Source organism: Genypterus blacodes, unplaced genomic scaffold, assembly GCF_046128005.1.
Source record: "Genypterus blacodes isolate CSIRO-AG114 ecotype Tasmania unplaced genomic scaffold, CSIRO-AGI_Gbla_v1 ptg000028l_1, whole genome shotgun sequence".
Taxonomy (NCBI): domain Eukaryota; kingdom Metazoa; phylum Chordata; class Actinopteri; order Ophidiiformes; family Ophidiidae; genus Genypterus; species Genypterus blacodes.
Window position 1 is genome coordinate 1,815,701 of NW_027466841.1, and position 140,083 is coordinate 1,955,783.

At 48.1% G+C, this 140,083-nt stretch overlaps 9 protein-coding genes and 2 non-coding genes across 17 annotated transcripts in view; 6 read left to right on the forward strand and 5 right to left on the reverse strand.

Moving 5' to 3' along the window:
* Nucleotides 1-12,701: 12,701 nt before the first annotated feature.
* rnd2 (Rho family GTPase 2) lies at nt 12,702-33,870 on the reverse strand. Its single transcript, XM_076143927.1, has 5 exons — nt 33,004-33,870; nt 32,409-32,496; nt 17,776-17,885; nt 15,812-15,946; nt 12,702-13,775 (listed from the first exon to the last, which is right to left on the reverse strand). The coding sequence occupies exons 1-5, from the start codon at nt 33,103-33,105 to the stop codon at nt 13,506-13,508; spliced, it is 705 nt and encodes a 234-aa protein (XP_076000042.1). The 5' UTR covers nt 33,106-33,870; the 3' UTR covers nt 12,702-13,505.
* A 5,219-nt stretch (nt 33,871-39,089) lies between these two features.
* On the forward strand, nt 39,090-62,056 carry vat1 (vesicle amine transport 1). Its single transcript, XM_076144156.1, has 6 exons — nt 39,090-39,820; nt 45,074-45,281; nt 55,419-55,589; nt 57,215-57,304; nt 58,397-58,638; nt 60,670-62,056. Exons 1-6 carry the CDS (start codon nt 39,389-39,391, stop codon nt 60,922-60,924), a joined length of 1,398 nt encoding a protein of 465 aa, XP_076000271.1. The 5' UTR covers nt 39,090-39,388; the 3' UTR covers nt 60,925-62,056.
* Nucleotides 62,057-66,142: 4,086 nt separating this feature from the next.
* LOC142993431 (uncharacterized) lies at nt 66,143-71,949 on the reverse strand. Its single transcript, XM_076144157.1, has 7 exons — nt 71,905-71,949; nt 71,594-71,636; nt 70,594-70,801; nt 70,137-70,240; nt 67,265-70,042; nt 66,632-66,840; nt 66,143-66,553 (listed from the first exon to the last, which is right to left on the reverse strand). Exons 3-7 carry the CDS (start codon nt 70,775-70,777, stop codon nt 66,466-66,468), a joined length of 3,363 nt encoding a protein of 1,120 aa, XP_076000272.1. The 5' UTR covers nt 70,778-70,801; nt 71,594-71,636; nt 71,905-71,949; the 3' UTR covers nt 66,143-66,465.
* A 387-nt stretch (nt 71,950-72,336) lies between these two features.
* Nucleotides 72,337-75,757, forward strand: phb (prohibitin). The gene is made up of 7 exons (XM_076144158.1): nt 72,337-72,445; nt 72,951-73,053; nt 73,441-73,602; nt 74,153-74,295; nt 74,382-74,498; nt 74,604-74,699; nt 74,843-75,757. The coding sequence occupies exons 2-7, from the start codon at nt 72,969-72,971 to the stop codon at nt 75,053-75,055; spliced, it is 816 nt and encodes a 271-aa protein (XP_076000273.1). The 5' UTR covers nt 72,337-72,445; nt 72,951-72,968; the 3' UTR covers nt 75,056-75,757.
* A 756-nt stretch (nt 75,758-76,513) lies between these two features.
* On the forward strand, nt 76,514-89,079 carry znf652 (zinc finger protein 652). The gene is made up of 6 exons (XM_076144125.1): nt 76,514-76,819; nt 80,465-82,030; nt 82,642-82,789; nt 82,990-83,105; nt 84,576-84,720; nt 85,807-89,079. The coding sequence occupies exons 2-6, from the start codon at nt 81,020-81,022 to the stop codon at nt 86,424-86,426; spliced, it is 2,040 nt and encodes a 679-aa protein (XP_076000240.1). The 5' UTR covers nt 76,514-76,819; nt 80,465-81,019; the 3' UTR covers nt 86,427-89,079.
* Nucleotides 89,080-91,057: 1,978 nt separating this feature from the next.
* phospho1 (phosphoethanolamine/phosphocholine phosphatase 1) lies at nt 91,058-93,788 on the forward strand. Of its 2 annotated transcripts, none has more exons than XM_076144309.1 (3): nt 91,058-91,143; nt 91,620-91,698; nt 92,023-93,788. In XM_076144309.1, exon 3 carries the CDS (start codon nt 92,123-92,125, stop codon nt 92,981-92,983), a length of 861 nt encoding a protein of 286 aa, XP_076000424.1. In that variant the 5' UTR covers nt 91,058-91,143; nt 91,620-91,698; nt 92,023-92,122; the 3' UTR covers nt 92,984-93,788. The 2 variants fall into 2 exon arrangements, with proteins under 2 accessions (XP_076000424.1, XP_076000425.1); XM_076144310.1 differs by having other exon boundaries at nt 91,059-91,143; nt 92,175-93,788.
* Nucleotides 93,789-94,720: 932 nt separating this feature from the next.
* Nucleotides 94,721-104,788, forward strand: eftud2 (elongation factor Tu GTP binding domain containing 2). The gene is made up of 28 exons (XM_076144270.1): nt 94,721-94,858; nt 95,796-95,911; nt 96,108-96,270; nt 96,370-96,448; nt 96,552-96,627; nt 96,828-96,893; nt 96,974-97,009; nt 97,108-97,198; nt 97,285-97,367; nt 97,462-97,628; nt 97,818-97,942; nt 98,149-98,212; nt 98,317-98,407; nt 98,500-98,635; nt 98,736-98,863; nt 99,166-99,359; nt 99,456-99,567; nt 99,657-99,797; nt 100,032-100,133; nt 100,234-100,316; nt 100,430-100,516; nt 101,426-101,552; nt 101,685-101,772; nt 101,916-102,034; nt 102,363-102,457; nt 102,561-102,714; nt 104,142-104,249; nt 104,370-104,788. The coding sequence occupies exons 2-28, from the start codon at nt 95,807-95,809 to the stop codon at nt 104,463-104,465; spliced, it is 2,916 nt and encodes a 971-aa protein (XP_076000385.1). The 5' UTR covers nt 94,721-94,858; nt 95,796-95,806; the 3' UTR covers nt 104,466-104,788.
* Nucleotides 104,789-121,138: 16,350 nt separating this feature from the next.
* trnac-gca (transfer RNA cysteine (anticodon GCA)) lies at nt 121,139-121,210 on the reverse strand. The gene has a single exon. It is a non-coding gene; the product is annotated as a tRNA-Cys (tRNA).
* A 498-nt stretch (nt 121,211-121,708) lies between these two features.
* trnac-gca (transfer RNA cysteine (anticodon GCA)) lies at nt 121,709-121,780 on the reverse strand. The gene has a single exon. It is a non-coding gene; the product is annotated as a tRNA-Cys (tRNA).
* Nucleotides 121,781-134,640: 12,860 nt separating this feature from the next.
* On the forward strand, nt 134,641-136,119 carry gjc1 (gap junction protein gamma 1). Of its 2 annotated transcripts, XM_076144228.1 has the most exons (4): nt 134,641-134,979; nt 135,016-135,487; nt 135,593-135,897; nt 136,018-136,119. In XM_076144228.1, exons 1-4 carry the CDS (start codon nt 134,641-134,643, stop codon nt 136,117-136,119), a joined length of 1,218 nt encoding a protein of 405 aa, XP_076000343.1. The 2 variants fall into 2 exon arrangements, with proteins under 2 accessions (XP_076000343.1, XP_076000342.1); XM_076144227.1 differs by having other exon boundaries at nt 134,641-136,119.
* Nucleotides 136,120-139,681: 3,562 nt separating this feature from the next.
* The window catches only part of st8sia6 (ST8 alpha-N-acetyl-neuraminide alpha-2,8-sialyltransferase 6), a 9,480-nt gene continuing 9,078 nt past the window's right edge, over nt 139,682-140,083 (reverse strand). For all 5 annotated transcript variants that reach the window (XM_076144212.1, XM_076144210.1, XM_076144209.1 and 2 more), the window contains exon 7: nt 139,682-140,083. This exon is cut by the window's right edge and continues 1,195 nt beyond it. The gene's annotated coding sequence lies outside the window, so the exon portion shown is untranslated.

Consider the following 140,083-nt stretch of genomic DNA (forward strand, 5'->3'; position numbering starts at 1 on the left):
CATCTCTCCCTCCGACTCTGTGCGTAGAGTGTCTAAATCAAGGACAAGAACACACGCCGCCATTTAATTCCACTGTTGTCAGTAAATCTTCGAACTTCAGGGCAATTAACGCGTCTCTCTGAGGGAGGAGAACGGAGAGGAATCTTTAATAACTGCCTCAGAGCGTCTTCATCGCCTTTGCATCAGAGGCTGCAGCTGGCTGTGGTTTTTGAGGAGCAGAGTATGTGTGTGTGTGTGTGTCTGTGTGTGCAGGCGGCATCTTCATCATCAGAAGGCCGTGACGCGTGACCGGCGCGACTCAGGCGAGGGGTGATGTATCAGAAGGCGCCCAGGTGAGGCCGCAGACTTGCAGGAGGGCGGCAGGGAGAGTGTGTGTGTGTGTGTGTGTGTGTGTGTGTGTGTGTGTGTGTGTGTGTGTGTGTGTGTGTGTGTGTGTGTGTGTGTGTGTGTGTGTGTGTGTGTGTGTGTGTGTGTGTGTGTGTGTGTGTGTGTGTGTGTGTGTGTGTGTGCGCGCCCCTTTGATGCAAACGTTGCCGTGGGATCAACGTACGATTCAGCTTGTGCAGCATTTGGATGCGTTCATGTTTACGCTGTAATGCTGCTTTTGCTGTTGGTTTCACAGTAGAAAAGTGTTTTTGTCGACACTCTCTATGTCTGTAAACGATTGAATACTTTGAACGTTCTCAGGTGGAAAGGTTCAGGTTTAGGTCCCAAGGATTAGCAATAGATTTGATGGTATATTGATCGAAAAACGCTCTGTGTGTGTGTGTGTGTGTGTGTGTGTGTGTGTGTGTGTGTGTGTGTGTGTGTGGTGCTTTCAAAAACTCTACCTTCCAAACTTAACACCCTCTCAGACTTTCTTCACTTGCACAGATTCGACTGTGTGAAGCTTCCTGCAGTGAACTTCATCACTATTAGCTTCAGTCAGTGACATCATTTGTCTACATTTATGCTCTCTCCCTCTCTCTCTCTCTCTCTCTCTCTCTCTCTCTCTCTCTCCCCCTCTCTCTCTCTGCCTGTCTCGCTCTCGCTCTCTCTCTCTCTCTCCCTCTCTCTCTCTGCCTGTCTCTCTCTCGCTCTCTCCCTCTGCCTGTCTCTCTCTCGCTCTCTCTCTCTCTCTCTCTCTCTCTCTCTCTCTCTCTCTCTCTCGTCCTCTCTCAGGCGCTTTGTCTCACTTTCATCCCATCTTTCACCTGCACACACAGGTAATGCTGCAGTGCGGCCATTATCTCTGCTATTACAGCTGATCTCACCAATGCTACACACTTCACCAGAGAGAGAGAGAGAAAGGGAGAGAGAGAGAGAGACTGTTGATCGTTTCTCTGCATACATATTGCAGCTGTCAAACCCACAAACCAACATTTGGCGTCAACGTTGCCTTCTCCTTTTTGTTAAGTTTGGCTGTAAACGCAGTGTGTGTGTGTGTGTGTGTGTGTGTGTGTGTGTGAGTGTGTGTGTCAGTAATTCAGAGATGGTGAGCTGTGAAAGTGTCATTTCCACTTCAAGAGCTCCAATAGAAGCTTAGCTGAAGAGGGGGGAAGCTGCAGTCTCAAGTTTGTGTACAGCAGGAAGGTTCCTCTGTTCAAGGCAAGAAAAGTATTTGTTGATATAGAGAAACGACCTGAAAGCTGCAGATCAAAGCTTCAAAACGGCCGACACCAATTTCCATCAGCGGCGAAAAGGGGAAGAGAGACGTGTGATGGGCGAGCGATTGACTTGATTTTCCTGCGTGTGCGTGTGTCTGTGTGTGTGTCTCATCATCGGCCCAGCAGCTCGGCTCACACAGCTGCTGGTTGGTTATGTGGTCATCATCGCCTGTTTAGAGAAAATGAATGGAGGCGGCGTCTCATCGTCCTCCCGCTTCTTCCTCTTATGGTGCAGATTGGTTCTGCTCCTTCTATGTTGATGTGTTTGGCTGTCAAGCTTCTGTCTGCAGCTTTGGTTTTGTTGTTCTTTGTGCCGACAATGTTGCATTTAAAGGTTTGTAGTGTTTTGCCTCTTCCTCCTCCTCCTCCTGCTTCTCCGCTTCCTTCTCCTCCTCCTTCTTCTCCTCTTCCTTATTATCCTCTACCCCCTCTCCCTCTTCCTCCTTCTTCTTTTCCTCCTCCTCCCCCTCTTCCTCCTCCTTCTCCTCATTCTCCCCCTCTTCCACCTCCTCCTCCTCCTCCTCCTCCTCCCTCTAAAGCGTTTGGCTCCCTCCTCTGTCTGTGTGATATTTGGACGTCTCTCTCTCTCTCTCTCTCTCTCTCTCTGTCTCTGTCTCTCTCTCTGGTCTCAGTTAACTGGGCAACGCTGGCACGTCGTGGCGTTTACGAGACAGCGGGCATGTGTTTGGTCCCACCTGGCAGGGGGGGACAGAGAGGGAGGGCGGGGGAGGGGAGGGTGAATGGGAGGCCTGTTGTGGTGCCGCGGGGAGCGGGTGGGCATATTGGACAGCAGCAGGTGCTCGGCCAATCTGGGCGGCTGCCTGGACGCGAGGTGGCGAGGCCTCCCAGAATGCACCTGGCCCGCCGTCACGTGACCGGAGACGTCTGGGACAAAACCCTGTGTGGGGTGCGAGCGCAGCGGGCTTTGAAGTCGCCCGCTTTGGCTGGCCTTGGCGGGGTGAGCGGAGGTCCTGGCTCTTCCTCTCAGGAGACTCCGGCGTTGCTCCTCTGACCAGCTGGGGTCAGCTTTAGTGTTTCTGGAGGATAATCTGGCGTTGTTCTCTAAACTGTACGGGAGGCTGATCAGTGTTCACACACTCACACACTCACACAGCAGCACCAACTCAACACTCTACACAGAGAGAGCGTCATCTTGTGACTTTCAAGGGTGCACTTGTAGGCCAGCCGAACCATCTGGCTCCAGAGCGCAGCGTCCACGCAGTAAGAGTCTGAAGCAGTAAATAAAACATCAGGCTGCGTTTACACGCTGTGAGATGAAGGGTCTCAGAAATGAGAGGGAGCCGAGATGTTGACATGAGCCGAGTCCTTAGATAGTCCATTTAGAGTCTCGTTTACATGAAGGATCCTCCAGCTGGTCGACTCGACCCGACTAGACTTTCCCCCTGCATGTCGCAGACCTTTGAGCTAATTATATCGCCTAATATTCATTTCTTCTTCTTTCTTTTGAGTTCGGTCGGCTAGTCTGCCAGTTCAGCTGGCTGCAGTTATCTTTGGCTAACTGCTAGCTGCCTGCTTGGCTAGTTAAATGTTATATTACACTGATGTTGCTCAATATTAGAGACCTAAGGAAATCAATGGCAGAGATAAATGTTTATGTCATTGCCATTGTAGGTCTGATATCAGAGTGTCAGATTCAATACTTTAAATAGTCCATGAATGGCCTGAATAGTTTGACTGATAACGGCTTGACCTCCTCTTTTAGCCGTGCTAACCTCAGCTTGGTTAAGTCAGTGTGTTTACATATCTTGGTTAAACTAACAGCCTTTGTCAGACTCGTTCCGGCTCGTTGCTATGCTGGTCAGTGAAGCCAAACACAGCATAACTGTGCTGGTTCGCCTGCGGGATGCTAGAGGCTGCGTCTGCCGAGCTAACAAGCTGATGTGTATTTGATGGGCGTGTCACAGACCTTTAGAGAGCGTTCAACCCTGCAGCTCTCACCAGATACTAAATGAGTTTCTGTGGAAAGCAGCGGCATTGAGGCTCCGCAAGTCAAAGTTAACGAGCCTGATGTGGTGGTGAGATCACTGTGTCGTTAATTACTCCATGATACGCCACGTTGTCTTCTCAGACTCTTCCCCTTGACCCCGAATGACCCCCAGCAGAGGGCCGTGACCTGGGCTGATGACATTACACCGCCTCTGACTGTTGCTGACCCCCCAGGAACCACAGAACCATTAGGGGGTTTACAGAGCGGCCACAGCAGTGAGAAAGGGAGGAAGCGAGATAAGAGAGGAGGAAGATGAAGCGGGACGGTCTATTATTGTGAAATGGTTGTGACATTTTATTGTGTCAGGACAAAAAGGGAAATCGAGGGCAGATATTGATTTTGCGTTCGAGACTCGCTTGAATGTATCATTGCCGCTTTCTCACCGCTTGTTCGTTCACTCTCTCTCTCTCTCTCTCTCTCTCTCTCTCTCCCCTGCGTTTTTGAAGATGATTGTCAGTTTGAGTTCTTCCTTCGGCCTGTTGATGCTTCATGTTAATGTCATTCAAGGATCCATGAGTCCAACGCTTTTCCCTCCGCTGTGAGAGTCAGTGACCTCGGCCTCATCTTGAAATGTGTGTGTGTGCGTGTGTGTGTGTGTGTGTGTGTGTGTGTGTGTGTGTGTGTGTGTGTGTGTGTGTGTGTGTGTGTGTGTGTGTGTGTGTGTGTGTGTGTGTGTCAGAGCCTTGATGGAGGCAGATGGCAGAAGGACACCTCTGAGTCAGTGACACTGAGCTCAGCACGGCGCCCATCACTCACCTCTGTGAGTAATTAGCCTGACTGCTGCGTGTGTGACAAAGAATTGTGTGTGTGTGTGTGTGTGTGTGTTTGTGTCAGGTTAAGGGTTAAGGTTAAAGAGCTTAATTCAGTTGAATGTTTTGGTCCCTGAGGTGTTAAATCAGAGCTTTAGTTCTTCTTCTTTTCTCTTTCTAAATGATTTTCAGGTGAATTTCAGCTGGAATTTCCAACTTGCAACAGTCAGCTCTGATTATTTTCCTTTCAAACTTTTTCATGTATTTATTTGTCTCAAACCTCCAAGCTGTTTTGTTTGTGAAGGAGAGAGAGAAAGAGAGAGAGAGCGCACCACCAGCATGTCGGCTCTTTGAAGACTCTTGAAACCACTTCACTAATGGATCCGCCTGTACCTCACACAGAGTGAGACTGTCTTGCTTCATGTTCTTCCTCTCTTCCTCTTCCTCCCGTTTGAGCTCACGTCCCACGTCTTCCTTACATGTCTGTCATGTCATACCAACACGCCCATGTTGACTCCATGTTGACTTCATGTTGACTCCATGCTGGCTGGTGTGCGTTGCTGCTTTGTAAAGTGTCACGTGTGAAACACACGTCGGCCTTGCTGATGATGTTTGAGCTCAGTGTGCAGACTGGCGCAGTTGTTGGAAGTGATGCAACACTTTCTTTTCACCCCCAGTGAATCTCCCAGCTCCTGCTCTTCTGCTCCCTCCATTTTTAGGGACTCTGCTCAAGCTTATTTCTTATTTCTATTTCTCAAACTGACTCCTTGTGGACAAGTAAATGAGAAATGGATTTTAAAAATGGGAAAACAACATGGGAGCAAACGGTTAAGAAGTTTGGCTGCGGACCCAAAGCTCACAAACCTAAAGGTGGAAGCGCTTTGCCGTTTCCCGGGTGTGTGTTTACGTCTGAACAGCATCTCTCTTCATGTCGCCGACCTTCCTCACCGCAGACCTCGACCCTGGGTGCAGGCGGTTCATTTGTACGCCGGAGATGAGGCTCTGGTGCTGGCTGCTCGCTCTCGCTCCCTCGACGTGAGCTGCCGAGTGGGTTGGGATTCAACTGAAACTTTTATGAGTGAAGCCACCAGCAGCTGAATGTCAGAGGAATGTGAATAATGGAGGAATAAACACAAGAGAAGCTCTGCAACAAAAGGTTATACTCATCATCAATTAATGTGTTTTAGATTTCCCTCTTTTCTATACTGCCGATCGACATAAAGGGAGAAAGCGAGCGAAGCAGCGCTCACGCATATGAATCATGGCTTTAGTATTCACGATATTGTGAATATTAGTGTTAACCTCACATTCACATGCTGTGGACTGTTTATAGATACTATAGAATAGAAGTTACAAGGTCAAGCATCCTAAACAGGGATAATATGAAAGTGCTGACTCATGTAAACAAGTAATGAGCTGCTGACAATCTGAATATGAGTGTGTGAGTGTTTCGCTCAGGTTCAATCATTACACACTAACATGCGTGTTTACGTACGTCAGGAGCTCCTTATAGAGCTGAGTTTGCTCTCTGCAGCCAAAACTGCACAATAAGCATCGTTTTATTCAATCTAAAGTGTCATGTAGTCATTTACAGTCACCTGTAGCTTAATTAGTGCTAATAGCATCAGGACTTCCCTTCAGGAGTTGGGAAACGTGTCTCATCCAGCTTATTTGTGCCAAAGAAGTGTGAGTCTCAGAAGTACGAGTGAGAAAAGTGTGTGTGTGTGTGTGTGTGTGTGTGTGTGTGTGTGTGTGTGTGTGTGTGTGTGTGTGTGTGTGTGTGTGTGTGTGTGTGTGTGTGTGTGTGTGTGTGTGTGTGTGTGTGTGAGAGACGCTTCAATCAGCGGGAGGGAGGTGATTTGTGTGTGTGGGAGGCTACACATCTCACTGACACAAGTCACCCAGTCAACAGGAGTGATGTCCCCCGTAAACACAGCCAGAACACACACACACCTCCAGGCCAGCCCTCATCTGCTCTTCTGTGCCTGGAGAGAATAGTGTGCATCGCCACGAACCATAAATAAACGTCCATACTAACACAGAAACACACACACACACACACACACACAGTTGCACTCCAGAAGCAAGAAGCACAAAGCAAACAAAGCACATCGCTGCGAGAAGAGTGGAGCTTAAAGTCGCTCAGACGGGCAAACAAAGGTTCCCCCCAGTCTGTCAGGCTCAACAGGGGGCCCACACGCCCGCTTCAGCTGGGAGCCAAAATATACTAATTAGCAACGTTTATATTCAGAAACAGACATTGTGTTTCTTTTTAATTAATGAGGCGTAAACTCCTTATCTAATCATAAAGACACAGGCTGATGAGCTCAATTGTTATTCCAAACAAAGCGGAACAGAGCTGAAAGCAGATTGTTCCATTCTCTCCATTCATGTCAGTACGCGATAACAGGAAAGTTGTAGATTTCTCCGTTTTTTGGAAGGTTGTTTTGTGTGTACAGATGAAGCCTGTGAGCTCCGTCCCGTTGCCATAGTCACTGCTGCCTTTTTCGACGTATAGCAGACAAACGGCACCCGGTCCTTTGTGGCGCCGAAACGCAGCCGCTTCCAAGTTGGTGATTCTCCATCCAAAACTGGCAGAAACTGGCTTAGCTGGAGCTGGAACGCTGCCAATGAATCCCCCCTTAAAACCAACACACACACACACACAGCTGTGTACAGGAAAATGTAAAACACAGTCAGTTTGTAAGCTAGCGTGCAGAGGAAGTGGAATTTAGTGTTGCTCTAAGTCTTTGATGTGCTTTACTTTTCATTTGATTCTTGCTTGTTCCTCTCTGTTGTACTTTGTTATTATTTTAAAACTCTGAGTCATGCTTTGGCTTGTTGACACGTCTCAAGAGTTTTAGAAAACTTTCTCTAGATGAAATGAGGCACAATGTTGTTCTGAAGGCAAGAAAATACACCAAATTGTGTGTGTAGTTAGTGTTTTCTTCAGTGCAGATTAGAGCGATGGCGTCTCTGCCTGTTGCGAGGAGAGATTGGAGATCCATTCAAACACAGGGTGGGTTTGAGTCATCAATGCTGCAGGAGAGGAGGAGGAGGAGACGGTGAGCTCACTGGAGATGGTTTGATCACCCAGATAGAAAGAGAGATGATGAGGATGATGAGATCAGATAAGTGGCCCCTTTTATCAAGGTTGCTCAAACAACAGGAGCTTCTTTACTTGCTGTGGCTGAAGTAAACTTCTACTACTGTTCAAGCACAGACGGCGTGGCAGCGTCCTGGATTCCAGCAGGATCAGAGCATTAGTGACCTTTCATAAAGCAGAGTGTGCGTGTGAGTGACTTTGAGACCATGGAGGCTGAGTGAGTGAGTGAGTGGGTGACTGACTGAGTGTCTGAGTGTGTGTGTCTGTGTGTGTGTGTGTGTGTGTGTGTGTGTGTGTGTGTCTTTGTGTGCGTCTGTGTGTGTGTGTGTGTGTGTCTCTGGGCCACACAGGTCTGATTAGGTTTGGCTCAGTGCCTTTATCCAAACCAATAAACCACCCGTGTCCCAGTTTTCTCTCTCTGAGTGAAACACCTCATCCAGGTAACTGACAACACGTCTCAGGCATCACCGAGCTCATTAACATTCTGAAGCATCGCCACCGACGGTTGCCATGACGTCAGTGTTTCTGTGGAAACTCAAATCGGGAATCGGGAATCGGGGCGGGGGGGGGGGGGGGGGGGGGGTCATATTCACATACGTATCCGATTCCTCTTCATCACGTCTGCTTTCCAGAGGCCACATTTGAATATGTGCTTGGATGTTTCAGGATTAGTATAAAGGAAAATCAAGGTTACTCTTACAGTTTGTTGATTGACAGGAAACAGACGTCGTGTGTGTGTGCGTGTGTGTGTCTGTGTGTGTGTGTGTGTGTGTGTGTGTGTGTGTGTGTGCGTGTGCGTGTGTGTGCGTGTGTGTGCGTGTGTGTGTGTGTGTGTGTGTGTGTGAGAGAAACCATTAGCAGTGAGAGGTGATGCAACACCTGACTGGCTCTCTAATGTGTGTTTAATTGTCCGATCCGGGCTCATATTGTATCGGGAAGGTTTCTCCCTCATGTGAGCCGGACGAGGGAATCCACCCGCAGATCGGTCAGCCTGACAAGCCTATTTCGCCGATACATGAGGTTTATTACACTATAATCACCTCTGCTGAGCTGGAGAGGAGCTGAGACACCGACTCCCCCGAGAGACCAGGGACAGACAGATAACCCCCGCCCCCCCTCTCTCTCTCTTGCTCTCTCTCGCTCCCAGCTGACAGGAAATGTCCTTTCTTGTCAATTCGACAGATCATGTGTTATTTATTCTCTTGTAGAGGCAAAGCGCTTGCCGCTCCCCCACTCCATGTGCACTGTTTTACATACATGCAATTACAAACACGGCACATTTCCATTACGAGCTCGAGTGGCTGCATTAGACATGGTGACATGATGAAATGATTGGATCGGCGGCGACACAAGCAACAGGAAGCAACTGTGCCTCGTCTCGATTGTAATCACTTGATTCACATCGTGGGCTTTATTCTTACTGTTTCAGGCGTTGACATGACAACAACTACGCCGCTTCTCTGCGGAGTCAACGTAGCGCATCAGTAGGAGACGAGCTTCAGGTGGAACAATGCAGATGTGTCTGAACTGTCCCTTTTAATCTTTCAGCACAGTGTACAATATCACACATATGTAACTACAGTGAGGGACAAACAAGAACCAGGGATGTTAAAAAGTAACACGATAGAAGTAATTTGACCAAAACTACAAAAATGAATTATTTTCTTCATGTTTGTGGTGTAATTTCAGGCCTCTGATTGAAATTAACAACATTTCCTTTATTAAGTGACAATTTCCTGATCAAAACTAAGATATGCATCGTTTTAACACTTAACACCTGAAAGATCTAACTGGTGAAAGCTGTGATGATGCCCCCCGCCCCCGCCCTTGTTAGCAGAGGTGAATTAACGATGCGTCCCCTCTCTCAGCGGTCGACACTGACGTGCCCTTTAGCAAAGCGCTAAACCCCGACTGCTTCACTGCAGCTGCTCGGTGGCAAAACAGCGCCTGGCTAAAAGGGCATCTCCCTAATGTGCCACTTTAATGCCTGACACATCAGAACTCCAGCCAGGTTTAGGTACACCAACCCGATTTCAAATCAACAGAGCTCCCAAAGAGGTCAAAGGTCAAAAGAGCAGGGCGACGACGACCTCGGCTGTTGTAACACATCAATGCCTAATAAGCTGAACGTCTCACCTTATTTTTGTCTTTTTTTTTATATGCTTAAATCCTCATAACATCCTGACACCATCCTGAAATAGATTGTTCATGTGAAAATACGCCCCTGTAGCGCCTCCTACTGACCGAATCTGATTAGGTAAACAAAGTTGCGCCCCAGCAAAACCAACATTGACCACAGGGGGAATAATAACCTACCATACTTCCCACCCACAGCACGAACTTGCCTGCTGCTCTGAGGAAGCTCCGGTCATAGCCCCGCCCTGGTCTTAGCCCCACCCCCCTCTGTCTGGCCCCCTGCAGCCATCAATACATCACAATCACATATAAAGTGAGTTCATTTTCCTTGGATGCCCTCCAAAGATGTCTATCAGTCTGCGCTATGAAAACTCCTGAACATCTCTGCCAAAGCGCTCCATCTTTAAATCTTATCCGACTTTCTCCTCGGCTCAGGTCGCACGAGTAAATCACACTCCACCTCGGAATCCCTCCGAGAAATATGTTTGGAAGGAGGAAAGAAAATAGCTTCTAAAACATCAATAACTCGTCCTATCAGTCAATCTCTCGCCGCCCCGCATTTGATGTTAAATAGACTAGAAAGTCTCAACTGCTTTCGTAAGACACAGCCGCACAGGCACACACACACACACGCAGATAAAGACATGCGTACACACTGACAGAGCGTATGAAAGGGCACACACACTCGCACGCACTCACACATTTTAATTAGCATCACCTTAGTGTGAGAGGCACCAAACCGTGGCCTAATTAATCTCCACAGTCTGTGTGTTTTCCCTGCTGCGGCACCTTAGGGAGGGGCCCTGGGTGGGGGAGGAGGGGCCACAGGCAGGCGGGCAGGGGGGCCGACACTTTGTCTCGTTTGTCTGCACACAAAAAGGACAATTTGAAGAGGTAACGGGGGGAAAGTCCTTAGATAGAAGGAGTTTGGATGTGTTGTACACCAATGGACAACTCCTGCACTGTGTGTGTGTGTGTGTGTGTGTGTGTGTCAGTTTGGTCACGTACTGTTTCTATTTACAGATCTTCTCCTGGCTGTGTGCAATTTCTGACTCTCCTCTGCAGCGTTTCATGTCAGCAGACGGGTGGTGTGTGTGTGTGTGTATGTGATCGTGAGCTTCCTGTGCGGATGACGTCAGCCGTTGGCTGAGGTAGACGGCCGCTCTCCCTGTGGTGCTCTGTTAATGGCAGAGCAAAGGGGGAGAGGAAACCTAAGAACGCAGAGTTAGAGCGTGAACCGTCCAAAGGTAGTGCTAATCCTCCCGGCGTCGCGGCGGTAAAAAGGCCACACCGCCGATCGAATTGCTGAAATCGACGCCGCACATCCTGCAGTAATAAAGCCGCCTGTGAGCGAGGGCAAGATAAAGCCGTACACCAGCCTAATTTCACCCAACATCTCCATCTGGAATCAGTGCCTGGGTGGCTGCTACACACTAATACACACCATGCAACAACTCTCACACACACACTCACACTGGCACCACCACATTAATCCTCTTAAGTGTCAGCGTGAACTGTAGGGGCTCAGCAGGTCCCCTGTGCCCCCCTGCTGTGGGGGATGGCCTCATTTCTACTGCTCCTTTCCTGCGCAGGGCAACACCTTCCTGTTGCTCTGTGACGCCCCGTGTCCATGCAGAAAGGAGCCGTCTCCTCGTTACCTCCACCAAGGAGGGCGAGTTCGGGGAGTTTGGGGAGTTCGGCTTGTTTGTGTGCTTGTTTGTCTCTGCGGGAAATCTCTAAAAAGTAAGGAACAGATTTTAATGAGATGCTGAACACAGTTTGTTTGTTTTGTGCTTGGAAGACTGCAAGTCGACCATCAACAGGTGCAATTTAGTCCAGAACCAGATATTGATCCAATACTGATCTTCGTCCAGATATTGATCCGGACCTGTAGGATTCATGGCAACTATGACGATTAACAGATAAGTTTTGACTTATGTTCAGTTACAGATTTACTCAGGAGGATAAATCTTTAGTAAAGGTAACAGAGGCGGAATTCTTTCTTTCGAGGCTTTTTGAGGCTCTGAACATCCTGCAGTTTGTTCTTTCTCTTGCTGTCACTTCCCCGTCGCTTCATATCTCAGCTGGAGTCTTTGTCTCACCTGATTTCTCTCCCCATCAATTCAGCTCTTCCTCATTATGGTGATGTAGCCTTGACAGTTACAGAGGTGATGCATTCAGGGGGCTGGAGCTCGGGCATGTCCACGCTCGCCCGCAGGTCAAAGCAGTTTGTCAGCATCGAGCCGGACCGCTGTGCTGCTTTAAGAAAGCAAGAAGCAGCGCCGCAGGAAAAGAATCGACTTTGAAAGGTGAAGCCCTGCAGGATCAACCGAATGTCAAAATAGTTCTCCGCATGAAAGAACTCACGTCATGTTGATCTTCATAGCAGACAGATGCGAAGCTCCTGTATCAGTCGGTCATTTACAAACACTACATCAGTGCTCGGCTGCTGCTGCATTGCAGTTCAATTTAGTTTCTGTCAGCTGAGCGCTCTGCACACTGAGCACATTACCTTGAAAGACTGACTCACTCCTCAGACTGCAGTGCTGTTTGACTGAGCAGAGCAGGAATCAGAACCAGATACCTTTAGAACCACCTAAACCACCTAGAACGTATGTCAAGATGCAGTGATTCATGTTTTACCAGATTATGTTTCTGTTCTTTTCGTTTGTCTTTTCCACTTCTGACCTCTTTCTCTGACTGTAATTGGTCCAAACATCACATGGTCAGCATCGCTCGTCTGCTGATGGTTTGAAGTCGGTGTGTAGAGACAGAAGACATTTCTAAAGAACGCTTCTGCTCATTGTGTTCTCGGATGTCATTGCTTCGTCTCGCGTCTTTGAAGCACTCTGGGCCCTCAAGGCTCCACGGACAGTTGAAAGTCAGACTTCCCTCCCTGGTGACAGCTGAGACAGGCAATGACCTCTCACCCTCCCTCTGGCCCTTGGGAGCCTCCTGCGCCAATCAATGTTTAGAGACCTGAGACGGTGAGGAGTCGTCCCATTTCATTTTAGTCGTATTGTGTGTAAATACAAAAAAAGTCGCATTCAACCTCTTTATTTTTCACAAAGAAACATTTTCAAAATAGCAACGACAGCAGTGACTTCAGTGAATCAAAATTGACACGATTGCAGCGGAGAAGAACGTTGTGTTAAACCAGTAAAAACTAGATCAAGTGTGTAGTGAGTGAGTGTGTAGTTTGTTGCCTTGTGTGTGTGTGTGTGTGAATGCACGTGTGGTTGCGCTTTCACATGTACAGTCCTGGTTTTTAAAGAGAAGCGTTTCAGCTTCATACAGCCGCTCAGCAGGATCCTTCATGGACACACACGTCAAATATGGAGACAAGAAACGTCCCACTGAGACACCTGCCTCACTCTCATTTAACACTCTCTCTCCCTCTCTCTCTCTCAGCCTCTCTCTCTCTCTTCCTCTCTCTCTCTCTCTCTCTCTCCCTCTCTCTCTCTCTCTCTTTCTCTCAGCCGCTCCCTCACTCTGCCTCTCTCTCTCTCTCTGTCTCTCAGCCTCTCTCTCTCACTCTCTCTGCCTCTCTGTCTCTCTCTCTCTCTCTCTTTGATACTCGGGACTCAATGGCTCTTCCTCCCTCAGCTTCCTTGTGTCCAGAGGCTTTGACCAATTTGCCATCAATTCAAAACAACACGAATATGTAAACAGCTCAGAAAATATGCAGAAAAACCCCCCAAAGCATTCATTTCCTCGGCACCTTTTTTTTGTTTTCCGTCTCTACTCCTCTGCAGTGCAAAAAACAAGAATACCAGAACCAAAAACAATAAATAGAGTTCCTCTGTTATATACTTTTGTGTGTAAGTATGTACATATGTATATGGCAGGGTGAAGGGTCTCTACATGAGCACGCAGCTCTTGGCTCGGTCCTTCCTGATGGCGGGGGCCGGGTCCATTTGTTCAGTCCGTCCCGGCAGCGGCTGCAGGGGGAGCTGCGACACGCGCTTCAGGCCCCTGCGGGAGCTGCTGCGCTTCAGCTGAGGCTTGTGCGGCCGCCGCACCGACGCCAGCGTGGTGACGTGGAACACGTCCCGCACGCTGTTCTCCGAAACCTTGGAGGTGCACTCCACGTAGGCCACCGCCCCCATCTGCCGCGCTATCGTGCTTCCCTGGGACACGGAGACACAGAGAGAGAGACGTTAACGTGCAGCTCATCGCCAGGAACCTGAGGACAATCACAATCATATCTACAATCCACCGTGACATCATCTGAGGAACGAAATGTGCCTTCTGATGATTTCTTGAGATTTCTGGTGATTTTCTGCTTTCACACATTTACCCATTTTGAGGGTACAGATGAGTCCCTGATGTTCCCTTTTCTCTGCTATCTGCTGCTGAAGGTGTCCATACCATCAGAAATGACCCAGCAGACCTTTGTCTCTTTTATCTCCCGTTCTTCCCACTTAGATGAGTTCACTAAAACCTGGCGGTGCTGTGTGAGCGCGTTACAAGAGGGCTAAACTCAGTTCTGTGACATTTAGCCTGTCCCTTTGTTGTACCGAGCTTGAAAGCAGCGACTAACTCACAGCAGCTAAACGCCCACGAGGGAGGCGACGGTCCAGAGACGATACCTTGGACTGCACGTCAAGGATCTAAACACGGGGATAAATGAAGCTCGGCCATGAATAATGTAGAGGTTTCCTGCTCCCGCCTGGCAGAGGACGGCGCCGTGGTAACAGAAGATCGGGCCGATTAGAGACATGTGGCCTATGGACGGATGAAACTTAACCAGAACTTCTCCCAGTACACCTAGTTCATGGAGACTTGATTGATTACTTAAGATCAAGTCAGAGAGACGGATCAAATCTCTCATCTCTCCCTGGAGAGTCCCTTGATCTCCCTCTTGTTTCATGATCAGACCCTGAACACACACACACGTCACACAGGACGGACACAGGAGGAGGCCGGACTCATGTTTCCCACGGCCGCACACAGAGAGCTTTCATACCCTGATGGACTTTGATTTTTATCATTCCGAGTCCTCCTCATTCGGTGGAACGGCGGTTTCCGAGTCTGGACGGGGGTGAGGGAGGGAGGAGAGGGGGAGAGAGGGGGAGGGAGGGAGGGTAAGGGAGGATGCTGTGGCGACAAGCAGGAAAGAGCTGGAGATGAGGGAGGAGATTAGTGCGGAAAAACGTCTGGGGGTCAACGGCTGGTCACTCTGGGCTGCGACTCCTCAGCTCTGATGTGGAATCCAATTGGAGATCGACCGCACGATAAAATTAAGCAGCTATGAAGTTAAGCCGGCGACACCCTCGCCGTTCCCCCCCACCTCCCGGCCCCCCCCAGCCCGTGTCAGGGACAAACAGTAGCTGCCTCGGAACAGAAAGCCAACTCTGGACAGCGTGGAGACAAAGGATCGGCGTCTTGTGTTTATGCTTCTCATTACCATGCAGTCGCGTCCCTTTGTACGATGTTTCTGCTGATGCGCTGAGCCTCCAGAGCTCTCAGCCGGCCCCTTTGTTTCTGAGGGCTTTTGTTTGCAGCGGGGGAAAAAAAAAAGTCCACTTGTCCACTTGTTGTGTGTCCCAACATGGCAGAAACACGAGTGAAGCTGATTAACATTCACACATTTACAGAATCCCCCCTCCCCGCCCCCCTCGTCCTCTCGGCGTGGAGGTCGTGGCGGCGTAGCGATTAAAGGCCTCACTCATTCATCACTGTCCCTTTTTCCATGCAGCATTTGCCGAATCCCTTAAATCTGCATGAATATTTCATCCCTTGACGTGAAACTCCGCTAAGCGCCTGTCGCTCCTCTTCTTCCTCTTCTTCCTCTATCCTTCCTCCTCCGCCCTCGACCTCACATCGCCGTCAGCAAATTACAGTCCGAAATGCCAACCCTAGCCCCCTGGGGGGTTCTGCAGGGGTTCATTGTGTGTGTTTGTCTGTGTGTGTGTGTGTGTGTCTCACTCTCCCCCCCTCTGGGAAGTCATCAGAAATGCGGTGACATTGCTGATCTGGCAGAGAGGAGGCGGGGTCGGTGGGGGGGGCAACGCCATATTATCGCTGAATCGCTTTCTAATTTCATTTCTGCATCGGTTGTCGTTTTCAAACCTGCCGCCTCCACCCCCCCCTCCTCTTCCCCTTCCACCTCCTCTTCCTCTACCACATTATTTACATGCCTTCCCTGAGTTCCCCTCCTCACCTGCTCGTGGGTGACGGGGATGAGACGCTGCTTGGACAGCTCCCGCAGCGTGTTGACGTCCGTCCTCATGTCCAGCTTGCAGCCCACCAGCACCACTTTAGCGTTGGGACAGAACTCCTGCGTCTCGCCCTGCCACTGTGGAGACACGAGGACAAGAGCGGTGTTTAAGGTGGATTAGGTGGATTCAGAGTCAATAAAGGAGTCGGTGGTAAAGCTGTAATCAAACGGGTTTAGCGGTCACGTCGGGCGCGCCGCGTCTCATTTCCGGGTTGGGCCTAAACTGTGCGAGGGATTGTTTTTGTCGTGTGGAGAGCTTTAACCAAAGATGAAGAAGCAAACTTGATAAACGACCAAAAGCTGAAGGAGGAAACACGACATCAACCGCCATAGACAACCCACGTTCGTAATAGAAGGAATAAAGGGCGAGAGATCGATGGATTCATGTGATCAGTTTCTGTCAGATTTGAGGATAAACTAATCATAAGAGCGATGACATCACCTAAAGCTCACTCACATCGGATTGGGCCCCATTCCGCAGGCAACAGAAACACGGCAACTAAGTGCTCTCAGTCATTTTTCCTTGCAGGACGAAGCCACGCTCCCTCGCTGAAACACATTTGTTTGCCCGGAGAGTCGCGAGGAAATTAAAACGCCTGCAGATTTACGATGTTTTTACAGCTTTGGATCTGCTGATATCAGCGCAGATTAAATGAGGACAAGGTTTCACTCCCGCATGTTCTGGGATGTCACGGAGGAGCCGGTAACACGGCGTCTTTGATATCTATCTGGCTCGGGTTTTGCCGGGGAACATGATTTGTTTAACGTCCCTTCACCCGCCAACAGATCTATTTAGGTCCCACACAGAGAAGAGTGATGGTCACTAGGAGATAGAATGTCGCATCTAACCCATCACCTCCCCTCTCTCTCTCTCTCTCTCTCTCTCTCTCTCTCTCTCTCTCTCTCTCCCCCTCTCCCTCTCCCTCTTTTGGCCGGTGCATGTTTCAGCACTCCAGATGCCGTGTGTACAATGTCAGGAAGAGCATTCATCCTCCCTACTTGGTGCAGACCTTTAACCTTCTGTGGCCCAACCCTATTCTCTCGTTAACATCCAATCTAAACCTTTGATTGTTGAACCCCCCCGCGCCTCTGCTCTCCCTCCCTCAGCTGTCGTCCTGTGACCTCGCCAACCCGCGCGGCCCTGGAGGTCAAGTGTCTAATTTGGGATGGTGATTGTGCAACAGGTTTTCCGTGTGCTCCCCTCCCCGCCCAGGGTGACAGCCAGGTGTCAGAGGTCACGACCACCCCCTACCCAGGGATTCATGGGAAAACCAAAAGCTTGATGCTTGACGCGCTGCAAGACATCAATGGGTTAAAAAAAGTGTCTCGGGTTAAACCTACAAACTCTGCAGGAGCATTTCAGCAGCTCCCCTCTGACCACTAAACACGTCAACAGGGCCGCCGTGGGAACCGGCCGCCGCCCGCAAGGAGTGCAGATCAAAGGAACATACACACACACACACACACACGGCTTCAAGATGAGGCACAGGCCCACATGCACGCAAACAAGACGTCCAGCTTTTGGACGTACAGCTGCAGTATATGTGCATGTAAAAACACATCGCTGACCGCGTTCATCAGCTCCACCCCGACGTCAACGCCAGATTCCGACCACCAGCCTGATCCAACATCTAAACGCAGCCGCACGTTCTGCAAGAAGCGGCCAACAAGGCGCTTTGATACTGCCGCTGGGGCTAATTTGCATATCTGATGGACTGGAGATTAGTCAGTTTACTCTGACCCGCCCGGCAACACCTCTCCTCTCCTCTCCTCTGTGACCTTCCATTCAACACGGGGTCAGGGGTCAAGTATCTGTGGTCGACCTCGGTGCTGATTTGCTTTATTGTGGAGCTACAGAAACGCAAGCTGCCGGGCACAGAGAGAGAGAGAGAGAGAGAGACACTCACCTTCTTTATGACGCTGTCCAAAGTCTCTGGGCGGCTGATGTCAAAGCAGACGAGGACGGCGTCTGAATCGGGATACGCCAGCGGCCTCACGTTGTCGTAATAAGAGGAACCTGTGGACACAGTAACATATGGCGTGAGGTCGACATTCCGGCGTGTGCTGTACGGTGGCTTTAACCCACTTTAACCCCGCGAGGGGCTTTTTCCGAACCATATGGCTCATTAGAAACACGGTGAGCATCCCGGGAAGGTCAATGTAAAGGTCGCGGGGACACGGATAAACCATTAGAAGCTGCGACTGTGACCGCAGCTTGGACACGCTGGGGCCGGAATTTGCACGGTTGTGTTCTCCAGATGCAAATCAAGTGTGGGATCGTGCGTGTGTGAGTACCCACATTCTCTGGGGCGGATAAAGCCATGGCCTCCATTTATCACAGCTCTTCAGAGGGAGAGGAGGGGTTACTCACACGCACACACACACACACACACACACACAGTAAAGGGAATTATAGTGCTTTGGTGGAGTGGAGGACTTGGCCACACGATCCATAATCTCCTGGATGTGACAGTGAATGCCGGCACAAAGGCCAAACTAAAGGTTGAAGCCTACAAATCTCCCTCCTGCTCATTCTTCTCCCAGCCTCCAGCCAATGATCCCCGTCTCAGAAAACCCTCTTCACCCCCCTCCTCCTCCTCCTCTTCCTCTCCTCTCCTCTCTTTACCTCCATCAGATTTTAGGGTAGAAGCGAGCGGCGCCTCCGTCAGAGTTTCACGAGCTGCGGCCTCGGTTGACGCGGCTCTCGCTCCCTTTCCAGCTCTCATTAAGAGGCTTGTGAAAATGCATGTGGGTAAGCATGGCTGTGACTGTGAGCACCCCCTCCCTGCTCCCCTGGGTGCTACTATGGACCTGAACTCAGTAACATGACAACAAAGCGGCCAGATTGCGTTTCCTGCAACTTTTGGAAAAGGTTAGAAATCCGTGAACTACAAATGAATCATCAAAATGAATAATCTGTGTAACATCCTCTGTGTTTGTACCTCAGCGTGTTGTTACTCCTCAAGGTCACACAGCTGTTAGTATCCGCACAGCCGTGTGTGTGGCGGCACAATGGGCGGCGGCCTGTTAGGAGCTTTGCCCGCTTTGTGCCGCAGGGCTAAATGGAGTCGACACAATGGCGGTCCGGCCTGTTTTAGCATCACTGTGTCCTCTTTGTTAATGATGGAGAGGGACCACCACAATAGCCTCCACGCCGCCTCGTGCCCCCCGCCCATTCAAGCCGGCTGTCCCCTCCCGAGTGTGAACGAGGCAACAGGCTGCGCGTTTGTCTGCGTTTGAATACATACATAAATTGAGGGCCTCTGTGAAAGTACAACTCTGATTTCTGTTCCTCTGCCTTCACCAACGCACTCTCTCTCTCTTGACGGGCCTCTAGATGGCGATGTTAAGGATTCCCTCTCTCTGCAGCGACTAACGTCTTCATCCTTTCTTTCCTCCTTGTGTCCTCCTGTTAAAGCCCAACGCTTTCCCAAAATGCAACAGGAACTTGCTGTTCTCTCTGGTGACCTTGATAGACTGACCTTTATAGAATCTTAACTCGTCCTGAGGAAGTCGATCACGTCCTGTTTGTGTCTTTGTATCTTGTATCTTTAAGCTTTTAGAGGCTTTTTGACTTAATGACCTGATAACCGTGTCATATTTGGTGAAATCGCCAGCGTATCACTTTAACACAAGCGCCGGAAGGAAAAACAAGCCGCCCGACTCGACTCTGCTGATGTTTCGCAGACGCAGGCAGTAACGGAAACCAGGGCGACGCTTTTCACCGATCTGTAATACGAAGCAAACGTAACTCTGCCCGGCAGCTCGCAGCTCCACGCCAGGAAGTCAAACTTTCCTCCCGTCTTGTCCTCATCTGACAATTGTTTAATACTGCTGAGCGAGCAGGGCTGACACACACACAACCACGCACACAGTCAGCAAGTGTTCACTACACAACAGTCAGCTGTGATTGGTGGCAGTCACACATGAGGTGCTGCAGCTGCTGATGTTGGTCTTTAGTATCAGAGTCCAGCAGGCCTGCAGAGAGTTTAGAGTCAAAGAAGAAGAAGGAGAGGGGGGGGGAGTTAGAGCGGGAAGTGGGAGAGAGGAAGAGGGAGGAAAGTGGAGATAATGGCACTCGTCCGACTGAAGTAATGAGAGGCCGAGACGAGCCCTTTGGGATCGATTTGTCGATGATCGGACATGATTGGCAGGCTGCAGCCAGAACGGCGTGGCAGCGGAGCGTTCCAGAGCTCCTCTGCCCCCGGGCGACGAGAGAGCCTTCTCAGCACTTTTGCAAAAAAGTCCTCTGAGGAGGAAGAGGAGGGAGGCTGCGTTTGAAACAAGCCACGCAGGCACAAATAAACGCCAATCACCATGACGATCAAGAACAAGAGGAGGAGGAAGAGAGGCCCCTCGTGGTTCAACACATGGCGTCCACAGCCTGAAACAAACTCTCCCCGCGAGGACGCACGACCAGAGATAAAGAAGGGAGGAGGAGGAGGAAGAGGAGGAGGGGGGTAGGCAGGTAATGAAAGCGCTGGCCTGGGCAGGACAGATCAAATAAAGAGCTATGGGAGCGCGGGGTCGGCTGTTGGTGGAGCCGGCCTGAGCTCGCTCACTGTGGGTGTTGGAACAAAAGGTCAATTGAATTTCAGACAGAGACGAGAACGAGACGGATGGGGCAGGGCGGTGTGTGTGTGTGTGTGTGTTGGGGGCGGGGATGCAGCCTGGCAGGCCTGGAGAAAGCGAGGGGGGCGGGGGGAGGGGACCCTGCCACGCCGTGCCAAGGACGGGCATAAAACACTCCTCACAAAAACACCAACTTCGCATCGGCCTGATTTAACGCCGGCGATTCCTCAAAGGGGCGGAAAGTGGATTTGTTGGCTTTTCTTTCCACGGGGCTAATTAGAGGAGGCGAGCCAAGCGCCACACCACGCCACGGCGACGGCGCCGTCCGGGAGCAGAGGAGGAGGGGAAGGGGAGGACGGCTGCAGCTTCATCAAAGGCCGCAAGCATCCCAGAGGACGGCGAGGCAGAGGAGCGCTAATGTACGCTAATAAAAGCTTGAAGGCTCGTGCCGCGACTTCATTTACGCCTCCAATCCCTCGGAGACACGATGTCAGCACCTTGTCCGCTCACTTACAGTTCCTCCTCGCTCGTTTTACGAAACAACAACCAGTGAGAGTGGACAGATGTGGATCCTCCAGCAGCATGAGCCTGAATCAGCACCTGGACAACAGAACAAAGAGACGCGGTCCAGAGTTTGGCTGCGTGAATCTGAACCGTCACAGCAGGATTCTTCCGTCTGGCTCTTTTGTCTTGAAGCAGCTGAAAGCAGCCATTATGAGCCGGGGGGGAGAGTAACGCTCCTCGCCTGGAGGCCCTCTGATGTGTTCACGCACACTCGGCCGCGAGTCGGCGGCGACTAACAGCCTCATTAGGCCGCGAATAGACACAAACACAGACGAGAGACAGAACACACCTCCACGGGCGTCATGGTAACCCAAATAAGCAATCGACCATATTCTGCAGAGGAGAAGAACGAAGATTCAAAAGAAATCAGTCAGTGCAGCGCCCAGGAACGATTAAGTCCGTGGGGATGAGATATAAAAAGCTTTCATTGATACGGAGAACGAGACGATCAAACCAGAGGGACGCGTCTCACGTCCTCATCAGGGGGGACGTTTAGGACCTGATGGGACTCTTCATGCTTCATCCTTCCTTCGTTCCAAACCTTTTGCTCATCCACGTCTACTGCTACTTTGAAACTGTAGCTTTTTCAGATAATAAGCTACTCGTGATTTAGCTTAACTACACTAAAGCTACTTGAAGGGGCAAAGTTTGATATTTTACTAATTTACTCTTTGATTTGAATTGACCTTCTGTTTAGCTCAGTGATGAACGTGTTTGTATTGATTCTATTCACCATACAGTGAAGAGAGATGACTGGAGAGAGTGATGCATGCTGGGTACCACAGGTGTTTCAGAGGTCAAGTTACTATGCAAAAATAACAACTACTGCCAAGGCACTTCACTTCAGTTTGTAGCTTAACTACTTGTAGCTTAGCAAGTTGCTCTGTGTGTATCTGCCTCAGCACAGAGCCTGGCTGCTCTCACATTCTACACACACACACACACACACACACCAGGCCATCATCTGAGCATTAAGTAGGTACAGGCTGAACTGTCAGGAGTGAAAATGAGTGGAGACGTCTGCAGGAAATGAGGGAGGAGTCTGTTTCAGAGAGCAAACATGGAGCGACACACTGACACTTCACAACACACACTCATGTCCCCTTATACACTAATAATGACACAATGTGGCTGATTATACTGCAGCTTTACAAGCACAACACATGCACCTTCTCATTCTCTCCCTCTCTCTCTCTCTCCCTCTCTCTCCCTCTGTCTCTCCCTCTCTCTCCATCTCTCTCCCTCTCTCTCTCTGTCTCTCTCTTTCTCTCTCTCTCCCTCCCCTCTCTCTCTCTCTCTCTCTCTCTCTCTCTCTCTCTCTCTCTCTCTCTCTCTCTCTCTCTCTCTCTCTGCAGCTGTTTTCAACCTTCGAAGGGAAAAGGCAAAACATTCAAGTCGTGGTGGCTGAGTATCGTAGCAACCTGGAAGGACACCAATGGGTTTCATTGTAAGGGCCGGTGAAAGGAAGCAAGGAGGAAAGGCGCAGGAGAGCAAGGTGAGCGAGGGGAGTGAGGTGAGCGAGGTAGGCGAGGTGAGCGAGGGGAGGCTAATGACTCCTGGCACGCTGGCGATCAGACATGACGCCGAGGAGGGGAACGAAAGAGCGAGGCCTCCAGGTTTTAAGAGGAAGAGAAGGACGGGCCGGCTGCCCACAGTGTTGTCATAACGACGCTGTGTGCGTACGCCACAGTCGACGCACAAGGACTGAAGGAAGACGCGTCAATGGCGTGTCAGTGGAGGGATGAGGCGCGAGGTCAGAGCTTTGGACATACAGGCTACAGGATACATGTTACGCACACACACACACAGTAGTCATGCAAGTCTTCATAGGCCGTGGCGCTCAGCCTGGGACAGCGGAGGTGACGGCGGGGGTTAAAATGGCCATTAACCTTCGGAGTCTGCAGCCAGGGGGGGGGCTGATATCGATCAGGGCGTGGCCTTTAGGAAGGGCATCCAGCATGTTTCCTTCCTCTCCTGTAATGCTTCTCTCTCTCTTTTCTCTCTCTCTGGTTCTGTGCGTTGACGGCGTTGCTTCTGTCTGAACATTTTCCGTCTCCTGCTTAGACAAATCAAGTCAGACTCAGTCTCCGCCGCTACAGCCTCGTCGTTGGGCTTACGTTGCCTGACACGAGTGGCAGGATTCTTAGATGTTTTTCAGACAAACACTGTGTGACAGTTGTTTGCGTCAGGAGGTCAAGCAGCTGTGAGCGGAAGCTTCCAGCGTCTTCTGTTTTTCCTTCTCAGAACCTGACGATTCCCTTCCAGCAGACTGTTAAGACAAGACCCACCGAGTAACCGAGGAGGAGATAACGGCTCGTTAAAGAACACCAGATGCTGTTTGCTCGTCGCGTAACCTTCTGCACCGCTCAAACCTGTCGCTCCTGGACACCAGCTGGTCCTCGTATCCCCGGAACAGACTGCAACGTCTTAACGCTTGAGTTTGTTTTCAAAAATCCTGAATCTATTCAGAAAATGTGAGACAAGAGCCCGTCACTCAGGTTGAGAACCTCGTCTGTCCCTCAGAATGCAGGCGTCACTTTGGGGCTGATAAACTCTGAACAGAGGCAGGTTTGAGGTTTGAGTGGAGGAGACTCGGTAGCTTGGGGGCCATTTTGTGGAGCAGATCAGAGCATTGTTGTTTTGGCGGTGATTTAACTTAGCATCGTCTCAGCTACACACTCTCCTCTCCTGGGTGATGAGCTTGATCCTTCTCTCCTTCTCTTCAAGCCTGGATTATTTCATTTGGTCTAAAACTTGTGGTGTGTGACCTTTGACCTTCTGCCTGGAGTCAGACTGGACGTTTCTCTGAGAGGCCCGCAGCCTTTGAGAAGTAGCCAAAGTCGATTTGTTGTGCTTTGACCAGGTCTGCTTTTAACAACATTCTGAGTCAGCGCCGAAACTACAACCACTCTCACACACACACACACACACACATACAGTGACTCTCACACACACACACACACACACACACACACAAACAGTGACTCACGCACGCACACGCACACTCACAATCACACACACACACACATACACTCACAGTCACACTCTCTCACACACATTCACACACACACTCACACACACACACAAACACATTCACACACAAAACACTCACAGTCACACTCTCACACACATATTCACACACAAACACACACCCACACACTCTCACACTCTCACACACAAACGTACGCAATCACACTCACACACAGACACACTAACACTCACACACTCTCACACTGAGGTAGCGCTTGAACGCGACGCCTCGTCCTCTTGTTCACCTGTAAGCGTCTCAGATCAGATCCCTCGTATTTCCACTCCTACACGTCTTTCTCTTCCAGCCCGTGGAGTCAAAGTCCCACTGCAGGGTTTTCATTTAAACTCATAATAAAGCAGACAGCGGCTCCTCTCCGCTCTGATATGAGAGAAGCGGCGAGCACATTTCAAGCGAATCAAGCGTGAGAAAAGAAAAACCAGGCCGGTGGACGAAAAGGGGAAACGTCTTCAGCTTTCAACACTTTCTCCATCCATCTTCTCCGTCATCCAAACTCGTCCCTATCATGGAGCGATCCGTCCTCAGCCACTCTGCGTCCCCCCGGGGGACACGGCAGTCACACGACACTCCCAGCAGCGGCAGGAAGAGAGAGTACGGGATCTTGTTTATAAATAAAGTCATCCATAAATGATGGGGCCTGTGTGTGTGTGTGTGTGTGTGTGTGTGGAGGGGGTACAGGTGGCGGGGTGAAGGAGGGAGCCTCTCTCCCGTATCCTCTTACGCTCCGATTGGTCGCAGACGACAGCGAGAGGAGCAGAACCGGTCAGAAAAGGTTTGGTTAGAAGCCCAACAGCTGCGATCAGGTTCTGCTGCAGTCACCAGAGTATGTGTGTGTGTGTGTGTGTGTGTGTGTGTGTGTGTGTGTGTGTGTGGCGAGAGAGGGAGCAGACGAGGAGAGAGCAGAGCCACAGCTCCCCTGGGTTGAGCTGCTGTCTGCCCAATACTTCACTAAAGTAACACAGTGGTACTGGTGGTGATGTAAGTGTACGATATATACCGAAAACTTGGTTGATTGTCTGTGTGTGTGTGTGTGTGTGTGTGTGTAACTGCAGCATATCAGCATGTCCTGTTAAAGTTCAGTGTAAGTGATCAGAAGTTTGATGTTCAGCTCGCCTCCCTTGGATCGTCTCCGTTTACGATCGATTACTTCCTGTTGTGTCATGATGCTTTGGTAGGTGTCACGGATCAGGTTACCGCGGGTCAATGACGCCGGGAGGTCGCAGGTCGTTTCCTCATCCGCCTTATGGGATTGTTCAGCTGAGCGTTTAGCATGAGAAAAGTGAAACGAGTGTTTAAGATGGAGCCACACAGTTTTATGTGTGTGTGTGTGTGTGTGTGTGTGTGTGAGGCCTGAGTGGGTCGGGTCCCATGGGTGCTACCCGACAATCCTGATTCGTGACACACAAAGCCTGGAATGGACGAGGGGGGGCGGGGGCACAGATGTACACTTCTCCTTCTGTCTCTCCTATTTATCAATTCAATCAACGCTTGTTCCTCTCATAGCCCCCCCCCCACACACACACACACTTCCTTTCTCCCTTTGCCATTGGTGGAGGCAGCTGCTGTGCTTCCCAGCCTCATTGTGTCCCAGCTCCACACCCACCCCCCCCCTGCACCCACATTACGCCTCTGGTCAGCTGAGGGAACTATAGGAGGGTGATAGGGTCAGAGCTGATGGAATTCCTATACACTTACCCCACTCAATAACACACACACACACACACACACACACACACATATAACATACATTCACACAGGCCCAACACACATTTATCTCCATCTGCATCTGTGTTCTTTCTACCAGGACATCAAAGCTTCAAAATGTTGAATCAGGCCCAATACACTGACTGGTGTGTGTGTGTGTGTGCGGGTGTGTATGGTTAAGTGAGTGTTAAGTCTCAACACAGTCGATCTGTTTAAATCTCACAATTACGACTCATTTCCATTTCTCACACTGTGCCACATCAAAGCAATTTGCCGCGTCACCTTCTGAGTGCGTCTATGACCTTTGACCCCCTTCACCGAAATAATGCAAATGTTCATTTCTCCCCTGCTGCTCTTTATACTCCGGCTGTGTGATCTGTGATCAAAACACTCCACCGTCATCACAGCGTTTTAGTTTCAAATACACGTTGGTCCTAAGTGGCATAATTGAGTCGGTAAAAGCCGAAAAGCATCACAGTCCATCGGCACTTTGCACCAGGCGTGTCGTTAATGTGGCGAGGAAGATGACAGAGGGGCTGAGAAGAGGGTGAAGGATTGTGTGGCTCATATCTGTATCCATGGTTACACACACGCGCCTCTATAGGCTCCATAGATAAGAGATCAGCGCGCCATGGCCAAGCTGCCGTGTGCTTATATCAGTGTGTGTGTGTGTGTGTGTGTGTGTGTGTGTTCCTCTGTGTAATTACAGCTTGTGTGTTCCTGTTATGTGTGGCCCATGCAGACGCCGTAATGGGCCAATCAGAACATCAACAGGAGGAGGAAGAGGGTGGTGAGTAAATGGAACAGGAAAGAAACAGTGATCATAATCCACCTCCTGATGAGAGTCGATCCTCTGCACGTCTGTGTTCCGGTTTGTTCCATGGTCGTGTCTAGTTTTGGGCTTACAGCCGCTGGAACATCTTGGCCTCCATGTAAGAAGATAATTCAGAGTGCTGAGTTCCACTAATATGTTCAAGCCCGACAACCAGGGCCGTGGCGTTCCTCAGTGTTCCTCCTCTGGAGTTTCCATAACGCTGCACAAACACACTTGGGATGCGATGAAGTGCAGCAACTGTGCAGGTGAACATCACCTATTCAAGCAGTGTGTGAGCAGGAGATCGAGCTGGAAGAGGGAAGGAATGTGAGGGGAGGCTGGAGGGTTGTCAACAGAGTTCCAACAGAGGCTGAAGGTGATTCATCTGCAGGCATCAGGGAGGAAACTCAAATAATTACAAAGCCACAAAGTCACTGTCCTCGTTTACACACACACACACACACACACACACACACACACACACTGCCCGCTGTGTGACTTCTAATGTGCAAAGGCTGTTTGCAGACATCAACCACCGGCCGTAATCCCGGCGGATTATCAAGCGGAGCCCCGACACCGGCTGGAGGCTCATCCCGAATCTGACACCGGGAGGAGGAGAGCCGTGACTGACAGGAATTTATCCCGCCGCCGACTTCACAGAGTCCCTGAGGAAACAACAGAAGCCCCGTCCATCCCAAAATACACGCGCAGGCATTCCAGCGCCGCCGGTGGAGTTTGGACCGCAGGTTTATTTACAGCCCCCGGCAAAGACGCAGCACGGACGCCAGCCCCGTACATTCCTCACAGCTGCCTGCTGCTCTGCTTTCCAGACGCATTTCAACAACCGTTCACGGAAAAGCCACAAAACCACAAATACAAGTAAAGCGTTTTAATTGACTAATAACTTGATGGGCTGTCAATGCCAATTATGACACATATCAGATGTTTGATGGGCTCCCAGATGTTCCTGAAGCTGCAGTGTGGGAACGTAGCAGACAGACATCAAGCGGACTGATGGGAAACATAACCGCAGTATGACAGCAGGAACAGCAGCGGAATGGGAACAACAAAGGGAACAGCAGAGCGTGGACTGATTGTCTTGACAGAGTGACTTGGCGGTAAAAGCAATTCGTTGATGACGTGAAAAGGTTCTGGGGTTTGTTTGAACTCTTAACCTGATGGAGACGTGGCTGCTTGCGGCTCACCGCTCATTCAAAATATCTACAATTGTGGTTTTAATGCCACAAATGTGTCCCAGCTCCACCTGTCTGCATGTCAGGAACGCTTATTTTTCCCTTTGTGTTTCACCGGCCGTGCACCGTCTCCTATTTACCGACTTCCTGACACACTTCTCTCTGTGCACGGTGGGGGGTGAGGGCGGGGGGGTTTTGGCAGTTGCCTTCCTTCTTGCTCTGCATCATCAGAAACAGGTTTTCGTTCAGGCGGTTGTTGCCTCGGGCTGATGAGGAGACGAGCAGGAACAACTTTCACAGCTCGGCTCTTAGCACATACAAACATACATACATACATACATACATACATACATACATACATACATACATACATACATACATACATACATACATACATGCATGCATACATAAATACATACATACATACATTCATACAAACATACATACACACACACACACACACACACACACACACATATATATATACATACATACACGCCGCCTTTAGCTCCACCACAGTTGCACTCTAACACTGATGTACAGAGAGCTAAGAGGTTGTATAATGACATCATCCATCTTTATCTTTTCTGATCATCAGGTCAGATCTTCACTGCATCCTCCGGCTTGGCTGAAGGTTAAGGGCTGGGGGGGGTGGCGGTACGGGGGGGGCCGTAAAGTTTTATCTCTGCTCAGCGCCGCGGTTGCAGGTCATTCATTCTCCATTAAAGACTAATCAAGCGTCGGGGAATGGAAAGTCCAGCGAGCTCAGCGTGTTTTCACAGGCCTCCGGACGCCTCCAACGCTCCACCGCGCTCAGAATGTGGAGGGAGGCGATGGACGCCAGGAATGCTGGGACAGAGAGAGTGAGACGGTTTACCCGGAGTGGGAGCGGTCGGTGCGGCGTGTTTGCAGCGTCTTGTTGTCGTCTCTTGAGTCAAACGAGGTCTCACACCTCCCCACAGCGACAGAGTGAGCGAGCGCTGATGTTTGCTCAGAGGAGACGCAGCACGTGTTCCACTATCTCACCGCTTTCTATAGAAATGCATCAATCCTGACTCACGCCTGGAGAACTGAAGACTGACCAATCAGAATACACCAATTCATTGTTAGGAGGTCTCATCAAAGAAATGGCACCAAACATTACTAATTTTCACTCAGCATGCACAGAGATGCTGCAGTAGAATACAACAACATCAATGTTTTGTTGTTTTGCACATTTAAGTATAAAAAAGCTTCTAAACTCATGTAGTTACTTTAGTCTTGACTGTTTACTTGCATGTTCTAACTGTCAACGTTCCTGTTTCACGCTTCATTCCTGCGGCGGCACTGAAACTCTGACTCAAACTAAAAAATCCTTCATTCTCCCTGATGGATTTCGCAACTCCATTAAGTTGCAAGATTCTAATCACTGATTTATTGATTCACATTGTACGGAAGTGTGTGTGAGATTTGTTGTAGAGAGGCTGAAACATTTGTCTGATGAAGCCTTAAAACCACATCGTACTGCCAGTCTGCGTTCCCTCCTGCTCTCTTCCCTACATGGCCGTGTTGCTTGGGAAAGATTCCCGTCCAGTCGTGACCCTTCAGACTCGCCTAGGGCTCTTTCCTCTCACAGGTCGGAGTCGTGACAGGCTGGTTTTCTCCCAAAGTTCCCACGGCCGCTCGCTCGTCTCTGTTTCTGTTTCTCTTCTCTGGCCTGCCAGCGTCAGAATGGAGATTGGGGACTGGTGCTGAAGTGCTTTCATGTGGTAATCCACAAACATTCCCGCTTTCGGTTCCTTTTTCCCGACATCTTTGCTCCTGACTGCTCATTACTGTGGCTTGCTGAGGTCACGTGTGGCTCACTGCACTGTGGCATCTCCACCTCTTGCTCTGTCCTCACGTGTGGCCACAAATCTTCATCTACGGATCCCAATCAAAGTGCTTCCACTGCTGCTGGAGACACGAGGCGGATCACTGGCTGCAGGTCCATCTGACTCATCTGACACACAGAACAGCCTTCATCCACTGGCTCCAGTCTGACGCAGGCCTGACACAGTGCCTATAGCTTAGTGATTCATTCCTATAGGCAGCCGCATGTTTTTCTACTTCAAAACCTGTTCAAACACACTGATACACTCCAACCTTGGAATACCTCACATTATCACAACTCTCTCAAACACACACACACACATTTTCATCTGAATTCCATCCAATCTGTTTCTATTTGGCTTAATTCTACAGATGGCCCAAGGTTGAGCTCGGGGTCAGAGCACAAAGCTTTTGCTCAAATTTGCATTCCGATTCCCAGGAGCTTCACTGTTTCTATTAAATGCTTCCTGAAACACGGATTCCATTCATTTAGAGCTGCAGTTCAACCCCGTAATGACTAAATGCCTCACATACGTTCTTGCATATCCTGTCCCTATCCAAAGACTTCCAGGCCTTCTTGCTGGAGACGGATGTAATGAGACCATACTAATCAATGGGCCGCACACAGAGTCCAACAATGAAAGCTGGGTTTTTAATGGCGACACACGTCTACAGAGCCAAAGATATTAGAACCAAGACCAGAGTGGTTTAAAAAGCCTTCGCATAGGACGCTAATCGATAATGCTTTGTGATTGGATCCAGCCAGCGGCAAGGAGACGTCCCGGCAATTAAAAAGGCAGACGATAAATAAATGTGAAGAGGAAGAAAGCATCGTTGTCGGGGACAAAAACACATTTGTGTCCGCGCTGGAATTGGTTTGTGGTTTATACGAAGAGAAGAAATCGACTGATGGGAAAGCTTCACAGCGACGCGGGGACGAGTTCACGTGAAGCCTCAACAGCTGGACGTGGGAGCGGAGAGACGGAGAGACAAGGAGGAGGAGGAGGAGGAGGAAGCAACACAAAACTAAAATAACAGAGGGAAGGATGAGAGAGGTGAGATGTTCTTCACACGAAAGCCTTTCATCTCTCATCTTCATCTCTCATGTCTGTTTGTGAGCCAATTATTTTTCTTGTAGGGAGATAATATGAACATCTGTGTTTGCTATGAATCACTGAGTAATGATGCACACAAGAGCCTCACAGAGACACAAACACTAGGCACAAATGCACACACACACGCACACACACAAACACAAACTGTCTCACTTGCCCTGTGGGTTGGGTGACGTCATGTTTGTTGTGGGGTGGGCGACTCCCAGATGAAGATTAAAGACTGAGGCTGCCACGGGTGGTTTAGGGTTTAAAGACGGACAGGAGCACAACATTCCCACTGCATCGTTGGGCCGCTATAGACAAGAGATAAGGAAATCTTCTAAAGCTGTTGTGGCCCCGAGCCCCAGAGGACCTCGACCCCCTTCTGACTGACTGACAGGCTCCTGCAGATTTACTCCCCGGGTCAACACGAGGTCCAAGCAAAAACAACATTCTTTCACCAAATGACCGTGAAGCATAAAAATACACCCGCCGCCGCCGCATACTCCAGAAGATGCTTTTAGGTTTTGGGAATGTTTAAGGAATTCCCCCGGCAGAGGATCCCACATGGCGTCGTCTGACCTCTGAGCCAGCCGGTGAATTGGAGTGTAAGAGCTGACCGAGCACGACGAGCAAAAATGAGCCGAGGGCCGCAGCTGCCATGACGACACGCAGAGCACCGGCGACGCTCCGGGCGGCAAACTCATCCGCGATGACAGACAGGAAGACGTACATTGATTAAGTAGAAGAAGTTCTCGCCTCGGAGCAAAAACTGCTCCCCCAGTGAGAAGAGCACGGACGCCCTGAAGACCACAAAGCTCATTTAGCAAACAAAGCAGAGATGATTGTGTTCCAGAGTGAAGCTCCGTTTCAGGGACGAGGCTCCAGCTTCAATCATCAAAAGAACAACCGGGCTGCTTTGGAGTCTTGAACGCCCCCGTGCTGTTACTTTTGTACAAACACAAGTAATAACTGTTATTCTGCAGCAGGCACAGGAGCGTATTAAAATTGACCTTCTTTAATACCCCCAGGCTTTCATTTTGGAATGAAATTGGCTGAAATCGCGTTTGCAAAAAAATTGTGCGACTAAAACTTTCGATTGGAAAAAGTTTTTACAACGCAAAATAAAAACTTCATTTCAGATTTGACTGTGGGCTCGGCTGACGCTGAGCAGAAGAGACGAGCCTCTATTATCATGTTAGCGAGCAGATAATATAGCTGATGTCAGATATTAATCAAGTCTTGGTATCGGCCCCGGCGTGGCAGCAAACACACGCACTCAGCAATAATTGGCGGGGAGGTTGTTTGGAGCAGTTAGTGGTCCCCTCGAGCACTTCCTGTCTGAGTGCCCCCACGCCCTCCCCCACAGTCGCCTGACCCCCCGAGCCAGAGCATGGGAAGAGCCACACACACACACACACACACACACACAGAGTAGACAGCACAGGGAGGAATGCAAACAAGCCAGAGAGAGAGAGATGGCGGGCACAGAGGCTTCCAGCAAAGATAACAGTCATAAAATAAAAAAAAAAGGCCTCCAACTGAAGTTTGGGAGGTCGAAGCAATTTGTCAAAGAGAGACGACTGCTGGGGAAGTTAGAAGGAGAGAGGAGAGCTGGGTGCAGGCCTCCCACGGCCACAGCCAGGGACAAGGGGGGGGGGGGGGTGATGAGACGGACAGAGACGAGGAATTGTCTTACCTGACGTGTCCCACATGTTCAGCTCGATCCGGTGCTTCTCTATCTCAAAGCTGGCCGTGTAGTTTTCAAAGACGGTGGGCACGTAGTTCTGAAAAGGAGGATGTTTGTCTCAGTGATCCGGTTTAAAACGACAGGGGGCGAGTGTGTGTGTGATGAAATGATACAGGTGACAAGACGTGTTTGTTTCACAGAGAGCTAATCAGCATCATAAATCCTATAGTAATGACATAATAACAATAACAATAGCAAATAACTAATCAATCAAGTAATAGAGAGCACTAAAAGGAAAGTCAATTTAGAACCCACAGGGATTGATGTGATTTTATGACTTATGATCATCTCTCTCTCTCTCTCTCTCTCTCTCTCTCTCTCTCTCTCTCTCTCTCTCTCTCTCTCTCTTTGTCTCCTTCTCTCCTTCTCCCCGCAGACAGATGTGACCTTTATATAACTGCACAAACTTTCCAGTACAGATGTTGCCTCGCATTCATTCACAACACAAACTCCAGTGTGTGCGTGTATGTGTCTGCCCCTGCATGCGTCCACATTCAACACACCGACTCGTCCTGTTGTGTGCATCCGTCACGGGGACACTCACCTCCGGGTAACAGTCCTTAGCGAAGACGTGCAGCAGCGCCGTCTTCCCACACTGCGTGTCCCCGACCACCACGATCTTACAGCGGCTGCCTAGACTGTCCATGGTTCGTGTGTGTGCTGTGTGCTCTTGAAGCGGGGACGACTCGCATCCAGCATCCGATCGCAGACGCAGAGGAATAGAAAACAAAACAAAACAAATAGAAGAAGGAGCACCGATTCATGCGCCGCTGCCCTGTGCGCTCTGTCGCCCTGTGCGCTCTGTCCGCCCGGCTCTCTGCGCTCTATCCGCTCGGCTCTGTGCGCTCTATCCGCCCGCCTCTCTGCGCTCTATCCGCCCGGTTATGTGCGCTCTATCCGCCTGGCTCTCTGCGCTCTATCCGCCCGGCTCTCTGCGCTCTATCCCCCCGGCTCTGTGCGCTCTATCCGCCCGGCTCTCTGCGCTCTATCCCCCCGGCTCTGTGCGCTCTATCCCCCCGGCTCTGTGCGCTCTATCCACTCGGCTCTGTGCGCTCTATCCGCCCTGCTCTATGCGCTCCTCTCCCGCTGACGCGCACGGTGTGAATGCTTCTGCTGGCTGATCCACACGCAGGACGCGCCGGATTCAGCAGCCTGGAAACTCCGCCACTTTGATAACTAGCCCCGCCTTCCCAATAACACACTGATCTCTCTCTCTCTCACACACACACTTCACCCAACTGAGGGACCTGATCCAACCTCCATTAGAAACTTTATGAACACATTATCACCTCCTCTATTTAACCCCCGTTGTCATAGGAGACGTATCTGGGAGCATCTGTTTGCCTCTCCGGGGCTCTATAAAGCCTTGATGGAGCTTACATAGAGCCTTTAGCTGCCTGTCACATACTGTATTTATATGATACTATCCTTATACACGAACATCTGTGGGCCTCGATGCAGGATTCTAGTCACACTTTCTGTTCCACCATATGGCGTCATCAGTTGTAAATGTCCGGACAGAAGGTAATTACGGTGATCACAGGACTGAGCAGAGTCTATTAACGCCACACGGCGCACTATTTATTTAATGTCACCGGCGAGTTTACGCGGTGCTAATAGCAAACTAATGACTTTGCAGTTTGTGGTTTACAACAAACTAAAAACAATTACAAAAGTGATTTGTATCAACCAACAAGAGTCACGGCAGGTGAATCACATTCCATCAACCCTGGATGATTAGAAGTCTATGTAAGGATGCAGGAAACGTGTTTTTGTTCGTTTTTAGTGAGTCTCAGAGAGCGGGACTGTGGACGTGTTAATGGGTAAACACATTGAGAATATGTCTTTAATTAGACTTTCTTAAGAGGCCTTTAAGACACATTGTTTAGTGAAGGGGAAATGTGTAAATTAAAATGTAAATTGTAATTACACTCTCCTCATAATGGTCGTTGTTGCCTGCATCGACCTTTGCTTTGTCACCGAGCTCGCAGCGCCTGTGTGCACATTAGGCAGAGTGATGGAGTGCCAGCTGACCCTTTAATGGAGATACACATCAGAGGCGGGCAGCGGGGCGGAGGGTCTCATTTCCTCCGCGTTTAGTTGATTTTTCTCCCACTGAGGAATTAACGAGTTTGTGAATGAGATCATTAAAAATGACGCGACACCAAGTGGCCAAAGCAGCTCAGCGTGCAAACAGGCTCTTCACCCCTAGAACACCACTGCTCCCTGCTGGAGAGATGCGGTATTACGCCACGTTCAGTCTGCAGGCCACAACTGCAGGACACAACACCATGACAACAACAGAACAGGAGGTTACTTTGCTATTGTGGCGCATTTCTGAGAACAAAGTGATGTTGTTGATTAGCTTACATTATATTCCAACTGTTCCTGCTATATTGTTCACTCTATTGGCTAATGTAAACAACTGGAAATTGATCTCCTGAAAAAAATGTGCTGCCTTTGAAACTGCTGAAAGGTTTGGGTGATTGCTGAGGAAGTGCCTGAAAGACTGAAGTTTCAAGGCCTGAGAAATGTTTGAATGGTTTCTGAAGCTGAAAGGGCCTGAAGGGCTGAAGGAAATATCCATGTACTTTATTAGCAAACGGCTGAAAGATTTCAAATGAAAAGCGTTTGAAACTCAGAAACCCATGAAATATGAAAGAACAACCCTGAAAGAATGAAGCCTCAAGTGCTGGAAAATGTCTGAATGTTTTCTGCACCTGAATGAATGAAGAAGTGACGAGCAGTTTGAGTGACAGCTAGAGCTCACATCCTTTTGAAGCTGTCAATTGTTTATAAACAACAGCTGCAGCCTTACATGGTGTTTTTTGCAGATATTGCTTTCATAGATTTGACGCAATCTGAATTTTCTCCTCGTGGTTTCTTTTCACATGTTAAGAGTTGGAATTCGAGGTCCTTCATTAAAGCAGCAAATGCGTTTCCCTGTAGACCAATAAGCACCGTTTCAAATAAACATACCACATAAGACGACACGCATAGGCATCACATGTGACGTAGACACAGACAACTACCAACACTTATAACAACACACTATTACATTACATGTGGATTCAAGCACTGTAGGCTCAACTCACTTTCCTTCTGACTCTGAAATGCAGTACCCTGCTCCTGCCAGTTGGTGGGGCCAGAGTCTTTCTGTTGTCTTGTACGCTACAAGTATGATTCAACCCTCTGGTATTGGACTAAGGGAGGATTTCCTGTGTGTGTGGCGCTCAGTCAGTAAACCAGAGGAGTAGAGGAGAGATGCCAGAGTCAGATTATTAACAGCATACGAGGCGCTGCAGTGGTCGGTAGTCGGTCTGAGTCAGTTTATCACTAAAATGAATCGAGGAGATTCTCTGTGCGTGGCCTTTTAATTCATTCATTAAAGTGATGAATACGCAATATGCATATGTGCAACTGTTGCAGTATTAATGACAGATCACATGAGTATAAAGCAACCCTGGGACCAACCAGTGGATTTATACGGGATTCTTCTTCATATTTAAATGAGAAAAGAAGTCATATGTCAGCTAAAATGTGCAGATTGACTCATATTTCACCTTTTAATGCTAGAATCTAGATGGTTGGAGTCCAGTGCAGAGGCCAGTAAGTTGCAGTTTGTACTTCTGCTTCTTTGTGTTTGTGTGTGCGTGTGCGTGTGCGTGTGTGTGTGTGTGTGTGTGTGTGTGTGTGTGTGTGTGTGTGTGTGTGTGTCGTGCTTCTCGCAAGAGTCACATGTCAGATGTAAGTCTAAAGTCACACTGGGTGCAGCACGTTGAATACTAATATTTACTGTTGAATCGAAGAGACCAAGCTTCAAACATGGAGTCAATCATACTTTCAGCCACTTTAACACATTCCTACCCTGCTGCAGCAGCACTGGTAGGTAATTTGCGAGAGCCACAAATGTCTCTATCGCTGCACATGAGCATTCCACTCATCTAATCATTCACACACACACACACTCACAGCATGTGTGGTGAAGAGGTGACGAGTTCATCACACCACTTCAATTTGCCTTTTCTTTATCTCAGAGCTTTTGTAAACTGCAGCGATTGTCTAGCCACTGATGGAAATGAAATTATGCATGTGTTTGCATTTCACACCCACACACACACACACACACACACACACACACACACACACACACTCCTCAGAGACTGACAGAGGCCTCCCTGCAGACTCAATCTATTTGCTTGGCAGAGTGGTGACACAGTACTTTACCCAGGCCAAAATATAAAGCTGAGCAACATTATATATTCAGCAGCCAACTTACACAATAGAGAGTCTCTAAACTGAACTGGGAGTCCGAGGCGGTGCGCCCCCGTCCATGCAATCTACCCCCTGTGCCCCTTAAAGTGAAGCCATTCTCTGAGATTGATACATTTTCAAAAGCAGTATAATTTCTGAGCCGTATTGTGTAAAGCTCAATGTCCTTCTCTTCTAATCCGGGTCACCTTCCTCTGCCTGTGCCTCCATGACAGTGCTGTTATATTATCCTTTAGGCCAATCACCTGTCACAGCTAATGGAGAGGAGCCACTCGTGCATCACCCACAGCATACTGATGTGTGTTCAGAGTGCCTAGATGTGGTCAGTAGAGAAGAACAGACAATCTGCCTTGTAACATTTGCCGATGTCAAAGCAGCAGATCAATAACGCCGGCATCCTACATCATTAAGCCCCTGTGGGATATCGATTCGGACACTGCTGACTCCGGCCTGGGCAATAGTGCTGAGTGGCACTCTACGGCCACAAGGTGTCTCACACTGCTCCTCTTGTGGTCCAACCCCCTCTGACTGGGCACAGAGCTGCTCTCATGGCTCCACAAGCTGAATGCAGAGTCACTGCATGAGGAATCTGCATCCACAGAAACGCTGTCCATCTGCAGCAATCATCACAAAAGCTCTACTCAAATACTCACTAATTCTAAGTACTCGCTATAAACCACTGAATGTTATCACTCGTGTGTGTGTGTGTGTGTGTCCCATGTGTATTAGGTTTTAAAGGCAGCCATGGCGAGGTCATCCTGCCCCACAGCTCTGTGTGAGTAACGTAAAGGTGGTATCTTTTAATCGAAACCTGGCATGACCTCAACACAAGCTCATATTTTTCTGAGCTGACTGTTGCGGGGAAGTTGCAACAATGAGCCAGAAGCAGGCAAAACGTTCCTGCAGGGTTCACTGTATAATAGGCAGCATAAACAGACATTTCCTCTGGCTCGCACTGCTCCAGCACCACAACCGTCGCTGTTAAAGGTGGTTTGATAAAAAAGCCCAACATAAGCAAACGCTGGTGAATAAAGCCAGCATCTCATTTATTATGGAGTCTGAGCTGCAGAGATTAACTGAACAATTAAAAATGCAGTGTCCCTGTAAGAAGAGCTCACTAACAAGCGCCTACATACATTGTAGGTGGCTTGTTAGTTAGCTCTTCTTACTTTATGATGTCATTGCCTGTGGCGTGTCTATTCCCATAACAATTCCTATTAGAGACATTGTGTGTATTTATGTAAATGATGTTCTATCCTGTAGCTTTTGGATGCCACAGACTTGTACGGGACTGCATTTTATTGTGAAGAAAGAATATGTCTGACTTGTTAAACTATACATTTCAATGATGCATCTTAATTTAAACATACACACAATCACTTTTGGCTCTGGAGCATCAGTCCCCTGCTTAGCTTTAAAGTCAGCATAACGCAGGTGACTCTGCCTCAGGTCCGTCACAAGAAGCCTTAAAGTGATGATTTTGTCATCATACCCGCTGATGATTCATATAGTATAAAGAAGTAGTGACTATGTTCTCTTCCTCCAGCTTTCCCTGAATCAGTGTCACTGCGCTAATCCCTCAGCTGTAGCACAAAGCTGCTGGAATACTGAACGTCTCTGGGTGAGAAATAAAAGCTCCCCAGTCACTTATACTCTAGAGGAGATGTCACTGTTGTTAAGTTGGCGCCTATGATGCTCAGCATGCTTTTATCACATCATGCCTGGGCTGCCATAATGCCATATTCATCTGCCTCAGTCAAACTAGCTCAGCTCCAGAGCGTTCAGAGCTCTGCAGCTATAGGCCAGAGAGATGCAGACACTTTTAGAGATGATTTAAGATTAACTTTTGGTTAATCTTAACCGCCCCCCCCACCCCCATTCCAGTAAAGCAAAAAAGGTCCATGCTTATTTTAAAACATCTCAAAACACACTGTGTTTTCTATCACATGTCCCTGAAGTTATACTTGCATATTTGTGTAGCTCTTCCCTACTTTGCCTTCTTTTCCTCTTGCCCCCTCTTTACAGTCCATTAGAACCATATAAATGAGGGTTACTTACTCTCATTAATTGCCAATGAATGAGCACTCATATAAATAAAACTGACTTACTTACTTTGATCACTGGCCAATGAATAAGCACTAATCTTGCTTTGGCCAGCGTCTAGTCATAAATACCTCTGCGGCCGCTTTTACTCGCATATTTGCTGTCACAAGCCGTCAACCTGCACCCACAGTCTTGGAGTGTTGATGGGTGAGGGTGGGACCTTATAAAGAGGCTCCACGGACCACAACTGGCCCACGGACCATAGGTTTCCAGACCAGACGCCACAACCCACCCATCCAGTGCAAGACGCCAATCCGCAGTCTCACAGCGCTCCGGGTTTTCCAGCCTGCCCATCGTCTCGTCCCACTCTCGCGGCGCGCGGCGTTGACAGCCACTGGCCCCTGCTCAGTCCGCTCCGCTCCGCCGGCTCAGTGTCTCCATGCACCACAGCTGAACAACAAGCTCCGACTCCTGCCACTGCAACTCACCAGGCGAGACACACACCGAGCCGAGCCGAGCCGAACCGAGACAGTCAGTCAGTCAGTCCGCGGCAGCCGAAAGCACAGCATCGTTCAACACTTCAGCACAGTCTGCAAACCAACCCAACACACACCATGTCTGGAGAGGACGCACCTGCCCAGCAGCAGAACGCTGTGGACCAGAAGCAGGAGACCAAACCCGCCGAGGAGCCCAAAGCCGAGCCGCCCCAGACGGAGCCCGCCGCCGCTGATGCAGCAGCAGCAGCAGCGGAAGCAACCCCGGCGGCAGCCGCCGAGAAAGTCCCCGAGGAGGAGACTTTCACCTACCGCGCTCTGGTCCTCACCGGCTATGGGGGCTACGATAAAGTCAAGCTGCAGGTGAAGAAGGGCAAGCCAGTGCTCAAAGCCGGCGAGGTCCAGGTCCGGGTCAAGATGTGCGGGCTGAATTTCGCCGACCTGATGGCCAGACAGGGGCTGTACGACCGGATGCCGTCCCCGCCGGTCACCCCGGGAATGGAGTGCTCCGGGGTGATCGAGGCTGTAGGGGAGGAGGTGACGGAGAGAAAAGTAAGCACACCTTCCTCCACTTTCTCCACCATTTCTCTGCTTTCATCATCGTCATGTTTACTGTGTTTTATTGTTAGAGATGAACCGTCTCGTGTTGGGTTCGTTTCGGTGCTGAGAGCAGCTGGTCATGGGCGTGTCAGGCGGCGTCTGAGCGCTGTGCCGCGGCTTTAACACGATGTGGAACAATTAAAAAGTGTTTCATTGTTTTAGTGACGCATATTTGGTAATCAAGCGTTGCGATTAAGACAACAGTGACTCAAATTGTCTTGTAGTTAATGTGTGTGTGTGTGTGTGTGTGTGTGTGTGTGTGTGTGTGTGTGTGTGTGTGTGTGTGTGTGTGTGTGTGTGTGTGTGTGTGTGTGTGTGTGTGATCTGTCACGGGGACTCGATCATTCATCCACTGGCGGGTTGAAAGGAGACATCACTTGTTGTCCCAAAGTGGACACCAGTAAAAGGCGGTGTGTGCGTGTGCGTATGTGTTGTGTTTAGTTGTGTAGACTCGGATCAAAGTGTGTGAGCTGCTTTAGTGGAGCACAATGAAGCAGCAGCAGCAGCAGCAGGCGTCGCCCCTCTCATCTGGCTGATGCGCTGCGTTAGCGCACAAAGATCAACCAACTCCAACTACCGAGTTTGTCTGAAACACAGCAGATGGACTCGCGGTTCATTTAACATTTACACGTTCAGTAACTCTACAGTCTGGATGGAGGTGTGGAACCCGGGAGCTGCTCTCAGCACGGATGCGCCCACGCTGCTGCGCGTCAATGTGCGCCAAGGCGCGGAGAGATGCGTCAAGTTAGTCAGATTACAACCGCGACCAGACAGGAAGTGGGGTTATTCTGCCTTCAAAATTAAAGCTTCAAACGGCAACTTCAGATTGTGCCTTTACAAAGGAATCACGTGTGAAATGATATGAAAGATCGGACAGAAATATGTAGAGCGAGCTGTCAAATAAGAGCACACACAGCAAGATGCTCATATTTACGGCCCTGTGATAAGAACGGTGCCACACCTTACACATACAGACAAACATCTCATATGAAGACTAAATACGTATAACTGAAATAACACGAACAAATTGCAATAATACTGTGTTGATAAGACGAACAAAGTGGGAAACACATTCTCACACATCTTTATCTTCCACTGTAACACGAGCGGCCTGGTTAGTCTATCTGTGATTTATTGTGAAGGCCGGGGCACGAAGCGTTGGTCTTGATTCTGGGGGGCTTGATGCCGGTGGCGGAGGGCGAAGCCACCGATGCCTTTTGTTACCGGGAGCGACGGTGGCGCACCGACGCACCGAGCAGAAAGGGCGAGGCGCGACACAGCAGACAGCGTGTGTGTGTGTGTGTGAGAGATGGGATCATCGCCCTCTTTGTCAACACATCGCCTTGTGCTCTGCTCTGAAAATATTTACAGACAGGATCAAAATGTCATTATAAGAGTTCAGGCAAGTCAATTAAACAGCCTCATATTGTTTTATCTGCAACCACGAGGGGAGATTTGATGTAGATGATCACTCCCTTTGGTCTGGCATGATGAGTCATTGGCTTACAGTATACTGTATGTCTGCTGGTTGCATGGCATCACCACGGCAACGCCTTTGTAAAGCAATTAATATCAGCTAGGCAGTAATTTTATATCATCCAACCTGTGATGACTCACATTTGTTGTTGCAACAACACATTTTCGCACATCATCCTGTGTGTGTACCTCTGGGTAACACACGGATGATCCTGAAATGTAGGAGGCAGCGGAGGAGGTGTGTGTGTGTGTGTGTGTGTGTGTGTGTGTGTGTGTGTGTGTGTGTGTGTGTGTGTGTGTGTGTGTGTGTGTGTGTGTGTGTGTGTGTGTGTGTGTGTGTGTGTGTGTGTGTGTGTGTGTGTGTGTGTGAGAGAGAGAGAGAGACTGGGAGTGGCACATATGCCAGAGTGTGATATGGAAGAAGAATCCTTACTGTTCAGTGAAAAAAAGGGCAGAAAAGAATTTAGTGTAAAGCAACAATGGAGGATTTAATGCAGATTCCCTGATCACAAAAATGCATCGTCACCGAGCTCATAGAGCGGCTGTTAGAGCTGAAGAGTCTCCATTTTGGTCACACACATGGCCTGAGTATGATAGTAACACAATGCACACTAATGTGATTATCATTGGTCCAGAGGCGTCATGAAAGGGCGCGACCCCTGTTTTATTAAATACTTTACGCCGTCTTTTCACTTTGTCAGTAACGTAGATTGGATTTAAAGGTCATGTGGACCACAAACACACAAGCTTACACACACACACACACGCACACACACACACATACCTTAGCCCTAATCAATGCTCCACACACTCCCACGTCTCCTCCGGGCCTTTACTGAATTTAGAGCCAATCTTCCTAATGGATGGTGATCTGTGAGATACCTGGGGGGGAGGAGGAGGAGGGGTGGGGGGGGGGGGGGGGAGGGGTGGAGGATGTTTTTGGAAGGCTTGCTCTTTACTGCGGCTCTGTCCATTAATCCATCTATCAGTCTGTGTGTCAAGTGCGCTTGGGTGTGTCAGAGGGTTCTTTCATCGTACAGGGCCGCTAACATTTAAACAGTGTTTGATTGCTCAGCGCAGAGTAAACAGCTGCGGTTGACAGAGGAGTGATGGACGCCGCCTTCAATTTACTGACATTTCACTCGTATCCAATTATTTAACTTTCTGTGTTCGGCAATTTGTAAGTGTGTAGTACAACAGCGACCTGGAATGACCTGAAGTTGGCGTGAGAGGGGTGTGTGTGTGTGTGTGTGTGTGTGAAAAATGAGGGGGAAATATCAAAAATTGCTCTTAAGCTCCCCTGATACAGAACATCAGCTTTTTTTTCTCCCGACTTGAGCGTTTTGAGCGTTTTTAGGATCTGACCCATATGTTCTCAATTACCTCCCTCTGGCCCACATTGTCAGCCTGGTATTTCCTCCCTCCCTCCATCTTCCCCTCCCTCTGTCGCCTAATTTCTCCATTCTTCCCTCTGTGTGACGCCTGCGCCGCTCTAGCCCCCCCCCCGCCACCTCCCCCCCTCCCCCAGCATCGCATCGTCACACGTGGCCTCTTCCAACCTGCCCCGCTAACCGCCGAGTTAAAGAAGGAAAAAGGAAAAAAGGAAAAAAATAGGGGAAATGAGATTGCGAGACATTTTCCTATCCATCTTTGTCTGACTGTGTAGTTCAGCTCACAAAGTTCTGGAAAAAGTGCAGAGTAGGGTCGGCGCTGCCAATAGAAGAAGACGAAGAAGAGGAAGGGGAAGGGGAAGAAGAAGGAGCTGAAGGATGTTTCTTTTTTGTTCGGCGCAATGTTACGATCTGCATGATTGGCGATGTGCAAACAGTAGCAGCGATCAAGGGCTGTGTGTGTGTGTGTGTGTGTGTGTGTGTGTGTGTGTGTGTGTGTGTGTGTGTGTGTGTGTGTGTGTGTGTGTGTGTGTGTGTGTGTGTGTGTGTGTGTGTGTGTCTATATGTCAGCAGGGTGTGGCCTTCATCCCCGCACATCAAAACTAACTGTGTTAAAGTACATTAACACCAGGGAGATATTGAGTTTCCCTTTAATTGCGTTTGCCAGGGTCTTGTGAGGACGTTGCGAGCGTTTCACCTTCGCTGGCTCCGACTCAAGAAACGCTGCATCACAACTCTGAGCTTCATGGCTTTTTGCTGAGCTCATCAAAAGCCAAAGCCACGTTGCAGCCGCCTGAGACGCCTGCATGCCCCCCCAAAACTGAATCACCATCTGATTAACGTGATCACATACAGCTCACTCTTTGTTCTGCGCCCCCCCACCCCCACCCCTCCCCCCTTTAACATGACTGCATTGCACTAATGCTGATACGGCTGATACAGGAAGTGTGTGTGTGTGTCTGTGTGTGTGTTTATATCTTCAGTGTTGCAATGCCTCTCTGCTTTGGCCCTGAGTGAGCCCATGAAGCCGCTGCGTGACTGACAGTAACACTCATGCTTACATGGGCACAAAAGAGAAAAAAACTGCAGATGTGCCCTAAATGTGATGCGTCTGAGTCATGTGTGTGTGTGTGTGTGTGTGTGTGTATGTGTGTTTCCTGTAAAGCCAAAGCACCCGCCCCACACACACACACACACACACACACACACACACACCCCCACCCCTGGTTATTGTGTTGTGCCACACTGCTGCTGTGTTGAAAACTGGAAGTGGACTGAGGAAAAAAGCAAGACGGAGACGTGTGTGTGTGTGTGTGTGTGAGTGAGTATGTGTGTGAGAGAGAGAGAGAGTCAGTGTGGAACGAGAAGCAGCCCACAGTTAGAAGTGAGAGTAAAGTAGCCAAATAAAGCAAATGACTCGGCCTCAGAGGGGGCGAGGCGGGTATGAAAGGAGAGAGAGGAGAGAGAGAAGAGAGAGGAGAGAGAGGCAGATCTCTCTCTAATTGGAGTGTAGAGACAGCGAGGCGAGCAGCTCCCTCCAGACCATTAGAGAGGCCGGCAGGGAGGGTTTGTTCCCAGGAGGAGAGAGCCTGTCTTCTGCTCATCCATGGGGAAGAATCTGGCAGGCCTCCGATGAGCGGAGAGAGGAAGATGGGGCCCCATTGTCCCGTCTGGCTGATGAGGAAGAGGGGACACACACACGGGGACAGCGCTCACAGGGGGGTGGACGGGCGGGGGGGGGGGACAGAATAAGAAGTAACGAATGAAAGCGTCAAATAAGGCCGCAAACTGAGACTCAGACAGGATGAGACAAGGGGGAGGAGGAGGAGGGGGTCTGGAGAAGGGGAAGGGAGACGTTCTAAAGTAGTTTGAGGAAAAGGAGTCAGGAAGTGAAAGAGAAAGAGACAAAACTCACAGAGGGGACAAGGGGGGGTGGGGAGGGGAAGTGGCGAAAGTGGATAAGACGAAAGGAAGAAAACAGGAAGAGCGTTATAATGCTGCAGTTGTCTCCGTTTCCTGTGTCCCCTTCGAGGAGTCTCTCCTGATTGGGCGGCGAGTTGGGAAGTTTACGCGGCGGCTCTTCCTCCTGGAAAGGGACAGTTATGAATCAGAGGATCCTGCTTTGATAAGGCGTCCAACAACTGACAAGGACGTGCAACGGGATAGAACCAAGTGTCAAGAGTGTCATGAACGCTTTTAGAAGACAAAGACACACACACACACACACACACACACACACACACACACACACACACACGGCCTCTGATCTTGCACCTGCAGATAGGATTGAGACTGACTCCACCTCTTCCTTCTTCCTCCTCTCCTTCTTCCTCTCCAGGTGGGCGATAAGGTGATGGTCCTGAGCCGTTCCGGGCTGTGGCAGGAGATTGCCGTGGTACCGGCTGTCCACACCTTCATCATGCCTGAGGGGATGAGCTTCGAGGAGGCCGCCGCCCTCCCGGTCAACTTCGTCACGGCCTACATGATGCTGTTCGACTTCGGCAACCTGCGGCCCAACCAGAGCATCCTCGTCCACGCCGCCGCAGGTACGGAGGCCAAACACACACACACACACACACACACACACACACACACACACACACAGACGCTGCTTCTCAGACATTCCTGGGTTGGGATGGAATGCGTCGCTCTCCATTAAAGACCATTAAATTGAACTACAATGATGCAGGTTTGAATTAATGATAGAAATGAGTTAATAATTCATTTCTTAACTGAAGCAAATGTTGTTTTCCCTCTTCCCTGTGAACGCTTGTCAAGACTCAGGGTTGCAGTGTAAAGTTATGTTGTAATCCTGCGACTGGAAACCACATTTAATCGGTTTCATCTCTGCGCGTTTCGCTCTGTTTTGAAATCTGCAGGCAGTTAGCAGCCACAGAAACGAATTAACCACTTAAGCTCCGAAACACACACACACACACACACACAACTTTCACACTGTCTAGATATTTTTCGTTCAACAAAGCTCACCCTGGCAGTCAGCGCCGCATATAATACATTGTTATTAGGAGGAGACCCGCGGCATTAAATCAAGCTTTCATGTCAATTATCGTGCAAATCCGACCTTTATTCATCAAGTTGAAGTCGTTTCTAGATCTCTGCTCTGTTTGCTTACGACTCTGCTACAGACTTTACAGCGCTGCCTTCACGGGGAGCAACTTCTTCTAGGCTAGGACAGTAACGACAGCCCTCCATCCCATTCCTTCCATTTGCCCCCAGTGCTTACAGCGCCACACGTTGGACAGTGCGGGTATCGGCCTTTTTATGTTCTTTAAGCGTCTACGTCTAAATAACTGAATGTACAGAAAAGGCAGAGATGCATGAGTTTGATTGATGGCCCTCAGGAAACGCAATGGAATGTCCACAGCACAAACATATTGTTCTGCACCTCCTGTTTATGCTCGGCCCCTTTTCTTTTACATGAGTTATGGCCCCTGGACGGCACGACACTATTCCTACGGTTGCAACTCTCTCTCCCTCTCTCTCTCTCTCTCCCTCTCTCCCTCCGACCACACTGACCCTTTCCTGGAGCACCTGGCACCTGCGGCGAGAGGTGAAAGGTCAAAAGGAGCGAGGGGGACGGGCGAGTATAAAATGGGGGCTTTTGCCGGAGTGAAAGCACCTGGCTCAGGGTGTGTGATACACCGAGCATGAGAGATGATTAGATTTTCCCTGCGTTTACACACTCGGGCCAGCTGGAGAGAGTGGACGAGCGCGAGCCAGAAGAGATCTCGTCCTCTCTCTACCCCTCTCTCTCTCTCTCTCTCCCTCCTCTCTCGCTCCATCGGCTCTGGTTTCTCCTCTTGTTCCCACTCTTCCTGCGCGTTTGTGCCGACGCGGCGGGAGTCAAAGGGATCCCTCGCCATTCGGGACACGGCGTGGGTGTAACATGACGAGGACAAACAAGCGCATAATGAAACCCTGGGCCTGTTTTTCGCTCTCTGCTAGAACAAAATGATAGTCACTGACGCTCCCTCGTGCGCTCTGGGAGGCTGCCAACACAGGTGTGTGTAGGCCTCCGTCCCAACACAATACCAGCGCAAGTGAATGAATTTGTAAGAATGCTGTTATGCGCCGCCGTTCCCACGAAGAACCCCAAATCCAGTGACAGCTTTTGGGCTGCGAGTCGTCGGATTGATGGTCAGCGGAGGAATCCACAAGAACGTATCGTATCGCTCGAGCTGATGTCATTCATACTGTGTGTGAGAATACAGGTGTCAGCACAGAGTCGGAGCATATGTCTGCTATATGTCCACTGCGGAGGAAGTGATGCTTTTAAACGCTTTCCCCAGCTGGTTGAGGCGCGGCGGTGGCGGCGGTCTCTTGTTTCTCAGGGCAGGCTGCCAGTCTGAGCTCACCAGCTGCCCGGACATCAGGAATTATAAAAGCACATTACCAGTCACTCACTCCTCTGACTTTCCCCTTTTTCACCAATGTAAAGCAGCGTGATGAGAGTACAAGCGCCGCTGTCATCATCCCTGAGTCATGTGAGGCTGAAAGTGGGCGGGAGAGAGGGAGGGAGGGAGGAAGGAAGGGAGGGTGATGAGGCGGGCGGTCCGACCCCTGAGTGTGTAAAAAAATGTTCCTGATGTTCACTTCATTGTTCATTAGTGAGATCAAAGACGTCTGCTGTGACGGATTAGAGAGTGTCTGTCTGAGAGTGTGTGTTCCCAGTGTTCCCAGCGTTCCCAGCGTTCCCAGTGTTCCCAGCGTTCCCAGTCCATAATGTGCTGCAGCTCCTTTGAGGAAACATGTTTGTCTGTAACCTGTTTAACATATCGGCCCGTTTACCCGTCTACTCCCTGCACCCAGATGTGCGCGCGCCAGTATGTGTGTGTGTGTGTGTGTTATTGTTATCTTCACTCTATCAGCGCTGCGATCACATATCGGTGTGTGAGTCATTGTGCTGTTACACTCTGTGGTTCCCTCTTTGTTCCACACTTTACCTCCTAAATTCAGAACAACTTTCAGAACACAGAGTGAACGCAGCCGCTAACTCTGAGACGTGTTTACACTGTGATATCTGTGTGTGTTTACCTCCCGCTTTAACATTTTCTCCTCTTATCCGGGGAGAACACACACCTGCCTCTTGTTTGGTTCAACGTGTTTGTAGTCAGAATGACATCAGAGAGAGAATCCTGTGTTTTGGTTATGAAACAGCCCGGCTCTGTTTGTTGCTCAACCTTCTTCAGTTATTTGCCATTTAACCGCACATTAAGAAATCTCTGCCTCCATTATGGCCTTGACCCTTGATTGCACATGAGCTGTTACACTTCATCCCCTTAAACAGCAGTAAGCCCGTGTGCCAGGCGTGCCCGCACAGCCCCGCATTCCTCCCAGATCAGTTTACGTTGCGCAAAAGATAAAATCCCGTGTTTCACTTCAGACAGACAGGTTGTATTAGCACAGCTGAGAAGTCGTTACATTATTACAGTCAGACGGGTCCAGCCATTTGTTTTCCCTTCAGTCAGGTGGGAACGGTTCAGTCCGGCTCGCACGACCTCAATCTGGACTCATTTATGTTCGGAGGTCTTCAGGTCGTCAGTCAAGGTTTGATGAGAGATCTTCTTGTGTCCATCTCTATAAATATTTGCCGATTCATCTGTGTTTGACCTCATATCACCTTCAGTCTGGGAACATGATCGGCTGTGTTGCCTTCAAGGCCCCCTGGAGGATTCAGTTTCATACACATCCAGTTTGTTAGCTCTTCGGCCATTTTGGTCAGATTGGAATGTGATAATCAGCTTTTTGGGCCATTTGCATCCAAAGCTCTGTTGGTAATGAGCCTTCTGCACGTTTAAATGACTTCCCTTTGAACGCACACACACACACACACACCTGGACCCCTCGGTGGCCCCACCCCTCCCCTTTGCCTCGGCATTGTTCCATTGCAGGTGATGACACATCGACTTGACAGGCGTTCGCCATACCGATAGATCGTTCCTTTAAAAGGGGCGGTGACATTTACCCCTTCTGAGCGTCTGAGCACTGCGTCGTCTCCATGGGTCACGCTCGTGTGTGTGTGTGTGTGTGTGTGTGTGTGTGTGTAAACCCCGGTGAATCAGGGCCCTCAGCTGCCTCTCTCTCGCTCCTGTCGTCTCTCCAAACAAAAGCTTATTGTACTTCCTCCCACCGTGCCTCTCCTCTCCACCGTACCGCACATCTGCATCCTCTGCTCTCCGCCTCCCCTCCGTCCCTGCGTAACCTCCACTCCCTCCCGAAGGCTCGTCGTGACCCCGCCACATCCGCGCTCCAGTCCTCGTCATCGGAGAACGAGCGCACGTTTCCCTTTGTTTTCTCCAGAGGGACGGGGCGGGGCGGAGGGAGGGGAGGGAGCAGAGGTGGGGGGGGTTGGTTGACATTTGGATGTATCTCGCCAGGCTTCCACTGCGCCGGGGCCAGCAGCCTTTCCTGTGACCTCTCCCTGAACCGCTCCTGATGTTTATGAACCCCGGCCAGCCACCCAGCCAACCCCGCCCACACTGCACATGCCTGCGTACGTTTGGGGTTCAGTTGATCCCCGCGATGACGTCCACCTTTTGTTTTATTTCAGCTCTACAGGGAAATGTGGACTTACTTTTCAGCAAATGGGGAAACGTGTAATTAGATTTTGTAGAAGCTGTTTGGTCGAATCCTTGTGACATTTCAACTCTGCCAACGCTTGTGATCCCATGAGAAACGTTCACACTCTAATAACGCCGTGAGGAGCATTTAGAGGCAGATGTGATCGATTCCCTGCCGCTCGTTATGATCTACCACAGCGCGTCAAGTTCCTGCGCTCTTCTTCTTCTTCTCCTTGTTGCCGTGGCTCCATTCAGAAGCTATTTGTTTAGGGTAGAGTTACAGCAGCTTTCACACTAGATAATTTGCTAATATCTCATGTGAAACACGGCCGGCTGCCCTGCATATGGACGCAAACGCCTGTGAAGGTGTAGGGTGAGAGCGCTCGCCGTGTTTAAGTCCTCCTTAAGTTGATTTATTGGTGGAGTCAGAAATGAACGCCGATTCTTTTGCGCCTCACTCTCCTGTTTCCTCGCCACCTACTGACGCTAAAGCAGGTGAGACGGGCGGCCGTGTCTGTATGAAGACGAGCCGCTCCCCTCTGTAGATCGTCATGGCGACTGTCAGGGCCTCGGGTACGGATATGATGAGAAATAATGTAGAATGTAAGCACAGCAAAGAGTAGAAGTGCACTCAGAGTCACGCAGGCTTATTGTGACAGACGGCTGATTACAGACACTGAATATTGAACTTGGCAACAGCAGACCGACTCGTTCATGAGATATAAACGCGTTTTGAAGTACGAGCCACGCCTGCTCCACTTTGGCTGCTAAACTGCAGCTAAACGCTGAGGAATGTCAGAAAACAGAGATGAAACTTAAGTCCGTCTCGACCCAGACGCTCGTTCATGTCCTCCCTTGTCAGACATGTATACATGTCTGACAAGGGAGGACACAAACAAAACAAGCTGGATTAATGCAGAATTGAATCCAGTGAAGAAAGAATAGAGTTGTGTTATATTATCAACCAGAATCTGTTACAAATGGGATTACAACCGTCCATGTTACGGCTGTGACAGACAGACAGAGGGCAGACAGAGAGGCAGGCAGACAGACAGACAGGGAGACAGTCTTGGTGCCGGGCTGCTCGGGGGGAGGAGGAGGGAGACATAACATGGATTTCCACTCCTTCCTCCCCTGGACATGTCAGGAGTCTTGTTCTTCTCCATCATTTAGCAGCTTACAGAGTCCCTCTGTGTTTAAGCATCAGCTCAAGTGTAGTTACATCCCCCTGCTTTATGGATCCATTGTTCCACGCTGTCATGACAACAGCCTCCAGCCTCGATAATGGCCTCCTCTCCTCTCCTCTCCTCTCCTCTCCTCTCCTCTCCTCCCGGCCCTGTCTGCTCAGGAGGTCTTAGCCTAGTTTAGAATGCTAATTCGGTTTGACCAGCGAGGAACGGGGGACTCTGTGGCTGTGGTTGAACCGCCTCTGTGTTCTGCAGGCCTGGCATCGCCGCCGGCAACATCAGCTGCACCGATAGCAGAGGGGAAACCAGGGCAACCTTGGGTCTGACCTGCCAATCACATCGCTCGCTCCCACGCTCCACGCCGCAGAACGTTGACATACGACCCCGTCGCCCTCACAGAGCTACACCAGGTCGCAGGTGTTGTCAGAGTGTGTGTGTGTGGTTGTGGGTGTGTGTGTGCTTCATGAAGCCGAAGAGGAAGAATGTGCCATTTTCTCGACGCTGTTATTTGTTGCGAATGGGTGTGTGTGAGTGTGTTTCTCTGCTTTGCATCTGTGTGTGCAGGGTTAGTGTGAGAATCCTGACACAGGAAATGGCAGCGGCGCTTTCACACACATGGGCACAGGATGTTGTTTTGTTTTATTATTATTATTTGCTCACACAGTAACTCAGAATGTGTTTCCTGTGAGCTGCACCGGAGAGCGAGCAGGTTAAACTGCTCTACAGGAACAACAGCCAAAGTTACATAATGCAGACGTCCTCCACTGCCATCACAATCACTCAACATCATCATAACAGAGCAACCGGAGCAACAACAGCGCCTCCTCATGTTCATTCAGCCATTGGGTTCGGGGCTTGTTGACGTTGACGCAAAGCCACGGCGAGTTTGGGCAACGACAGGATCCTTGGGTCCACAGTTGTATTCCATTCTTTGTCAGCCGCCGTCACCGCCACCGCCGCCACAGGCTAATGATAGGCTAGGAGAGAGAGAGGAGGGGGGGCGAGGGAGGGCCTGGAGGAAATGTTGAAAACAGCCCAGAGCTCAGAGACGAGGGACGAGCCGCGTCTCCGGTTGTTGACAGTCGCCATATGGACACCATCCGTCCCCAGCGAGCACCTGAGATCATAGTCTGGCTCAACAAACGGAAATACTGCGATGTAACATCATCATTTGTGATGTTGAACAGAAACCCGAGTCGGGTGCGCGTGTGTGTGTGTGTGCGCGTGTGTGTGTGTGTGTGTGTGTGTGTGTGTGTGTGTGTGTGTGTGTGCGTGTCTCTCTCTCTCTCTCTCTCTCTCTCTCTCTCTCTCTCTCTCTCTCTCTCTCTCTCTCTCTCTGGGGGGATTCCTCTCAGGTGTGTCACAGGGCGATCATGTGCGTTTCTCAGGACAATGCAGAAGCAGAATCCTTTTAGTAAATGGGACAAACAGTTCTGATCCCGTCCCCACCCGCCCCTGCTGTCAAACTCTGGGTGTGGAGCACTAACAGTGGCCTCAGTGTCAGACTGGATTCCACAGTGTTTTGGGGAAAATTCCTTCCTTCGTTTCCTAACAGTCATGTTATGGACGCCAAGAGTAATTGGTGCCAAAGTGAGAGTATGTAAGGATTGGAGGAGGACAGAGCGGCCGTGTGTCTTGTCTCTCTCCACACAGCTGCCTCGGGGGGGGGGGAGTTAATAGAAAGGTGGATGCTGGATGACAATACTTGATTTCCAACTGTAAACAATTCAATTTGATTTGGAGGAGAACAAATGCAATTAGCAGGAGGAATTTGCTGAAGATGCCAGCTCGTCCTGAGCCACAGGTCAGGGAGGTGTTAGCTTCATACTGCCTCCATCCACACATGACGACACTCTCAATACTTTTATAAAGAGAGAAAGGATAAAGCAATGGGACGAACGTGGCGGGTTAATGAAAGGTTATCGGATTCATCTTTCCACATTTTTCTGTAGATCAGCAGATACCGACAGCATTTCTGCACCGTTCAAGGCTGCAACCTCGTTTCTTTGTGTCTATCTGTGAATGTATGAACGTGTGTGTCAGCATGTGTGTGTGTGTGTGTGTGAGGCGAGGGTGGGGTGCAGTAAGGGGTTCTTGGCAGAGCGCGGCAGTCTTGTGATGGGAGATCCAGAGGCCTGGAGTTTGTTCTCTGTGCGTTCAGGTACATAGTTCCATGTTAATCTGCAAAAAACACATACTGTATATCCTGCAGCACTACTGTGCTCAATGAGTGAAAACGGTTCTTTTGAGGTTTCCTCCTTGGATACTGACAGCTCAGGCTTGGTGTTACATGGGGCCGGTGCAGAGGAACAGAACCTTTCCATGGCCTGTTTCCTCTCAGCTTGCACAGCTGTGCAGCAGCGAGTGAGAGTAGACGTGGATCAATGTGTTTTTGCTCTTTAAAGCATTGCAAGTAGGTCAAGACCCCAAAATGAAAACAGGAACATGGGAAAGTCCCTCATCACAATACATACAGAGCTTAGTCAACATTTCATCAATTTCTTTGCTTTTTTATAGCTTATTTGTTTTATTTTAACTCATTTGACATCACAAATAACTGTTTATCGTAACAGAGTCAAATATGAACTGCTGACAAACTTATGATCGCCACCAAAGGACTTTACATGCCCCGACTAAGAGCAGTCAATGAAACAAAATGGCTCCCTTTGCTCAGTCATCGCTGGCAATTTGGCAGAGGTTTCCCTGGCAACACAAACTTGGTTTCTCCGAGGGGATGAGGAGAGACGGCGCTGTGGTAAAGGCAGCGACAAACACTCACATCCAGGAGAAGCCGTCTCGGTTTTGTCCCCTCGTCACTTCTCCCCTCAGTGATCTCGGCGGTGCTCATGCAAAGCGTCTCAGTGTCCGCTTCACTCGAGCGTCGGGGCTGGAATGCTTTGTGCTCCAATCACTCTGTTTTTCTTCTTCTTCTTTTTTAAATATTTGGTGGAAAAATCATTTGCGGCCAAGTGTTTGGAAGTGATCTTGGAAACGGGAGGATCTGAATTAGCATTGGTCCTTCTCGCTGTGATCGCTGCCTGCATAATACAGGCTGAAAGTGAAGGAGGAGGCTTATTTTGGTGTGAAGTGACGCCTCCTGGAGTCACTGCCTGAACGACTCTGAGGCCGTTCGGCTGCTCAAGCGGTCGAGAAGCGTTTCCATGCTGGGATTGCGTCAGAGCACCAATACCGACCTGGCATCTGGTGCGCGACACTCAGCCTTAAAGTAAGACATGAGCTCCTCTAAGACAATGTCTCTGATCAGACCAGAGAATAAAAGGCGGGAATTATCTTGTCAAATAATTCCTCCTCTGCTGCTCCATTACTGGCTGCAGTGAGATGAAGCTTCTGTCTCCACTCAGGACGCTTCATCACCCAGCTGATCAGAATTCAGCAAAGCAAGAATCACACTTCCATAGTTAGTAGATAAATGGAGCATAAAGTCGGCAGCCTGGATCCTGATTTTATTTTATTTCTTCCTTCTTTTTTTTCTTCAAAAGCCATCATGAATTCATCAGGAGCTGCATTCCTTCTCAGCTGCTGCTCTTCTCAGTCTGTGTGCTCTGATTTGGAACTGAACTTTCTGTGGTTAAACCTGAAAAGCTTCAGCTCCGTCCCTCCATTTTCCCTCCATATATCTGTCTGGAGGACAGGACAAAGGGTCCAGCTAGGCTTCCTGCTCAGCACGTTCTGCCCCATCTTCCAGCTCTTCTTGAGTCACTCCCAGGCCTTCCCAGATACGATATGGAAGCTTAGTCTGGGTGAGAGTTAGATATTGGACGTGCCTGGAATACCTCCCCAGGGAGGCGTCGAGGAGGCGTCCTGATGAGCTGCCTGAAGCCTCAGCTGCCTCCTCTCAGTGCAGAGGAGGAGCAGCTCTTCCTCCTTCTCTTGATATCTGAACCTCTCTTGACCAGAAAAGCTCCAGATTTTACAAACAAAAGTAGGAGAACAGTATTCTCCTACTTTTGTTTAAGTCTGGATTCCAAGATTTCTGGGCGTGTTAAGTGTCCACAATCCGCCAAGGAAACATTTCATCATCCAAACATTCCAGGCGGCACGATGATGTCATTCACGAAGAGGATCTGAATGAACTGTGCGGCTTGTTTCCTTGATCCTCATCAGATAAGCTGGGCTCTTTGGCCAGTCAGGCATGAGTGACCTTTATGGAGCCTGTCAGTTCTAACCAGCCTCTGCTTATCAGTAACCTGTGACTACTTGCTTTGGCAGCCTTGGCAAACATTGGCTCGGGCATTTGCCACAACTATGTACACACACGTTCAAATACAGCCAATACAAACCTAGATACCCCCCCCCCACACACACACACACACACACACACACACACACACACACACACACACACTCGGCGTCTGCAGGGGCACACACACAGACCCACAGCACTTTAGCTTCATGAGTTATCTTGGATATTTAGTTTTCCACTGGCAGTTCATATCAACCAACCTCTCCTCTCCTCCGGCTAAACAACACACCTCCGCCTTCATGAGATGTGTTTCCTCAGGCATTTTAGGCAGCTTGTCTTCAATAAGGGAACAAAAAATAAGACGTGTCATTTGAGGTACAATGGCGACATTCTTCACTGTTGGATTTCTGTCTGTGTGCATCTGTGTGTGGGTGTGTGTGTTCCCCAGGCCAGCCGAGGTAATGTGATTGTGCTTAATGCTCTCTCCTTACTTACCCTTCAGCCAAACACACTCATGCTGTTATTGAGTGCCTTGTTTCAGGAGAATAAATAATGCAAATCACATTTACCTGCTACAGAAAAGACGCACAGAATGGGTTTGTGTGAGACTCTTCCCTCAGCTGAGCTCCATAAAGGTCCGGCTGTCTGCTGGACTGGCCGCTGATCCTGATAAACAATATTTAAGTTTTGAATCTTCCTCTCTTCCTGTAGGCGGCGTGGGAATCGCAGCCACCCAGCTGTGCAAGACGGTGAAGGACGTGACCGTGTTCGGCACGGCGTCAGCCAGCAAGCATGAAGCCATCACCGAGGGCGGAGTCACACACGCCATCGACTACCGTACCAAGGACTACGTGGAGGAGGTCCGCAAGATCAGTCCGAAAGGTGAGACGCCGGGCTTTCAGACGTAGTACTCCAGGTCTACTCTCATACACACACACACAGTAACACGTTTAAGAAACCTCAACCAAGCCTGAAAACCTGATCTATGTTACATTATAACCAGAGAAGGTTTCACTTGGCATGAGGACCAGCTGGATGCTTCCTCGTCTTTCTCTGTTTAACAGCAGGGGAGACTCTGTGAAAAAGAGGGACACACACACACACACACACACACACACTCACACACACACACTCACTTGGAAAACTCATTCACAAATCACAGTGAGTTGCACTTCGTCCCATGGCCTCGTTACAGCAGCGTGTGTGTATGTGTGTGTGATCAGACTTCCCTCCCTCCCTCCTTCCTTCCCTCCTTCCTCTCTACCTGCTGAATGAGGTAACGACTCACTCTGTGGTAAATGTTTCCACTATGTCTTCGTCTCGGAGGTCTTTCCCCAGGTCGGCCTCTGTCAGTAGGAGGCGCTACAGAGACCAGATCAGAAGGATTTGAGGGAATTCTCCCAAAAGCGTTCAGTAGCTTGAATGAGTCTGACTGGAGTAGCTGTAAAAACTAATATGTAAATACAACCGTACGCTCCGAGTTTCATTTGCATCCTCTTTGCTTCATGATGCAAATGGTCCAGAGCAGCGTTCCTCTCTGGCACGCAGCAGCTCTGTGAGTTTGCAGTATTGAACAAAGTCAGATGGTGTATTTTCAAACACCTTCTCTCCACCTTGTCTTCTCTCGTGATGCCGCTTTCAGCGTCTCTGGCCGGCGCGAGCGGCAGACTGCCGGCGTGCAGGGAGCCGATTCTCACGCCAGATAAACTCGTTTCGCTAACGCCGCTGCCGTGTTTGGATCCTCGTCGCCGTCAGTAACGTCCAATAACGTGTCCAACAGAGTTTGCAGATGCGGCCTCTGACCTTTCTTCCTGAAATGGGCACAAAACGTGTAGCTTCTCAGTGGAATCGAAACAAGATGGAGAAGGTTCTTATGCTGAGAGCTCCCAGCAAAGTCCCCTTCATACAGCACAGCCAGGGACAGAGACAGACATGACACAGACGGGTAGGAGAAGAGAGACAACTGACACTTTTTGGGACAGAATGTATCTAATTAGAAGTCTGGATCAATGTGCAGCCCGCTCGCTACCTTGCTCTCTGTCTTTGGCCGTCTGTCAGTCCGTCCCGCTGTGAGCCTCCACAATCAATAGAGCGGCGGTTTAATGGAGCGCGGTGGGGTTGCCCGATCCGAGGAGTCCCTCCAGCACAAAGGAGCATCATTAAGACTCGACACACATTTATAAGCGGAGAGACAAAATGTTCAGAGTCCGGTTGCCATGGCGACCCGTCCTCATTTCTCCGTGTAGGAATGAAATGTCATCCCTCTCCTTTTATCACTGACAGGAATAAAGCGCATGAAACGGCGCAGTCCCTCCCCACTCTCCTCCTCTTCACTTTTGGCTCCTCTGAGTATAAACATGGCACAAGTTGGCCCCCTCACTACTCCCAGTGCACTCTGGCATGCGTTGGGGCGGGGAGGGGGGGAGGCTGAGGAGAGACTTGGCAGGCTGCGTCCACTGAGTTCACACCGATGATCAATGTTCCCTTTCCTCTCTTTTCCTCCGCAGGAATGGATATCGTGCTGGACCCTCTGGGAGGATCGGACACCCACAAGGCCTACAACCTGCTGAAGCCCATGGGCAAGCTCATCACCTATGGTAAGACCCAAACACAAACCCAAACACTGTTGTTCCTCCGTGTCCAGATGTTTTCTCTGAGCCCGTAGTGACCTCACCCAGCCGTGGGTTTCCCATCCAGCGAGCTGCGTCCCGGTGGGCAGTGTGGCCCCTCTGTGTCCTCAGTGTGCAGCGTGTCGCCCGTGGGAAGGCCCCTATACTCTGCCTCTGTTACCATGCCAATCTGAGTCCGGCGTGCATGCGACAGTGGGCGGCGTTCGGCATCCACGGAGAACAGGGCTTCGCCTTTCCATGTGGCATGAAAGACCCCCTACCCGGCACGGTTCCCTGCCGCCCTCGCCCATTCACCCTCTCTCACCCTCTCTCACCCCTGTGGTCCTCCCCCCCCTCTGCCGCCCCGATTCGGCCCTCCGCTCTGGCCGCTTCTCTTCCAGCTTATCAGAAGTATGCATGGCGGAACAATGGGCGTCCTATCCACAACCAAAACCTGGAATGTGTCTGAATGTAGCAGACTGGGTCCCTTTCCAGCTCCCTCTCTTCTCTCACAGCACGCTTTGTGTCCCTGTTTCCCCCTGAGAGAGAGAGAGAGGGAGAGAGGGCGAGGGAGCATAGGAGGCTGTGAGAGTGAGAACACAGAGGGTATGTGGTGACAGTAAGTGCTGAGGTGCCAAAGAGGTTTTCGGGGGGTAGCAGGCGTAGGTGAGAATGAAACTGTAAAGGGACGAGAGAGGGCGAGCCAAGACGTAAACCAGTGTGGACGTTTACCTGACAGCACTTAACACTGATTTGACACGTCGCTAAACATGAACGTGATTGGTTGTAGACACGAGGTGAAGCTGGACGCGTCGGGTGGAAGGTGAGAGCGAAGCGTGAGGAAGATTATGTGACGGTAAATGAAGCAGACTTCTAAACAATCCGTCCTCAGTACACGCAAGGACTTTAACTGACCCTCAGCTGAGAATACGCAGACCTGTTTACACACACACACACTCTCTTCCAAGCTGTACAGATTGAGGTGTAAGAATTTTAGCTCACATCTTTTGTCTCATCCTCTCTCCCGTCCCCTCTCGTCCCGTCTTGTCCCTCGCCCCCACCCCGCCCCCCTCCCCTCAGGTACGGCTAACATGCTGGCCGGGCAGAAAAAGAACCTCCTGGCTGTGGCTAAGAACTGGTACCACCAGTTCTCCATCCACACGCTCAACTTGATCCAGGGGAACAAGTCTGTGTGCGGCTTCCACCTGGGCTACCTGGACGGGGAGACGGAGCTGATCGCTCAGGCCATGGAGACCATCCTGGACCTCTACAAGGACGGAAAGATCAAGCCCCGCATCGATTCCACCTGGCATCTGGAGCAGGTGCGTTGGCCCATCAGATTTGTGTACTTTGTGTGTGTGTGTGTGTATGAATGTATAGACATGTCCAATTTAGTAATTTCATAATTGTATCCCCTAGAAACCCATCTTCTTGCGCTGAGATTGTGCGAGACATTTACGCCTGGTCGGTAACAAATTGGTCGGTCCCTGTCACTGCAGATTGGTAGTGACAGGGACGCATTAACATCTGGATGAAGAGTTTCACGCTGTCTGCCCACAACACGCTCCGACTGAGCGGCCACAGTGTTCCTTCCCAAAAGAGGATCCGTGTCGCCGCAGCTAAGCCGGCGTCGCGAGACAGAATGAGATTGTCGCTGACCAAATTAACGCGGCTGACGGATATGAATAGAGGGAGTGTGAAAAACAGAGAGGGGGGGGGGGGGGGGAGAGAGAGTCAGAGGGCCGGTGGGAAGAGGCTGACATCTTCTGTTGTCGGAGTCAGAGCTGGTCAGTGTTTTGGCCTGTGATACTGGCCAGAGAGAGAGAGAGAGAGAGAGAGAGAGAGAGACGCCTGCTGTCTTTCTCTGCCATCTGACCGCTCTTTCTCTGCCTCTCCATCTGTCCTCTGCTCCGTTATCTCTCTCTCTCTCTCTCTCTCTCTCTCTCTCTGTCTTTAGGATATTGACTCTATTCTCTCCTCCCTCCGTCCTCTCTGTGCATCTTTTATTTTTTTGCTTTTTCTCTCTCTTGTTGCCATGACGACACCCTTTAGTCAGCGTGTGCGTCTGTCTCAGGGAGGGGCCATGATGTATGAGAGAAAAACGGCGATTATCAAAGGGACATAATGTGCGTGTGTATGTGTAAATAAGAGCTGTGAGCGACGTGGAATACAGCGAGACGGCGAGCAGGAAGCACTTTGGCGTGTTTGGACTTTAGCAGATGATTGATTATTATAAGCTGGATGCAAATGCCACACCCCGACACCCGACATCCATCAGGCCCGTGTCACTAATGAATCAGTAAACGTGCGTGAGCGGTCTCTCTAAATGAGTGCGGCTGCTCCTCTGGTGCGGCGTGGAGACGTGGGCGGAGTCACGAAGAAGGCCTCAGTCTTCCTCTCGCTCTGACTTTCATTCACGTTGGAGAGCTTTGTAATAATTCCCTGGACTCGGCCCCTCCCTCACTGGCTGCAGGACACCAGTTGCTCCCTCTGGCCCCCCCCTCCCCTCCTGTCCCTTTCCAACTCTCACACTCCCCCCTCCTCCCCCCCCCCCTATCTGAGTCGTCACAGGCCTACGTTTTCAGCCAGGCTTTGCGTTGCTAGGAGATGGCCCTGTTGCCGTGGCATTGGTCGTTAGGTGGTCTGCCTGCCTTGCGCGCACAGGGCAATTGGAGGAGGGAAGGAGAGAGGGAGGGGGAGGTGATGGAGACAGAGACAGGCCTGGAGCAGAAGCAGGAGGAGGAGGAGGGTGCGGTCAGCCTGGATGGGATTCTCCTCCTCTGTCACTGTCAGCAGGTTGGACCCTGGGGTGTGCGCTTGACTGATTGCAGTCCCCCACCCCCTCCCAAAAAAAATTAATGGTTTAACAGTCAAACTCTTGTAGCTCCATGGACTCTGACTCCCCGGACAAAGATCAGCTGGATAAATGATAAGTTAATCATTGCTCAGGATACTTTCACCCTTTGAGCCCATAAAGAGCTCAGACTGAGCAGCTGACTCACTTCTGATCAACAACAAGGAAGCAGTTTTTAATTTAGATTCTTAATACAATGGAATCTAGTATTGCATCACCTTATCACTCTTCTTTTTTTTTTAATCTCCAGCACCGACTGGAATGGAGCTGGAGATAAGATGAGACTTTAGCCTCCTAATGAAGATCGGGCCTTATATGTCTTTGTCTAGGTTTCGTCTCAATAAGTGTAATTTGCCACATGCTGCATATTCCAGTGAGGCTGATGGAGGGGAATCTCTTTACTACACCAAATTGGTCATTCCTCTCATTTGAAATCAAATGTTCACCGTCCTTAATCTGTCCTTATGTAACCGTCTCCCTCCCTCTGCCTCGCCCCCAGGTTGGTGACGCCATGAGGAAGATGCAGGAGAGAAACAACATCGGCAAAGTGGTCCTCACCACAGAACCCATGCCCGAGGAGGAGAAAAAGGAGGAGCCCAAGAAGGAGGACAAGAAGAAGGACGACAAGAAGAAGGACGACAAGAAGAAGGACGACAAGAAGAAAGAGGAGGCCAAGAAGGAGGAGGAGCCCAAGAAGGAGGAGGAGAAGAAGGAAGAGGAGAAGAAGGAGGAGGCCAAGCCGGAGGAGAAGTGAGAGGGAGGGAGCGGATAGTCGAGCAGACCAGCAGGGAGCAGGGGGCCGTGGGGGGTGGGAGAGTAGGGTGAGGGGAGGGGAGGGGAGGGGTGGATGGAGATTGATATGACGGGGGGGGAGGGGGAGATGGGGGAGGAATGTAATGGAGGGAGGGAAGGAGTCAGCAGGTTACAAAATTACAAAATGATCACACCGCTGTGGATCTTTCATCTCCTCCACCTCCACGCCTCCTCAGGCAGTGATAACTCAGGCCTGGCTCCGCCCACGCCTGCCCCCCTTCCCCCCCACCCCACCCATCCCTCTTTATCCCTAAAGAAATGAAGTCACTCGTATAACACCTAGTCCCTCACCGCCCTGAGTCATTACAATGAGAAAAACGCCACAACACTATGATAAAAGCTTTACCTATTGAGAATCATAGAAACACCAAAGCCATGGAGGACTGTTCGTATTGGTCCAAGCCTGGGTTAGATTGCTGTTTCCTTGGCAACCGTAATCCCCCCCCCCCCCCTCGCTCTCCGGCCCCGCCCTTGACCCCCGTGACCACGTGCACCTCAGCTCCCACTGTGCTAAGTTGTTCTGCTCTGACTTCCACCTGCCACCTTCTTCTCTCTCTCCTACCCCCCACCCCCCCTCTCACACACACACAACCCCCCCACACACTCCCATGAACCCCCCCCCCCCCCCCCCCCCACCCCACCCCTCCACCCTATGGTCCGGACCTATAGACAGGCACAAAGACAGGCAGATAAACGAGAGAACCACACCCACACGTTTGCTCCCACAGATGAGTCAGAGACGCCGCCCTGTGATTGGCTGATATTTGCATTACTGCTTTAACGGCGCCGGTGGTGTTAAAGCCACGAGGTCCGTTCAATTATTCAAGCGGCCTAGACTTAAACGTAGCGAGTCTGGATCAGGGGAGCAGGGAAACGTCGGCGGCTGCAGTTTGAATCTGAATGCGGCCCATAATGAGCCTCAGTGTGCAGGTTTGAGTCCATGAGGCAGAAATCAGCGCTCAGCTTTATCTCCTTAGTTACACATTTTTTTCCTCGCTGACCAACTGTTGGCAAGAAGCGTGCCATGCCAATTAAGGGGGAATTTGTTTCTGTTCAAACAAGCCACGCAAACACACACGCACCCACACACACTCACACCCACATACACAAACATACGGCTGCACGCACTGAATGTGATGAAAGAGGCACTGTCACACCGAGACACGGACGCGTCTGAACTGAGCGAGTTAAGAAGGCGAGGACCCGTCCAGCTTCCCTCTGGATCCGGTCCTGATCCTCAGACGAGACATTCCCCGGAGTTCTGCCGCGTCCGTCTCTGCACTCCGTCCCCCTGACCTGCGGGAGGAGAGGAGAGGAGAGGAGAGGAGAGGAGAGGAGAGGAGAGGAGGATCCAACACAAAGCTCCATACTTAGCCTTCACTCTGTACTCCCTCTCCCTTTCCCTCCTCTTTCCATCTCCCTCTCTGTGGTCGGCATAGCAACAGGCGTCAGCCTCGTCAGAGATGGCACTGTGGTCTGTTTCTCTGACTCCCTGCCTCTCTCTCTCTCTCTGTCTCTCTCCCCCTCTCTCTCTCTGTCCCTGTCTCTCTCACTCAGTGCTGGCAGACAGTATTTCAACAGGTGTATTATGAAATGTATTACGACTCTTAGATATTGGAAAATAGATTAGAGGAGCAGGTTTGAAGGCTGTTGGTATTGCTTTTGTAATTTGAATCCATCATTGATTGTACAGAACAGTTGGTATTGATGTATGCAGGTCCAAACAGCACACTGCTCCCCCTCATGGCCATGAACCTGCAGTGTGACTCATGTGTATCAATCAGCCCTGAGAGTCTCCTGAGTGGGTGGAGCCTTTATCTGTCTACCTGCCTGTCTGTCTCTCGGTCTGTCTGCGGGTCCGGCCTCACTGTCCAGACTCAGATGGTGACTAGTGACTTTGTAAAAAAAAGAAAAAAGAAAAAATGCGGAAGAAGAGAAGAAAAAAAAAGAAAAAAAAAAGTTGTCGTGTTAGCATGAGTGGCCTCCCTCATGTGCTGTGTGTGTGTGTGGTGTGCCATCGTGTGTGAAGACGTGTGTGTGTCCTCAGGTCCTTTGTCAGGTTTTAAAAGCACCTGCCCCCCCCCAACCCCAACCTGCCCTCTCCTCCCCCCGCCACCCTGACACATTTTACCTTCACACTACTCCAGCCCCTCCCCCCTCTCCTCCCCTCCCCCTGCCCCTCCATCTGATAAGAGGCCTGTGTAATGAGGACAGTTGGTATTAGTATTTTGCACTCTGCTCGTTGATCTTAATGCACTTACAAGCATGGCAGTCCCACTCCAGTCCCACAGGCTTTTGACTCTGCTCCAGGTTTCCCCGTCTGTTTCCCCATTATTGACCCCCAGCGTATCTGCTGCATCTCACCCCAAAGCACAGGTGACACACACACACACACACACACACACACACACTTGCAGTTGCCCACCCACCCTGCAGCAGCACCATGCCAGGGTTGAGCTCCTCCTGGGTGGCAGCTAGAAATCAAAGCGCTCATCCCATCCCTTGACGGTCGGAGGTAAAACGTGGAGCAGAGCAGAGCGGCCCCGGGCTGGAGTGTGACTGCCATGGTGTGGGGAGTGACTGTGTCCTGTCAGCCTCTGGTTAGTGTTCTGGTCTAATCTGCTGGGCTCCCTTTGTGAACCTGTGGACGGTGCTTCTGTTCCAAGTGCCATGTGAGAAACGCTTCAATTCAAAGGATGTTTTACTTAATGTGTTATTTTATTTTGACCTTTATACTTTCCTTTTTTTTGTTTTGTTTTGTTTTGGTTTATCCAAGGGTTTAAAGTTCAAAGTTTCATGCTTTTACGCAGCGACCTGCAGACCTGCACTCCTTTTAAATGTGACGAGTCTTTCTGTTGGTCTGAAACCACGTGTGCCAAACTGTATGTATATTCCTCTGTCAATGCTTTGAATATTAACAGTGCTTATAAAATCTGAAAGAAACAAAAAAAAGACAATTCTCTTTTTGGATGCATTTTCCGTCGACCTTGTAGAAACTCAAGAAAGCCCAAAATGTCGTCCCGGTGTGTCCGAAGTCTTTACCGAACGCTCGAGAGTGACAAACTTACTTTGCAAATGTGTGGTTTTCGATTGACTGCAGTGTCCCTCTCTCTGTCCGTCTCTCTCTCTACCTCTCTCTCTCTCTCTCTCAATCTCTCTCCCTCCCTCTGTCTGTCTTTCTCTCTCTGTCTCTCTCCCTCCCGCTCGCTCTCAGTGTCTCTCTCCTCTCAGTCTCTTTCTCTCTCTCTCTCTGTCTGTCTCTCTCTCCTCCTCTGTCTCTCTCTCTCTGCACTGTGCCTCTCTCCTTGCACACAGCTTACCTCATTCCAAAGCACCTCCTTCTCTGTATCTGAACCTTTTCACTGGCTTTCTCGAGCTCCTCTTGTAGGCCACATCACGTCAACCATAAATGACTGATTCCTCCTACGTGTTTACAACTTTTTTTTTTCTTTTTCCAGTCTCACAGTGAAAAGGACTCAGACATGGTGCCTATAAGGTTTAAAACATCTCTAAAGAACATTCGGTGCATACAAAGCTGCAGTAACCTTCCACACTCCAAAACTCTGTGGTATTTCTCTCCTCCATACTCTGGGTTTTGTGTTTCCTCTAGTCAGTTTCCAAATGGTTTGTGTAGTAAGTGAGGGAGCAGATGTTTTCACACAGCTGTACACCCATGCCACTGCTGTAACAGCTGCACAGACCTAGCTTCATGGCTGATCGCGGCTCAGCTTCGGACCGTCCCAGGCGCAACCACTTCCTCTTTCCAGCCGATCTGGGTTCACTCTGAGGCTTATTAGAGACGTTCCTCTGTCCTGCATTGCATCCTCAGAGCTTCTTGGCCCGCAGCGAGGCAACCCTACGCGGTCCCTCACCCCTCTGTATCATCCCTCCATCCTGCATACATTCACAAGCCAACACTTCCACATCTGGAATACAAACCGGCATGTATTTATTAGCATGTGGGAAACATATTAGAGCCATTTTCTTTTCTTACATTCCCCCCTTGGTACCTTTGAACTGAGATGCCTGTGAGATGAACTCAATCAGTGGGTGTTTTATGTCCAGCATTGGCGTTGAAGTGGCTGTTAGTTAAAGCCAAACCCGCCCCTTCCTCCTCTGGCGCCTTGCCTGAGAGCTTTTCCACAATGGCGAAGCTTCAGTCTGTGTCATCTTGAAATGCTTTCCCCAGTCAGTCCAGACTCTTATGCAAGAAGAGTAGATATTAACGGGGTGAAAGTGGAAAATAAACTTGATGAATAGTTTTTCCAACAGCGAGCGTTCTGTCTGTCTGAGCGTCTCTTATAGACGCTCACCACAATGAGGTTTCTCTAGATCGTGTTTCTCAAAGGTCATTCCAAGTAGTTTACCTCATGTAAGAATGCGTTTAATGTTGCGTTTACAAGCGAGTGTGACATCATTGTGTTCCAGACGTACTACAAACTGCCACGCCCATTTTCCTTCATGCCGCCGACATCCGACGCAAACTCGAGTGTTCTCCAAATCCAAAGGAGAGCCCTCTGTGCCTCTGACGCCGGCTTGTGTCAACATCTTACAACCACTGTCTTCACTCATCCTGCTCTTCAAGAACCCAACACACATAATAACCAGGTCCCAGCCGCAGCTCGTTTCCTTAGTGATTTGGTTTTAAAGGTATCACAGCAGAGACGCCGGGTGAACGCAGGTCACTGTTAGCTTAGCAGTGGTGATGTGAGGGAGAAGGTCTCTCCAGTAGTGTCAAGTAGCCAACTAGAGACAAACCACTGCCACCTGTGCCCCTCCCCCCACTCCAGCATGGGACCCTGCCATGACACACACACACACACACACACCTGAACCTATCTCTGGGAATGCTTTAGAACACCGCATCCACATCCATCCCGCTGCACTGCTGTTAGCTCCGTCGCCACCAAACAGCTTGATTTTCTCTTCGACTCTCCGGCTGCTGTCGTTTTCTTTCCACTCTTCTCGTCCTCTACTTTGTCTTTTAAACCCTTTGATTGATGCTGCTTCTGTGCTTGACTCTGGCTCAGGCTCTGCGTGGTGCCATGTCACCCACGTGGCGTCTCCAGCTTGTAACGCTTCAGTGTGTAATGTTACCATATGCCTTACATGTTTTCCAGGACTAATAAAAAAGCATAACAAAAAAAAAAGCCTTCAAAGTGATTTGATTGTTTATTTCTGTAGCCAACCAAACATGAGGAATGATTCTTACAGAGCAATTAACTTTCAATCCTCCATATAAAATCAGACAGGACAGATATAAAATGGATAAAGGTCCATATAACCTAAAAAAAGATGGAATGTGATGAAGATGAATGTTTTTAAATCATTTTAAACATCAGACCAGTATGAAGAGCAGTGAAGCAGAGCAGGATGTTCCCTATAAAACAGAACGATGATCTGAGAGACTGAACGCAAACACACACCCGAGACGCTCATCAACGTACAAACAACAGCTAAACGTTTCCCTTTGATCTCATCTTCATTCTTGAGCTGTCGTCTCTTCAATCTGGAAGGAGGTCAAGACCTCAGACAGGCGTGTCAGATAGGTGGAATCTGGGTATCCGTTCCTGCCGCAGACAAAAGGGAAACGGTTAATTTCAGACACATGGTTACAGGCGGCATCCCAACCCATTCACCTGGCTCACCCAGATTTGCCTCCATTTATGGAGGTCTTGTGAGGGATGCAGTCCCAGGTGACCCTCGCTGACGCGTCTTTGGCCACCACGGTGAAGACGAGCCCCATCCTGAAGGCTTTCTCCAGCCTGGGCAGCAGCTTCCTCGACAGCTCGCAGTCGGGCATGAAGGCTTCAAAGTCTCCTCCCTTAAATGGCGACCCCGGGGAGGGATGAACCGCCTGGTGGGGCCGGAAACACCAACAACAATCACAAATACAGCCGACAGTCACAGTGAAGTATTATAGAAGTGCCTGTAACCGTGCCAATAAGTGTTCCTTCAGCTTTCAGAAAACCTTCAACATGTTCCTGAGGCTTCCTGACTATGATAAACCTGCGTCTACTTCCTGTACATTTGAACACTTTGTCATTTAATCAAGATGAAACAAAGACTGCACTAGCAACAACAACATATCCCATGATGAGGGGAAAGACTCCTGGCGTGTGTGTTGCTGCTGAATGCCAACAAAATAAATGTCCGTTTGTCTCAAATAAAAAGGTGTAGGACATAAAAACACGATATCAGAACATTCAAACACTCTATTCATTTGGTTTCTCCATTTCTAATTAATGAAGAAATAGCAAAGTGCTGCTCAACTCTCTCACCCCTTGGATGCCATCGGAGATAGAGTAGGTGATCTTGATGACGGAGTCTTTGCCGTGTCCTGGCAGGCTGATGGGCACTTTGGCCCACCTCATCATGCCGCGGATGCCCTGCTGCTGCGTCGACTCCCCCTTGTGACAGACCCTGCAGTGAACGTGTCCTTTGTCCAGGCACTTTAGGCAGGCCGTCGCCCCGCACGCTGTCGTCGACACGCCGCTCTGGCCGCACGCACAGGTGCCCTCGGGACCTCCTGCGCCTGACCCGCGGGTGTCCTGGATCTCCGCTCGTCCTCGCTGCGTGCCGTCCTTCCTGGTGACCCTGGAATGTGCGGCCCTCTCTCTGTGACGGAGGCTGGTGTCTTGATCAGTGTGGACTGCTGCTGCTGCTGCTGCCTGAGTGCTGTTTTCGTACCTGGCACCTCCGTCACTTCCTTTGGTGGAGCTGCCCAGATGTTCTGCAATCTGTCCGTCCAGGTGCAAAGTACCAAGACTTCTCAGTTTCTCCTTCACCACAGGGACTCTCCTCTCTGGTGGCTGGCTAACAGAGCCGTTGGCAAGCTGTGACCCCATGTACGTCTTTGTTTCTAGCGAGTCATCTGTGTGGTTTACTTCCCACGCCTGACTGCTGCTGGTCCCGTCACCTTCACCTGTTTGGCGCTCTGGCATTAGCTGAGAGCTTCTGCTGAGCTGCAGCGCCACGTTTTGATCCTCATTCAACTGAAAAGGAATGTCCGGCTTCCACTTTGAGGTGGAGGGACCTGGTGAGTCGTCATAATCTGGTGCTGGAGTGGAAAATACCTCACGCAACGACGTGCTGACCTGCTGGCAAAACTTCTTTGGTCCCAGGATGTACAAGCTTTCCTTTAGAACCTGGATGTTCACTTTACTGAACCGACTACGCACCTCAGCGCAGCACATCTGTAAGGTGTCATCTGAACCGTCAGTCACTCCCAGCTCCCGCAACCGGATCTCCTGTATGGTGAAGTCTGCCACAACCATGGCAACTAGCTTCTGTACAGACTGGTGACAGGAGATCAGTTTGGATGAGTCTGCCCCCTTTAAGATGAGGCTCAGACAACTGCTACTTTCTGCGTGACACTCTTTCAGCTGGACGTCGGTGATCAGGTCTTCTATTCGGGTGCTGTAGGCCTCTTTGATGTAATGCCACATAATCTTGGAAACTGTAATCTCGGTTTTATACACTTCCTGCTTGTCCCTCCCTGTACGGTTACTGAAACTAGACGACCTGCCTCTTGCTCTGCCTGCGGTCTTCTCAGCTTCACCTGGACTCTTCTCACCCGTACTTTGAGCTTTATTTTGGGGCATTCCTGAGAAGCTACTGGCTCGCTTCAGGCTGGACCCAGAGCCAGCAGGTGAGATTGTGATGGTCCCTGGTAGACTGGACTGAGTCGTGTTAAGAGACGCCGTGACGATCTTCTGTCTGGTATCCATCAAGTCTGGGCTCGGGGAGGGTTTATGCTGGACAGATGACAGTGAAGAGTCTCCGCTCTTAAACAAGACGTCCCCGCCGGTGTGTTGAGGCACAACCATGGGGACTCGTCCACCGGCAAACCCTGCTATATCTGACAGAGTTCCGACTCCTGGCACTAGACCGAGGCCCAATCGTCTACTGGAGGATGAAAGCCCTGCTAAGGTGAAGTCGCCCGGTCGCCTGACTAAACCGGCCAAACTCGTGTCTTTGAACCGAGCGGCTAGTTTATACTTCTTTGCCCCGTCGGCTTTCCTCTCATCCTCATCTGACCTCAGCATTTTATCTGCACCACCGTCCGGGGAACCTGTGAAGGGGGACAGGCAGAGGGAGGCTACCTCCTCATATGTAGGACTTGATGAACCGGAATGTCTCAGACTGGCTACCGCCTCTGCTTTGCCCTTTAATTCCGCGCGGTTCAGGAGAAGAAGGTTTTTAGCTTCAGACACGTCACTGCTGCTGCCAATGATGTAGACGTTTTGATCGTCTTCACTCAGGAGAAGCTTGGGAAGTCTGACACCCAGGTTCTCTATGGCCCTTTGCAGCTCCCCCCTAGGGGCCAGCATGAACTTAGGTAGCTGAGCTCGACGGATCTTCACTTCATTCTCCTGGCAAAGCCTTTGAAGGTCCCTGCTCGCTGACCTCAGGCGCTCCTGCTCTCCACCAACCTCCCCCACTGCTGTTGCTATTTGTGGAAACAAAGTGGTCACCCCCTCAGCCGTCACATCCACCACCTCAACCCCATACTGACAGAGGATGTGTTGGTACTCCTCCCTACAGTGTCTCTGCAGATACTGGAACATGTCTGCATCCACGTTCAATGAGAAGTCCTCTTCTAGCCCTGCAGGGTGCCCAGGAAGCTGCCCAGCTGCACCCTGTGTCTGCTCTGGGTCCCCCCCGCTGTGACCCCCAGATGTCTCATCCCTACGTGGGCTTGAGCTGCGGTCATCAGAGGGCCCGGCGGTGAGAACTTGATCTCTTTGTTCTCTCCTGTCCTTTAATTTTCGGTTTCCTCCCGAGTCCTTAGCTCGAGGCCTCTGGTCTGTTTGAACAGCACCGGATGGGGGTTGGTCCTTGTCTTTAGGTTCTGCTGAGTGTAGATCTCCAGCACGCCCAAGCAGTTGTGTCAAGGCAGCCTGGACTTCGGAGTAGCCCCCCTTCAGAGTACATCGCTCCTCAGTAGCATGGTAGTTTATCTGAACTTCAGGGTGACTGTTATGGAGGCTTGTCATTGCTGCTCTTCCTATTGGAAGCTGGCTGTAGTCGACAGTCGCTGATATACTTAAGATGACCTACAACAATGGAAGTGAGATACAAGCACACGGTTTACATATTCAATCATACAAAGTTTGTTGTCATTATTTGTGATATTCTAGGTAAATGTACTTTATCTGGTTCCAGGCTTTTGTGATGCTCTGTTACAGAGAGTTGATACTTGGTTCCATCCACTTCCAGGATGTGCAGGCGGTGTTGAATCACTCTCTGGGCCACTGTGTGAGACAGGTCACCAGAGGGAAATCAGTCTGAGTCAGTCTGAGAGGCACCCTGAGTAAGCACCTTTAGCATCGGCCTCTCCACTCACTCGCATGCCAAGTCTGGACCAGAGTGTAAATCACTGGTGACAGCAGATGGAGCTCAGTGTCTTACTTATACTTAGCAAATGATTGCATCAAAATTTGTTTAGGGTGGAAGGCAATCAGTCGTATATGAAGTAGGGCTTTATTTGAATAATGTAAGTAAGCAGAGATCCCCCTCCTTGTTCTTTCTAAGCACACACACGCACACACGCACGCACGCACGCACGCAAGACCGCACACACACACACACACTTCACTTCACTGACCTGTGCTTTCCTCAAAGGTGATGAGGGCAGAGCCGGGCGCTGCCTTTACAGGGCTGATAGAGACGACTTCTCCTCCCCCATTCCTGGTTCTTAGGAAGTGGATGAATAGCTTGTCTTTCAGCCTGTCATCGTCCATGCCGGTGGGCAGGCCGCTCACCCTCACAGTCAGGCCCGCCTCTGCCATCTGCTGGGAGAAACACAATCCCTGCTGTGAAGGATTAAGGGAGGAAACTGGAGCCACGGCGAGACGTTTATTAAGAAACGTGGCGAGGTGAGAGACGACGGCCGAGGCGACACTTTTAACGTGCCTTACTTTACATGTAATCATCAGGTAATCATGCAAAGACCAAACCTTTCCAAACAGGAAGGGCTATATACAAATATACTATAATATGACACCCTCTGTTGGGGGTTACTAAGACATTACATCAACAAACTCTACAATGTCCAAGTTGGTTTCGTTTTATCAGTAAGCTTGCTGAGATTTTAAGAAATGAAACCTGATTAAGTCTACTAGAGGGTTTTCTGCAAATCCTCTCTTTATGTGTCAACATACTGACTACTCTGTGGTCACCCGTAGTGTGTAACGGGGTAATAGAGTGTCACAGAGCAGCAGGTTGACGCCTCATATAGCTTCTGTGGCTGCTGGCTTGATGACAACATGTAACTATCCCTATATTGTGAAGAAAAACAATTTCACCAGTTAACTTGTTTTTCCACATAAAGTTTCACTGGAGAAGTTGCAACATTTAACGTTTATGCTTTACTCTGCAGCCTTTCTACTAAATATGAGCAAAATATAGGCGTTTATAGCGACAGGATGTCAACAACAGATGAAAGCCACATTGCAAAGTGGCGCTTCAAGGAAGTGAAGAACAGACTAATAGACTGACAATCTGGCAACAGCGCTTTGTGGATCTGAGTGTGGATCTGACCGAGACTCTCTTTTAGCGCCACAGCAGCGCGTCTTTCATCGAGACACGTGTTCGTGCTAACTCACCTTAACAATCTCTTCAGGTTGCTTTCTGTAAAACGCCGTCGCACTGGAACACAAGACATGGAAGAAAAGTGAAACTCCACAACTGAGGTGATGTGGCGCCTTATGCGCTAGGGGGCGATAAGAGCTACAGCGCTGTACTACAGCTTTACTACTATAGTTACAACAACAACAACAATAAGAAGAACATTCATCATTCGTCACCTTGTAGCCGATTTTAAGCCGAAGACTTACTAACACACTAATGATGCTCAACAACACAAAACACTGCAAATGGCTACTTTTAAAATGAAATTATTTAAATACTTACCTACCCACAAAATGTCACTGACAAATGACGAAACGTTTCATGAAATGTGGATTTCTGGTTCACAACTCGTTACCTTTTGTGTCTAACTCATTACAAAGGACGACAAACTTGCCTGTGTCGTTTTATTTGACTGGTTGAACAGGACCGACATGTCCGAGTCAACGCCACTACACAACTGTGACGAAAAACAGGCGACCGCTTCCCTCCTAATAGTTATAAAACTAAACATAGCAAGCATTTAATCCATATTATTGATCATTTTTGTACTATTAAATGCGTGTTTGGTGTCGAGGTGTAAACAAAGGGGGTGAAACTAAGATGTAAAAATAAACCCAAGTACCGTCACTACTGTTCGGTAGGCGGAGGTGATGACATGTTACTGCAGCGCCAGACTACCGGTTTATTAAACGACGAAGAAGAAAGCAAGCATTCTGTCCAATCAGACCGCGCGTTACTGCGGCTACTGCGCAGGTGCAGTGGCGCAGTTACTTCATGTGTTCTGACTGAACGTCGTGCCTGCTGGAGGTCACAGACAGACTTGAGAGGTTGGTTCTTATCATTTTAAACACATTATTACTTAAACGGTGTGCGCTTTTCAACGTCTGGTTCCTCAACGAGACTGTTGTATTGTGTTATACGTTACTCATACGCGTTAACCGAGTGAGATTTGATTAAGAGTAACCACTTTGTAGCCATTGTGCCGTTAGGAGACAGAGCATGCGTACTCGGCGTGCCTTCAAGACTAAATGACAGTTGTGTTATCGTTTAATTGTGTCTTACACGTTGTAAAGGTGGGGTTTTATGTTGACTCAAGCCTGGGCCTGTGGGAGTCTGTCTGTATCTGTTATATCGTCGTTGTATCTTTACCATTGGAGCTAACGCTAGCTGCCTTGCACCCTTGGCATCACTGAGCTCAAGGCCAAAGCCAAACCGGCACTGATAGGAAGAGATTGATGGAGGCGTTTATTCTCATCTAAAGTCACGTTGCGGGGCCATGACGAGGAAGAACAGAGGTCACAGATGTTTCAGACTCTTCTCGTCTCGTTTCAGTGTCACTGGATCGCTGTCATGGCAAAGCTGTTTGAGTCCATTGGGAAGTTGGGTCTGGCCCTGGCCATCGGGGGAAGTGTAGCCAACTCCGCCCTGTTCAACGGTGAGTGCTGCCCCATTACAGACCTGTGACCGGCTGGCTGCTCCATTACAGACCTGTGACCGGCTGGCTGCCCCATTGCAGACCTGTGACAGGCTGCCTGCTCCATGGGTGGGGGGGCTTTGGCATGCTGAAAATGGCCCTGCACTGGTGATAGGAAAGCCTGTTCCAGTTCCCACTAGCATCCAACAATGTGGTACAGCTGTTGAAAAGGAGTGGGAGGATTCTACAAGACTACAATAAACAATTTGATCCATTCAATGTTAGCGGATGTGTTGCATTGCGTGAGGCGAATGACCATCACGCGACATACTGATTGGTACTTTGTTCTTGTCACTGCATCATCATAAGCACCCTTTCCCTCATTCTTCTTCTTCGCTTCTCTCACAGTTGATGCAGGACACCGGGCAGTGATATTCGACAGGTTCAGGGGAGTGCAGGAGGAGGTTGCTGGTGAAGGCACCCACTTTCTCATTCCTTGGGTGCAGAAACCGATCATCTTTGATTGCCGATCTCGTCCACGCAACGTCCCCGTCATCACAGGCAGCAAAGGTATGTTGTTTAACTCATTCACATTCTCCCAGGGCAGTTGTAGTTCAATATATAACAATTACGATAACGATTAAAGGACATTGCAATGGTTTTACCTGGCCGGTTAAGTTTTGTAAAGGCAGCACACAGCTTCTTCCCAGTTAATCTGAACTCATTCCTGTGTTGTTAGTGATCTCTCAGCTACTCTGGATACTCTTGTGAGTCTAGATGGGAGACCATGTCAGACTTGGTTCTGCAGATTTATCCAATCTGGGGAGTGTTTTTGAAAGGCTCCATTTACACGAGCTGAAATGCCGTTTTAATGTGGACAGAAGGCCTAAACAGATTAGAATAATTTTTTTTAAGAAGCCCTAATCCAGAGTACCACTGTCTTACTTACAGTACTGTGCTAACAGCTCCTCTCTGTTTCAGTGTCAGGATAAAGGCACTCTAGCATTACTCTCCCTGTCATTCATTCATCTGAAAGCTGTAAACCCAGAGTCAGACGGGGTGTTGCATCACTGTACTGACCTCTACAGTGTGAGTTAATTTTGGAATGTCCACCTTACAGATCTGCAGAATGTAAACATCACGCTGCGTATCCTCTTTCGGCCGATTTCCACCCAACTCCCACGTATCTTCACCAGTATCGGTGAGGATTATGACGAGAGGGTGCTGCCGTCCATCACCACAGAGGTCTTGAAGGCTGTCGTGGTGGGTGTCTGTCAAAAAAAGAAGAGCAACGGTAAACAGGCCAAATGATTGATTGAGCACATAAACTGACTGGCGTGTCTCCTCAGGCTCGTTTCGATGCTGGTGAGCTCATCACACAGAGAGAGCTGGTGTCCCAGCAGGTCAGCGAGGACCTCACTGAAAGAGCCTCCACCTTCGGCCTCATCTTGGATGATGTTTCACTGGTATGAAGTTCCTGATGAGAACAACGCTGGATCATACTGAACTATACTACATACTGCATTTCTGCTTGGGTTTTAATGGAAGGATGTTTTTCTTCCCCTCAACAGACACACTTGACCTTTGGTAAGGAATTCACAGAGGCTGTTGAGATGAAGCAGGTGGCCCAGCAGGAGGCTGAGAGGGCCCGGTTTGTAGTAGAAAAGGTAATGTTTGTATTTCTTACATAACTAACAACCTCTGTACTACTTGTGCAGTTACACATTGCTGTGCAGTCTTTTGGAGCAGGCGGGGTGGCGTGTCTACTCCAATTTTGAATTAAAATGGCGTGTTCCTTTCCTCCATACAGGCAGAGCAGCAGAAGCAGGCAGCCATCATCTCGGCAGAGGGAGATTCTCAAGCTGCCTTGCTCATTGCCAACTCCCTGATGGAGGCTGGAGATGGTCTGGTCGAGCTACGTAAACTGGAGGCAGCTGAGGACATCGCTTTACAGCTTTCTCGCTCTCGCAACATCACTTACCTGCCCGCAGGACAGGGCACGTTGCTCCAGTTGCCCCAGTGATCTCAGCATCTCACCATCAGCCCACTCTGTCACCAGCTGGAAAACGAGCTCTGAGACGGGCGGCTAAAGGTTTAAATAAAGGACTCTCCCAACTTCACACACTCCTCCCATTCTTTCTCTGACCAACTATAAACTCTTCACTGCTTATGGCAGAATCATGATGGGAGACAGAGTGAGAGGACGCCTGTGATGGAAACGGTGATGAGATGGTCCCGTGTGTGGGGGAGTGGAGAGAGTAAATTGCTCCCTTTATGGTAACTGGCATACAATACTTTTGTTTTGAAGCAGAATTGACAATTGAGTAAATTCTCTGAAGATTTGTCTTTGCTACATTGTTTCATGTTCACTTCAGCACTGCATATGTAAAGTAAAAGAGTAATTCCAATTCAAATGAAAATATTGATTCCTATGAAAACAATTCATGTAAGTTGTAATGGTGATGTCACTAATGTTCTTGATGTGCAGGCAAATTGTGAAACTGCTCAAATCTACTTAAAGAATGGCTGTAATTGATTCTCCTTTAGTTTCTGTCTTTAAGATTAGAGATTGGCTCTACAAGTGCCATTATCTCGTGTTTGTTCAGGTGTGCTACAGGGTTCAATGCAGTTTACCTGTCAGACAGCAGAGTAGGATCCATCACTGCAGTTGCAGCCCCATGTTTCAGGTTCAGCTTAACAATAAATTTGGAATTTGTACATCTCAGCCTTTGTCTCCTGGAGTTATTATGGAACGTTTACTGGCATCTGTAATTATTAGTTGTCGCCACAGCGGGGTGCTCTTAAACCTAAACTGTGTTCCGTTTTGATCTTAGTGAAGCTTCAGTTATGTCCTGTTTCTGCTTCCTTTCCAACATGAAAAAGCTAACGTCCCGTTCGCATGATTTTAAAGATTGGAAGCTATTGTCTTATTTTGGCCCGAGAAAATTATAGGGTAAGGAAACAAAAACATTTGCAAATATGTTAAAGTTGAATACACTGCATTCATTGACATTATGGACTCGTCTTTTACAAGATGTGAGCTGTTTTCTCGCCTGAGAAAATCTATATCAATTTACAAAATGTTAAAATATAAGTAACACTCCCATTTGCACACACATTTGCAACAGTCACCACAAGATGTACTACTTAATATCATGGACCTGAACATACTAACACATGGTCCTTATTTTTAATGTATCTATAAGTCTAAGATAAGTCAAAGTGAATAAGGTGGTTATTTACTGGAAAGAGGTCACACTGTTTGAAAAACGCGTCCCTCCTTTTTTGACGGTTTACTTGCATTTAAAACGGTTAAATCATAACTCTGTCCCGTTTGGCACATGTTCCTCTGAGGACTTTGTTATTTATTTATTCAATATTTATTTTCATCAACCGAGAAGGTTTCGCCTGGGGCTCGTGCGCGCGCGCGGCTCAGACGTCAAGAATCCGGATCCAGACACGCTGCCGCGCGCCTGCACACTAGTCTGCTGCGGCCTGAATGAGCGCGGGACAGCGGCGGGACGCGCGAGAGCTCGGCCGGGCCACGTAGAGGGTCGAGGACGCCGGTACGCAGGTAGGGCAACAACAACCCGGAGAGCGCGGCAGCAGCAGCAGCACCAGCAGCAGCAACAGCAGCAGCGACCCCCCCGGACTATTGTGCACAAACAAACCCGGTCCGCGTTAAATGCACATCCGCCGACGTAGAGGGAGAAGAAGTGCGCGAGCCGAGCCGAATCTGTGCAACTCTGATTGTACGCACGCAAGAGGGAGGGCGCCCGCGACGGAGGTAAGCTGGCGAACAGACACACAATGTTTGCCTCTTATAACTTCATTTTTACCGACTTACCGACATGACAAGCGCGGCGAGGCAAACAGACGCTGGCGGCTGACAGGACGCGGACGCAGCTGCGGTGTGGGTCGTTGCTAGCAGTGACTTTGTGACAGTGTCGAGTTCAGTGGGTTTGTCAGTCCGGCAGTCTGGGTTTTGTTCGGATAGCGGCGCTTTCCATCCCGCACGAACCGATAGCTCCGCCGCTAAAGGAGCCTGACGTCGGCCTTCTATCGAGCTTTGCTCTCCGTCCCAAATCACTCTTTGACACCAAACTGCGAGGTCTGCATTGGACACAACGTTAATGCTAAATACCTGATGTTACTGCTAGCTTTCAGCTAACTAGCACCCAGTCTGGGCGGTTTTGGGTTAAAAAAAAAGTGAAAGTATCGTGTGTGTCGTTAGTTGACGCGAGTCAGCCAATGCTAACCAGGCGGCGGCTGCTGTGCTAATAACGCGGTAATAATGATGTATTTCGGGTTTTACTGTGTAAAATCTCTTAGTGGCTGCACCTTGAGCTAATGTAGCCAAGTTAGCTTGTCATGTGTGTGTGCAGGTTACTACCTATAGAGTCTCGCTAGCTAGCAAAGTAGCCTAAGTTGTCCAGGCCTGCACAGTGTGTCATTGCCAGCCAGTGTTGCCCGATTGTTTGAACACTTTCTAACCTGACTGCTGTAGCCAGACACATGAAGCTCCCATCTGCTGCAGCCCAATGGACGCTGTTTTCCTGACATTCAAACTCAAAGTAGCTGCTGCATCACGTTTTATGACTCCATAACAAATGAAGAACGTTTGATTCGCACCTAGAAACTTTGGACACAGCCAGATTTGCTCCAACTGTATCTGACATACGTGTGTAATACACTCTGTTTAGTTTATCTTACATCTCAGGCTTCTATTTGCAATATCAAGAAGTTGTAACTTTGGTATTTGTTTGTATTCCTTTTGAATCAACCATATCCCAGCATTTGACTGCAGATTTATAAACGGTTAATAACCTAACTATGTTGTCTCTCTGCTTTGGAGTAGAGATGCAACCGAGAGTGAGAGTCATCGTCTCTTTGAACAGTGACTGAGAAGTGTTTGCGTCCTTATGTGATGTTCTGGAGGTGAAATAATGTTTCCCCCACTCTTCGCCGATGCTTCAGAACACAAACACTGGATGCTGCTCTATGACCTGATTATTGGCTGGAGGGCCAAATAGTTACGGGGGTTGTGGTTCACCCCTGCAGTGCACCACACAGTGAGCTGGTTAAGGTCTTATGAGTTAGGACAGAATGAGGAATGTGAACCCTCACACGGCCCTCAAAGCTGCAAAAGGGAAAGCTCATTAAAGTCTAGACCTGAGAGGCAGCGTGGATTTAAGAAGCGCTCGTGTTTTCATTCAAAACTTAAGTCTGGTCAGCATCTATCTCCCTTGATGACTTTGGCTTTGTGGCTTTGTGTCATCCTGAGAGTGTTTGGTCGCTTCATCCTCTCCCACCGAAAAAGTGATTGAGGCCTCGAGTTTGTTATTATTGAATAAACTTTCATTCCTGGGCCCGGTGTTACTACGTGGTGTGTTTCCTTTCTCTCCTTCGTGCCAAGGAGCAAAGTTCACCTTTGAATGCCGCCCAAGCTGAACGCGGCAGTCACACAAATAATCATCATTCCGCTAGGTTTGACCTCCTGATCTGACGAGGTGATTGCTTAGGCTAATTACCGACGATATTGAGAAGCCTGCCCTCCGCTCGGTTCCCACATCAAAGGACTGCGTTATTTCACTCTGAGTGAAACTCTGAAATGACTCATCTTTGATAACGATAAGTGGGTGGAAGGATTTTACTCTATGGGTTATGAAACCACACTCAGAGTTTGTGTGCACCCGTGTGTTATTTGACAGTTTGGCAGTGAATTAATTAGTCATGATTAGTTGTGGATTATGAATAGCAAAATACTCTTATATAAAAGTAGTTCCGAGTTTAGCAGCGAGGTTCTTTCCAGCCCGTTTCCATGTATTTATAGATGCCCTGACAAAGCGTTTCTCTTAACACAGTAGAAGCAGCTGATTGCCTGTTAAATCAGGTTCAGGCAGCAGTTTATGTTCCTCTGCCATCTCCATGCAGGATAATCTATGAGGCTTTGTGTCTTAGGCAGCCATGTGAGTTGAGTTTCCCCTCGCAGCCTTAATGCTCTCAGAGGCGCTGTCCAATTCTCAGAAAGGATCAGCGGGGAGGAAGACAGGTGCAAGTCTGAAAGTTTTGATAAAACATGCGTTATTGAAGTGTAATGCAAATGTGGTGAAGTTATAGCAATCCGAGAAAAATCTATTTGATGTGTAGCATCTTTTGGAAACATAGAAGAGAAGTTTGAAAATCGTTTGGTTGATGTATTTTTTCAGCTCCGTACTGTTTTGATGGTGGATAATTGTTCACAGTCTTATGCCAGAGTTGTGCGACTCTTCTTCTTCTGTCTTGTCACCTGCTCCTCCTCCTCCTCGGTTCTTTGCTTTCCCATCAGTCTTTAACATTTATGCTCTTTCTCTGATGCTAAATAACAATTTGAAAAAGCAAACGATGAAACTTCTGGGAGGAGAGGATGTTTGGCGTCTGCAAAGGGAAATGTGTTTTTGGTCATGAAGACACTCAACCTGCTACATAAACGGTTTGGGGTCAACTGTCAGGTGGGCGTCATGTAGAGAAGTTCACAAAGGTCAGGAGCTCATCAGTCATCACAGACTATGAGCTTCAGCGATCCTTTTGAATACTAACGGATCTTTAACCTGCATGAGCTGCTGGATCCAAAAAGAAGAATGCAGCAAATTGCAGCTGAATTGTTCAAAACACCAAATAGTATCTTTTTACTACATTTTTGAATGATCTTCATTTTCACTTCTGCAAGTGTCGGTAACATCGTGGGCTCATTTCTGCAAATGGCTCACGCTTCATTGAAAGGCTGAAATACAGTTTCCTGTGGTTGTATTTGCAATAGGAGCTCCTGAGCTGTGGTTACTCTCACAGTGCAGTCACGCCTGTGTGTGTGTCTTTGTGTGTTTGTGAGTTTGTGAGAGGCCATGGTAGAGAAACTCTTTGTAGGTGGGTTGTTACCAATGCTTTGAGATTTTTGTTTCTGTAAAGTCTTCAGTTTAGAGTTCTTCATCTACTTGTCATCTGGACTGAATGTTGGTGCTGAGTGGAGGCGGCGGTCTTTAGGGAAACATTTGACCTTTCTGCTGTGATTCGTCATAGACTTAACTGAGGTTAGATGTTCCCCTCTTGTCTCCGTTCTGGAGTTAACAGGGTGATTGTGTGTAGATTGATAAGGCCAACCGTTTATATCTCACAGTGAGATGTGAGAGGATTACATTTGAAAGTCAAAACTTCCAAATATCTCAGGACACAGCTGAAATATTTTGAATATTTGACTTTCAAATGTAATCCTCTCACATGCAGTTGTGAAGGTTGCGGTTAAACTCCTGAGCACAGCACTGAAACACTTGTGGGCGCTCAGTGTTGGTTAACAACATGACTTCAGGTAGTTTCAGTTCACGGAAGCGCCTTGACTCAACAGCACACACAAAAATTTCCCTCGTAACTCAATCTGTGTCTCTTCTCCATTTCCTAGGTAATGTGGTGTAAATGGCTCCTCAAGCAACACGCACAAGTCCTAACTGCAGCTCCGTGTGTGGCACTGGGATCGTCTTTACCTGCTCTGCAGTCTGAAGACGCTGGCGGCCTGCGGGGCTTCTGCCTGCACAGGAACGGAATCTGAGCGCCTGCCTACACTTCACATCAGAGCCACGGGGGACGAGAACCTCACAGGCTCAGAGACACTGAACTCCTGATTGCATGTCTGCCTGTTAAGCATATGGAGAAGAGTTTGGAGCGGATTACATGTCTTTCCGACCGCCTATCTTACCTTGGAAAGTATGGATACCCTCTTTGAATCAGGTTGAACACTTCTCACCGCATCCCCTCCTTCCTATCTCCTTGGTAGAAGGAGGGTGGGGGGCTGGTGTGGCTCCCCCTGCCCCTCCCTGTAGAGGGAGCTTCTCTAACTAGACGCCACAGCTTCCGCTTCTTATAGATCCCGACCTTTCCACTCCTGCGTTGCCCCTTCCTCTTCTCGATATCCTGCCAAAGCCTCGAGGAAGAGGTTTCTGTCTCCAGCCTTGGCGGTATGTCACAGGAGGAAGGACGCAGGGCACAGGTGTCCCAATCCTACTTTCATTCACCTAACCCAGATCTGGACCTGACCGGCAAACTGTATAAACGGGATGTTGGCGGAAAGCCTTATTCTGTGCTAGTAGACAATAAAATGGCGGCCAAAACGTCCATGGGAGAGCAGAATCTTGGTCAGCTGCCCACTCAGCATGTGGCTCCACAGCAACATCAGCAGTATTTCAGAGAAGGCGGAGTGGGGCAGGACGCCGGGGCGCATGTGTCCCAGGCCGCCAACGAGGGCACCTCCGAAGACAGTGAAGATGATGAGGAAGATGAGGAAGAAGAGGGTGAGGATGAGAACGGCGAGGAGGAGGGTTTCAAGCGCGAGCAGATCATCGTCGAGGTCAACCTGAACAACCAGACGCTTCACGTGTCAAAGGGGGACAACAAGACCGGAACCGTTGCCGACGACTCCGAAAGAGCCTGCAGTGACGACGACGACGATGAAGACGAGGAGGACGAGGAAGAGGAGGAAGACAGCCCAGAAGAGGAAGAAGAAGAGGAGGAGGATGAGGAAGACGAGGAGGAGGAAGATGAGGACGATGAGCTTGAAAGTCGGAGAACAAGGGCTAAGAGGGCTCGTCGCGAGGCCGCCAACCCAGCGGCTCCCAGCAACCCGAGGAGGAAGAGCCTGCGAACAGCCCTGAGCGCTGCCGCTGCTGGAATGACCACCAGGGGGCGACGGAAGTTCACGGAGCCTGCAAAGAACAAGCGCCGGTCGGCCAGGGCAGCCCCCTCATCCACCTCCTCCACCGCCACCGCCGCTGGAGGGAAGTCTGAGGTGGAGGAGAAGGAGATGCTGGCGTGTGAAAAGTGCCCGCGAGTGTTCAACACACGCTGGTACCTGGAGAAGCACATGAACGTCACACACAGACGCATGCAGATCTGTGACAAGTGTGGCAAGAAGTTTGTCCTGGAAAGTGAACTGGCTTTGCACCAGCAGACCGACTGTGAGAAGAACATCCAGGTAACACTCACCTCACCTTCACCATCATCATCATCTGTCACTGTCTGTCTCTCTATTAGCAGCATTCTCACAGACATGCTGGTACATTCAAGTATCAGGCCATTTTGTTTTCCATTTATAGTCCTACCAGCATGTGGGAGGTATTACTCTCATCTGCTGGTGTTGGTGACATTTGAGCAGCAGATCTGATCTGGTTTTAGTTCAACAGGGGGGAAATATTTTAACTTATTCCAGGCTGCTTTGACAACTCAGTTCTCAATGGCTGAGCTCGAACCGTGTCGACACACGAGCACGCGTTCTTTCAATCTCTGGAAAGATTGATCTGGGAATTGCAGGGTTTTAAATCCTGATATTGATCGGTTGCTGTTAATAATTAAATATCCCGCAATCTCAGTAAATGAAATGCACTTTAGGGTTTGGCCAGTAGAGGGAGCTGCACAATAATAAAACACTTGAGGCAACAGAGAACAGTCACATTGTCATCTGTGTGCCAATAACGAAACCTTAAACCTGATTCATATATAATATAATGTAAATATCTGGTAGTGTTGTTGCTGATGATGTCACAGTCAGTAAGCTCATCTGTTTGTGTTCTGTCTGCTTTTCTTCAGTGTGTCTCCTGCAATAAGTCTTTTAAGAAGTTATGGTCACTGCACGAGCACATAAAGATTGTGCACGGATACGCAGAGAAGAAGTTCTCGTGTGAAATCTGCGAGAAGAAGTTCTACACTATGGCTCACGTCCGGAAGCACATGGTCGGTAAGTGGTGACGTGTTTCACTCGCTGCAGTATCACCGCAGCGCCTCGCGATGGAGCTGTGAGCCGTCACAAGCTCCTCTTGTCAAAGTCATTTCCCGTCCTTGTACCACAACATCTTTCCTCTTGCTCTTACCACGCATAACGTTTAACCACGATTTTGTCTCCTCTCCATTCTCCCCTCTCTCCCCCCCCCTCCCCAGCTCACACTAAGGACATGCCATTCACCTGCGAGACATGTGGCAAGTCGTTTAAACGCAGCATGTCCTTAAAGGTCCACTCGCTTCAGCACTCTGGAGAGAAACCCTTCCGCTGTGAGGTGAGACTCATCCTACAAGCTTTTCACGTGTGGTGTCCGGTCAGAAGCAAGCGCACACGCGTCATGATCAGGTTTCACATTGCTGCTGACACTTGCATAATGTCCAAACTGAGACAACTGCTGAAGGAAAACAGGTTTGTCTCAGCCACATGTGCAGGAGACGCTCACAGAGGATATTAGTTCCAAACACAAGGGGTAGATAATTGTATGTGATTGCTGTACTCAGGGATGCGTCCTTTATTTACACAGACATCTAATACTTGCTCTTGGTATAGATCCTTGACTCGCGTTGAGAAGCTGTTGCTGTTGAAACATAAGTTATGATTCCAGAATACACAAGAGAAAACCAGTAACTCCACTATAGGAAGCCTGCATTCTATATTTCCGTGCTTCCAGTTGAGCTTCCAGGCATTTTCAGTCTCCCTTCCTGTCGCTCCTTTCTAAAGTGCTGCGGTCACGGATTTACCTACATTTGCTTCAAACTGCTTGATCTCACAGAAGCTTAGATGCAGTGGAAATGTAAAACCAAACGCACTCGATGAACTCTTAGTAGCTGAGACAGATTCTTGCTTTTCCTGGAGCTTAAATGTGCTTGTTCTATTTACTGGAAAGGCCCAATTTGGTAGGCAAACTTGACAGACTCTAAAATGCCACAAACTCTCTCTCTCTCTCACACACACAGACACACACACACACAGACAAACAGCATTTCAATTTCATCAGCTCCTAGTTTGGTCATTTGAAGCAGAGTTCAGTGCTTGTGGTGTGATTGGCTGGTTGAGTGGAACAGCTGATGGGTTTTTGGTTGATTAATTTGTTCTCGCGTGAATAAAAGCAGCTAGTTGTCACATATTTGAGCATCTGTGGTGTTTGACTCCCAGAATAGTCAATAATGTCCCATTGATGTTTTTCTAACTGCACTGTATTTCATGAGTGTTCACCTACAACCTCCATGTCCAACAGCAGCAAACCACACACACACACACACACACACACAGAAATGTCGGTGTTCTCGGTACTAAAAACAACCTGCCGCTCTGTGTTCCAGCTTCTTCAAGTTTATTTAGACCGCAGGTTTATTAGAAACTGTTGACTTCTGTATCCGGGTCCAGACTCTCTAATTCAGTGGATGTTGACAAACGTGCTGCTTTGCTCCCACCCGAGGCCCGACCACAGCGCCACAGGTTACAGGGAACATATGGAAGAGGGTGGAGCTGCGCCACCTTCACTTCAACATGTGATTACAGGATTATTAAGGGCGTATTTTAAGGTGTAGGCTCGACCTTGTACTTGTCATGGTGTAGTGTGTTCCAAAGCTTAGCTGCCAGGCACAAAGACTGAATCTACTCATAAAACAATTTCAAAGAATAATGTGTGTGAAATGTCTTCGGTGTGTGTGTGTATCTGTGAGTGTCAGTGTGTGACTGACCTGCCTGCTTGTTCTCTACCTGCCCTCTGTGTTGTTTACAGAATTGTGACGAGCGATTCCAATACAAGTACCAGCTGCGCTCTCACATGAGCATCCACATCGGACACAAGCAGTTCATGTGCCAGTGGTGCGGCAAAGACTTCAACATGAAACAGTATTTTGATGAGCACATGAAAACGCACACAGGTGAGAGAAATGTCAACTTTGTCTCTCTAACATACGATACATCACAACAATTTACTCTCATCAGATGTGTTTTTCTGTGTTTTTGCAAAGCTAAATTTACATATCATTCAAATTCCAACATGTTCTGGGAGCCTCTTCTGCACACCCGTGTTCCCAGCAGCAGTCGGTCAGTCTGCATACACATCCTAAAAAAGGAAAGTGGGCTGATGCCAAAGTGAACAGCAAAGTGGTAGGCGCTCTGAGACTCGCCCAGTCTTATGAGAGGGAGGGACGACATGAAAGCGGCCCGCTGCACACATTGTGGCTCATAATAACTACCCCCACACATGTTGGGTTACATCCCTCCCAGTTTCCCTCCCGGCTGGATTTCTTTTTCTGAGCCTCTCCTCGTCTGCTGTATCAGGCGCGTCCCTCTGTGTTTTTCTCCAGCCGTGCCCGCCGTGGGTGGACACGCCGCTCCGTTGGCCCTCGTGCGTCTATTTGAGATGTGTAATTACGCTGCCCTCTCCTCTCCCTGCTGCTAGGAACCAATTTAGCCTCCTGCAGTAGGAGGCACACCCAATTATGCCCCGTTACAGGCAGCACACACGTCACACACACCAACCCCAACGTTGGGTTGGCTGCGAGTGTAATGTAACACATTTTAAACTAACACATTAGCTGTCACCTTCTGATATTCAGTTTAGAGTTTGGAGCGGCTCCACATCCAACATGGCAGGATAAGGTGTTTAGAGCCCTTCAGCTCCCTGTTGATAGATGGCTGTGTGGGCGGGTGCAGCCACATTGGGTGGCTCCATGGAGGGAGGTTAATGAGAGCGGAATTCCAATAGAGCTGCTGCTGCTGCTTTCACATCTCCTCTCCTCCGAGTGTGAATTGTAATAGCTTCCTGCAGAGTGGGTGGGTTGACAGCAAAGACCCTCAATTCAAGATGGAATCCTATTTGCATTTTTTTTTCCCCCAGCAAAAGAACTGTAGCTCTTTGTAGAGAGACATGAATAAGTAAAGGTTTACTGTCTATGGCGTTTGGAAAGCAGACAGTGTTCATGGTTACAGTCACCATCTCCCTCATGCATCTGTCTTTGCAGGAGAGAAGCCCTTCATTTGTGAAATCTGCGGGAAGAGCTTCACCAGCCGGCCCAACATGAAGCGTCACCGCCGCACACACACCGGAGAGAAGCCGTATCCCTGCGAGGTGTGCGGCCAGCGCTTCCGCTTCTCCAACATGCTCAAAGCACACAAAGAGAAGTGTTTTCGGGTCACCAGCCCCGTGGTTCTGCAGACGGGTGGCCCGGCCGTGCCTGTCCGCATCTTTGCCAACACCTTCTCCTCTTCCTCCTCCTCCTCCAGCCCCGGCCCCTCAGCCGCTACCGCAGCCGCCGCCGCCCCGCTGGGCATGAGCCCCTCAGGAGGGCCCATGCCTCAGCGAGGGCCCGTGGGACACACGTTCTCCCATGTGCAACTCCATTCAAGCCCCTCGCATCACCACAGCCACCCCTCCGCAGCCCACCAGCACCTCTCCAACACACCCCAGCACGCCCAAACCCACCCGCACCACCACCTGGCCGTGCCCCCGGTCTCCCATCTGCCCCCTCCCCCGGCACTTTTCAAGAGTGAGCCCCTAAACCACTGTGGGCACGAAGACAACAGCTACTTACACCACATGGCCCCGACTGACAAGGGGCCTGGAGCCCCCCAACACCACTGAACTATGCTTCCCACCAAACGGGCTCTGCTCCTCCTCAGAGACTCAGAACCAGATCATGGACACAAAGTGTGTGTGTGTGTGTGTGTGTGTGTGTGTGTGTGTGTGTGTGTGTGTGTGTGTGTGTGTGTGAGATTCAGATACACCCTCAGTTAACTTGTGTGCGTTAAGAAAGACATCTTCTTAGAAGTCGTTGGTCAACTAACAAAGCTTTTACAACCTCTTGATAAATTTTTGTAATGAATATATTCCTAGGAAAAGTTAAGAAAATCATTTTTAGTCTTCCTGTCCAGCTGACAGGAATGTTGTGCGTTCTCTGTGTACGTTCATTAGTGTCAATATGCTCTTTTATCTAACGCTGCTGATGGAAGTGGACATATGTATTACCTGAGGTTCAGGGGTCAGATCCGTGTGGGCGAGCGTTCTCCTGGTGTAAAGCTGACGTATGATTGCACACGGCTCAAGGCTTTGGAACACACACACGTCCTCAGCGGTCTGTCCTGTGCTGCACAGCCTTGGGCCTCAGATATGTTGAATGTTGTAACCGGTTTGTACCTGTTCCTCTGTCTTTAGGCTGAGCCGAGGCTTTGGGCAGCAGCGGTGCAGGACGCAGTGCCATAGGTTACAGTACGAAGGGGGGCGGAGCCTTTGGAGAGGACGTCTGGGGCGGGAAAATATTTGTAAAATATTCGCAGAATCAGGACGTGGTCTGAGATTCACATCAGTCTATGGTGCTTTCCATTCCAGTACATAACATACTTCTTTATTTTACTTTTTCCATTTGAGTCTGAAAGTGTAACATGACAGAGGAACATTGTATTGTGTCGAGCGCACGATGTCACACAGCCTGGTTCTTATTTTTTTATAACAGATTTGAGGCTAACAGCCAGGTTTGACATTTTGTGAGCGAGTTATGCAGGACATGTTGAAGACACATGCCATCACTCTTACTCAAGCACACACACAGACGTACACACACACACACACACACAGACACAGACATCTGCTCCCTGATCTCATTGTGATCAGTGTAACCTCAGCTTTTTCGATGAATGACTCTACTGCCACTGTGAGGGTCAGACACATGGCCACATCTGGGTGTTTCTCCTCCCCCACCTCCTTGCTGCTGTCGAGTTGATACGGGTTAAAGTGTTAAAGGTCATTTGGCATACACAGCACACACACACACACACACACACACACCTGGGACCTTTTGTCATTACAGATCTCAACAGAAGCTTCTTCTCTCATCGCTCTGTATTCCACTGTTTGTTTGGTTGTTCTTGTAATAAGTGTGTTTCTGACCTTCATCATACTTTCATCCAAACAGATAAACGTGTCTAAACCTGTTGAATGTTGCCTGGCCAGAATAATGGCTAATGAGTGGTTCATATGTTTAATTGTTCTCTGATATCTGTCGCTGTTCAGTTTGAAGATAAGTGATGTTTTTCTAGTCTAGATAAACTCTTAGCACATGGTAGAAACGAGCATAGAAAGCAGCAGCTTCAAGCTTTTTTTACTCTGTGTGTGTGTGTGTCAGCGTGTGTGTGTGTGTCCATCCTCTCTGGTTGTCCCCAGTGCTCTTGTACCAAAAGCTGCTTTTACAGTTTGCCCCCAACATTAAGTGTATTTGGGGATGCCGTACTTGAGATGGATGATGATGAATGATCCTACATGTCAGCCGACCTTTTGTCTTCTTTGTCTTCTGATTTCACCTTGTTTTTGTCCTGAACTGGTTGATCTCGAGCCTGGACGTCCTTCTTTTTTGGACTCAAGTCCTGCAGCTTTTCCTGCCATCTCTGTAGGTCCTACTGCCGCTGTGTTTGCTTCATCATCCTGCCCCTTCATCATCCCCCCCCCCCCCCACACCTTCACTGCTGAGCAAAATATTTAGCAGTATGGCTCTTATTTTGGCTCTTTTTGTTTTGTTATAAGGCTTTTCATGTGTGTATTCTCTGCACTTTACTGCTGCGTGGCTGAGGCGCAGGGAGGGGGGGGTGGGGGGGGGTGGTTGACAATGCATTGTCGAAGAGGGTGGAGGCGATCACTTGGATGTTTGGAAGCAAGGAAAAGGAGGAGAATCCCGAGTGGAGGCGGGTAGTGTGAAAGAGTGTGTGTGTGTGTGTGTGTGTGTGTGTGTATGTGCATCACCACGGACGCCTCGCTCCCCCCCAAAGAACTGACTGATGCTCCTCCTTCTTTGGCAGATTTACACTATCGCCTCCCACCTTCACGTGAACCGCGTTCTCTCTCGTCGTCTCTCCTCATGAACCCTCGTCTGTCGTGTCCCGTTGCGTCTCTCTCTCTGTTGGCCCCCGATGATTCTCCTCCTGTTTTCTTTGTTGTATAGAAATGCACTTTCTACTAAAAACTCTTGGCTAGTTAAGAAAAAAAAATAACATTGTATATTCTTCAAAGATGTTTTAAAAAAATCAATATACTTTTTCCCCTTTGTATTTTTAACCACTTAATGTAGCATTGCGTATTTTATTATTGTATCTGGTACAAAATGTGCAGCTTTATAATGTCCTGGTTTGTCCTTTTTGTATGTTATCTGGAGATCGAGGATAAGTGGAAATGTTGGGCCTTTTTTTGATAATGTACAATTTAACGGACTCTGCTAACTTTGAGAAGTAAAGACAAGTAGCCATGATTATCAGATGTTTGTTGTTTGTTTCTCTCTCTCTCTCTTTGTCATCGACTGCCAGAGCACAGCCAGGTCACCAAACATTAAAGGAGCAGTCACGTCGATTTCCTGCATCGTGTGGTTGTTGTTTTTGAGCGACTGAGGGTCAAAGGGTGCGAACAGTGTGATCAGCTGAAGCGCTTTGGGTCAAACTGCTGTGTAACCACACAGTTACATGTACAGCTGACGGGATGCGTCAGCCATTTACTGTCTGGTGTCTCACGTGAGCTCTGTGGACATGCTCCAGGAACCACAACCAGATACACTTGATTCTCAACTTCTCATTTCTAGAATTGTACGTCAGCACTGCTTTCTGTTTCTGCTCCCACACCCCACCCCAACCACAGACACACACACACACGGAACACACTGTCCTTCAAGTCTTTTGAAGCATTTATGGCTTTTCTGCTATTTTTGGAACTCTGATGACCTGAGACACTTGCAGATTCTATTCCACTTGTTATACACAACTTTTAAGTTTAGTAAATTCTACAGTAATGCCTACGTCTAAGGCAGAAAGTGCCATAGGTTGAAAGATTCAGATAGTTCTCTTGTTATTTTGAATAATGTGTCTTTGAGTCTAACAGGAGTGAAACATGGCCGTGTCCCTCTCAGGCTCTCTGCCAGAGACAGACATTGTGCAAGTTTCCTGTGGGTTTGTTGTTCCCTAAACTATTCATCTATTAATAGTCATTGTTGCTTGAATACCTGCTGAAAAGTGTGTGTGTGTGTGAGAGAGACCACCACCACAGGTAGCTGATGGTTCAAGTCGTGCACCAGTGAGTCACATAATCCCAACGGTGGCTGAGCGGCAGAGGGTAAGTGTGTGTCTCTGCGCCACTGCTGGTGAGTGGGTGGTCAGGTACTGAGGCTCACTTCACGGGCGGAGGAGAGGAGATAATAAGGCACTCTGTACATCTCCGTTCCTATTGGGGTTTGAAAATAGTCGTCCGCCCCAGTTGTTAGTCATTCGGCGGCGTGGTGGAGAGGGAGGAAGCAGCGTCTGTCGGCAGGCAGATAAGGAGCGAGAAGGAGAGAGAGGTTCCTGTGAGTGTATGTTCACTATGTGGAAAGATACAGTGCAGTTAATTAGTGACAGTGGATTTGCTAAGTTTCATCAAGGCCACTGGTTGTTACAGAAACGAACAACAATAATAAGTCTGTGTAATGTTTAGGTTCATACAACGCTGCTTTGAATTGGAGTAACTATGGAAACACCTCATGCATCTACTCCAGTCAGTCCCTCCAAATGTGAGGTCAGAGGTCAAGCAGGAGTGAGTTTTCTCTAAAATCAGACCTGTGTGTGTGTGTGTTTCCGCCAAAGGAGGATTAAAGAAATACAAGGATCTAGTTTGGGCTCAACGAGTTTAAAGACAAAAACTGTGTTGTTTATTCAACCATCTGTGCCACAGTGCAGAAGGTTAGTAACATTCCGCCCAGTAACCTGTTGGGTCAGATGGATGTAATCATCCAACACACACACACACACACAGTATTTTCTCAAATCAACTGAAACATTGTGATTGCTTTGATTTCCCTCGTTCAAGTGACAGCAAGAAAAGCAAGCAGAAGAGAGTGTTGTGACGTCATTCCATCGTCTGTTTTTCCGCTCTCGCATCGCTTGAACTGGCCTTGAACGCGTCACTTACCAGTCGAAGTTAGTGATCTCCCTCTGCAGACTGTGTGTGTGCGTGTGCGTGTGCGTGTGCGTGTGCGTGTGCGTGTGTGTGTGTTTGTGTCGGTGGTGCGTAGGCGTACAGTTATACATATTCCCTTTGCTCGTGTACTTAGTCTGTCTTTCCTCCTCTCATTGTCTCTCACACGTGAACGCGCACGGCAGGCTGTTATTAGATGGGCGGACTCAGGAGGCGCGGTCATGTCAGCAGCGCCGCCGGTGGTTTTGGCTGTCAAATAAAATGTGCGCCGGTTCACCGGGCGGAACACTGCTGAGGCTGCTGCTGCCTGGAGGGACAGACACCGGGACCGAGACAGAACCCGAGACCGGACCCGACCCGACCGACACCGGGATCGCATGTAAGTCTGTTTGTGCACCGGGGACATATTGTTTGTATAACTCCTGGTTCCATGAAGGCGCAGTGCACGGATGTTGTTGTACCTGAACGCGACAGTTTGACTGATAGTGTAACTTGTTATTGGTTTTTGATATTTCTCCGTAAAATTCCAAAATAACATTGCAGGATTACATGTTATATGGAAAAACTATGTGACTTTGTTACATTTAAATACGCACAATATTGTATTTCTGACCTCATATTATCAGAGGGACTTCTCCTCTTGTATTTTCCGATCAGCTGTAACATGTAACAGTTGTTTTGGGGCCATTACATCTTCGTGTCCTCTGAGGTTTGGTCATACTGTCTGTGTGTATGTGGCGATCAGTGACCTCAAACAAGGGGAAACAACTGTCAAGTGCTTCATTTTAAGCACAAAGCTGCAGCACATCGCGCTATTTGCCAGTAATTGTTCCCTCCATTCTCCTGTAATTGCAGACAAAAGCAGCCACACAGCTTGAGAGGGCGCCTGGTTGGGGATCGGGTGCTCTGCTGCTACCATCTACAACAGGAACAGGTATGCAAAAGAGCAGCAGAAGCTCCGTTTAATGCTCTATATGTGGCTGCTCTGCTTTGGATCGTACAGGCTCCTGCAGTCAGTCATTGTTCGCTTGCCAGTAAATCTGCACTGACTGACTCGCTCAGTATGGAGGGAGGAGACTCTGCACCCTTTCACCGCTTCACCTTTCACGCCTTCTTCACCCTCTCATGTAATCTGGGCTGAGATTTGCTGCTGCTTTGTTTAAATTTATATTATTTGAATTGGTCTTCCTCTGATTTCCCTGATGGTGACGTCATTCAAATGTAAATGTGGTTCTGTCTCTGTCCACTTACACTCCAGCCTTTAGCCTTCTTACCGTCCGGCCTTTGGTGGAATGGAGAGGGAGATCAGAGGCGTTTTTATGTCTCCTTGGCAACTGTAAGAGGTGTGGCATAAATCAATGATGGGGGACTCTGTCTTCAAATGCTGTTATGTCCCACCCCACCCTCCAGGCGAGGAGGACGTGGCCCCCAGGTCCAGACGCTCAGACATCATGGCCTCCAACTCGGCTCAGATCTCCTCCGACAAGCGCTTCCTCATCTTCTTTGACTTTGATGAGACCATCGTGGATGAGACCACAGACGACATGGTGGTGCAGACCGTCCCGGGCCAGCACCTCCCTGGCTGGCTGAAAGACACCTACCAGCCCGGCCACTACAACGACTACATGCAGCGGGTACTGGCATACCTGGCGGAGCAGGGCGTCACCGAGAGCGACATCCGGGCCGTGATGGAGAAGATCCCCGCCACACCGGGCATGCTCACGCTCTTCCAGTTCCTCCGCACTCGGCCCCCGCAGGACTTCGAGGTGGTGCTGGTGTCCGACGCCAACACCTTCTTCATCGAGTCCTGGCTGCGGCGCGCCGGAGCCCGTCAGCTCTTCCACAGGATCTTCACCAACCCCGCGACCTTCAACAAGGACGGGCGGCTGGTGATGCGACCCTTCCACTCCCACGACTGCCAGCGGTGCCCCGAGAACATGTGCAAGCAGCGGATCGTCCGGGACTACGTGTCCCGTCGGGCGCAGGAGCGGGGGCGGCCCTACCAGAGGGTCTTCTACGTGGGAGACGGTGCCAACGACTTCTGCCCTGCCCTCACCCTGGGGCACCGGGACGTGGCATTCCCCCGGCGGGACTTCCCCATGCACCGGCTGATCACGGAGACCCACGAGGCCATGCCCGGGGAGTTCAAGGCGGTCACGGTGCCGTGGGCCAGCGCGGAGGAGGTGGTGCAGAAGCTGAGGAAGCTGGTGGCAGAATAATGAGATATAAATACATAAACACCGCCTCACATGTATATTAGGATACAATCTCAGGTAAATTATTAGACCCCCAGGCCGATGTCCAACTCGCATCAAAGCTCACATGTGTCCAAGTGTGTGTCTCCGTCCAGCTTGTCACGTTTTGGTCCAGAGGTCACTGGGGGCACAGAAGGCCCAGCGGGTTAATCATTATGGGACAAGATACCATCACCCAGTCACTCAATCACTCAATCAGCAGCAACAACGCATCCAATACTTAGTTATTGATTACTGAGGGGACAATCAAATAGGAACAGTTAGCCTGAGTGATATATATAAGCGCGTGTATATTGAGTTCTACTCTTGTGCCTCAACAAAACAGGGAACCTCATCGATTTATGTTGTTAAACTGGGGGAAATGTTGTTCGTCAATCGTCTTGACATAAATGTGTAAAAATATTGACTTTAATTGCCAACAATAATAATGGCAAACCCACATTTGTTTTGTTGGTAATATTTAATAACATTTAAAGTGTCTTCTCTGAAGTGTGCACTTTGTAAATGTAAAAATGCTAGCCTCAATAAAATAACATTTGGGTAACACTGCCATCTGGTGGCAGTAATGTGTTATGCTAAAGATGACCAAACTGTTTAACATTAACTGACATGTAAGCGGATCATTTTGAAATGTATGTTTGTTATAAGAGTGTATACTACATGTGTGTTTGTTACGTGTTTGTCATTGTGCTGTTTTATTACTTTATGTGTAGGCAAAACCTACAGAACAATTTATTAACACCAGCAGGAATAAAGCCATCAACTGAAATGTGTCTTGAGTTTATTATCTCATCTGAACTCACTCACAAAGAAAGAATTCAGAACCTACGAATATATACAGTAGGTATATGACATAATGCATCACATAAGTTACTAAAGAAAGATCACATATCATACAGAGTAGTTAGTAGGATATTGATACTTTCATACACGTTATGCTCTCTTACATAATATGAGATATGAAAAATGTCAACTAACTCAATGTGAAACTAAAAGGTTATAGCAAGATGGTACTCTGACATTTAGTGCTGTTTCATAATGTGTCTTCCTGTGCAACGTAACATCAACAACATCTTACATCTTCATGACATACAAGATACAGTATGTAACAGTCCAATCTATTAGGTGATTGCAGAAACCTAAGTGTCTGACGGATAAAAGATAGATGGATAGAAGCCATCAGAGTCATATTCATTATTACAGGACTACGTGACAGGGATTTAAATACCTGATAGGTAAATGAGTCATGATTGAGTAAACAATGATGATAAAATCTTTGAGGACCCATGATGTGTGGTTGAGCCCTTGAGCAAGGCACCAAACCTCTCACACTGCTCCACGGGCGCCGTATAATTGCTGCCCTGCACCCCCTCTGTAATGCATGTGTGATATGAGGGGGTGCAAGATAAATTTCAATTGCATGCGATTTGGTGTGAATTGCATGCAAAATGACTGATGATTGATGAAGTATCTTAAATCTTAAATCTTAAAGATCTTAAATCAGACAGATCAGAAACATTGTGGTGAGGTTCACTTTTTTGGGTTCCGGTGTATGTTTGTGTGTGATTAAGCTGATAATGTTTCTTCCACAACTTAGTAGTTGTAAAGCCACCGCACGTAAAACAGATGCTATCTCACGCCTGAACAATAGAGGCGCCAATAAGCCCAAGCGCTGAATGCATCACCGGTACATGAATAGAAGAAGAAACCCCGGAAAGCAGCTCGCGGTGCGCATGGCGCTATTCGGATAAACACTTTCTCATAAGTTGAATAAATATAAACTCTTATCGCATTTGAGCGTAAATCTTACTACACAACTAAAGCTTTATCCTTAAACAGGTGAGTGTGCTTGGCTTCCTGCTCGCAGTTGAAGCATTTAGCTTGTTACATTTCTTCCATAAGAACGCGACTCAAACGTTGTAACCGGGACTCATTCATTTCTCTGCATGTTAGCTTGATAGCATGCTAGTTTATTATACAACGTAACCACCAGGCTCAAGCAAGAAAGGCGGGAAATAGGAACCAAAATGGGTCAACATCTATTTAAATTGTAGCATCGGGATTTATGTTTTGGGGGAAAAAATTCTATAAGGTGAAAACAAGAAGGGGAATGTTGCATATCCTTAGTTGTGCTGTTAGCGTTAGCTTTACCCGCCGCTCTGTCTCCTGTGTTGGCTAAGCTAGTGTGATGTCCCTGTGAGGAGATGCTGGCATGTTTACACGCAGAATAATAAGCCACTATTTCAAAGATACATTTCATACTCAAGAATCATTATTATAACTGTGTGTAAATGTAACGTGTGTGTGTGTTGATCTAACGTCATCAAACCGTCTGAGCAGGGCAGAATACTCGATAATTAACGGACAAATTTAATAGTTTCAATAACTAAATGATCGTTTTAGTTTCTATCAGGTTAAACATATTTAGTCCGTTTTATCTCACTGTACTAAAAACCGTAGTCTGTTTAAATTCTTTGACAAAGTAATCGCCAATATAAAGAGGTAGTTATAAAGTTTAAAGTGTTAAAATAATCGATCAATGAATCAGAAATATTTTTTGAAAGCTTGTCTGCCCAAATTGTTGAATTGTTTTTATAACCAGGGACTGGTTCATATTTTGTTTAATTAATTATTAATGTCCAAATAGAGCAAGCATTTGATTTGTAAATGTATCATTTTGTCGTTTTAATAAGTCAAATTATAGATTGATCAACTAATTGCTTCACCACTAACATAGAAAATAAACATTCAAACATCCTCATTTTCCTCCTCTCAGCTCTCTGAAAGATGGAGGCTGACCTGTATGATGAGTTTGGAAACTACATCGGCCCAGAGCTCGACTCTGATGATGATGAAGATGACATGGAGGCAGCGGACAGAGACGCAGACGAGGTATCCTTCAAGCTCAATGCTAGCGGTTGCCAAAGAGAGAGAGAGAGCATGTGTGTATGTAGCTTGAAAGAGTGTGTGTACGGAGCTTGAGAGAGTGTGTGAACGGAGCTTGAGAGAGTGTGTGTATGCAGCTTGAGAGGGTGTGTGTCCGGAGCTTGTGCACATGCATTACTATAACAACTGTGTCCTTGTGAAGGGCGATGAGGATGATGAGGATGACGCAGCTGATGCCGATGATGATGTCCCTGGCATGGAGGTGGTCCTGCACGAGGACAAGAAGTACTATCCCACAGCAGAAGAGGTCTACGGGCCGGAGGTTGAAACCATTGTCCAAGAGGAAGACACACAGCCACTGACAGGTAAGAGAGGAAGGACAGGTTGTGTTTGTGTCTGTGAAGGAATCCAGTGACTGTTTAGGAACTAGACAACGACTCACATTTCTGTTTCCATCCTCCCAGAGCCCATCATCAAACCTGTGAAGAATAAGCAGTTCACTCTGATGGAGCAGGAGCTGCCTGCCACCGTCTATGATATGGAGTAAGACCTCGCCTGCTGTGTGTGGTTTCCTGGTTCCAGCTGGAGCTGCAGGTTCCACTGCTGTGTCTTTCAAACTCACACGTCCTTTCCTCCCTCTTGGCAGATTCCTTGCCGATCTAATGGACGGTACAGAGCTGATCCGTAACGTCACCCTGTGCGGTCACCTTCATCACGGAAAGGTAAGAGGCTGCCCGGAGCGCCTGCATGCATGCATGCATGCCTGCCCTGCACCCGGATCAGGATCAGTTTGATTCCGGGGCCCAGCTCTGCACAGTTTGCCAGACAGCACATGTGTTACTAAGATGAGGATAGGAAAGTTTTAGAACATGGCCACAGTCTGGACTCACTGGGATCTAAGCAATGTGTTTATTCCATTCAGACCTGCTTTGTGGACTGCCTGATTGAGCAAACGCACCCGGAAATCAGGAAGAGGGATGACGTGGATGTGAGTGAGGCCTCTTTGCACCTCTATACGCTTAAATCCTGCATGAGCCATCAGAGACTTAATGTTTCTCTTTCTTTCAGCTGCGATACACAGATATCCTCTTTACAGAACAAGAGGTGAGTGTTCCAGCTGTCAGCTCTGTGGTCAAATGGTAACGAGGATCAGAATCTTTACAAAGGGCTGCAAATGCTGATCTCTAACACTTTTTTGATAGAGAGGAGTCGGTATCAAGAGCACTCCTGTCACGATGGTCCTTCCTGATTCCAGAGGGAAATCCTACCTCTTCAACATCATGGATACACCAGGTATTGTGTTTGCTCACTCAATGCGTCTTCTGGGTCTTTGTGTAGAAAAGCAGTGGGTGATTAAAGACCTGATTTCCTCTTTGAAGGTCACGTAAACTTCTCAGACGAGGTCACATCTAGTATCCGGATCTCCGACGGCATCGTCCTCTTCATCGACGCCGCAGAAGGAGTGAGTGACTCCATATTCCCTCACATCACTCGTGTCGAGTTCCTCCACAGTCCTCATTATGCTAACACGGACTTCTCTCTTTGTCTGCTTGAAGGTGATGCTGAACACGGAGCGTCTCATCAAACATGCCGTGCAGGAGCGCATGGCCATCACCATCTGCATCAACAAAGTGGACCGGCTCATCGTGGAGCTCAAGCTGCCCCCCACAGATGCTTATTATAAACTTCGCCATATAGTGGATGAGGTCAACAGTTTGCTCAGGTAGGTCACGCTGTAAAGAGAAGCTGCCCTCGAGGAAAACATGGACATTAGGAAGAATCTATTGTTTCTGTGGTGTTGACATTGAATGGCGCAGAAGGTTCACAAACATACAGAGTTCTTGTTGTCTATGTGACAAAGTCAGAGATGTGTCGTAAACCGGTTTGTGATCTTTCTCCTCTTCCATCTCAGCACGTACTCCACGGATGAGAACCTGGTGGTGTCGCCTCTGCTTGGCAATGTGTGCTTCGCCAGCTCCCAGTACAGTATCTGTTTCACCCTGGGGTCCTTTGCCAAGATCTACTCAGACACTCACGGTGAGAGAATGCTTCAGCACACACACACACACACACACACACACACACACACACACACACACACACACACACACACACACACACACACACACACACACACACACACACACACACACACACACAAAAACAAGGACTGGCACGTGGTCTTTTATCCTGTGTTGATTGCATGATGTGAGGTGTGAAATCGCTCCTCTCTGTGTTCGAAGGTGACATCAACTATAACGAGTTTGCCAAGAGGCTTTGGGGAGACATCTATTTCAACCCCAAAACGTGAGTACTTATTCTGTATTTCTGCAGAATGCTTGACCATCCTCTGCATCCACCAGTCCTAAGTCGCCGCTGTTGTATCTATTTTCTTCTCTCCTGTCACTCAGGCGCAAGTTCACAAAGAAGGCTCCCAGCAGCAACTCACAGCGTAGCTTTGTGGAATTTGTCCTGGAGCCTCTCTACAAGATCCTCTCACAGGTGGGACCTTGTGTTCTCATGCACCTGGGCTGTATAACAAACAGAGACGTGGCTGAATGACTCATCTCAACCCAAATCCTCCTCTCGGCTAGGTTGTCGGTGATGTAGACACGTCCCTCCCTCGCGTTCTGGACGAGTTGGGGATCCACCTGTCAAAAGAGGAACTGAAGCTGAACATTCGACCGCTGCTGAGGCTCGTCTGTAACCGCTTCTTTGGAGAATTCACCGGTATGTCTCCTCTTGCTGTCAGCACTGTTGCATGTCTGACAGCTACATTTCCATAAGACCGTTTTTCCCTGATTTGTAATGAATAAACTCTTCTCAATAGGCTTTGTGGACATGTGCGTGCACCACATCCCCTCGCCACAAGAGGGCGCTAAGAACAAGATTGAGCACAGTTACGCCGGAGGCCTGGACTCTGACCTGGGGGAGGCGATGGCAGAGTGTGACCCTGACGTGAGTATTACACAGGCGGAACACTGCGGTCTGTCTCTAGTGTCCTTCCTGCTGATTGAACAAATTAAGCCAGCAGGATGTTTGAATTGGCCTGAAATGAATCAACTATTAAATAAGCCAATACAAAACAATGAAATGCATTGACCACAGTTTTCCAAGTTCAATTAGGAAGTCCTAATGCCTCTCGCCTCAAACACAATCCCGTCCTATAGGAAGAAAAGTTAGATTCCAGTGGTTAGACTTTCCGTTCCTGTTTCCTTTCTCTCTCTCATCCCTCCTGCCTGCGTGTATCTCTCCCTCAGGGTCCGTTGATGTGCCACACCACTAAGATGTACAGCACCGAGGACGGGGTTCAGTTCCACGCTTTTGGCCGGGTGCTGAGCGGGACCATTCAGGCGGGCCAGCCCGTCAAGGTTTTGGGAGAGAACTACACCCTGGAAGATGAGGAGGACTCGCAGATCTGCACCATCGGGCGGCTCTGGATTTCAGTCGCCAGGTACGTTCAGTTTTGATTCCCCGACTTTGTTTGTAGTGACGAAGTTCAACCCTAGTTTCTATCAGGTCCTGTTATTCGCTCCTCTGTGCTTTGTAGGTACCAAATTGAGGTGAACCGAGTACCTGCTGGTAACTGGGTGCTCATCGAGGGCTGTGATCAGCCAATCGTGAAGACGGCCACGATCACAGAGCCCAGGGGGAACGAAGAGGTGAGGCAATAAAGCCAAACAAGCGCACCTTATGAGTTCTTAAATCCCCTGTGGGCCAGAACAATTTCAATTTTAACTTTGTGCTGCAGGCTCAGATCTTCAGGCCGCTCAAGTTCAACACGGCGTCGGTCATCAAGATCGCAGTGGAGCCCGTCAACCCCTCAGAGCTGCCCAAGATGCTGGACGGGCTGAGGAAGGTCAACAAGAGCTACCCCTCTCTCACCACAAAGGTACGGCTGGCCCGGGGCTCCTAGGGGGCGGAGCCAAGGAGCGGTAATGACTGGAAGGCACCATATAGGTTCAAAACCAAATATAGGTCATATTGTTGCACTTAATGTTGTGGAAGAAAAATAAACCCTGGTAAATATTGGCCCAGAGGGAAATAAACACAGGAAAAACTTGATATGAGCAAACATTTGGTTGGTGGATGTAATGGTGATTGCTGTTATCTGTGTGTCTCTCAGGTGGAGGAGTCTGGAGAGCACGTCATCTTAGGCACAGGAGAGCTCTACCTGGACTGTGTCATGCACGACCTGCGCAAGATGTACTCTGAGATCGACATTAAAGTAATCTCTCACTTTATGCTTCATGACACATTGCTGAAGAATGTTTACAGCAGTAAAAGCCTCTGTTTTCTCTCTGTAATGATCTTTATTCTCACCACAGGTTGCTGACCCAGTCGTTACTTTCTGTGAAACGGTCGTGGAGACTTCATCTCTCAAGTGCTTTGCTGAAACGCCAAACAAGAAGTGCGTATTAAACAGGATCAGTGTAGCTGGTTATCTTCAGCCTCTCCCTCCCTCTTGCTCAGTCTTCCTTGTGCCAGAATCAGTGATTGACGGCTGTGTGATATAATTAACAGGAACAAGATCACCATGATTGCTGAACCCTTGGAGAAGGGACTGGCCGAGGACATAGAGAACGAAGTGGTGCAGATCACATGGAACAGGTATGATCAAGCAACGTGAACCCCCCCCCCCCCCCCCTTACACCCCACCATCACCACCACCACACCACGCCCACACAGCAGAACCATTAATTCATCTCTTAATTAAATGAAATGGTTGATAAAGTACATGATACATGATGTCACTATTTCCCAGCTCAGTCTCATACGGCTCCATCCAGATCTGTTATCCTTCTGTTAGCGATAAGCAGCCGTGTAATGTTGATTGGTTTTAATGATATGGTGCCTTTGATGAAGGTGAAGGGGGGTTGTGATGCTCGTACTTGCCCTTAAGGCCACAAGCTGCATTTCTAGGTGATACTCATCGGAATTCATGGCTGCTATTGAGCAGAGCAAAGGTGCTGATGCTCTGACGTCTCACTTCTGATTTATGGATTTGACTACCATGTGCAGCAAATTTGATAACCACCCTGTCAATCACGTCTCATGTTAGACTTTTGGACTTTCACTTATTTTCCTGTTGAACCATGGGACAATAAGGACTTACACTCATTCAGACTGTTAGAACTGAGAGGAAAGGCAATATTGCACCAGACATATAGAATATTTCTGTGCGTTCGGAAATGACTTCCTGTTAACATTCTGCATTACATCAATGCTTTTTGTAACATCCTCGGTATCGACCAGCGTGAGTCACAGTAATTGAATCGTGCACTAATTTCCTGATCCTGGTGACATGAGGAACATGCATCTGACGGCTCGGCTGGCAGCTTCCTCTCCCCGCTCGCCTCATCTGCGGGACTTAACACACCGTTAATCTAAACCTTCGCTCTGCTCCTCCTCTTCCATTAACCCCACCTGCCCCCCCTCTCCCCTATCAGCCAATCTCCTTAATGTCCCAGCTGTGCACACCTCGCCTCAACCCCTCGCTGTGCTCTTCCCTCACTGCAGGAAGAAGCTGGGAGAGTTCTTCCAGACCAAATACGACTGGGATCTGCTGGCTGCTCGCTCCATCTGGGCCTTTGGGCCGGACACCACGGGGCCAAACATCCTGGTGGACGACACCCTGCCCTCCGAGGTGAGCTCCAAATCCGCCGGATGGAATGCAGAGCCCTCTTTGAAACTTCATAACATGGATGACAAACCTTGAGGGAAGTGAGTGGAGTAGTCCTTACTAAGTGTGTCCCTGTGTCTACTCGTCCCCCTGTAGGTGGACAAAGCTCTGCTGGGCTCGGTCAAGGACAGCATCGTCCAGGGCTTCCAGTGGGGCACCAGGGAAGGACCTCTGTGTGATGAGCGTGAGTGCTCTCTGTCGACCCCAAACACGCTCCGCTTGACTATTGAAGCTTCTCAGACAGCTTTGACATACAGAAGTGAAATTGTTACATAAACGTCACATCATTTCTGGTAGAAACGTCCATGTTTTTTTTCTGTCCTTTAGCCATCAGGAATGTGAAGTTTAAGATCCTGGATGCAGTGATCGCTCAGGAGCCGCTGCACCGAGGGGGGGGCCAGGTCATCCCCACAGCCAGGAGAGTGGTGTACTCTGCCTTCCTCATGGTGAGATCACTCCCACAGCTCCGATCCCTCTCCTCATCTGCCAATAGCTCCTCCAGACTTCCCCCCCGTCCGTGCCCACTTCCCTTAATGTTCCATTACCTTGATTATGGTTTTGTGGAATTTGCTGACGTGCAATATTTTTAATTGCGCCGCTGCGACGTCGGTCGCCTTTCACGTTTTGGCTTCTGTCCTCGTCTCCTTTGGCTCTTTCATAACCCACACAGGCCGAGATGGTGAATTTATGGTTGTTCCTCTGCGTATGTGACGGCTACGCTGTGTCCACGTGTTTGTCCTCAGTGTATTTATCATGTGGTCCCTTGTGTCCCAGGCTACGCCCAGGCTGATGGAGCCCTATTACTTTGTGGAGGTTCAGGCTCCAGCCGACTGCGTGTCTGCGGTCTACACAGTGTTGGCTCGAAGAAGGTCGGTGTGCCATCATCATCGTGCAGGTTTTTAGTTTTCTATAAGGCTCAACATGAAGCAGAGATCAACCTAAGATGTATTTGTCTGTTGTGTTTCCTAACAGGGGTCACGTTACTCAGGACGCCCCCATTCCAGGGTCTCCCCTCTACACCATCAAAGCCTTCATCCCAGCCATCGACTCCTTCGGCTTTGAGACGGACCTTCGCACACACACACAGGGCCAGGCCTTTGCTCTGTCTGTGTTCCACCACTGGCAGGTAAAACTGGAGCAAACTCAACAATGTGTCCATCTCCATTTTCACACTTCTGAGGTGGTAGAGGAGTCATTTAACTGTAAAGGGCACTAAAAGCGGCTAGGTGGTCTGTGAAAAGTTATTTGGTCCCGACGTCTCTGAGTCACTGAGACCTTGACCATAATCATTGGTGAAAATGTCTCCTGACAGCAATCTGACTCTCGCACACATCTGTCCGCACACACAAACATGTGGCAGCTTGCGTTGCATAATGACCAACCTTGTAAACATCTGGCAGCTTGTTTTTGATGTGGCGTGAGCGTTGAGTCATTATGTTTAAGTACAGTGTGGCGTCTCTGTCTCTATGTCTGACTCTTGTTTGTGTCAGCACTTTTCATAAGCCGCGCCAGGGAAATTAATTAACTGTGTGACGAGATTACGTCTCTACGGAAAAGTCATTTGTGTAGAATAATGATTTTCTTGGTGTGATGAGGTTTGAGATACTGAATACGAATGACTGAGCCAACCGTTTCTGTATTACCACAACATCTGATGTATTCATTAAATTAGAGTAATAACCAATTGAAAAGCGATGAGGCCTTTACAAAAGAAAAGAAAAGAAATTGGAGTGATTTAAAATTAACCTTTTATTCTTGATCATCAAAATGTGGTTCTTCTGTGGAGTTCTTGTTGTTCTTATATGACTGCTGGAGGACAAATGCAGGAAGTCCTGACGTGTCTTCTTGTGTTGATTAAACTCTGCGTCTCCCGTTACACTCCCTGTATTTCCCTGAAAACACATCGTTCGGTTATGGTCTTCATCCATCTGTTGATTAAGCCTCAGCCACTCTATTGATTATTCTTTCGGCTTCCTTCCGTTGTAACCTTTCCCTGAGGTGGAGATCTCATCATTTTCTCCAGTGTTTCTCCCTGGCTGATCTCAGGCCAGCATCCATCTTTTAAAGGTCGCAGTATCCAAGCAGTTGACTTATTTAAGGGTCACTGTTACAGATTCAACATTCCTAAGGAGTCTTCTCCTCCAGGCTGCGTACAGAGGAAATGTGTCGCATATCCGGACAATGTGGAGTTTCCACAGTGAAGGTCACGTTATGCGTTAGTCGTTAAGATAATGGATTTACAGAATCATTTTAAAAGCCGGCGAAACCTATAGTTGTATATAAGTCGATGTGCTCTCGTGGCGCCGCGGTCACAAACTCCAGCAGTGACACGACTCGCACTCTGCCTTTTCCATCACGTTGATGGACACACTCCTGACTCAGTAACAATGGGGCAGACTTGCAGATGAATCAGATATTTAGTAAAAGGTTAAAGCTGCCGTCAGAAGTGTCCACTCAGCTTGTTAAACCTTTTAGATGTGATAGGTCGTGTCATTTGTATGGTTGCCTACTTCCTCATGCTCCCCTTACAAACCTCTTGTGTTTCCCCCTCAGATTGTACCCGGTGACCCCTTGGACAAGAGCATCGTGATCAGGCCTCTAGAGCCTCAGCCTGCCCCCCACCTGGCCAGAGAGTTCATGATCAAGACCCGTAGGCGCAAGGTGAGCTTTAAGTCTGCTAGATGGTCTTTAGTTTGTCCCCGCTGCAGGGAGGTGCACCAAAAGTCATCATTTTAATCAACATTACTTAAGATATGGTTGACGTCCTTTGTCGCTCCACAGGGTCTGAGCGAGGACGTGAGCATCAGCAAGTTCTTCGACGATCCTATGTTGTTGGAGCTCGCCAAGCAAGACGTGGTGCTCAACTACCCCATGTGAGGGGCTACGCTCATTCATTCATTCAGGTTACACGGCGATTCCTCCTGCATCTTCACGGAGCTCAGCACTCTTTTTTATCTCCTCTCCCATTTTGTAATGGAACGTACACAACCCATGAAAAAAATCCTGGATCGATCATGGATTTAATGGAAAATACGGAAATGAACGGCAGTAAAGTGTGTTGGGTCTCATCTTTATTCTTTTATTTTTTTGTATGTAAAAATTATCCTTGTTTTTGTAGTAAAGGACGGCTGAATCTTTTATAAGAATAAATTGGATGTCATCTAGTGTATGAATAAAACATGTTGTGTAATTAAACAGAAGATTGGTGTGTATTCTTTAACGGCAGGAAGGAGCGAATGTGTTTATCATGTCAAGTGTTGTGACCTTTGATGTGGGCAGTTCTGTCTCGGAGGTCATTCTGTGTGTGCAGGTGGAGAATGGTGCCCCAGGTGAAGATTTTCCGGTGGCTGGAGTGATTGGAGTGTGCGTCTGGGATGCAGTGTGAGCTGTGAGTGATGGACGGGTTCAGGATGATGGAGAGGCAGGGACAGAGTAGGCAAAGGTGAGGCGGAAGAACAAGGAATGAGACAGAATTCCAAGATATGACTAGTTACTTTTTTTTTTTTATTACTAGGATTATTGCCTTTTTAGGTTAGAAGTCAATATACTACCAGGTGTAAGCAGCCAACATGGACAGTAAATTCACCCTGAGCAGTAAATTTAGGAAACCTTGATATTGACCTCGCTTCAAATTGCAGAAGTGACATTAAAAGATAAATTATAGACCAGTATTTGACTGCACATGATGATGCAGTTAACGGTCTGATGTGCGAGTCAGTCACACAGACGGAAGACTCCGGCGTCTGAAAAGCTTAGACCTTCATCAGTCAGCGCTGACAGTTGCGCTAACAGTTCTGGAGGTGCTGAGAAAGTGGGGAAGGTAACAAGGGGGGCAGGAGATGACTGAATAGCCTGAGCAGCTTTGACATTTGGACTGAATGTCAGTCTTGTCCAACGTGATGGGGGGTTTTTGTTTTCACCAGAGGTGTAATTCTGCCTTTTCAGAGCCATGTGGGAAGAAGAAATAAATAGGTTGAGGATGTGGTGTAAACATGAACGCAGATGCTTCCATGCTCGTGTATCTCCTCACCTCTCATCTGAAAACATCTGTTCTGTCTGAGAACCCAATGGTGTACTCAGACAACACAGTCCCATCACTCCTTCCCTCACCCTGGCGTGAGCTAGATCGTGCTTGGCCCCTGAGCACTGAGACGGATGGCAGCAGCTCTTGCCGGTCTGAACACAACGGCCCGAAGCGCTTGGTGCAATCTGTGGTCCCTGTGCTAAATATAGACAAGAGTGAGATTCTGCCTCGTTAGGGGCACCGATCCTGCATGTCGGGCCACTCCTGCAGCCTTTCCAGCTCCATCTGCTCTCGCCTAAAATCAGACCTCTGTGCTCACCTTTCCTTCATCTCGCCCTGTTTCTTTGTATCCACACACTCTGACCCTGTAGTTACTCTGTCAGATGTGTCTTTTCCTGCTGACATCCCAAGCTTGACCCTTCATCTAGGACGTCTACTCCAAAGTGCGCGGACACTAGACATGGAAGTGTTTATGTTACAATAGAGATTTTTTTATTATCACTGGTGGCAGATGTACTGAAATTATTCACAAAAATAAGAGGTTTAATGGTAATATCACATTTAAAATAAATGTGCGTAAATAAGCGTTACTAGAACTACTGCATGAAGCTGCATAAGGTTAAGTCAGCCTAGGAACAATGTTGTGATTTCAGAAGTGTCCGCAGGTTGTAAATGACTTATGATAAGACGTCCTTACTTTATCCCTTTACCGAGTGTATGTGTATGTGTTTTGACATGTCTCTGTCTCCCTCCTTAACAGTCAAATGTGGCCTTTCCTCCAGAAACACGGCAGGGCCCATCTCTGCCCAGCAGGTCAATGACAGTTTGAAGTCTGGCAATGTCAGAGCAAAGAGCAGACGAGTAGAGAGAGAAAAACGATCACATGACTGTGTGACTCCTGCAGCCTCTGGCACCCGAAGGACCCAGCGTACTGAAAAAGCCTCTAATGATGACAGAGATCAGAGGTCCATCCCTGACTGAGGCGCCACATCGCACATGCACGGGCGCCTGAATAGGCTGCAGACTTCGGAGAAGGCCACAAGGAATTTGTGAGTAACTTCTAGAACAATTAAACCACAAAACATGAAGTAACTCAGCTATTCAAATTGGCCAAATTGAGCCATATGTGTTGCCACGCTTGGGGGCCTTCTACAAAATCAGATTGAGACCAGACGCGGGCCCTCGTGCAGTGGCCCAAGGAGCTGGTAACAAATAATAAAGCACCTTGGAATGATTCTTACTATTTCCACTGGTTTGTGGAACAGGAGGCTGGTTTGATTGTACGGAACAGTAGACATCATCCATTGATGGATTGAGTTTAGCTTAGTCATTTCCTTGGAATATGGTTCCAGGCCCTTTGGTGAAATCTGTTATTCCTTGTAATGGGTCATCGAACTGTGTCACTTCACTTTCCAACAGAATGAGCTCATCAAATTTGTATTACATCCAAATTTTCCATGTGGAGTCCATATTACTAATTGAAAATATGGGGGTCCGACCCAGATAAGTAGGCCTACAGTACTGAGAACAAATGTTATGGCAATAAAAGAATGAATGAATTCATGTAAAACTACTGAGGTTTCAAAATAGCCACTGTTAGATGAGTATAGCAATATTCTAACATTTTAACTGTCCAGCATTTACAACTCTATTTATAGCTGGGTGGTTTAAATCAATGATTGTCGCTTGTGATCTGTAGTGCAGTAAAAATAAAATATTTCTCTTTGCATGAGTTGAGTTTCACAAAAGTATACCTTATTGATGTACCTTTGTGTTTGAGTGAATGTACGTGTGTTCATTTAGATACAGTTCAAACATTTGTTTTAAAGAGGAAGGAGTCAATCTGATGATGATGATGATGATGATGATGATATAAATATGAATAAATATTGTCTTTTTTCCCTGAGCTCAGCAAACCCCCAACTCCTACTCCTAACATCCGTGGTTACCATGGCCACAGTGATCCTATATTATTGATATTAAAATGATAACACCTGATGTAAAAGCAAGTGAACCATTATAGAGTAACAATTAGACACCAGAGAGTATATTTTTTTATGTAAAGATCCAATACCTTGATGTGGTCAACAGCTAAACCCGGAACCCCCCCGCCCCCCTTTTTCTCTGTTTAGTTTGAATGATGAATCTAAGATGTGACCCGTCGGGTGCGCGCACTGTCAATGACGCGCCTCGCCGCTCCCCGATGGTCTCCAAGCTTCCAGCGAGGGAGTCCAGCTGTCACTCACCCGGAGCCGGGGACCGTGTGTGGGCACATGGGGGACAAATACGAGCGGAAGCAACGCGCCGCTGGATGAGGGGGCGAAGGACCGGCAACAACACGGCGGAACTCAACTCCGGGAAGGAGCGACTAAACCGAGGACAAGTGACATATTTAGCGCTGAATCCCGGAGGCAGCGGCAGAGATATGAGAGAGACAGACCCGAATATTGACTCTTCATCACCCGTCCTCAGCGTTCCTGGCAGCGGAGCAACGTCTCTCCTGCCAAAATGACCCGACCATTGTCTAGCATCATCGCTGTAACGGAATGGGCCCGCAGGAATTTTGGCACCGGTTTTACGCGGCAGACAACATAGTTAAAGCTGACGTCCTCGGCTGAGAGCAGAGCGTCCGGCTCACACTGACCCGAGATCCAAATGTGGCGCTGATGCTGTGAGATAGAATCACAACACATCCATCTAAGACTTCAACAAAACCAACAACCAAGAACAACATCAACAAACGGCTGCTGGGTTCCTCCGAGACGCGGAGCAAAGAATCAACGGCGGCGGGTTTCAAGTTTGGACCTCACCAAGTCCAAGACGACCTGTTCGCCCCCACACGGAACATCTTACACCTTAAAGCATCTTCACAGACTCGCATAGCGGTAAGACTCGATTGTTTCCTCACGCAAATGCCATTTTCCATCTTTGGTTCTGTTTTCTAAGCGAGCAGACGCCCTGTTGAGGTGAACATCGGGGCTCTCGTACGCACCGGTTGGCACCGCACCGTAACGCGCGCACACGAGTCGCATCTCCGCGCTTTATTTCTTTTATTTATCCCGTATTTTCTCTTTCATCGCAACATATTTGCTTATGACAGAGCTGCGTGTCAGCGACGAGAGAACAACTTTGCGTGTAAGAAACGTTTTTTTGCCAGCGTTTAGAAAGATCGAGCTGCACCCGGCGCATCTAATGGGCATCAGCCGCTAATTGTCCTTTTGTGTGGACATGGGGTTTATATTCTATCTCTAAATACAACTGTAGCCTGTTGAAACCGCTAACACCTGCGTGTATAGACAGAAATACAGTATCTCAGGAGAATCTTTTGTTCTCTAATAATCCCAGTAGCAGCAGCAGCAGCAGCGGGGTGGAGGGCGGTGCAGGGGCTTTACTACAGGTCTGCTTTAGTCCTGCAGACTCCTGAAAGCACATGGTGCTCGCTTTACTATAAAAACCCCACGGATGATGAATATTTAAGCATCACCTTGAATCATAGCTTATTTTGTATTTGTATGTGTCATTTATGCTAACATAGGGAGCACTAATATAAGATGTGTATGATAGGAAGGTTGACTATAGAACTACATCCTAAATAATCAGGTTTATTCTGGATATTTTCTGAACAATTTGCCCCAAAAAATCCCAATGTGTGTTTGTAAGCATTACGCTGCGTTACACAGACAGCATGAAGATATTTGCCAGTGTACCTGCATGTGTGTATGAAGGTATTTACCCATTATGCAGGTGCCTTTGGTGCTCCGGCTCTGACAGCTTTACTAACCTTTCTTTCATATTGACAGTAAAATGTGCTGCCAGTTACAGCCGCAGTCCCCTCTGCACACACACACACACACACACACCCACACACCCACACACCCATTATTACCTGATTCAGTGATTATCTCATCATATTTGTAGTCACTTCTATGGAAATAGCCCCCCAGCTTATTATGGAAACAGCCGGCGCCCAGCAGCAGCATTATCCACCATGATGAGAAACCGTTTCATTGTGCTGTTTGCCTTTGAAATATGCCACATTGGCTTCTGTCTGCAGCATTTATCAATGCCACGTGAGCGATAAGTCATATATGAGCCACCATAATGAGTTTCTCCTCCAGAAAGTCCTCGCCAAAGTCTCTGTGATGGACGAGATGTCGCCAAATGAATGAGCTCAGCACCCGTGAATGATGGTTGCTTCCTCCATAACGTATGGATGTTAGGTATTTATTCAGAATATATTCTTTGGTAAGCTGCCAGTAGAGCCGTGTTTACCTTCATGTAGCCTCCATTCACTCACCTATATGCTTCTGTTCAGTGGGCGTGGTTTTGACATTTCACGGCACAGCACACTGTAGATTTAATGAATATTTTCAGCGTTTGAAACTATTCCTGGAACGCAGTCCATCTCTGTCTCCTGATACCCCTCCCACCGTGTTACCCCGCTGCCCCCTCCATCCTCCAAGGAGCAATATTTCACTCCCTGTGGCTCTGAGGAGAACTTACCCCGAAGTGGCAGGAGCGGGAGTCGACCTCTGTGCACTGAGAGATGAGGGGCAGATTCTGTGTGGCAGCAGGGAAATGCCCTGTTTGCTTCCGTTAATATGATGATGAAATGGCTCCTGCCCTCTGTTCCATTGGAAACACGACAGTCTGCTGCGAGAGAAAAGCTTCCACCACTAAAAAATCATGACTTGGCAAGCAGAAGTGATAGATTGCGTATGGATCCTATAAAATTGCATGTGGATCCTTATGACATAGAAAACAGGGTCCAAGTAGTTTGGGAAATATTACATCTCATCGTATTTTCCTGTAATACATCACACAGAAATACCAAGTTGTGTATCTGTTTTTATTTCCAGTTCCCCAGAAGAGTCAAAATAGGAGTTAGTCCAAGAGTATGTGCCCAAAAACGGCTCATTAATACCATAAAGTGTTGAGTAGTAACAACGACACCCCAGGCCAGTGTGTGACGCCCAAGTTGCATAATTAAAGCTTAAAATTTGTTGGCTACCAAACAGAAGCGAGAGTCCCCCCTTACGGACACATTCGCCACACAAAATCCTCCAAAATCCAAATACATTCACACCATAGAAGCACACTGTTCTTTTGGTGCAATCTTCCTTTATTCCCCCCTCACAAATGAGAAACTCTTTGGATGGTGGAAGCAACAGGGAGCTTTAGACGGCGCTCATGCTTAGGCTGTAATCCCATAATATTGAATTTTTAATGACCTATGAGATCGTGAAGAATGGCAAATCAATATCACCCGGCAACTGAGGAATACATTTTGGAATTTATTCAGTCAGTTGAGTTCTTTCAATATACAGTTAAAAGCTAAATGAATACAAGTGAGGACAGTGAATAATGGCTAATAATGAATTCTGAATTGCGCAACATTTTCAGAACACATTTCAAAGATCATCACGCAGTTCAAGATAAATTTAATCAAAGGACACTGGCTCATTATTATTTAATTAGCTCACATTGTAATCTTATACATATGAACACACTAGGAGTACTTGATGAATTAGAATCTTCATATGCTTTTAGAATAGTGAGCTGCATCATGCGTATCACGTTCCCTACCTTATTTTGATGTTGATGATAATTGCTGGCAACTTAATCAGCCATTTACAGTTACAAATGTAGACCCAAATGTCTCTGGAGGATTAGTGTAAGTCAATTACATGCTTTATAGGCACTTATTTGGAGTAGTTCACTTCCTGTTTTTCCCCCTTAGTTTCCCACTTTTTAGCGTGTGATGTTGGAAGCAGGAAGAAGTCAATTTAAGCTTTTATCCGCCGAAATCCAAAATCTCACCCTCTCATCGACGAGGAGCAGGTGTGTCGCCGCTTAACCGCCAACACACCAGCGTCGTCTGAAGTGGTAAATTTGTATTTTGGTAAATGCAACAGCGTGGTTGTGTTGAAGGAACTTGAGGAGTTTCCTTTGCACTTTGCTGTGACGGCTTCATGATTTATAACATATCAAGGTGTTCTGTCTGTATCTTGTTTAGCAGATGTGAGCTCGCTGTTGCTTTAATCCTCCGTGCGGCGTCGCTTCGCCTGCCAACCAGTCTGGATTCTTTTGCCGCGTCGCCGTCTGTTCTGCTCTGTGTTTGCTGGTTGCCACTTAGTATAAACTACATCAAACCAGAGCAGAGGTCAGGTGCTTTAAGTGTTTTTACTCTCGGTGTAATTTCCGGGTGGTTATAACAGTTAGAAGTCATTAAATGTTCATAGCGGAGGTTGTGTGTTGCATCTGTAATACGCTTCCTCCTTCAGTCCACTCCTGCCTTATTTAGCATCAACACAAGCTCGACTGCACACTTTGGCTGTAACTCATGGCTTTGGTTGGATCTATTCCTGGAATGATGGACTGGTAATTTCCTAGAAGAATAGCTTCAACTTGTAGATTGTGAAATTTGCTCTCTAAGGTTGGTGTGAAGATGATGAGGCGAGGCTGCTGAGGCGTCTCTGTGTCTTTGGATATTAATGACCAGTCTAAATGGATTGCAATTAAATTTTCATTAAACGATGAATGATGAGCTTCTCTACAGATTTAGTATTTTTTACTGTAAGATCCCGATGCGCAAGTATTCTGCTTCTTCTCAAGTATTTGTTCAATTACAGTGTTAATTAGAGGGCAGTCACAGTGCATACCTCCGCCAAGGCCCAGTAGCTCTCTAATCCAGATCAATATCTGCAATAGCAACCTCAGTCTTTTATCTTCACAATTCTGAAACTATACAATACAAGTAAGCATGTTTTATCTAAAATGGTGGATGTGGAGGCTGAGTTGAAAGTGTAGTCTCTTAATCTCTTAATCTCTTAATCTCTTTGACACCATCTCAGATTTCTCATTTTATATTCTTAAATATAATGAACATAAAGCTGCGTTCCTCTGACAGGGGACACCTCAGAATGTCAGTGGTCGTGTCAGTGGTGCAGCAGCAGACATGTTTGCACGCACACACACACACACACACACACACACTCTGTAAAAGCAGCTGCAATGCGGTAATGCTTTTGTTAAATTGTTAAATATTGCATCTGCACAAACTTCAATTCAGGATTCCTCTTAACTGCGCATAATTATATTCCATCTCTTCAGTTCTGGTTTGCTGCACACTAAATACATTCTTACTTTTATAATTAAATGTGTTTTTCTTAGATAATAATCTTGTAAAACATTAACATTAGCTCCGTTAATTTATTAAAACAAGATTAAAAACAGAAGAACAACACAGTTAATTGTGCAGGGGTACAAGAAGCTGGAGGGAACTTATTCATGACATCAACCTTTAAATAGTAAAACAGCTCTCTTAGTAACTAAACACACTAAATGTTTAGTTACTAACGTTATGTATATATATAAACATACTTTAGTATTTTCCCATTTAATTAATTTTGTGGATTAATCAGTAAATATTGTGGGCTATGAAATATCCTAAACACTGAAAAACCAAATATAAATTGTGTTTATAATGAGATTGGTGTCTTAAGTTCCTTGTATTGTTTGACCAACAGTAAATAAACCTCACATGTTTCCTGTGATGTTAACCAGCTCTGGTTCATGGGTCTGTGCATGTGCGTGTATGTGTTGCAGTGTTAGGGACATACTGTACGTAAATAGTGAGAGACAAAGTGTGTGTATGAGTGTGTGTATGAAATCCGATGTCACGTTCACCTAGCTTACACTCCTGAGGAGATATGGGCAGTCTAGCAAATGGAAACAGTCGTGAGGCTCCTTCCCACCGGGAATGTCACTCCAGCATACCAGGATCAGCTCAGACGTACATACTGTAGGCCTACGCACACACACACACACACACACACACACACACACACACACACACACACACACACACAGATTTACTGAGGCCACGCACAGACATGTTTACACTCCACTCAGTGTTGAACATGCATATTCAGTCTGATATCTCGGACTTGGGATTCGGCGCCTGCTGACACATTTGCATACGAGCACGGATGTCTCGATTGCAGGCGGTGATCCGGGGTGACAGGTCTCATGCCACTTCCCTCGGGTCACCTGATGGGCGGAGCCACAACGTGACAGGCAGCGGGTGAGAGGGAAGAATGAAGGCTGGGAAGGGTTTTTCTTCACTATCTTTGACAAAGTGAGTTAGTAAACAACGAGAACTGAACAAAATATGAGTTTGCTAATTAATTACAAACCGCATGAGAGTTAATATATAGGGATAGGGCTTGGTAGGAGGTATTGGTGCCTATTTACTTCATCATTTAGAGATCAAATGGCTGTAGCAGCTCAGTCTGCCTCACTAACCATTACACTGCTTCATTATTCTGGCTTTCAGCGGGCTTTGTGACAAAAAAGGTGTAAATGATGTTTCATAGGCTTTCCCACTGAGAACAACATCCCGGGGGGAAAGCGCTCAGTCGTTGTGTTTGTTTGGAATCATTTTGGCTGTGCAAAAACGTTTCCTTATTCTGTTGCAGTATTAAAGTGGAGTAACATTTCTGCACGCTTTACAAATTTGAATATATGACAGAAAATAACTGAGGGAAACTTTCAAGCGTCCACCACACATGGATGTTGTGCTGCCATGTGACAGTGTGAGACACCTGGAATCCTGTGAATCATTATCAGTGTGCGTGCAGTCGAGGCGGCTGCAGAGATTTCATTAAACACACACAGTCACCTTCATTATCCAAACAAACACGCAGGCGAGAGTTCACACTGTGGAGAACACGTTAGACGCCACAGAGCTGCACATGGCCCGCTGACCCCTCCACGCTCACGCCTGATTGGCCCGGCCGGGGCAGCCGTCAGCAGGGCCGTCGTCCTCCTTCAGAAACGCCATCACCTCCTCCTTGCTTTGCTCCCATACACACCGAGACGTACATACACAGTCCACCAAACTTGGTTGACACGTTTCCCAGCTACTTATGCAAAACAAATTAAACATCAATGGACTCGACGGTGGCGCTATAGCGACAGTGGCAAAATTTTGTGAAACACGAATAAAAAGAGAGAAAGAGACAAACCAGCACAGTGTTATTTTTAGTCACATATACAAAATGTTCCTCTTCACACGCTCAGTGTTTATGCAGCGAGTTGGACGTGTCATAACTTACAGTACATCAGATTGAAATGGAGCCTTACTGGCACCAGGCATCACATTAGTAAGGTATGGAGGATATACGTACATACAGCAGAGGTAAAGCCATAGACATATTCTGAATGGATTAAGGTTAGATAAGAAGAATTCATAAATGTCCATTAAAATATTTATGAGCTCACACTTTACCACAGTGACAGACATAGAAGCTGATACCTGTTTAATAGAGCCACACTATGATGTATCTGTAACAGACTCAGTCTCCTGCAGTAATCTTAACATTTTAAGGCTTTAAGTTTCCTTTTAGAGAAACGTGTCCTTTTTAAAGTAACTTGGTTGACAAAGTCCTTTTTTATCATATTGATCTTCTGTTTTCTGTTTTCCTGCCTGGCATCTTCTGCCTTCAGACTGACTCAGCTCTGTGTCTCCGTTTAATTGGCTGCATCTGTTGTTTATAATCATTTGGCAGCTTCAAGGGTTGGAGCTTACTGTCACTCAAACTGCTTGTAACTTCGTCATACTTTCATGTAAGAAACCAATCACACGTTTTTCAGCACTTCAGGCTTCAATCTTACTTCGTCAGCATTCGACAAAACCTTTCTGCAATCACTGCACATTTTCTTCAGGAAATGCATTTCTAGTTTTAAACCTTTTTTTATTCTTTTTATTCTTCATATTTAGAGCTCTTGGATGCTGATTCTTCATGAGTCCTCAGACTGGAGCTGTTACAGTTTGATTCTGTCCCAACCTAGGTAGTTAAAGGATTAACATTTTCATTTATTAATGTAATAATGTTCAATAAGCTGTTCCAAACATTAAATAACATGTCACACACATGTCGAACATGATATTTACAGTATTTCACCTGTCAGCTTCCTCTTGTCTCCATACTTCTGGAGACGGAACCTAAAGCCCTTTTCCCTTTCCTGTTACATCATCAACACACGATGTGTCTCCCAGAACAGTCCCGTCCTGTCCTGACTGTCCTCTCTGTCTCTTCTCCCGGAGTGATGTTTAAACAAAGCAACATTCATACATGAGCGGATTTCCGTGGCCACAAGGCTGCAGGATTATCACGGCCGCGGCCCACCGTGGTGTGATGGGTAGGAAAGAGCCCAAAGGCGCGCTCAGATGCTCTACTGTTTCCACTGTGGCCCTGGTGATTGCCTCGCAGGCTAACACTTTGAGACTCTGTGTCTACAACAGAAAAGGAAACTGGGATTCACTTGACAGAAGTGCTGCAGGCCAGACTTTAAATAACTCTCTGCTGTTGTTCTTCTTTTACAATCTTCTTTAATGGTTTGATGCCTTTGCTTGATGCATGGGACCATCTTCAATGCAGCGGGGAGTCGGGGGGGAAACGTCGCCTCTCTCCCAAGCACACCAGACAGATTGTTTACATGAAGATTGCCTTACACGAAGAACGTGTTTGTTTGAGAATGATAATGACTTAGTGGTTGTATGAGCAGGCTGGCACACTCATTGTGTCTGGATCTCATCACAGCTTCCCGTCTCCGGCTTGGCATGGGAGCAGTCTGAACCCCTCAGCTTCACCCAGGCCTCTCACCTCTCTGTCCTTGAGGTCAGCATACCTGCCCTGTGCACTGACCGTGACGGCCTGTGTGCGTGAATCTCCATGAGCTTATTTGTTTCATCTTTTGACAGTAAACAGGATAGCTAACAGGTGATAATGATGATGATGATGGACCTCCTGCTTCAGTGGATTTCACATCACAGGAATGTTTTCAGAGACTTTGTCCAAACTCTGTGTTGTAGTTGATTTATATTGGATCCAGTTAAAATAGTTTCACTGTCATGGCTTAATAACATAACATGAATAATGATTCCCAGAACCTGAAATAGACCCAATAGATGTTTGGGACAAGATTATGTCATCTAATACACTTTGTCATCATGTCCAGCCAAACAACACACTGAATGACCAGCTAAGACAAATAAAGACCGATTATCATCACAGGACTTCACACGGGGCTCAAGAAGATCATTTTCCTTGGATAAGATTGAAACAAATCATATTGAATCATCTTCAAACATCTTGAGACTTTGTTGTAATCCTGTTTTTATTATTTCATGTCCCTGGAACAGCAGACTTTACGCCTTCATACTGTAGTTTTGTTTAGGGTGAATCTAAGTGAATGGCTGTGTGGTCCTGAATGTGAAGCAGCAGCGTTCGTTAGGTGGTTGTATACATTAGGCGCCTCAGCTTACAGAGCGCCTGGGGGATTTTCCTTCAAGCAGGAATGGTTTATCGAGTTTGTAGCCTCAGCTCCGGGGAATCTGTGGTTTTAGTCTTACGGCGGTATTTAATTAGGGGCATCTTTTAGTTTGCAACAACACAATCCTTTCATAGTAATGTGATTTGTGAATATGAATATCCTGATTGTGTGACATTACAGTTGTGTATGTCCAAACTCAGCCTCTAAACAGGCTCTTGTGCATATTGGAATCAGTTCCTCTGTGGTTTCCCTCTGCTCCTTGTCTTTGTGTTGCTTATATGCTGATTTTAACTGGATCACATCCAAGGCCATTGTCATAACGACGCGGGTCTGGCTTCTTTCATATCTGTTTTTTTTAAGATTCCTTATCAGTTTGAGCATAATCCATTTCTTTTGCACTTACAGACATGTCAATGGGAACGCTCGATTGGCTGATTAAGATTCAACTGAATCAAGTGTAACCGTAGGCGAGAACATGTTGCCGGATATCAAAATGGCTCTTTTTGTCCTCTATTCATGCAGTGCATTTCCGTCTCTGCTCTTCCACCCCTTTTCTCTTCTCTTCTTCCTCTTCTCTGCATCCTTCAAGTCATTTTTCTCGTGAATCGGAATACCATTTACATTTCCCTCACCATCTGCTGAGTTTGGCTGTGAATTACAGTCATTTCAATGTTGGCAGGCTTGAATTGAAAGCATTTTTCCTCTTCCATTGCCTTGCGAAACTCAACAAGTTAAATCTGTGACTCCTCACTTCGGCAACATGAATCACAGAGACAATTTTGAAAGAGGAGCGCGAGCGTGAAAAGAAAGAAGGGTTGAGAGCCATTAGAACTGATTACTGGGCTTCATGGAAATAAGCTAAGTTAATACGAAAAGTTCATAAACCAAGTGTTTGCTTTAGTGTGATAAACAGGTTCACAACAATAGAAATGCACCCAGTCAGTCAAACTGTTTTATTTGTTTAGATTTTTGCAGTGTACAGTACCTAAAAATAGCCTGTTTTCATTCAGTGAACACGGTGGCACTATAGCAAGGGATATTAGTGGATCAGTGTGTGTATCATATAAAATAATCCCCCCGCAATGCAAACAATAATGTGTGTAGTTTGTCCCCTTTCAATGTTAACAAAATGTTTTTCCCATTGCACAGCATGTTGATATTCATGAAGCGCTTTTTACTCTTTGATGTGAAGATTTTCCATTTTCCCATTTGGAATATTCTGCCCGAGGGAAATGAAATTGAACGGATCTTTGGCTGTGGATGATATAGCAGCCAGTGACAATAGAGTCTTCAGTTTAATCTTCTTGTTCCCGGAAAGTACAATGAAAACTCCAGCGGTCCGCCTAAAAGCAACGCAGCGCCCAATCCATTCCTCCGGAGGGATTGAACTTAAATCCCTGATGAGGCTCGTGCAGGACTTGGGAAAACTGTGAAACCAATAATGTAAAGCCCAAGCTGCTTTCAGAGGTAAATGCTTTCTTTATATCAGCTATAGGGAGCAGCAAAACTTTTGCTTTTGCGAAGTGGAGATAAGGTAAGAATCAGGGTCGCTGTCGGTCTCTGCTGGTCGTTGTTATCTATAGAAGGTAATGAATTCAGCCTGAACTCTGTATCAAACCTTGGCCCTTACCGCATATGGGGGCCTTGATGAGTCTGCCGGGCTCCTTCAGGCGAGTAAAGCGACTGTGGAGTGAGATAGAGTGTCCACAGTGCAGGGAGATGAAAGTGGATAACTGCAGATGGATGTCGCGCACTGACAAGGACGTATTACCCAGATATCAAAGTGGAATATTCTTAGGAGATCCTTGTCATTCATCGCCCAGGCATGGAAAGGCATAAATATGACAAATGTCCCACGGGTTTGTCAGCAGAAAGGGGGTCAGGGTCAGTGTGTAGCCAAACACTTTCATCTGTGGTTATGGTTGAGGGGCAGGTGGAGTCTGGGACTCGTACCAGCACCAGAAATGATCAGAAGAAATGAGCCAAATGTTATTTTGAGCCTGATTGTTTGTTAATAGCGGTGAAAAGTGTTCTTGATACGTCTAATAAACAACTGATGTGAAATCTTCCTCTGAGGCCGTAAACGTGACTGAGTGGCTTCTGTCATTTTACCATCTGTACAAAGGCAGACGCTCAAGTCATCGCTTAGATTACTGATGAAGATGGTTTGGGCTTCTGTCACCGCATTGAGGGATTTAATGCGACTTTGGCTTTTTGTTCAATCAAACAATGGAATCTCTGCCTTTCATTCACACTCTGCTGTCACCCAAAATTGCAGCCGACTTTACAGAAAGAATTATAGATGAATTATTTATTACTATAGACTATAGATATTGAAGTAATGACCTAATATTTGCATAAGTGTAGAGTTTTAAGTCTTTGGTTTGATTTTCTGAGTCAAGACGCTCAAGTGACTTAGTTCATGCATGGTGGAGGAGTGTGTGTGTGTGTGTGTGTGTGTGTGTGTGTGTGTGTGTATGTGTGTGTGTGTGTGTGTGTGTGTGTGTGTGTGTGTGTGTGTGTGTGTGTCTTAATCTGTAGATGTTCACAGCAACAGTAGCCCCGTACACATGTAAGCAAACAGACAGGCAGAACCCCCCCCCCCCCCACACACACACACACACACACAGACACACTCAGGAGAAATCGTCTTCTCAGCGTTCAGTCGCTGCGGCGGCAAAATCGTCTCCACTTATCTGAGGAGCACAAATTCCACCGTGGCTGGCAGAGGCATCTTTGGTCTCTGCAAGCTGTCCTCCCTGACATCGCGTGCGTGTGTGTGCGTGTGTGTGTGTGGACTGCTGCCATCAGACAGGGCAACACAGAGCTTTGATTGTGAACTCTGCTTATTCCTGGAAGACATCTGGTTTAAACACCCCTCTGCCTCAGGGAGGGGGGGGGGGGGGGGGGGGGAGAATTCATTAGATGATGCTAATGAATTTCTGTAACAAGTCATGCGTGTTTCTAAGTGATTGAGTCATTGTCACGCTGTATATAGACGACGTCCACAACTCATGACGCCCCAAGTGTCAATTTCACGCTAGCTCAAGGGTTCAGACGTTAGACGTTAACAGATTAACTTCTTTTAAAGTGAAACGTGGAGTGATGAGAAATGGGTGAAATTAATGGGCCAGCTGTTAATCAGTGGTTCATTAATGGCGATGCGTTCAAATGCTTCCAGGGGTTTTGTGTTTGGTTTTTTGAGGTCCTGTTAGTGTTTCAGATAAATTTATGTTGGTGTGCGGAGACAGTTGACAGATTTAACTTTAATTTAATTCATTTTAATTTCAACGTTTCTAAGGATATTTCAAAATAAAAGCCTTCAGGGGACCCACCAGCTGGCTTTTATTGTGGAAAAAGACATGGGGTTTGTTAAAAAGACAAATTCAGTGGTGAGTAAATATCGACTTTGTTTCCAGTTTACCCTCACAGCCACAGTAACTTAATTATTCCTCCATTTTCTCTCTCTGCGTACGAGAGTCCCGTGTTTGACTGCCGCCCTTTTTATCGGAGGCCTTTTTGACTCCTAATGCATCACTCGGTCAATGTAGCTCAGCGTAGGAAGCCGTTATTCTCACTCATCAATCACGTCTCTAATCAGCTCCTGTACACGTTGGCTGGCAGGGGAACACTCCTGAGTGCCAGAAATCAATCTCATCAATAAGTGAATCAGGTGTGTGTGTGTGTGTGTGGGGGGTTATTCTGACCTTCCACTGTTTTGTTAATGTTACGTTTCTCATCCGTGCTCCACAAAAAGCACAAACATCAGATTTTGTTTAGCTTTTTTCGGCACATTTATATTCTCCTCATGTCCACGTTAAACGGCCAAATTAAACAGAATCATTTGCTGGTAATTAGTCGGATCTGATTTGTCCCACAAAGCCTTCAGGCAATCGTTGGAACAAATTTGGGCTTAATCTTCTTCTTGTGTGTATAGACACCTGAACTTAAAGGGAAGTCTGCTTATTTTTCTCCCTCTTTACCTTCTCACTTTCCTCTTGTTGCAGTGTATTCTGGCTCTGGCTGGTCTGTGGAGGCGTCCAGATAAGATGCTTGAAACACCTCAACTAGCTGCTTTTATTTTGAAGGAGCACAGGTTCTATGACAGAAAAATTGCACTGCGCTCTTTGTTGGCGTGTTCGCTGTATTTTCCTGTTCACACTTTCAATTCTGTGTAATGCTGCTAAGGGGGCACCCAGATTTGAACTGGGGACCTCTTGATCTGCAGTCAAATGCTCTACCACTGAGCTATACCCCCTCCTCTATGTGCTGTGGGAGGAGGCGGGGAGAACAACTCGCATTTACTCAGCAAAAAGTCTTAATTTGATCACAAAATCTGCATTTAAACAGACACAAGAGTCCAATTATTTGTCCTTATTAAGGCAAAAATGGGACACAAATACAAAATACATGACAAGAAATACTCGTTTGGAGCGTTTGGGTGTAAATATTTGAAGGGGGCGAAGGATTTTTTCGTCCAAATTGGTTAAAGTGTAAATAACACTGAGTGATGAACACACTGAGCCGTTATGCTGCTGTTCTCCCTGCTGTGTTTGCTTCTCTGTGGCTGCCATGGAAACACCAAACAGAGCTATGAAACATCAGCGCAAAAACCCTCCATCTCGCTGCCTCTGACACAGAAACAAACCACCGTATATACTGTACATACATATACCGTGTGTGTGTGTGTGTGTGTGTGTGTGTGCAGGTTGATGCACTGTAGATTGAGCTGGATTCACAGAACATAAAGAGCAGCAGGGGGCACCCGGAATTGAACCAGAGACCTCTTGATCTGCAGTCAAATGCTCTGCCACTGAGCTACACCCCCCCCTCACACTTGTCTGTGACAGAGGCGTCTGATTGGTTGAAGGTTGTCGTAGTTAGAAATGCACAACAAGCGTTTCCAGTGTTTTGACATTTCTACTAAATCGGCAAAATATTCCAGGATTCAGCACTCGGGGCAGGATTCCATTTTCAATTTCACCAGAAGCTCCTCTACTGTACTATTATCTTTCTTCAGCATGGTATTGGTAGTAGTATTTCTGTTTTCCTTACCCCTCCTCCCCACATAAATAGGCCAATGATCACGCCTGGACTCACCGATGTCCAAATCTGTGCCTCAGTTCCTCCCGTAGACTCACAGACGTTTGCGTGGACGTGACCCCCAAGAGCTCCACATGAAACCAACCATTACTCACATCCAGCCAGTGGGATGTGGCATTCATCATCTTGTAGGGAGCAGTGAGTATACAGTATGTGCCGAGGCCCTCGGTGGTGGAGGATGATGATGAAGAGGAAGGTTTTGGAGAAGGGGGGGGATGGGATCGGAGAGATTGGAATGAAAAGCGAGAGTAGAAGGCTGGAGGTTAGAGGAAGGGTGAGGGAACGCTGGGATTTGTTGGGGGCGGCAGGGCCTGTAGGGAGGAGGAAGGTGGGGGGATGGTGATGAAGGGCCCAACACCCCCCCCCCCTCTGTCTCTCTTCCATATGATAGAGGCTCTATACTGTCATGCAGCCTGTGCACGGGCCTGACAGCTCTGGATTCTCCTCTTTTCGCTGCCAGACCATGAATGGGATGTTTTACCAGAGCGTTGTGTGTGTGTGTGTGTGTGTGTGTGTGTGTGTGTGTGTGTGTGTGTGTGTGTGTCTGTGTGTGTCTGTGTGTGTGTGTGTTTGCTCTCGGCGCTATAGGTCTGAACACAGGCGCTCCATTCATGCGCGGGCTGGGGGAGGTTTGTCTCGTTCGGCCCGCGGGTGCAATTCGTGCAGGGTTGCCTTTGTGTGTGTGTGTAAACACGCATCTCTACGAGAATGGATTGATTGGCTTGCAGGGGTTTTCCTCCTTATGAGTGCATGTGTGTGTGTGTGTGTATGTGTGTTCATCAAGCGTAAGTCAGCATCTGTGTGTGTTTTTGCGGTGTGGAGGGTAGAGGCTTTGGGCAAGGGGGGGGGGCAGACTACTCTCTCCAAATTCACTCCACACACAGATGCTGACACGAACACACACACACAACTCGACACACGCTTTGATGACCTCATTTCTCGCACAATCGCCTCATCCTCCCCGAAAAAACCCCAGCTCTGACCCTGAAATCGTTTGAGTCACGCTTCGACTCCTTGACCTGGAATCCCGTTTCTGTTGTTTTGTTTCCACGTCGCGCAAACGCAGAATCCAGACACGTGCGGGGAGGAAGGAGCGGGTCAGAAGGGACTCTGCTCTTTGTGTCTGTCAGTCTGTCAGACAAGAAGGGCCCCTACAGCAGCAGAGACCGAGGCTGAAAAGATGCAGCTGCTGCACACTGAGCACAGGCAAGGAAGGGACACACACAGACAGAGAGAGAGAGCGAGAGAGAGAGAGAGAGAGAGAGAGAGGCGCTCCTCCTGTTTGCCTGATGTTTTGCTTTGCTTTAACAGCAAGACTGATGCCATTTAAATCTCTCGCTTCGATTCACCCGATGCAAATCCAGCTGCATAAGTGGGTTATCAAAGCCCTGCGCTGACACACAGGCAAGGACGGCGAGCAGCTCATTTATCCTAATCACAGACAAACTGATACATTAACCCAACGTGAAAGGCGTCCAAAACTCGCAGCCGCACAGAGAGGAACGCTTGGAAACGAGCATATTTTCCCCTTGTGAATGTACAGATTGAACTCATTTGCATTTCTGCCCGTTTTTCGCTTTGAGTATTTGACATTTCTTCTGGGTGAAAGCTTGATGTATTCAAATAATGTGTGTAAGTAATGACCTGAAGTCTGAGAGCCTGAAAACTGCACACACACACCGAATCAAAGTGGTGCTGTTTCCATGACTCTTCCTCTTCCGCATTCCAGACAACAGCGAGTTTACGGAGCAATCCTGATGTTTCAATGTCTCCAGGATGTTATTTAGATAAACTTTCCTTCCCTTCATCCGTCTTCCTCCGCCCGACCGCCGCATTCAGAAGTATTGTGCTGGAAATGAAGTCATCTCTAATCCCATATATGAGCCTGTGGCCTCTGTGATGCCGACTCATCAAGGTGAAACTGCTGTATGCTGAATTCCATTTTATTAGCATGGTAATGGGATTTTGGACACGAAATGAGAGAGAGAGAGAGAGAGAGAGAGAGAGAGAGAGAGAGAGAGAGAGAGAGAGAGAGAGAGAGAGAGAGAGAGAGAGAGAGAGAGAGAGAGAGAGAGAGAGAGAGAGAGAGAGAGAGAGAGAGAGAGAGAGAGAGAGAGAGAGAGAGAGAGAGAGAGACAGAGAGACACGCTGTGCATCCAGGTGTGTGATACTTAGCAGCAGTTGCCCCTGGACCGAATCTGTCAGACAAGTGAACACACACTGTAATGAAAGATTTACCACTTCCGTGGAGAATGGGAATAATATGAATAAAAACAACACAACATATGTACACACATACGCACATACACACACACACACACACACACACACACACACACACACACACACACACACACACACACACACACACACACACACACACACACACACACACACACACACACACACACACACACACACACACACACAACAAACAAACAAACAAACAAACACAAACACAGTTCCCCCCCTCTGAACTTGTCAGCAAAAGTAAACGCGATGAATGAGGGTGAGAAGCATGCATGGACACACACACACACACACATACACGTTTTCTGCACTACCTCATCATATAGCAGATATCCCCCCCCACCCCCCCACCCCTCACTCCCTCAGCTTCTTCCTCCCTCCTCCTCTTCCTCCATCATTATCTAATGAGTCTCTGTGTTTGCAGGTGAGCAGGAGCCTGAGGGGAGGTTAGTTCTTCTGTCTTGGTTGTGTGTGCGTGTGTGTGTGTGTGTGTGTCTGTGTCTTGGCATGTGCGCGCTCACTGGGAGGCCGAAACATCCGCTCACCTCAGATTAACTCGTTTCCTCCGTGCTAATTACTGATGAGGATCTAAAAGGCTGAGCGCGGGAGTTGAAGTAGTGGAGCGTGACATGCTGAGGGCCGCCGCACGTGATGAAGAGTCTCTGTGCAACGTGAGCTCCTGCTTACAGTTTACCAACTACAGAGCTGAACCAGAGGAAGAGGAGTTTGCTCAACGATGGAGTGACGCAATAAGTTTGGAACACATTTGAGTTCCTTAAGCGTCATTCCATCATTTTGCAGTTTGTGCACTTTTATGTTGGGTATAAATTTGAAGCGTGAAAGTAAAATGAGTCTGAAAATGGAAAGCCAAAAGTTCAGAGTGAGTAAGTAGATAATGAATTATTGGGATATTTCAGTGATAAACGCGTGCTGGCTGCTCGAGGGAGACACGTAACTTCTTCTGACGTCTTCATCGATCCACAGAGTTCCACTTAGCCCCTTTATCTCCTGCTGCTGCTCCTGATAGGACTCCAAGTCCGGAGCCGTAAAGTTCGAGAAAGCAGAGGAGAGAAAATTGAATGCGTCCTGCAGCTGCTATCTGCTTCTGCAATCCAAACCTCCTCGGAAGTGCTGCAGAAAGGCCCGAACGTGCAGAAGATAAGATGAAAAGATGTTTCAATGGCTGTAACCATGAGAATGTATCTGCAGGGAGCAGCCGGAGCTGAACTGAGGACCTGATGATCGGCAGTCAAACGCTCTGCTGCTGAGCCTGAGCTGACTGTAGCCTCTAAATGGCCGGCTGTGACAGGAAACTCTCTCTGAAAGTCACCGATGGAGAGATGAAACTGAAGGACGTGAAGCTAAATTACACGCCTGGAAATTAACATAAAGCATCACACACTCATGAACAAATCAGCCTCCTGCTGCGCAAACAATAAGAGGAAAAGTGTTCGGTCCTGTCAGTGTGACCTCTGTTCAACGAGTCACATCTCAGAAAATACACTCATCATAATATTAAGTTGTACAATGTGGAAAAACATTATTAAATAAACAATTGCACAATATTCAATTACCCTTCAATACAAAGCATAATTCATTTAAATAGCACAGTGCAGATCTGTTTCCAGTTCATTTAATTTATTCGACAGTGTAATCTAAGACTGCCTAATGTAATCAAATATAAAAGCCATTCATGACAGATCATTAACACACGCAGCCAATATAAACGTATAAAAGTGTCAGTCACAATCACAAAGCCCATCCGCGGTTACAGCTCGTTCACATTGTTGTCTGAAAATGCAGCACACAAGTTCACTGTACAGGGGGGATAGAAGGGTGGGCTCCATGTTAGCTGTAACGGGGTGCAGCTCAGTGTGAGAGCATTTGACTGCAGATCTAGAGGTCCCCAGTTCAGGTCTGGGTGCCCCCCCCTGGAGGTGCACAGGTAGCTTCAGGTCTGTTTACATTCAAACAGGCACAGTTCTGCTGATTGTGTGTTCCTGCTTTAATAACGTTCACCTGGAGTCAGAGCTGATAACGGAATGAAATCAGCAGGGTTCCTCCTGTAAACACACACACACACACAGGTGTTTGCACCTCCTGTGGTTGGATGACTCCTCTTCCGTGGGGGAGCACAGACAGGCAGAAAGTGATGAAGGTGGAGTTCACTTTATCTCTCTACTTTGTGGGTCAAATGTTTGGCTGAACAGTGAAACATCTCTTGTCAGCGTGTCGGACCAGTGAGCATTAAACATCCTAAACGGCGAGGAAAGCTGCTGCTGCATAAAACCCAAAGCAGCTATAAAGGGACTCGTGCTTCATTTCATCACAAAGCAATTATGTTAACATGCGCTCCATACCACTATTTGAACGGTAAATCAGGCAAAATGTGAGTAAGACGTAAACATGGATGGAATTAATGGGATTCAGTGTTGCTGTGAGTGAACATGATGAAGAGGGAGACGAGGAGAGGAAATATATGCGGAGGTGGTTTACCAAGTTTCCATACATCAATGATTTATAGTCTCATAATCCAGGTCTGTTACTCTGCGCATGCATGCTTTGATTTATGCTGATTGCATTATTGGTGTGTATGTTTGGGGGGGGGAGAGAATAACAACCTTAATTAGAGTCTAATATGGATGTAAATGTACAGAGATGTGTGTGTGTGTGTGTGTGTGTGTGTGTGTGTCATCAGTTTTCCCCGAGCAAATGTCGTTTTCTCGTCTCCCTACGTGGGTTTGGATGAAGGGTTTGGATCGTCCTCATCCTCATCATCATCACTGTCAACTTCCTCATTGTAACATCTTGCAGAGTTTATGACAAAATTGCAACAGCACATGAAAGAAAAAACCTTTCAAAGAGTTTGCGGACGTTGACTGATGCGATATGAATGTAAATCGGATTTCACACTCGCCCATTTCTCAGAGCGTGATCTGTGAAATATGGACAGATAAGGAGAGAGGCTCACACAGCCTGCAGCTCTAATTTCAGATAGAAAAAAAAAAAAACCCGCAGGCGAATGGATTTGGACGATATCATGAGCACATCTGTTATTGTCTGTGTGATCATGTAGCTGCGAGGGAGGAGAGAGACTGATGGAGCGAGGAGGGCACCAAGAGGCTACACATGATGGAGGGATTACGATTAGTTTGTGAGCCCAGTTTATGATGGTGTAATTGACATCTAGCGTTTACGAGAGAGGGAGAGTGTCGGGGGAGTCGTCAACGTCCATTTTTCACGTGAAGTGTTTGAAATATATCCTGAGAAGTTTCCAATTAGTTGTGCAAGTGTGGCACTTTGTTACCCTTCGTCTCAACATTTACACTCCTGAAAAGTCTTTAAAGATCGCTGACTTCCTTCCCTCTGCCCGTCCTTTCCTCCCCCAGGGTGCATCAAACTCACACACACACACACACACACACACACACACCCTACAACCAACCATGACCCAGTTTGTATGGGATGAGGGGTGAGTGAAGGACCATTGTGAGTGAAAGAGGCAAGATGCTCGCCCTCCCTCGTCTCTCTCTCTCTCTCTGTCTCTCTCTCTCTCTCTGTCTCTCTCTCTCTCTCTGTCTCTCTCTCTCTCTCTCTCTCTCTCTCTCTGTCTCTCTCTCTCTCTCTCTGTCTCTCTCTCCCTCTCTCAGGGAAGCGAGCTCACACTTGGTTAAACACACACTGAGACACTCTTCGTGATAGACACAGCGGTGTGTGTGTGTTATGTCGGGATGCCGTCATTGTTTCTTAGTCTGGGCTCTTTGATGTAAGGCGAGGTTAAGGGGGGCGACTGCGACCAAGATACGAGGGCGGCTCAGGCCGGGAGACAAAGCATGAACCATTACGTATTGTTGTGAGTACCTGCTTCAATGTTATGTGTGTATTTGTGTGACTGCATGTCAGTAGATGTAGTGTATGATGTGTATGGTGTGTTTCAGAGGTAAAGTTTCTTGTACAGTTCAAGCAGAGTAAAAGTTAAATCGAACAAAAGGCAAACAAACGAGGCTTGGAGACTCTTCCTCTCACATATGGAGCTGGTGTGCAGACGCCTCTCGTACCCTGGGACAGCGTTAATGATCCCACAGAGAGAGAGACAGAGGGTAACGGCCCTGAAGAGCTCATCCATCCGCTTTACTTGAGTCCAGATTGTGACCCAGGCTGAGGTCAACCAAGTCTCCTGCACCCTGCGTCCCTATGTTTACCCCTCATTGTGTTATTTGGAATTCTTCTCTAGTTTCTGCGAGAGTTTTTATGAGACGCTGAGCCCAAATCAGGGCCAGCCTCTACTCTGCTCGGCTGTATGGAATTTATAGTCAGAAGTTTATAGTCATTTATAGTTTATTTGCTTATTCTGGGTCTGCGTGCGTGCCTGTGTGTTTGTGCCTGTGTGTGTGCATTCTGCAAACAAGCCTGTCTGTGTGTGTGTGTGTATGTAAATGCCTTCGCAATACAATCTGGCAGAGATTAGCCTGTGACATGGATATGATTAATAACTCTGATAGCGGCTCTACTTGTAAGGAATGGAATGCAGCATTTTGCGCTCGTTTGGAAAATTGAGGTAAAATTCCATTTTTAGCGATGCTGTTTTTTTTACTATAGGTGATTTAAATATCTCCCAGTGCCCACCAAAGGAGCTTATGGAGCTTATGGAATAGGGGAAGCACATGATGAGAACCCCTCCCTGCATTTTCTTCATCATCCTCTCCCTCCCAAACCAAATTGAAGAGATTTGCCGGCTCCCTCCGTTCGCTCTTCCTCAGTGCTGTTTTTAAGATGCTTTGGGGTCTGAACTAAATGAGCTATTACTTTACCTGAAACGTGCACCGTTCCCTCTGCACTCACTCCCCGCTGGCACGACACGTGGGGAGCCGCTCCGCCCGCACACAGCACAACTCTCAAGCGTTTGGTGTGGACTACGGAATGGTTCAGGAGCTACAGCGCTGATATGAAAATGGATCCCGGAGAAGGTCCTACAAGCGCTATAGCTTCTTTCCATCGTGGCAGAACACACAACCAAATAGTCAACACTCCACTCTGACACCTTAAAGTGTGCGTTTGTGTAGGTTGAGTCTGTTTTGTGCCTCATTAGTTTGGAGAACATCAAAATCTCCTCTGTTTATTCCTTTAATAATACTTCATTGCTATTCCAGTCATTAAGAGGCTTACTGTATATAGGCGCCACACTACACTGGGCTCGTACATCAACTGTACAATAAATATACATTTGTTCAGGCCTGAATTTGTACGTCATCCCAGTTAATTAGCAGCTCCACGCTTCATTTTGCAGAGCGCTGATGCTTCCTATTTCTGTGACTGTAAGTCCGTACAAAGCAGAGCAGAGCTTCAAAACCCGGATTAGGATCGGCTTTGCTCGGGAATGGCAAGTTATGGAATTTCCTTTAGGGATTTCCAAAGTGTAGAACATGAAAATGAAGAATATAGACAATTTATAGAGAGAAGAGTTTATAGAGTTTCTCATTCAGGACATCTGGCTCGTGAGAAATGAGACAAGTTTTGAGTCAGTTGAAAACTTTGCATTTAAGGTCAGAGGATAAATATCGTTACCATAGCGATGATGATGGTGATATCGCATAAAAGTCAAAATTAGGAGTGTTTTAGAGGCAACAGGCCAACAGCAAATCAGCAGGATCGGGAGCCAAATCATTGTTGGCTGCAGAAAGCACAGCCGACTCCTTTTACCGCATCGTTTATGATCGCAGAGCCGCTCGACTGATAATCAGGAGGATGAGGAGGCACAATGAGGTAATCTTCATCCCAAACATGCATGTGTACGGTCCTGTGTGTGTGTGTGTGTGTGTGTGTGTGTGAACGACAAATACAGGGAAACCACGATCCTATGAGTAAATACTCCATAAGCACACAATAGATTATAAATAAACACAGCCATAAATGGAACACACACACATTCATACGCTGCACTTGGTTAAATTTCGACCACAGGCTAATAAATCTATTAAACTCATGCACACACTCATTAGTGCTTTTTCCCATTTACTGTACCTTATTATCCAAACTGCCGTTGGCCTGTGTGTGTGTGTGTGTGTGTGTGTATGTGAGAGTTTGGGGAGAGAGAGAGAGACAGAGAGATGCATAGATTCATCGTTTGTTTGTGTACACATTTTTTATGTTCTTTCTGTTGCTATGCAGAACACACACACACACACACAAACACACTGAAAAAGTCAGATACGAGCCAAATATTTCTTAAGGTAGTCCACATTTTTAGTATCAACGAAACACAAATCAGCCAGTTGGGTCAACAAAACCTAAGCATTCATGTGGACGACTATAAAATGGAGTTACAACAAGATGTGAAGTATAAAGGAGTAAAACAATGATACCATGACAACCAAGGGTGGGAGAATCTAGAATGAAGTCTTCAAAACTAGAAAGACCTGAGATAAATGGCCTGAAAGATGAAGATGGTACAAGCAGTTTGAGTGACAGCTAAAGCTCAAATCCTTTAAAGCTAGCAATTGTTTGTAAACAACAGGTGCAGCCTTTCAATATCCTGGCATTTCCTGGCAAATAAAAAACTTAATTTTTAGTGGTAAAAAGGTTTAAATGATGATGGTTTGTTTCAAGCTAAATAAAATCCCCGTCCCCCCGTCCCTACACTACTTGTGGATGTGTGATCTCGTGGACAGAACGCTGCCGCAGAGTGTAGGTGTGAGACGCTAGGACATGTTCCCGTCCACCTTTGACCTTGTCCGTGGTTGGACTGTGAGCAGAGTTCCGTGCTGATACAGTGACGACCCGCGATCAGGCAGTTGATCCCGAATGTGACGATGTAAGCAGCCTGTTCTTCTTCTTCTTCTTCTCCTTCCTATTCTGGTTGTGACTTGTTGGTGTCTCTACATCAGATAAGCAAACAGAGAGGCTGCACGCTGCGTGTTGTTGTGTGTTCAGGACGCTGACTCACCCTGCTAACTTAATGCACACAGTCAGCTTCTTACCCCTAACTGCCCCACCAGCTCACACAGACGTAAATTGGATGAGAAAGCACAACGCCAGGTTACATGTGGGGCTGAGGTAACGGGAGAATTAGCTGCAGCCATGTGCCGCTTCTCTCCTCTGGTCAGGAGGCAACGGCTCGTTGGTTGCAGCCTTTTGTTTCAGCGATTGTACGCTTTGTCAATTTTAAGATCCTTAATTCCCCCCAACAGCTTCCACAAATATAAATTGTGAAAAGCGACTAAACTGATTCTGTCAACTTGAGTTAAAATTCATGCAAACCCTGACGCTACTTCACTAATTCATAGCGTCTGGATCAACTCAAGCATCTTAATGAGTCGCTGCAATAATAAATAAGGATACACAACCGTCAGCCAGTTGATGGAAGTCAATGAAAAGGAAAACTCAAGGGCACTCGGAGGGCAAATGTAAAGCCAGAAGTTTGCCATCATTAAAATCTTCTTCTACATCTATATCGCTGTTTAAACCACTATATGTTGTCGGATCTGCTCCACCTGAGCGTTAGTTACAGGTTTTGGAGCCTCATTTGTACAGAGATAGATAGATGAGGCTTCTGTCCATTGATTCTGTCCCAGTGCGGTGTGTTACTCACAGCTGATTGGCAGGTTTGGCTCCAGCGTTACATCACCTGGGAGTTGAGATAAGAGGGACGTTTTGGCGTGGCGTTCAGAGTGGTTTGGCCTGTATCTTAAATCAGAGCCATTTGACCTTTGCAGGGGACTGTTTGTGCGTATTTGTCAGTGAGCGAGTCTGCGTTTTATTAGCTGAGGGACACGGCGGAGCATCCTCAGTGTTATGTAAGGAAGCGGAATGATGTAACGCAGGATGATCAGACAGATCCAGCAGCCTGTCGCTTCACTGTGGACGTGTTGCTCACTCACACACACACACACACACACACACACACACACACACACACACACACACACACACACCATTTGCACTTTAAGTACTCCTGTGTTTGTACTTTGTTACAGTACTCCAGTATTTTTGGAGGGTATCTGTGTGTTCAACTCTTATCACTTCATATTGGTGCTTAAGGCTACAGACTTGTACTTGTGAAGTATATGAGCAGTATATTCTTAGTTTTTGTATATTTATTTAACAGCATCTACCTTGACTCTCCATAATGACACTAATTTACCATCAAGTAGAAACTTTTTATACATGAGTACCATTAACTTTAGATATATTTATACATGTTTTTTACTGAGGTTTTTTACTGAAGTTTTCTAAAGTATTTTATTTCTAACAAAGTAATTTCCCCTCACGTCCACCTTTGAGCTTCTTTATCTCCCACTGCTCTGTCAGCTTTACGCACAGACAAACTGAGCAGACTTTTATTTGCAGTGCGTGTTCTTCCTCAGCACTTAAGCTTCACATAAACACACACCCTCTCACCTCACATGAATTTCAAATTAAAATAAACTAAAAGCAGCAACACCAATAGCAACTAAAACATTGTAAAAAAAAAATACATTAGGCCCTCCCAGTACATCATGTCCTTTAGGAGCGTGGTGACGGGCCTTGGCACAGCGGCGAACACAACACTTAGCAGATAAAACAACACTAATTTTATTTATATCACCCAGATTACATTTGGAAACGCAAGTGGGAGGACAAATTGGGCCGCAAGAGCATCGTAAGAGAGAACATCACGTCTCTGTCTGCCTGTAGGGGGCGCTGAGCAAGGAGAGGGATTCGAACCCTGATGGGGACATTGGGGATTATTATGTATTGGTGTTAAAAATGGAGCAATGAAGCATACACACATACACACACACACACACACACACACACACACACACACACACATTCCTCCAAGCTGCTTCCATTTTATCATCTCCAGCAGCAACATTTGGGGGCTGTTGCTTTGTAGTCTCGTGTTTGAATCCCATGCTGGCCTCTGGTCCTTAATCTGTGGACGCCTGACTGAACTCACCCCGTGCACACTGGTGGCCCCACAAGCCTTTAGAGTGTTCCGTTATGTGGCCATGTTTGTTCCTCACTAACGGACGAGCCTCCTAAGCTATGAGCTCATTTCTTGTGGAAGCGCTATGATATGAATTCTCAATATATATATGTATGTGTGTGTGTGTGTGTGTGTGTGTGTGTGTGTGTGTGTGTGTGTGTGTGTGTGTGTGTGTGTGTGAGTGCGTGTGTGTGTGAGTGTACAGTCAGGATTCCTGTCATCTGCCTCCTCTGTCCCAGGCGTGTCCTTATATGGTCACAGGGATCAATACTGAAGCCATGTTTCACAGTTTCCCTCCCCTCCTGTCTGCCTGTGCAGCAGACACCGAGCACAGGGCCGTGGGGTTCCTGCTTCTCTCCTCCACACACACACACACACACAAACACACACACACACACACACTCCCCTGCCTCACACACTAAAGCCCTCATCTCACTTGTAAAGAAGTTGTCCCCGGAAGCCCCTAAAAACCTCCTCCTAAGCCGGTGTTTGCACGGTTGGATTCTCCTCTCAGTCCGACTGACAATAATCCACGCACCGCTGCGGCTCCACGCGGGGAGAAGTTCTGTGGAGGTGTCACATTCACCCCCCAGTCGACACCTCCAGGCGCAGCAGGGTTTGGGTTCTGCTCCGCCGCCTGAGCTAATGTGGCTCTGCTGTCTGACTCCCTGCTCCACTGGGTCGTTCCCGGCCACCTGCTGGTTCTGCTGGTTTGGAAAGTCCGCCTGGAGCCCAGAACTAACCTACATAGGCAACATGTCCCTCTCTCCGAATCCTGCTCACACACACAGCTCAGACACACACCGCGCAGATCCAACCCGTCAACTTAACACAATCCTAAAAACTGCACCTCTCACAGAAGAAGGCTCACTAAGCCGATTTATTTCCTCGGGAAGCGATACTGTTAAATACAGTCTATGTGTGTATTTGGAGATAGTAAAGTCCCTATTTGGATTATTTTGCCTCCTTCTCACTGCTGCTTGATGGTGTTTCCTAACACTGATATCCTCTTTCCGCTCACATTTGATAGTTTAAATCTTTAAAATGCCCGAAATGTGCGTAAAGCTCCGTGTGGCACTGAGCTCCTCATTCTCTGCGTGTTTTCGCTGCAAGAAGCAGCAGATTGAAAGAAGAAAACAGAACTTAAACAGAAAGTAAAAGTTTTCCTTCCTTCTCTAGTCATTAATTCACTTCATGTCTTGCCATTTTCCATAACAAAACAAAACAAAAATCCTTGTGTGGGAAGCTTTTAGCAGGAAGCTTTTATTGTGAAATCATTGTTTTTTCTCTTTCCTCTTCTCTCTTGTCTGTAGAGTCTGTGAGCAGGTGAGAAAGGGACACTGTCTGCCCCACTGTCCAGCGACACCATGAGCTGGAGCTTCCTCACGCGGCTGCTGGAGGAGATCCACAACCACTCCACCTTCGTGGGGAAGCTGTGGCTCACCGTGCTCATCGTCTTCCGCATCGTCCTCACCGCCGTCGGAGGAGAGTCCATCTACTACGACGAACAGAGCAAGTTTGTCTGCAACTCGGGCCAGCCGGGCTGCGAGAATGTCTGCTACGACGCCTTTGCCCCGCTGTCCCACGTCCGCTTCTGGGTCTTCCAGATCATCCTGGTGGCGATGCCCTCTCTCATGTATATGGGCTACGCTATCAACAAGATTGCTCGGGTAGAAGAGGTCAAAGGTGGAGGTGGCGCTGCTGCAGTCAGAACAGGAGGAGGAGGCTACACACACAGGAAGCCCAGGAAAATCTGCTTCGGCGCCCGGCAGCACCGCGGCATCGAGGAGACGGAGGACGACCAGGAGGACGATCCCATGATCTACGAGGTGCCAGAGATTGACCCTCCAAGAAGGCCAAGGGACCCCCTGCAGCCCACACCCAGGCCCAAGATACGCCATGACGGACGTAAGCGTATCCGAGACGAAGGCCTGATGCGTGTGTACGTTTTGCAGCTGGTGAGCCGTACGGTCCTGGAAGCAGGTTTCCTGGCAGGTCAGTACTTGCTGTATGGGTTTCGTGTGAGACCTGTGTTCGTGTGCTCGGGGAAACCGTGTCCCCACAGCGTCGACTGCTTCGTCTCACGTCCCACAGAGAAGACCATCTTCCTGCGCATCATGTACGGTGTCACTGTCCTTTGCCTCACGCTCAATGTTTGGGAGATGCTGCACTTGGGCATCGGCTCCATCTGTGACATTCTGCGTCGGCGGCGCTGCCCGCCACAGGAGGACGAGTACCAGTTGGGCTTACTGGCCGCCAATGGAGGCGTGGAGGGCTCTGTGGGGGTGCCAGGGCCTGAAGCAGGTTCTGAGGGAGGAGTGGGTGGAGACGGGACTGCCGATTACGTCGGTTACCCTTTCTCGTGGAACACTCCCTCAGCTCCACCCGGCTACAACATAGTGGTGAAACCAGAGCAGATACCCTACACAGACCTTAGCAATGCTAAGATGGCGTGCAAGCAAAACCGGGCAAACATCGCCCAAGAGGAACAGCAGCAGTTTGGTAGCAACGAGGACAACTTCCCCACCGGAGGGGAGGCTCGCGTGGCTCTGAACAAAGACATGATCCAGCAGGCTCACCAGCAACTGGAAGCAGCCATCCAGGCGTACAGTCAGCAGCACCAGGCGGAGGAGCAGCTCGGGGACAACCAGGACGACAAGCCTCAAAGTAACATCATCCAGGCCCACCCGCCGCCGCCACCGCCACCACCACCACCGCCGCCGCCGCCAAACAAAGAGCGCAAGCATCGAATCAAGCATGGAAAAGGAGGCAGCAGCGGAGGAGGCAGCAGCAGCAACAGCAGCAGCAGCAAATCAGGAGAAGGGAAGCCGTCTGTGTGGATTTAATCCTCTTCACAACGGAACTGAGGACACAGATGAAAACTGTGTGTATATTATGGATGGAATGAAAAGCTGGTGGCAGTTTGTCTTTAGTATTCAGACACCACAGTGCCTTAAAGAATCCTGCAAGCTGGAGAAAATGTTTGGGCACCAAGATGTGTAAAGAAATGTTGCAGCTCACAGGTTGTTCTGTCTAACAAGAACAAAACATGTAACTCGGCTACAGTCTGTTATTTATATAGGGTGCAGATAATCGATGTCTGTTGTCTTCCTGTGCGTCCATTCTTCGGGACGCCGAGCCAAGGAAAGTGACTGATAATGGGCTCTGATGCAATGCAGACTGATCCCAGATTTGGCTCATTTTCTTTCTGGCATTCTGCATCGTCATTTTTGGGGTCATTAAAACACAAATACATCATGATGAGGTGGCAGCATAATACATCGCCAGTGGAACGCTGTGTAATCACTCTGCTAGACAGATTGCACTTCTTCATGTGCTGATGATGTCATAACAATGTAAACGGACTCAAACGGAACCGAACCGTGTGATCCAACAGCAGAGCGGGAAGCAGCCGCTCTCCTGCAGGCGCTGACCCCGTCAGACATCATGTGTCCGCCCTCGTCAGTGATGCTCTTATGTTGCTGTGATGCTGTGTTTGTATGTGTTCAGTGTGTGTTTTTATGACATCGTGCTACGCCGGCTGCTGCTCAGGAAACGATGAGTGCAGCAGCCGGCAGTTCTCCAAGCGCTTTCCTTGAATCAACACGGTGCAGTCCGTTATCCAGTTCCAGAGCCTCTCAGAGCTCCACTCACATTCCACCTGCCTTGCAATTGGCTGCCCCCTAGTGGTTTCTCCTACAGGGTTCCCTCGATCAGGAAGTAGAAATCAGTCGCCACAGTCGTGCTACCTGCATCCAGCAACACCTTAACCAGCTCCAGTGTTCCTTTTCTAAAGCCAAGCCTCGTGTCCGTAATGTCTTCCTATGAGCAGTGCGGCAAAAAAAGGCTGCAAAGTTAAAATCAAACGTTAAGAAGGAAAAGGTTTAAAGCCATTACTGAACATACTGAGACCAAGCACTGTTTGTGTGATGCAAGTGTCAGTGCCAAGATGATTTGCACTCGGCTGCTTTGAAGCCTGGCTGTCTGTAGCTTCGGAATACTGTGGCCATGCTCCTGGAAGAACTAGGTGAGAGCAATCCTTTTGTAAAAGTCACTGGTTTTTGTATAACAGTGCAAGAGTCCGGAGGCACGAGTCCATTTTTATGTTCCAGGTGGTGTTTTATATGAAAACACTATTTTGTTGTTGCATAAAGTAAAACAAGAACAAATTACAAAAAAAAAAAAAAAGTACTGAATATTTGTGGTAATTGTGTTTTGAAATGCCTTCCAACTGCAAGAAAATGTGAATTACGACATAGTCTATTTTTATAATATGTTTGTATCTTTCCTTTTGTGTGACCTGTGAACAGTGCGTGCAGGCTTATGGGATCAGTTGGGAAAGGCAGGAATTATGTCTTTATTCCAAACATTTCAGGCTTGGGCCCACAGTAGCTTTGCAAATAAAGCAGCAACTCCAGCTCATGACTCGTCTCACATTAAGGAAATGAGGATGAATCCAAAACCTGGCAGCTTATGCTTTGATGTCCTGAAGTCTGCAGTCTGAAGTGTTTTTCTTGCAGCTTCACGTTTGATTGAATTACGTTATCATCTGGAACGCAAAAAAGCTGATGTTTAAAAGTCAAATGTGGCTTCTAGACAATGCTATCCAAAATGGTAAAAAAGAAGTCAAACTGAAATAAAAAGAAGTCAAACTGTGACATCTTCACTCACACACACACACACAGAGTCTTCTCCAGGGTTTGCCCATCAAGCAGCTGAGCTCCACATGTCTGATCAATAAGCCAGCAGCAAAAATACATAAATCAGTATAACTACTTCCATCAGCATTTTCCCTCAGCAGTGTTTGACGTTCACTGGACACCGCTCTGATCTCAGTAATCGACAGGTGATTTACTCAAAGTGTCCCAGTGCCCCTTTAGGTCAGTCTGCTCTCTCCAGTTAACAAAGTTTCCTATCTGAGGCATTTAATTATTGAGTAGATGGAAACAAAGAAGCATCCTGTGCGTTCATCAAATGCGCTGGTTGGTGGCGGCCACTAGAGGGCGACAGAGTTAAAGTTGTATTTTGAGGAGGTGGGACGAGGAACGGAAACCTCCTCTGATCTGATGATTGTATGACAGCATGGTTAGGTTAAACCTCAGCAAAACACTATCTGACCTTCAATCTAATACATAATTATCTGTTTTGTTGCCTCCCTGTCAAACCCACAAACTACAAATGAAGAATCTCTAAAATCAGGCGTCATTTTCTTGATTCTTTTACCGTTAACTGCCTTATTCTGTTGAGGATAATGTTGATATCTGGTGAACTATTTCACTTGTTTTGGGGAAAATAAGACTTCCAGAAGTCAAGAACACACAATCTGACTCTTTAAACAAGCAAAGTCCAATCAGCAGGGAAACCTTCAGTCCAGATGTCCAGATGTTAAGACGCTCATGAATTGCTGTTTTTGCGGTGTGTGGGCTGCAGTTACCTCTGTAACAATGAGCGAGGTTGTCCGGCTTGGATTCATGTGCTTTTAGTAGGAGGTGAGGAGATGGTGCAGCCATCAGTACAAAGTCATCCAATTACTGGGGGGGGGCAGTTGAGTTAAGAAGTAACCTGAAGGTGTGTTGTTGCTGTTCACCGCCCAAATAAACATTTTCCTGATCTTGATACTGTATGTGGAGGATGGAAACAGGCCGAATCAGAGGGAATCCTTGTGTCGTGGGTTTGTTCATCAGGGATACTGTGATGTCCACCCTCAGAGACCCCTCGTGTTGATGCTGTTCTTCCTCCCACATGTTGTCTCACCGTTGTCCGTGTGGGATGTGACAGTAAAACCAGCTGTGTTACACACTCTGATGTACACATGCATTTGTGTTACTGTGTGTTTTTCTAAGCCTTTTGTAAATTGTACATCTCTTTGAGTGCCATGTTCTGTTTTTTTTGGGAAGTTTGATGAATAAATCAGATTTGCATGTTAAGAGACCTATTTTCCTACAAAACAATAAAGCAGAAATCTTGAATAAAATCTCTGCATCTTTTGTTTGGTAATGTTTGGCTGTTATGGGGTTCTGGCTTTCAGAACTGTTTGATTTCCTCTCTGCATTGCTATCACACACACACACACACACACACATACACACACACACACACACACACACACACACACACTGATGTGACAAATGAATGTTTCAAATAAACTCTTATCTCTTTGACAGCTTATCCTCTGCAGGGTCACATGAGGGGACTGGAGCCCATCAGCATTTATTAATAACCGTGACACAGTGAGTTGCTGATTTCAGGGACAGGGACTTTCCAAGCCTGTCCAGTGAGAAACATCATCCAGATGTTTGCATGTCTGGTCCACCTGGTCAGTGCAGGAGAGATTCAGTGAAGTGGAAGGAAAAAGAGGATGATGCTGTTTTAGGTGTAAAGATTACTCACACTCCACTCCTTCTGTCAGATAAATATTTATTTCCTCCCTCTATGCTGTTCACAAATGTCAAATTAACAAATATTCACATGCCTTCAACGTCGGCTCACTAAAGGTTCCCAGGTTTTGGTCATCTAGAGCGTGGAAAGTACAAAAAACTCCAAAACCATGTAAGACATTCAAAGTAGTAGAGTCAAAGGCAACGGACCCCGTCGCCACAGCAACATTACCATGGAAACATAACCCAAAAGGTAAACATCCTCCCAAAGTGCACACATGGCGTCAAATCTCACCAGCAGATGATGTCACTACAACGTGTTTGTCTGAAGCAGACGGATATAGTTCCAGGATGTGTGTGTGTGTGTGTGTGTGTGTGTGTGTGTTTGTGTGTGTGTACCGTTTCCTGTGTGGTTCCTGTCGTGAGTCGGGGT

Bases quoted from the DNA above. Each gene is read 5' to 3' on its own strand.
- rnd2 (XM_076143927.1), bottom strand. From the start codon at position 33,105: ATGGACAGTCTAGGCAGCCGCTGTAAGATCGTGGTGGTCGGGGACACG. The intron at 17,886-32,408 runs GTAAGACAATTC...CTGTGTCCACAG, and splicing joins GAACATGTGGGACACGTCAG to GTTCCTCTTATTACGACAAC. The intron at 13,776-15,811 runs GTGAGGAGGGGA...TCCGTGTCCCAG, and splicing joins TCCCCGTCACCCACGAGCAG to GGAAGCACGATAGCGCGGCA.
- vat1 (XM_076144156.1), top strand. From the start codon at position 39,389: ATGTCTGGAGAGGACGCACCTGCCCAGCAGCAGAACGCTGTGGACCAG. The intron at 57,305-58,396 runs GTAAGACCCAAA...CCCTCCCCTCAG, and splicing joins GGGCAAGCTCATCACCTATG to GTACGGCTAACATGCTGGCC. The intron at 58,639-60,669 runs GTGCGTTGGCCC...CCTCGCCCCCAG, and splicing joins CCACCTGGCATCTGGAGCAG to GTTGGTGACGCCATGAGGAA.
- LOC142993431 (XM_076144157.1), bottom strand. From the start codon at position 70,777: ATGGCAGAGGCGGGCCTGACTGTGAGGGTGAGCGGCCTGCCCACCGGC. The intron at 70,241-70,593 runs GTCAGTGAAGTG...TGTCTCACACAG, and splicing joins CACCTTTGAGGAAAGCACAG to TGGCCCAGAGAGTGATTCAA. The intron at 66,841-67,264 runs GTGAGAGAGTTG...CGGCCCCACCAG, and splicing joins TCTCCGATGGCATCCAAGGG to GCGGTTCATCCCTCCCCGGG.
- phb (XM_076144158.1), top strand. From the start codon at position 72,969: ATGGCAAAGCTGTTTGAGTCCATTGGGAAGTTGGGTCTGGCCCTGGCC. The intron at 73,054-73,440 runs GTGAGTGCTGCC...CTTCTCTCACAG, and splicing joins CAACTCCGCCCTGTTCAACG to TTGATGCAGGACACCGGGCA. The intron at 73,603-74,152 runs GTATGTTGTTTA...TCCACCTTACAG, and splicing joins CGTCATCACAGGCAGCAAAG to ATCTGCAGAATGTAAACATC.
- znf652 (XM_076144125.1), top strand. From the start codon at position 81,020: ATGTCACAGGAGGAAGGACGCAGGGCACAGGTGTCCCAATCCTACTTT. The intron at 82,790-82,989 runs GTAAGTGGTGAC...CCCCCTCCCCAG, and splicing joins CGTCCGGAAGCACATGGTCG to CTCACACTAAGGACATGCCA. The intron at 84,721-85,806 runs GTGAGAGAAATG...CTGTCTTTGCAG, and splicing joins GCACATGAAAACGCACACAG to GAGAGAAGCCCTTCATTTGT.
- phospho1 (XM_076144309.1), top strand. From the start codon at position 92,123: ATGATGGGGGACTCTGTCTTCAAATGCTGTTATGTCCCACCCCACCCT.
- eftud2 (XM_076144270.1), top strand. From the start codon at position 95,807: ATGGAGGCTGACCTGTATGATGAGTTTGGAAACTACATCGGCCCAGAG. The intron at 97,010-97,107 runs GTGAGTGTTCCA...CTTTTTTGATAG, and splicing joins TCCTCTTTACAGAACAAGAG to AGAGGAGTCGGTATCAAGAG. The intron at 99,568-99,656 runs GTGAGGCAATAA...TTTGTGCTGCAG, and splicing joins AGCCCAGGGGGAACGAAGAG to GCTCAGATCTTCAGGCCGCT.
- gjc1 (XM_076144227.1), top strand. From the start codon at position 134,641: ATGAGCTGGAGCTTCCTCACGCGGCTGCTGGAGGAGATCCACAACCAC.